Raw genomic sequence first — 144,179 nt, 5'->3', positions numbered from 1 at the left:
CATCGGCGTTTCTCATTGATGCACACTTGACCGGGGTGTAAAATAAAGCACTAAAGCCTATAGAGTCAACCATACTGCCAAATAAAAAGTGTTACCTATAAGCGCCACCAGAAATGTTTGCGTTATTATTATGCAATATACAAGTTTAAATTGCTTGTGCCACATCATTAAATGAGTTCACTCTCCCCATTACCATTTAAACTTATGCTCAGATCTCTCCACGGAATTTTGCATAGCATGTCAATTTCGATAGACTGTTGATGGCAAAGTGTGCACTTACACAACGTCTCTCAACTACGCTATATTCCAAAAGGCATTGTGCAAGTGCATTTTTCATATCTTCAAAATATCTCTTACCTTCACCATGACGTATCTCTGATGTCCATGTAGCCAGGCCAGAGCTGAACTGTGGCAGCTCTTGGAAGTAGCTGTAAGGGGCTGGGTTGGTGAGGAAGCAGGCAGGCGGCACAGCTACCAGTTCTGGAAGGACAGAGGAAAAAGTGTTACAGTACGACCATAACAAGCAAGCGAACTCTGATGAGTAGGCTAAATTGGCTAAGGACTTGCCACAATCATGTAGAGTATGGGAAGATCTGGTGACGAATGAAGGTAAGACCAGGATTCTTGCAGCAGTGGAGATTGGATTGAAGTCACCTGCGCCGCTACGTCACTGATGAATGGGTATTAAGGTGATGTGCTGCACCTGCTCTGATGTGCTGGGGTGCTTCCCACTGAGCAAAGACACATCTAAAATACGTCTTTTCCGGACGTCCAAACACATCCAATTAGGAGCCAGAATGAAAGTTTTTTTAGACGTTCAGATATTGAACCCGTTCTGCACGTCCACAGACGTCTTAGAGGGGTCCAAGCCAGACGTTTGAATATTGAGGGGTCCAGCAGACGTACAAACGGGGTTCTGGACCGACGGACGTTATTAAGACATCTGAACGTCTCCCTGACGTTTTGTGTTTGCTGGGTTTGGGCTGGGATCCGTTGAGGTAGGCAGGGAGTAGGCTAATTTGAAATGTCTTACTGGAACATGAAATGTCCTGTCCATCTTGTCCTCCAAGAGCCCTGTTCACAACCCCACCTTGCCATGACACTGTTACCATGGTACTAGAACTGAGCAGTTTAAAACACTGTAAAGGTAGAACTTAAGAACACTGATGGTAGGACTAAGTACAATTGAGTGGATAACTAATGTATTAACACAGGTACTATGGTAAAGGTAGAACTGATCAGTTTAAATCGCTGTAAAGGTAGAACTTATTAGTTTAACAACACTGAAGGTAGAACTATAGTGTATAACCACAGGTACTATGGTAAAGGTAGAACTGATCAGTTTAAATAACTGTAAAGGTAAAAGAACTATGTACAACTGAATAGATTACAAATTTAACAGAACAGATTACTATCACGCGAGGCGCTGTGACCCCCAGCGTCCGTACCGCCGTCCGGGCAAAGGGTAAAAGGTGGGGGTGGGGCAGGAGGGCGAGGCGCTGTGACCCCCAGCGTCCGTACCGCCGTCCGGGCAAAGGGTAAAAGGTGGGGGTGGGGCAGGAGGGCGAGGCGCTGTGACCCCCAGCGTCCGTACCGCCGTCCGGGCAAAGGGTAGGGTGGGGGTGGGGCAGGAGGGCGAGGCGCTGTGACCCCCAGCGTCCGTACCGCCATCCGGGCAAAGGGTAAAAGGTGGGGGTGGGGCAGGAGGGCGAGGCGCTGTGACCCCCAGCGTCCGTACCGCCGTCCGGGCAAAGGGTAAAAGGTGGGGGTGGGGCAGGAGGGCGAGGCGCTGTGACCCCCAGCGTCCGTACCGCCGTCCGGGCAAAGGGTAAAAGGTGGGGGTGGGGCAGGAGGGCGAGGCGCTGTGACCCCCAGCGTCCGTACCGCCGTCCGGGCAAAGGGTAGGGTGGGGGTGGGGCAGGAGGGCGAGGCGCTGTGACCCCCAGCGTCCGTACCGCCATCCGGGCAAAGGGTAAAAGGTGGGGGTGGGGCAGGAGGGCGAGGCGCTGTGACCCCCAGCGTCCATACCGCCATCCGGGCAAAGGGTAAAAGGTGGGGGTGGGGCAGGAGGGCGAGGCGCTGTGACCCCCAGCGTCCGTACCGCCGTCCGGTCAAAGGGTAAAAGGTGGGGGTGGGGCAGGAGGGCGAGGCGCTGTGACCCCCAGCGTCCGTACCGCCGTCCGGGCAAAGGGTAAAAGGTGGGGGTGGGGCAGGAGGGCGAGGCGCTGTGACCCCCAGCGTCCGTACCGCCGTCCGGTCAAAGGGTAAAAGGTGGGGGTGGGGCAGGAGGGCGAGGCGCTGTGACCCCCAGCGTCCGTACCGCCGTCCGGGCAAAGGGTAGGGTGGGGGTGGGGCAGGAGGGCGAGGTGCTGTGACCCCCAGCGTCCGTACCACCCTCCGGGCAAAGGGTAGGGTGGGGGTGGGGCACACAAAAAATATAACAAAAACAATAAAATAAATAAATAAAATCACAAATAGGCCATCGACCACCCCACCACTTTCCTCAACCCGCACCCGGCAAGGGACTTTGGGCAGTCCATCCGGGAAGCACTGCTGCCACACAGGTCCCGCGATGGTGAGAACGGAGTCGTCCACCAGGAGGACCTCCTTCTCTCCCCCTTCGAGGGGCATCACTCCCCAAATTTCCACCTCCCTCTGCAGAGTCTGCTGATGCTGTCGAAAGCAAACATTTTGTTTTCAGTCAGGATTTTTGCACACACATTTAATGCATAGACAGCCTTTTTAAATGGAGAGCAGGCTCATAGAAATAAATAACAAATAATTAGCTAGACAACGTAACTGGGCCTTTTTATTGGGACTTTGCATTGTCTCAATGAGGGAGTTTATTATGATTATGATTATTATTATTACTTATACCTCTCATGGACAAAAGCGTCTGCTAAATGACTAATGTAATGATACCTCTCATCACGTTAACTTGGCTTCGCCAGCCTGATCACTTACAAATCGGGTCTGGTGAGGCCAGGCTATGAGGCTGTTCCTATCTGAGGAAGAAAAAGTGAAATAATGTACTATAGCCAATTAGTTACCTCCACTGTGGTGAACTGCGTGGAGCTCAGCACCAGCCCAAACTGCTCTGTGTTTCTCCCTTTTAAGTGGGAGATTGTCACCCTCGCGCCCGTCGTCAGCTTAGCTGACAGGTTGGCCTCCCTCCAAAGGGCAACCCTCACCTGGGCCCCGTCCTGCAAAAAACAAAGCCTTCAAATGAGTGATCAAAAACATAAACCGAACCATATTGAAATGCACACCCTTAAACCCTTCCGTCATTTCCCTCAACCAAATATTAAAAGTTAAATCAATCACTAAGCTTTGGCATGTACAAAAAAAAGTATAAGCCTAGACTAGCCTACATTTAATGAAAGTAAGTATGGTAAAATAATGATCTACCTGGCTGAGGGTGAGGTTCCTCACAGGGTATTTCCCACCCTGCCCAGTGTGAGTCCGCACCGCTTCCATCTTAATGTGATGTGACATTGAGAAGTATTGGCACTACAAAGTTGACCATGGAGTTATGTTTAATTTATGAATTAATGTTGGTGTATGGCTCAATTACTGTGTGAACTTACGGAGCTGATCGCTCCTTCAATGGACACCAGGCCTTGGGGGTTGGTGATGCCCCTAAGTGCTGTTAATGGAGACCTGGGTGTTAGGAGCTCCATACAGCTCTCCTCCAGCTCCTTGGAGACCTCCAGCGGGGCGGTGCTGTAGAAGGCGGTCTCCTTCCAGATCTGGATACCCGGTTTGGCCCCAAACTTGGCCATGCGGTAGCCCCGGATCACATATGTGCCACCTGCCTTTGAAATGAATTGAATTGAGACCTTTATTTAGACATCGAAGACAGTTTAGAGCAAGCTGATCTTTTTTTAATAATCATCCTCATCATCCTCCTCCTCCTCCTCATCATCATCATCATCGTCGGGTCGTCCACAGACGGGCCTCGCATCTTTGTCTTCAGTTATCCCGGTCCTCCATACACCTAGCGATGTCATTGGTGGTCTCCACTTCCGCAATAGAACAACATAGAATAACAAATTGAAACCCCAAAATACCTTTACTTTATGGGCTGCCTCCTCAAACACCACAAATGAGGTGGCGCTCTCCCCATCTGAGGCTGCCACCAGCACATTGCGGCTGAGGGCGATAGGCGTGGCATCGTCCTCGGAGATTGCCCAGCTGGTCACCCGAGGCATTTCCCTCATCCCCACGACCTTGAGGACAATCGGGCGCCTGTCAGTCCCACCGGTCCCAGAGAAAAGTTTCTGTAAAGCCATTCTGAAAATACATATTAAAATTAAATTAAAAATCTTAATATAGAAAACTCATTTGGACAAGGTGTTCAGCAGTTACAAGGTTGTATTTATTGTAAGTTGCAAGAGTGCTTTTAAGATTGTGGAACACAATGATCGTGTCATGCGCACACCTGTCTATTCGTTCAGCACATTGGACAGCGCCGGCCTTGCGACATGTCTCGCGGCATGCCCGCGAAATATTAAATTAAACTGGAAAGTACACCTAATGATGGCATAGCGCGAGACATGGTGTTGGTTAATGAATGGCAGTTTGGCTGACAAGCTTGGTAATTTTTGCTAGCTATTAACGGAATTTGTTCCTCTCAAATAATTATAATTTAAGGTTGACATTGTCCGTAATTGCATTGATTTATTAAAAAGACTACTGGCAACATTGGACGAATGTTTCGTGTAGCCTATACCAAATAAGATTGGATGGTAGGCTAGCTAACAAACATTCCTGTCAGTTAGGCAGCTAACTAACAGACTACAGCTTACTATAGTCTAGGTCTAACCTTAGTAGGCCTAATATACCTATTTATCTAACTGACAGTAGGCTATTATAATATAACTTAGCCTATAGCTAAACATAACATATTAGTTCTAGTTTGGCTAATTTAACAAGCCAAAATTAAACTTTACCTCACGTCAGTGTAGTTAGTCAAACTGACATTTATTAACAGTCTTTTAACTTGCCAATACCACTAATACCACTTTCCATAGGTAAAGTAACTTGTTAATTCTGTACAATAAGTAGTCTAACAGTGGTTTGTTAAAAATAATCAAATAATAATTCAAAACTTAATTAGTGAGTTACCCACCTCTTCTCGAAGATCAGTTGGAGTGATGTCAGATGTCTTGCTCAGGAGTCATATATATAGCCTAGTGTCGCGCGCATTAATGTATATGCGCTATACCATGTAGCCTACAGTAATGCTACAGTATAGTTAACGGGCACTAAGGTAAAGGAATTTGTGAAATATTTATGAAATTATTATTATCAACATGTATATGTAGTTTACATTGGTTTGTTTTGATTAATAAACCAGATGGAGTCTAATGGGGGAAAAAGTCCAGCGGAAATCTTGTCACTTCTATGCATTGTGTAGAAAGCTAGTTCCCATAAATGCAGAGACCCGGCCTCTGAGTTTATGGGAACTAGCCTTTAACGTCCTTCTACACCATACATCCATATTCTACACCGACTGTAGCTGGTAGCTAGCTGTATCTCATCTAGACACGATCTCTGAAGCATATGAGGTAGCTGAAACATCAATTGAGCCTGGCCATTTACTTTCGAGACATTCATGGACAAATAATGGATCGTTCGTGACTGAAGGTGAGATGTTTTATTGTCATGCGTTATGCGGGCTATACTTCATAAGTTGTCTTCAAAAGCTTGACAGCCGAACGGATGGGGCTTAGTATAGTTCGCTAGCTATCGTTAGCCAAGCTAATCTAAGTTAACTAAAACCATGCATAGCCTAGCTAGCCAACTGTGGAGCTGAATATCCAACCACGATGTTGGCCTACTGCACGTAGCTAGTTTACAGTATGAGTAAAGCGGTGATAATCTAGCTGTAATAACTAATGTAGCGTACAAAGCAAGCTACATAACGTTACATTAGCATTTTTCTCCGCATGGGTGTCATATGAACAAAAGAGCAGTCCAGTAATGATGTTGATCATATCATAGGTGAGTAGCCTACAAGCTGCAACAAAAGGTCGTTGATACAACACGCCCATATCATGCCCTCAAACGAACGGCCCAACTCATATTTTAAGACACACACCAATATTGAACGTACAATACATATGTGTTAATAAAGCTTGATCACTTAGAAGTTGAGACCCACCATCCCAGATTGTTCTGAAATTGCAGTTAGACACAGATGTAACAATATTTCTTGCAACATTTAAAAAGCAATTTGAGATCTGAGAAATTAAGATAATTGATGGCACCAAACTGAACATTTGTTTTATTCAGAAATGTTTGTAATTTCATACAATTTGGAACAATTCCTCCCTCCTCATCTCATATCCTATTTATACAGTATGATGGCATGAATTTAATTGTATCTCAGCTCTCCTCTGGATGATGCCGGCAGCTCCATGCCCCTCTACCTGTCCCCTGGGCAGGACAGCAAGCCCCACCTACCACCCACCTGGAACACAACCTGGCTGTCAGTAACCACGCCTTCCAGCTCAGTGAGTCCGTCTACAAGACCCTCATGATGAGGTCAGAACCTCCCACAGCCAATCAGAGACACTGGTCTTACAATGTCGTCTGTCTTTTCCAATCTGTTCTCATAACTGAACCCATGAGTATCAGCATGATGAGGACAGACAGATGAAGATTACTGTTAGCTATGATGCACCTCTCCTTCCTTGTCTGACCAGTACCTCTGTTTTCTCTCCCCCTTCTCAGGTGAGGGTGAACACCACGCCTCTCTCCATTGAAAGAGGTGACAGCAAGATGTCCCATAAGCCCATGTACCTGAGGTGTGCCAACCAGGGAGAAACACCATCCAGATGACTCACGGCCAACACCGCCACACTATAGTATATATATATATATATGAGATTAAGAATTAAGAAATATTAAGATGGAAAGAGTGAATCTCGAGGTGGAGAAGTAGGCTAGCCTACGAAAATAAGTTATTTATTTCAGTATTCCTAAAAACGGGAAGCTAGTCTAATAATTCAACAATAGCGTAGGCCTACTTGAAAATGGAATAAAAAATGTAGGCCTAGCCTACTTGGTTCTACGCGTCACCCACAGCCTACATGAAACAATAAAATGCATAGTGCAAGTGCATAGCCTACCGTCTGCGGGACTGTAAACGCAAAATCAAGCAGCTGACAAAGCCATTCCGCGATCTGTATACATTTAGGCTATATTTTTATATAGGCTATCTATCTATTTATCTATATTTTAAGAACCTCTCAAGAGTGATCACTATTCGTCCACTGAGATTATTTTTTAATTCTGACGATGAAGTTCCATATGCGATTTTATCATCCAATGCCATTTTCCAAGTGAATTTATCAGTCAGCAGGCAGTACTTAATTCTATAATCTGGAAGCTAACCTGCCCCGAAACAGGTTAGCTTGGCAGCATGAGTTACCATGGCGATATAGCACGGTGAAAGTGATCAACAATCATGATACGGATAAACCAGGCCTGAACCTGAAGTTATCGCGCTAACACCATAATCTAGCTTCGTAGTACAGGGCCCTGATCTGCATGTCTGACTCCGTGCCTCTCTCTTCATCACAGTAAGACAACGTTATTAGAGGGTCTGGAAGTGGACCAATACATGCTACATGCTGGGGATTCTCATCTACATCCAGAAGTGTCTGTGTTAGTGTGTGTCTGTCTGTGTGCGTTTGTGTGGTGTATTTAAAAAAAGTTTTTATCTCACACCTCTCTCCCTCCCTCCAGTCTGGACTATGAGGAGATCTCCATAGACCCAGTGTGTGACTGGAGGCCGGTACCGGTCAAACTGGGCCTGCACATAAAGGAGGAAGCGGACAGGCCGGTCCTGAAGCGCTGCCGTATTGTCAGCCCCAGTCATCGCTCCTGCCCAACGTCATGGAGATGATTGCGGCCCTGGGGTGTGTGTGTGTGTGTGTGTGTGTGTGTGTGTGTGTGTGTGTGTGTGTGCACATTAAAGTTACAAACCTATGAGACTGTTTGAGTTGAAGTGTCTTTGGCATTATTCAGATTCAAGATTTCTTTGTCTTATGTAATGTACTGTACAGTTACAGTGAAATGTTGCTGTACACAGCTGTGATAGTGTAACTTGTAATAACTGACTATGTCCTCTGTAGTACAGTTGTTGATTTTGACACTCTTGTTTTAGACTTGACTGCACTTGTTTTATCTGATTTGTTAATAGTGTAACGCTGTGTCTAATTATGGGTAGTGGGTTTAGTTAGGTTTGTTGTGGGGGGAGTGTCCACTAGGGGGGGGTGGTGGTTTAGAGGGGGGGGAGAGGGTGAGCGCGTGAGACGCGAGGGAGTTTTTGGTTTTGGCTGGAGCCGAGGGAAGCAGAGGACGGAGGAGATAGTTTTTGGGGAGCGAGGGATAGAATAAAGCCATGTGACTTTTTGATGGAATCACAAGGCAAGGATCCTATCCTATGTCTGAATCCATCCATGGTTTGCAATAGTCAATATCGCCTGTGCATAGGCCATTGTACCATATAGGTGCCATTGTACCAGCCACTTCCATTGTACCAGTTAAAATGATTACTATGTAATGTGCACCACGAAGACGGAGGACATATACAGACAAAATATCCAAGTCAGTACTGCTACACAGTTCTATATGTCTGATCTATGAACAGGAATTGTTTTGACACGCGATTACTGTGGCACACGTGACCAGCTTCACGGCCTACAGGGAGTCGCGCGTGCGTCCTGTTGTCAAGCTGTTATCAGTCTAGCCTGGCAACGGACGAGGTGAGGTGGTACAGTAGCTAAAAGAACGATTGTATCAAGTAAATGCCAATATATCTCCATATATTATAATTACATCTTGTAAATGTTGCTAAACCAACGTAAACAAAGTTAACTATAAACTGAATCTGCCAAAGTAAAGTTTTGCCAACGTTAGCCGCTAGCTAAGGTTAGCTAGCGCTTGCAACAAGTGCTAATTGCTTTAGCCGGTGGCATAAACGGCTATATGCAACGACATCTGTCTGGTTAACTTTCTATGTGATGTTGACAGCTAGTGTATGGTCGTTTTATTAGTTAGCCAACGTTAGCTACCAGTATGCTATGTCTGACAGTAAAGCATGGTACATCTGTTTGGTAGTAAGGTTAGCTGGTTGGCTTGGGAAACAATGTTACCTAGCTAGCCAACTTGGCTTTATAACGTAACCGGCCAACAATGGCTGTCTCGGTGTTAAGGACCGCTGCTTTGTGGTATTTTGTGATAAGGGAATCAACCCCTGGATTCTTTGTATTGCATTTACACTGTCAGTCTGCACTGTCCCGTCGTCTTTATCAGCGTATGCCATTACCCTAGTCAAATGTCTAGTGTGTGTACATAGCGAAGAATAAACTGATCTTTGATAAGAGGCTGTCAGGCGCCAGTACGCCTGCAAATACGCGGATAGAGACTCGGAGACCAGAATACTTTCATATGATAGTTTTATTAACTAAGTAAAACAACTTGACACTGTATACCCAATAATGGATGCATTTCAATGAATGTGTCCTTACTTGCTCTCTTTCTCTTTTATTCACAGATTTGACAGTGATTCAGGTAAGTCACACAACAGGACTGTATGGCTGTCTCAGTTTGCCACAATCATGTTAAATTGGTGTTTTGACTGCATCTAGTAGTTATGTTGCAGATTGGGGATTATACACTAATTAAAACATACTTAGGAATGTTATTTTCAATTTCTGCCAAGGATACACCAAATACTTTCAAAATTCTACACACTGCACTTTCCATGAAAGTTATACCTATGTAGCAAATGTGTTCTGATCAGCCTATTGTCTCCAACCCTATATTAATACAAACTCTCTCCCCTCCCTCCCTGGCATACTACTGCCGTGATTCCTGTTGGTTCATCCTGCTGGCTTATCAGACACTCTCTCTGACATACTGCTGGTCATCCGAGCTACCCTCAACGGTAATTTGTGTGCACAAAGTGCTGAAGTGTTTTGACCAATTAACACATTTTATTTAAAAAAAAAAAAAATATATATATATATACACCTTTGTCCCCCGCTCGATTGTTCATAGCCTTATTTTGACAAATACATGATCAAATGTTAAGTGAATGTGAGCTATCACAAGGAGACTTATATTATTTTTCTTCTTTCAGGTAAAACTGCTGCTGGGAAAGCCAGACTCTCTCAAATCCCACCCCCCTCAACCCTGCTGTCCACATTTTGGCCTCTATCTTTTCTCTCTGAATACTCTGCCTGTTTTTCACCCTATTGAAAAGTATGTCCCATCTTCCCCTACCCCCCTTTTAAAGAACGTCCCATCCCCCGCCTTGATTGTGCGATCCCCTTGTTGATAACGCCTTGATTGTGCGGACCCTTGTTGAGAAGCCTCGGTTGTGCCACCTACTACTTTTTTCGAGAAAAGGCCTTGAATGTGCCCTACACCTTGTTGAGAAAAGGCCTTGAATGTGCCATACACCTTGTTGAGAAAGCCTTGAATGTGCCATACACCTTGTTGAGAAAGCCTTGATTGTGCCATACACCTTGTTGAGAAAAGGCCTTGAATGTGCCATACACCTTGTTGAGAAAGCCTTGATTGTGCCATACACCTTGTTGAGAAAGCCTTGATTGTGCTATACTGTACCTACCTTGTTGAGAAAGCCTTGATTGTGCTATACCTGCCTTGTTGAGAAAGCCTTGTGCTATACCTACCTGTACACCCTTTTTCACTTCCAAACGATCAGTTGTCTATAATACAGTATATTATCATCAAAACATCATATTTAATCTGTTCAAGCTGTTTTGACAATTAAAAGATAGTCTACATCAAGGTTGTGTTCATTTTCTGATTTCCTCGTGACCATGGTGAAGAAGGGTAAGAAATCTCAGGCTGCAAAAGAGCGCTGGAGGAAGCTGGATCAATCCGACTGTGGAACATCAGCAGAGAAGGTTGAGTCTCATGGTCCAGTGAGAAGCAGAGAGGTAAATCTGTCAGAGCTGTCTTATGCTGGCTGTGTACAACAGGGAGGTCAGTCTGATGTTACATGTGTGCAAGCGTCCCGTAGCCAGGCGTCCTTGAGGTATGGTGAGTTCTCTCGGAACAAGCAGTGTACTTGCAACTCCCTCACGTTTCTTGCATTCCTTGAAGAGAATCTAGAACTCACAAGTGCAGACCTTGACCTTGTATTAGATAAGGGTGATGTTATGTATAGACGTGTTAGGAATGAGACAAACAATGTTCACATACATTTGGCTAGTGATGAGCTCCCAGAGAGAGTTGCTGCACGCAGGCAAGAGTACAGTGTGGAGAAATTACTTTCCAAGTATGGCGAATTTAGAGCACCTGTACCTGAAGGCGCAGACGACTACCTGAACCTGGGAGAAAGACTTCAGTGTTTGACATCAGATGTGAACAACGCATTGCTGATAATGGGTGGATCATGCATCGCTGTATTTAGGGACAAGGCAGGAAGGTATGGTTTCTTTGATCCACACTCAAGAAGTCCTGGGGGTTTACCTATACTATCCCACCGCATGCAAAGTGCCGGCACTGCCTTAATGCTTACTTTCACCCATTTGAGTGATATGATTAGGAGGCTTGTCCAATGCCGTAACATGTTAGAAACACCCCCTACATGTCAATATGAACTGACTCCCATGCTATTTCACAGTGATGACGTGCCCAACATGGATCACAGTATTCACACAGATGCTACTGGTGAATCACCTATAGGCCAGCAGGAGGTTCAGATAAACTCCGATGTCACACAAGCTGAGCATGATATGTCAGGTCCATCAAAATTAACTTCCCTCACACATGATGCTACTCGCAATAAACCAACCTCAAACTTGAGTACCCCACACATGCTCTCTGCTCTCACCGACTCTTCTGTAAATGAAAATATGATGCAGGTAATCTCCAGTAACATTATGGTGGAACGTCCTATACCAGAAATGCCAAACCTGAGCCAGCAACATATTCCAGATGTGTCAAAATTGACTGTTCAGCAACAGAAAAAGTTAAAGAGGAGGGCATTGCGCTTGGAAAAAATGAAAGAAACTGCAAAGGATCACTATGTCAGAAAGGTAGACAAAGTCAGACGAAGTGAAGTTAAAAAGATGAAAAAAAGAGAGAAGTATGCAAACAATACAGCTCTCAGAGAACAGAAAAAGTCATACATAACCAGTCGTTACAGTCAAGATGATGACTATAGACGGAAGCAAAAGTCATATATAACCAGTCGTTACAGTGAAGATGATGACTATAGACAGAAGAAAAAGTCATATATAACCAGTCGTTACAGTCAAGATGATGACTATAGGGGGAAACAAAAGTCATATATAACCAGTCGTTACAGTCAAGATGATGACTATAGGGGGAAACAAAAGTCATATATAACCAGTCGTTACAGTCAAGATGATGACTATAGGGGGAAACAAAAGTCATATATAACCAGTCGATACCGTCAAGATTCTGACTTCCAGTTAAGACAAAAGTCTTACATCACAGACCGTTATGCAAACGAGGCTGCATTCAGACTGAAACAGAAACAAATTATGAAGCAACAAATGCAAAACAAGTACATAAATGACACAGATTTCAGAATGCGTCACAGGCAGCACTGTGCTTCTAACCTTCACAAAAGATATCACAGTGAAGCAGCATTTAGGATCCTTCATAACATGCGATCTGCAATGAAAATAAAAAGAAAATATCAAAGGATGAATATGCAACAGACCTGTACATTAACCCCTCAGATTGATAACTCTTTGATTGAAAAAGCTATAGCTGTTTTTCAGACACAAATAAAACACGGACCCACATATGTCTGCACAGTCTGTCATAAAGCATCATTTCCAAATCAAGTACGATCCTGCATCAGGTCAAATTACACAAAAAATCCTAATGTGGTTGCAGCTTGCCTGACAGGAAGTTATGTTCATGTTTGTAATGAGGAATGCAGAGGTGTACAAGAGTGTCAAGTACCCAGTGAGAGAAAGAAAGAGTGGATTTGTTTCACTTGTCATGATCATCTCAAGGCAGGAAGCATGCCCTCCCTAGCTGTGGCAAATAAACTGGAGTTATCACCGATTCCTGCTGAACTCTGTGACCTGAACATACTTGAGAGACACGTCATAGCCAGACACATTCCGTTTGCTAAAATCATCACCCTTCCCAAAGGACAACAGAGAGCGATACATGGCGCTGTGGTGTGTGTACCTTCAGAGGTGGAAGCGACTGTGAATATATTACCCAGACCCGATAGCGAATCTCAGCTCATGAAAGTTAAGTTGAAAAGACGCATGAACTACAAAGGCCATTACCAGTTCCAGACACTAAACATGAGGAAAGTGCTAACAGCCTTATCAAAGTTGAAAGAGATCCATTCTGAGTATAAGGACATATCTATCAGAGATGAAGCCTCCTCTAATGACCAAACTGTTGACAGTATAGCACAGGAACTGATGGATTTTGATAACTGTGACGACAGTGAAGTGACAGAGGCGCAAGATAGTGTTGTAGAGCAGCAGCAAAACAGTGATATGCCACAGCCTGACGTTAGTGATGCAGTTGACAACTTTGACCAAAGGGATCTAATGGAAATGGACAGCTGGGAGGAACATGTAATTGTGGAGGCAAATCTGTCAGATCAACCCAGCACTGAAATGTTGCCCTCTGATGAAAATGTGACCGCAGATAATCAGACACCTGACTCAGAACAGGATGTAGATGAGCAGAGACCCGGTGTTGCCCTGGATACGTGCCTTCAGCCAGCTGACATAGCACATGAGATGTTAACCTACAGTGACAGTGTTTATTGTATCGCTCCTGCTGAGGGAAACAGACCAGTCAGCTTTTTTAAAGTTCCTAAATTGGAGGCTATGGCTTTCCCCGTTCAGTTCCCCACTGGAAAGAACACCTTAGATGAGGTCAACAGAATGAGGAAGTTATCACCAAGCGGATATTTCAAGGCGAGGCTGTTCTGTGTCGACAATCGTTTTGCCATGGACACAAATTATATATTTTTTGCACAGTTTGTCACAGAAATGCATATGGCCACCTCCAGTATGTCCATACAGCTCAGAAAAGGCAAGCCCACGACCAGAGATGGACGCAGAATAAGCACTAGATTGCTGCAGGACAAACGTGAGGTTCAGAGGCTGGTGGAGAACAAAGATGTAACCAGATTTATGGCACCACTGAGAGGGACTCCAGCCTACTGGGAGAAAACACTAAGGGATTTGTTTTCCATGCTCAGACAACTGGGAACACCAACTTTTTTCCTTACGTTCAGCGCAGCAGAAATGAGATGGCCTGAAGTGATAACAGCAATAAAGGCACAACAGGGTCAACAGGTAGACTTTTCAGAGTTAGACTGGGCCACAAAATGTGAAATACTGCGAAGTAACCCCGTCACCTGCATGCGCATGTTTGAGAAGAGAGTTGACGCGCTGATGAGAGATTTGCTCATGTCACCTGCACAGCCCATCGGTGAAGTGATAGACTTCTTCATTCGTGTGGAATATCAAGCACGTGGATCTCCTCACATCCATCTTTTGGTTTGGTGCCAGAACACACCTGTATTTGAGGAAGACCCTGATCAGAAAGTGTGTGACTTTGTTGACAAGTACATAACATGCAAACTGCCCGACCAAAATGCAGACCCTGAACTATATAAAATTGTGACAGAGGTACAGACTCATAGCAAAAACCATTCAAAGTCATGCAAGAAAGGCAACAAACACTGCAGATTTGGATTTCCCAAACCGCCTGTGAGGAAAACAATGGTAACTAGACCTATGCCACCACAGGTCAGTGAAGCCAATGAACAACCAGGGTTGACTCCAGAGAGAGCTAAAGCAAAACTGAAACCTGTGTGGGACCTGCTTAACGACCCCAAAGCTACTTTTGAAAACACCCCACAGCTACTCGCCCAATGCAACTTAAGCTATGAGGAATATGTAGACAATGTGGAGTCACTCACCAACGCCAGCGTGATTGTCATGAAGCGTGATCCAAAAGACTGTTGGGTGAACGGATATAATCCCCACTTGCTGAGGGCTTGGAATGCCAACATGGATATCCAATTCATACTGAATCCTTACTGTTGCATTATGTACATGTTGTCCTATATTTCAAAAGCAGAGCACGAGATGAGCGACTATCTCAAGACAGTAATGAAAGATACTAGTCAAGCCAACACATCTGATCGGGAACAAATGAAACAGATCATGCAGGCCTACTCAAAAAACAGAGAGGTTAGCGCTCAGGAGGCTGTTGCCCGCACATGTAGTTTGAAACTGAAATCCTGTTCACGCAGCGTTTTATACATACCCACAGATGACGACGCACTGAGAATGAGCCTTCCTGTTAAATACCTGGAGAACAAATCGCCAGACTCTGAGGATGTTTGGATGTCAGGGTTACCAGACAAATACAAAGCCAGGCCCCACACACCTGAATTTGAAACAATGTGCATGGCAGACTTTGCATCAACCTACAGAGTAGTCTATGGGAGACACAGGAACAGTAAAAATGTAATTCGACTTAATAATGACAAAGGATTCATTCAAAAGCGCTCAAAGGGGAAACCTGCCATCATCAGATATGCCCGTTTTTCACAGCAAAAAAACTCAGAGAAGTTTTATGGCACGTTGCTGAAACTCTACCTGCCCTACCGCTCAGATGCACAGCTGAAGTGTCATGGATTCCAGTCGTATGAATCATTTTATGCCGGTGCTTCTGTGCAACTCCCGGGAACACAGTATACTGAGCGGGTGTGTGTAATTGTCAACAGAAACAGGTCTGTGTATGATAAACACAACACTGCCATTGAGAAAGCCATCGAGGACTTTCAACAACAAGGACCCATTGAGGATGCATGGACAACGCTGGCACCTGAAACAGAGTTGGTCAGACTGGAGTGCATTTCAGAACGTGAAGAAGTAAACCCTGACGAACACAACGAACAAGATGATGTCCCTGAATACACGGCTTCCAGAGTGGAAAGAGGAGGTACTGCACCCTTAATTGAGGGACCACAGATAAGCCCTGCAGTTGTGCGCAAGATGTACCAAAGCCTAAATCAGACCCAAGCATCCATCTTCTACACGGTCAGAGACTGGTGCATGAAACGCGTGTATGGTGAGACTCCCGGACAGTTCTTCTACTTTGTCACCGGTGGCGCTGGTACTGGCAAATCACATCTTATTAAGTGCATCTATACAGAGGCCACAAAGATACTGTGCAAACTCCCCCGTGTCTGTGAGGAAAGTGACATGTCAATGCCCACTGTTCTATTGTCTGCATTCACCGGCACTGCTGCCTTCAACATATCAGGCAAAACGCTTCATTCTATCCTCAAACTTCCCAGAAGCCTTAAGCCTCCATATCAAGGACTCGGAAACACTTTAGATGAAGTGAGGGCAACGCTGTCAAATGCTGAGATACTCGTCATCGATGAAGTATCAATGGTCTCCAAACCTCTCTTTGCCTATGTGAACTGGAGGCTGCAACAGATAAAAGGAAGCAAGAAACCTTTTGGTGGTATGTCAGTTCTAGCTGTCGGAGACTTCTATCAACTGCCACCGCTTGGGAACACTAAACCTCTGTGTGTGTTTGAGGAGCACATGCTTGATTTTTGGCAAGACCATTTCCAAATGATCACGCTCACAGAGATCATGCGACAGAGAGAGGACGGACTGGTAAATGGCTCCTTTGGCAATGTCGCCAGAATAGTTACCCACGTTCAGGATGGCAGGACGGTTGTACACATGCTGGGACTTCAGCTTGACAATGTGAGTGCAGGACAGAGACACCGAAACAAGATACCCAACGGGCCTGACAATGTTGTGTACATTGAGAGAGTAGAGGAGTCCTTGAGCAGAAAAGGAGTTGTTAGGCGCCAATTCCCCATGAAACTGGCCTTCGCATGCACTACTCACAAGGTCCAAGGCATGACAACAGTGTCCGCAGTGGTTTCATTGAAGAGAGTTTTTGAGCCGGGGATGGCGTATGTGGCACTGAGTAGAACTACCTCACTTCATGGATTGCACATCACCGACTTTGATGAAAAGAAAATATATGCTAATCCTGAAATCACCACGTCCCTGAGAGACATGAGGAAAGTCACATTAGACAATGCAATGCCGCTCTTCAGAAATGCTCAGACCGTAAGCATGACTCCCACACTTACAGTTATTCATCACAACACGGAGGGACTGTTGTCACATATTGATGATATCAAGACTCATCACGAGTTGCGCCTTGCAGATATTTTGTGTTTCACAGAGACCCACCTGTCAGGCTCCCTGGTTGCAGATAATCTCCAGTTGGAAGGCTACAGCATGTTTAAACGCAACAGGCATGTGTCATACACAAACAACCCTCATCTAGCACAAAGAAGCGGTGGTGGAGTGGCCATATATGTGAGAAACAACCTTCAGGTACGACCCATGCAGTACTTTCAGAACGTGACAGACCTAGAGTTTTTCGTTGTCAAGGTCGAAGCCCCAGTGAATGCATTGATTGCTGCCATTTACAGACCTCCGCTCTACAGTCTTGCACAATTTCTACCAAACCTGCGCAACCTCCTGGACTCATTGGAGATACTAGATCACCATCCCAGCATCATCTGTGGAGACTTCAACGAGGATCTGATGCCCAACAACAAGAGCAAGCCCATCTTTGCGCTCCTTCAGTCACGAGGATACACACAACTGATCAGAACCGCCACCACTGAGAAAAACACCCTCCTCGATCACATATTCATCTCTCGACCACAGCACTGTCTCCAATCTGGTGTACTTCAGACCTACTACAGCTATCACAACCCTGTGTACTGCGTATTAACCTCCCACATCTCGTAAGTATTACTGTATGAAAGGCTAGTTTCCTCTCTTGAATTTAACTGGTTGAGTAGGTGAAGATACGATGTAATTAGTGCAGTACCGGTCGCGGGGATCCCTACAATCAAAAATAAAGATTGTATTACAAATATATCTGGATATGCATTTACATGATTAGAATTACTATAATAACAACACAAGAAATATTACTAAATTAATATCAGAAACTGTAAGATATGGTACAAAGTAAGAATGTAACCTAGCTCAGCAATGTAGCTCAGAAAACAGAAGCTAAGTAAGTAGCTAATTCAGGTAACTAGCAGTAACTAAATTCCACAGATACAGTGCTGCTACCAATACAAAGAATCACAGTGTACAGACATTAACATGGTGAATGATATACTCACATATTGCATTTACGCACAACTTGTGAAACAACGAAGGTCCATCGTCAGCTGTCGGCAAACATAGTGAGACCAGCTTGAACTAGACGAAACCACAAACGATATCTAACTCAAAGGTGTACGTCTCCCCCTAGCGGCTAAAAGAGAATACTCCACATATCACTTAACTTAACAAAACCCAACTTATGAAGCAAGACCTTTTTGAAGCTAAATTATTCAAGCAAACATTTGTGGAACCTTTTTGTATTACAGCATAGTTTAGATTAAATAATTTAAGTATTATATTAAAGATTTTACCTGTAGATTAAAGTTTAGATAAGTAGTGTAAGAAAGTATAGATTGAAAGAGCATAGTTTGACAGAGCAAAAGTTTAATTTACCATAAATGTACAATACTCTCAATGTAACCAAAGTAGGTGGGTCCTCCGTTGCAGCAGGCCTCACCACCTGGCCTGCTGCCCCAGCCTGGCAGAGAGTGAAGGAGTTAGAGGCTGGGAGGGTGGGAGGGACGGACGGAGGATCCCACCTCACAGCAGAGAGGGTGACTTTGAAAGAGGGGGTCCAGGCACCCACCTCAGCACAGAGGGGGGCTGCCAAGCCTGTCCCCAACTGCCATGCAAGGTGGAACTGTCCCCAGCCCAGGACAAGTCCCAGTCTGTACCTGCAGCCCTCAGGCGATCAAGAAGTTGTTTCAAGGTATGGTGTCAAAATAGAAAATGGTGTTTTATAACATCACATTTTTGTATGTTCTTAGTTGTTGTCCTTGGGATGCACTCTGAAATAATGTGTCTTGCTGCAGGTGGAGTTCATTGATGAGAGCGGACCAGAGGTCGATGCCCAGGTGGAACACAGAGAGAGTGTTGGTGTCTAAGAGGCGCCCTACCTCCATCAGGGCAGCCTGCATCCTCAAGCCTTCCCCAGAGCCCCCCGCAGAGAAGGCCCCTGCAAGAGCCCCCTGTAAAAGGATCCACAACACCACTGCGCTTCTGCCTACCAGCCAGCCTCTTCTACTGCTCTCCTGCTGCAGAGATTACCACACCAGGACCCCATGCTGCCCCTCCTCAATCATGGACTCTTGTGACTTGATTCTTGATATATGAACATTGACAAAACAACGAGATTGGAAGCAAAAGGTTACAACACCCCTGCTGCACCTCCTTATATGAACTTGACAAAACATTTAAAACCAACAGTATAATCAGTCTCTGATGCCTAATCAGTTCCTGTATAAGGCGAGTATGGAAGGCTGGTTAGCCAATGACGGGTAAGATCCCACATTCAAACTTTTGGGACAACCTAAGGCAGGCACAGTCACGATTACTCAGCCTCAGGATAACCTAAAGCAGCATCACAATTACTCTAGACTGGTGAGACTATCCTGATATCACAAGCTTCCAATCCACAACCAATCAGTAAAATGTGTTAAATAAAGCCTGAATTATAAAGCCTGTGGCATTGAACTGTGAACCTGACCTTGTGTAGTGTGTGCTGGGGATTGCAATAACTGATGTCTGCTGCTATTTATCGATGGTAACAAAAGGAGTGACATTAAGAAATCAGAACTTAAATGTAGGCTACATATTCTTGAGCTAGCTGTGACTGCTAAAAAGATGTTGGTGGCTTCAAAAATCTATTCAATATCCTGTTTTAGACATCATAGTTCTTAAATTAACTTGGGCTTATCAGCACCTTCATTAGCCTATGAATTCTAACCCTACTTGTACTGTAACACTAGTTGAAATTTATAATCCTTCTACTTACCAGTAGTACTAACTGTGGTAGGCTATTTATAGTAGTTTATAATAGTTTTTTAATATTTAGTTATATTTATTATTATTGGTAGTGCTAACAGTTATATTTGTAGTTATAATAGTAATAGCAATAGAGTTTATAGTAGTTATATTTACAATAGTTAGTAGTTATAATAGAACTGGCAGTAGATGTTACAAACCCTAACTCTAACAATAAGATTACTGTTAACCCTAATACTACTGTTAACCCAATTACACCACTGCAGTGATGATCTGTTAATGTAGGCTAATCCTCTCAACAGGCATCCTTTATATAACAGTAGTATTGTAGCACTCACCTCAACTTCCATACCAACACCACAACTACTGTCCTTCCTTATATTCAAATACTTATTCATAATGGGATTCAGGCTGTAAACTAATATCGATACCTTTTATACCTATTTGAGCTATTGAGCTTATTAAAACTGTACACGTCATGAGTAGACTAGTAGGCCATTTGTAGTAGTTTATAGTAGTTAAAAATATATATATTTATAGTTATATTTAGTAGTATTGGTAGTGCTAACAGTTATTGTAGTTATATTTACAATAGTTAGTAGTTTATAGTACTGGCAGTAGTTGTTACAACCAGATTCAGCAACTAGCCCACCTCACATTTTCTCCAGGAAATGTACTTTCTAGTTATTATTAGGTGGGCTAGCTTGTAAAAGCTAGCCCAACTTGTGATATTCCCACTATTTCTTTCTTTATTAGGTGGGCTAGCTTGCAGAAGCTAGCCCAACTTGTGATATTCCCACTATTTCTTTCTTTCTTTATTATTATTATTATTCTCCCCGTTTTTTGTCTCCTTTATAACTTCTTCATACTTTGTGCTAGAAACTTCATTCAAACTTTAAAATGTTCACGATGTTTAGCTCTTTAACGGATGTATTCAGATTTTTGATATTTTTTATAGTTTTTTAGTAATTTAACTTTTAATAGTCATTTTTGTGCCATTGAAACTGCTGGTGGAATGTTCAGTATCATTATGCTTTTAGAGTGGTGGCAGCTGTTGCTTTGAAAATATTTACACATTTTGTAAACTGCTGGCACTCCTACAGTTTTGAAAGCTCACACACGTATTATACATAAAAACTTTCACACAACTGTGCTGATTCGTACAATGTAAGTATCTAAGCCGTGTGACTTATAATTTTCGCTGTATGACGATTTGTTTGGCAACTGCGCTCTCCATTGAAACGTATGGGCCCACACTCTACCTTTTGAGCTGCTAATTTTGCATTTTTATCCTTTTTCTAACTCGTCGCCATGCCTACAGTTTTTAAGCTACACGGACATATAATAGCCTTAAATGTTCAGCATTTTCTCAGGATTCATACGGTGTCAAAATCTAGGCTGTGACCTTTATACTTTTTGAGAGAGAGCTGTCTGAAGCCAACATGCCTTTCCATTGAAGTGAATGAGAGGATGCTCAGTGTCAGTTGGGATTTGAATTTGGGGACACGTGCATGCTCTCTGTACAGGCACCCTTTATTGACTACTGTAGTAGCATTCATATTCATTCATTCATTCATTCCTTCCTTCCTTCCATCCATCCATCCATCCATCCATCCATCCATCCATCCATCCTTCCTTCCTTTCCTTCCTTCCTTCCTTCCTTCCTTCCTTCCTTCCTTCCTTCCTTCCTTCCTTCTTTCCTTCCTTCCATCCTTCCTTCTATCCATCCTTCCATCCTTCCATCCTTCCTTCCTTCCTTCCATTCCTTCCTTCCTTCTTGCTTTCTTTCCTTCCTTCCTTCCATCCTTCCCTTCTTTCTTTCCTTCCTTCCTTCCATCCTTCCTTCCATCCTTCCTTCCATCCTTCCCTTCCTTCTTTCCTTCCTTCCTTCCATCCTTCCCTTCCATCCTTCCTTCCTTCTTTCCTTCCTTCCTTCCTTCCTTCCTTCCTTCCTTCCTTCCATCCTTCCTTCCTTCCTTCCTTCCTTCCTTCCTTCCTTCCTTCCTTCCATCCATCCATCCTTCCCTTCCTTCCATCCTTCTTTCTTTCCTTCCTTCCTTCCATCCTTCCTTCATCCTTTCTTTCCTTCCTTCCTCCTTTCTTTCCTTCCATCCATCCATCCATCCTTCCTTCCCTTCCTTCTTTCTTCCTTTCCTTCGATCTTTCGATCCTTTCCTTTCCTTCCTTCCATCCTTCCTTCCATCCTTCCTTCCTTCCCTTACTTCCTTCCTTCTTTCTTTCTTTCTTTCCTTCCTTCCTTCCATCCTTCCTTCCTTCATTTCCTTCCTTTCCTTCCTTCCATCCTTCCTTCCTTCCTTCCTTCCTTCCTTCTTTTCCTTCCTTCCATCCTTCCTTTCCTTCCTTCCTTCCTTCCTTCCTTCCTTCCTTCCTTCCTTCCTTCCTTCCTTCCTTCCTTCCTTCCTTCCTTCCATCCTTCCTTCCTTCCTTCCTTCCTTCCTTCCTTTCCTTCCTTCCTTCCATCCTTCCTTCCATCCTTCCTTCTTTCCTTCCATCCTTCCTTTCCTTCCATCCTTCCATCCTTCCATCCTTCCATCCATCCTTCCATCCTTCCTTCTTTCTTTCCTTCCTTTCATCCTTCCTTCCTTTCCTTCCTTTCCTTCCTTCCATCCTTCCTTCCTTCTTTCTTTCCTTCCTTTCATCCTTCCTTCCTTTCCTTCCTTTCCTTCCTTCCATCCTTCCTTCCTTCCTTCTTTCTTTCTTTCCTTCCTTTCATCCTTCCTTCCATCCTTTCCTTCCTTCCATCCTTCCTTCCTTTCATCCTTCCTTCCTTCCTTTCCTTCCTTTCCTTCCTTTCCTTCCTTTCCTTCCTTTCCTTCCTTCCATCCTTCCTTCCTTCCTTTCCTTCCTTCCTTCCATCCTTCCTTTCTTCCTTCCTTTCCTTCCTTTCCTTACTTCCTTCTTTCTTTCCTTCCTTCCTTTTCTTCCCTTCCTTCCTTCTTTCTTTCCTTCCTTCCTTTCCTTCCTTTCCTTCCTTCCATGCTTCCTTCCCTTCCTTCTTTCTTTCCTTCCTTCCATTCCTTCCTTTCCTTCCATCCTTCCTTCCTTCATTCCTTCCATCCTTCCTTCCTTCCATCCTTCCTTCCTTCCTTTCCTTCCTTCTTTTCCTTCCATCCTTCCTTCCTTCCATCCTTCCATCCTTCCATCCTTCCTTCCATCCTTTCTTTCTTTCTTTCTTTCTTTCTTTCTCCCTTATATTCAAAGAAATATTCAGAATGACACTCTTTTTCAGGCTGCAAACTCATATTAATATATTTTCTCCTCTTTCAGCTATTGAACTCAATAAAACTATGAGTTATGATGAGTGGTCTTATCTATTTTTGAGTGTAGTACTAGCAGTACTTATAACAAACACCTACTGCAACACCTCCACAGCTACTGCTCCGCCCGGGGTGGGCTATAGACACATGGTCTCCAATGAGGGGTGCATGGGGATGGCCTGGCAATCACTGACCTGCCCCCCACAACCTCTGACCTGAGGGGGCGGAGTCTCGCCACCACGCCACTATCCACGCCACCGTCCCCACATCTCAGACCCTGAGTTGGCTAAAGACGCAGTTTTCACGGTTGGGTGCATGTGAATGGTCCGGGGAGCAGTACGCTGTCCTAGACCGGCTCTGACCCGAGGGGGCGGAGTCTCGTCACCACACCACTATCTACGCCACAGGCCCCACAACTCAGCCTCTGATTGGGCTAGAGACACATGGTCTTCAGGGCGGGTAGGTGGCCCGGAGAGGGGTACACTGTCCTCAACCAGCTCTGACCTGAGGGGGCAGAGTCTCCCCACCACGCCACTATCCACGCCATAGACCCCACAACTCAGCCCCTGAGTGGGGTAGAGACGCACGGTCTTTGCTGGTGGGTGCATGGAGATTGCCTGGTCCATAGTAGTTCTAGCAGTAGCTGTTACATACAGCTGCAGCAGCTAGCCCACCTCACATTTTCTCCAGGAAATGTACTTTCTAGTTAGGTGGGCTAGCTTGTAAAAGCTAGCCCAACTTGTGATATTCCCACTATTTCTTTATTATTATTATTATTCTCCCCGTTTTTTGTCACCTTTATAACTTCTTCATACTTTGTGCTAGAAACTTCATTCATCCTTCCTTCCCTCCTTCCTTCCTTGCATCCTTCCTTCCTTCCATCCTTCCTTCCTTCTATCCATCCATCCATCCTTCCTTCCTTCCTTCCTTCCTTTCCTTCCTTCCATCTTTCCTTCCTTCCCTTCTTTCCTTCCTTCCTTCCATCCTTCCATCCTTCCTTCCTTCCTTCCATCCTTCCTTCCTTCCTTCCATCCTTTTCTTTCTTTCTTTCTTTCTTTCTTTCTTTCTTTCTTTCTTTCTTTCTTTCTTTCTTTCTTTCTTTCTTTCTTTCTTTCTTTCTTTCATCCATCCATCCATCCTTCTTTCTTTCTTTCTTTCTTTCTTTCTTTCTTTCATCCATCCTTCCATCTTTCTTTCATCCATCCTTCTATCTTTCTTTCATCCATCCATCCATCTTTCTTACTTTCTTTCTTTCATCCATCCTTCCTTCCTTCCTTGCATCCTTCCTTCCTTCCTTGCATCCTTCCTTCCATCCTTCCTTCCATCCTTGCTTCCTTCCTTCCTTCCTTCCATCCTTCCTTCCATCCTTCCATCCTTCCATCCTTCCTTCCATCCTTCTTTCTTTCTTTCTTTCTTTCTTTCTTTCTTTCTTTCTTTCTTTCTTTCTTTCTCATCGTGGTGGCGTCACAGACCCCACAACTCAGCCCCTGATTGAGCTAGAGACACACAGTCTTCACCAGTGGGTGCAAGGAGACTGCCCAGAGGTCTTCATGGTGGAGTCGGGTAGGTGGCCCGGAGAGGGGTACACTGTCCCCGACTGGCTCTGACCTGAGTGGGTGGAGTCTCATCACCACGCCACTATCCACGCCACGGGCCCCACAACTCAACTCTTGAGTGGGCTAGAGACACAGTCTTCATTGGTGGATGCATTGAAATTGCCCAGAGGTCACTGTACTGTCCCAGACTAGCTGTGACCCAAGGGGGCGGGGCCTAACCAGCACGCCACTATCCACACCACGGGCCCCACAACTCAGCCCCTGAGTGGGCTAGAGACACACGGTCTTCACCGGTTGAGTCAGGTAGGTGGCCCGGAGAGGGCTACACTGTCCCTGACTGGCTCTGACCTGAGGGGGTGGAGTCTCACCCCCACGCCACTATCCACGCCACGGCCCCACAACTCAGTCCCTGAGTGGGCTAGAGACACATGGTCTTCACCGGTGCAGGCGGGTAGGTGGCCCGGAGAGGGGTACACTGTCCTCGACCAGCTCTGACCTGAGGGGGCGGAGTCTCACCACCAGGCCACTGTCCACGCAACAGACCCCACAACTTAGCCCCTGAGTGGGCTAGAGACGCACGGTCTTCGCAGGTGGGTGCATGGAGATTGCCTTGTCCATAGTAGTTCTAGCAGTAGCTGTTGCATACAGCTGCAGCAGCTAGCCCACCTCACATTTTCTCCAGGAAATGTACTTTCTAGTTATTATTATTATTATTCTCCCCGTTTTTTGTCTCCTTTATAACTTCTTCATACTTTGTGCTAGAAACTTCATTCAAACTTTAAAATGTTCACGATGTTTAGCTCTTTAACGGATGTATTCAGATTTTTGATATTTTTTATAGTTTTTTAGTAATTTAACTTTTAATAGTCATTTTTGTGCCATTGAAACTGCTGGTGGAATGTTCAGTATCATTATGCTTTTAGAGTGGTGGCAGCTGTTGCTTTGAAAATATTTACACATTTTGTAAACTGCTGGCACTCCTACAGTTTTGAAAGCTCACACACATATTATACATCAAAACTTTCACACAACTGTGCTGATTCGTACAATGTAAGTATCTAAGCTGTGTGACTTATACTTTTCGCTGTATGATGATTTGTTCGGCAACTGCGCTCCCCATTTAAACGTATGGCGCTGCACTCTAGCTTTTGAGCTGCTCATTTTGCATTTTTACACGTTTTCTAACTCGTCGCCATGCCTACAGTTTTTAAGCTACACGGACAGTTATACATACAAATGTTCAGCAAGTTCTCAGGATTCCTACGATGTCAATAGCTAAGTTGTAGCCTTTATACTTTTTGAGAGAGAGCTGTCTGAATCCGGCATGCCTTTCCATTGAAGTGAATGAGAGGATGCTCAGTGTCAGTTGAGATTTGAATTTGGGGACACGCGCAGGCTCTCTGTACAGGCACCCTTTTATGACTACTGTGGTAGCATTCATATTCCTTCCTTCCATCCTTCCTTCCTTCCATCCATCCTTCCTTCTTTCCTTCCTTCCTTCCTTCCTTCCATCCTTCCTTTCTTCCACCCATCCTTCCTTATTTCCTTCCTTCCTTCTTTCCTTCCTTCTTTCCTTCCTTCTTTCCTTCCTGCCTTCCTTCCTTCCCTTCCTTCCTTCCTTCCTTCCTTCCTTCCTTCCTTATATTCAAAGAAATATTTAGAATGACACTCTTTTTCAGGCTGCAAACTCATATTAATATCTTTTCTCCTCTTTCAGCTATTGAACTCAATAAAACTATGAGTTATGATGAGTGGTCTAATCTATTTTTGAGTGTAGTACTAGCAGTACTTATAACAAACACCTATTGCTTTTCACTGCTACTTCTTCTAACCTCGACTTCCATACAACACCTCTACAGCTACTGCTCCGCCCCGGAGTGGGCTATAGACACATGGTCTCCAATGAGGGGTGCATGGGGATGGCCTGGCAATCACTGACCTGCCTCCCACAACCTCTGACCTGAGGGGGCGGAGTCTCGCCACCACGCCACTATCCACGCCACCGTCCCCACATCTCAGCCCCTGAGTTGGCTAAAGACGCAGTTTTCACGGTTGGGTGCATGTGGGTGGTCAGGGGAGCAGTACACTGTCCTAGACCGGCTCTGACCCGAGGTGGCGGAGTCTCGTCACAACGCCATTATCCACTCCACTGTCCCCACATCTCAGCCCCTGAGTGAGCTACAGACACACGGTCTTCACTGTGGGTGCATGGAGATTGCCCGGATGTCAGTGCACTGCTCCCGACCTGCTCTGACTGGAGGGGGCGGAGTCTCGTCATCACACCACTATCCACGCCACGGACCTCATAACACAGCCTCTGAGGTGGCTAGAGACACACAGTCTTCACTGGTGAAGGCAGGTGGGTAGCCCGGCATGGCCTACACTGTCCACGACCGGCTCTGACCCAAGGGGGTGGAGTCTCACCCCCACGCCACTATCCACGCCACGGCCCCACAACTCAGCCCCTGAGTGGGCTAGAGACACATGGTCTTCACCGGTGCGGGTGGATAGGTGGCCCGGAGAGGGGTACACTGTCCTCGACCAGCTCTGACCTGAGGGGGCGGAGTCTCACCACCACGCCACTATCTACGCCACGGGCCCCACAACTCAACCCCCGAGTGGGTTAGAGACACAGTCTTCATTGGTGGATGCATGGAAATTGCCCAGAGGTCACTGTACTGTCCCCGACTAGCTGTGACCCAAGGGGGCGGGGCCTAACCAGCACGCCACTATCCACGCCACGGGCCCCACAACTCAGCCCCTGAGTGGGCAAGAGACACACGATCTTCACCGGATGAGTCAGGTAGGTGGCCCGGAGAGGGCTACACTGTCCCTGACTGGCTCTGACCTGAGGGGGCGGAGTCTCACCCCCACGCCACTATCCACGCCACGGCCCCACAACTCAGCCCCTGAGTGGGCTAGAGACACATGGTCTTCACCGGTGCGAGCGGGTAGGTGGCCCAGATAGGGGTACACTGTCCTCGACCAGCTCTGACCTGAGGGGGCGGAGTCTCACCACCACGCCACAATCTACACCACGGGCCCCACAACTCAGCCCCTGAGTGGGCTAGAGACACATGGTCTTCACCGGTGCGGGCGGGTAGGTGGCCCGGAGAGGGGTACACTGTCCTCGACCAGCTCTGACCTGGGGGGGCGGAGTCTCACCACCACGCCACTATCTACGCCACGGGCCCCACAACTCAGCCCCTGATTGGGCTAGAGACACATGGTCTTCACCGGTGCGGGCGGGTAGGTGGTCCGGAGAGGGGTACACTGTCCCCGACTGGCTCCCACCTGAGGGGGTGGAGTCTCACCACCATGCCACTGTCCACACCACAGACCCCACAACTCAGCCCCTGATTGGGCTAGAGACGCACGGTCTTCGCCGGTGGGTGCATGGAGATTGCCTGATCCGTAGTAGTTCTAGCAGTAGCTGTTACATACAGCTGCAGCAGCTAGCCCACCTCACATTTTCTCCAGGAAATGTACTTTCTAGTTATTCTTATTATTCTCCCCCTTTTTTGTCTCCTTTATAACTTCTTCATACTTTGTGCTAGAAACTTCATTCAAACTTTAAAATGTTCACGATGTTTAGCTCTTTGACGGATGTATTCAGATTTTTGATATTTTTTATAGTTTTTTAGTAATTTAACTTTTAATAGTCATTGTTGTGCCATTGAAACTGCTGGTGGAATGTTCAGTATCATTATGTTTTTAGAGTGGTGGCAGCTGTTGCTTTTAAAATATTTACACATTTTGTAAACTGCTGGCACTCCTACAGTTTTGAAAGCTCACACACATATTATACATCAAAACTTTCACACAACTGTGCTGATTCGTACAATGTAAGTATCTTAGCCGTGTGACTTATAATTTTCGCTGTATGACGATTTGTTTGGCAACTGTGCTCTCCATTGAAACGTATGGGCCCACACTCTACCTTTTGAGCTGCTAATTTTGCATTTTTACCCTTTTTCTAACTCGTCGCCATGCCTACAGTTTTTAAGCTACACAGACATATCATAGCCTAAAATGTTCAGCATTTTCTCAGGATTCCTACAGTGTCAATATCTAGGCTGGCACCTTTATACTTTTTGAGAGAGAGCTGTCTGAAGCCGGCATGCCTTTCCATTGAAGTGAATGAGAGGATGCTCACAGTGTCAGTTGGGATTTGAATTTGGGGACACGTGCATGCTCTCTGTAGAGGCACCCTTTTATGACTAATTCATATTCATTTCTTCCTTCCTTCCTTCCTTCCTTCCTTCCTTCCTTCCTTCCTTCCCTTCCCTTCCTTCCTTCTGTCCTTCCTTCTTTCCTTCCTTCCTTCCTTTCTTCCTTCCATCCTTCATTCCTTTCCTTCCTTCCATCCTTCCTTCCTTTCCTTCCATCCTTCCTTCCATCCTTCCTTCCATCCTTCCTTCCCTTACTTCCATCCTTCCTTCCTTCTTTCTTTCTTTCCTTCCTTCCATCCATCCTTCCTTTCCTTCCTTCCTTCCTTCCTTCCTTCCTTCCTTCCTTCCTTCCTTCCTTCCTTCCTTTCTTCCTTCCATCCTTCATTCCTTTCCTTCCTTCCATCCTTCCTTTCTTTCCTTCCTTCCATCCTTCCTTTCCTTCCTTTCCTTCCTTTCCTTCCTTCCATCCTTCCTTCCAACCTTCCTTCCATCCTTCCTTCCCTTACTTCCATCCTTCCTTCTTTCTTTCTTTCCTTCCTTCCATCCTTCCTTCCTTTCTTCCTTCCATCCTTCATTCCTTTCCTTCCTTTTCTTCCATCCTTCCTTCCATCCTTCCTTCCCTTACTTCCATCCTTCCTTCCGTCTTTCTTTCCTTCCTTCCATCCTTCCTTTCCTTCCTTCCTTCCTTTCTTCCTTCCATCCTTCATTCCTTTCATTCCTTCCTTCCATCCTTCCTTCCTTTCCTTCCTTCTTTCTTTCCATCCTTCCTTCCTTCCTTCCTTCTTTCCTTCCTTCCTTCCTTCCATCCTTCCTTTCCTTCCTTTCCTTCCTTTCCTTCCTTCCTTTCCTTCCTTCCATCCGTCCTTCCATCCTTCCTTCCATCCTTCCTTCCTTCTTTCTTTATTTCCTTCCTTCCTTCCTTCCATCCTTCCTTCCTTCCTTTCCTTCCATCCTTTCTTCCTTCCATCCTTCATTCCTTTCCTTCCTTCCTTCCTTCCATCCTTCCTTCCCTTACTTCCATCCTTCCTTCCGTCTTTCTTTCTTTCCTTCCTTCCATCCTTCCTTTCCTTCCTTCCTTCCATCCTTCATTCCTTTCCTTCCTTCCTTCCTTCCCTTCCCTCCTTCCTTCCTTCCTTCCATCCATCCTTCCTTCCTTCCTTCCATCCTTCCTTCCTTCCTTCCTTCCTTCCTTCCTTCTTTCCTTCCTTCCCTTCCTTTCCTTCCTTTCCTTCCTTCCATCCGTCCTTCCATCCTTCCTTCCATCTTTCTTTCCTTCCTTCCTTCCATCCTTCCTTCCTTCCTTTCCTTCCTTCCTTTCTTCCTTCCATCCTTCCTTCCTTCCTTCCTTCTTTCCTTCCTTCCTTCCTTCCTTCCATCCTTCCTTTCCTTTCCTTCCTTTCCTTCCTTTCCTTCCTTCCATCCGTCCTTCCATCCTTCCTTCCTTCTTTCTTTCCTTCCTTCCTTCCTTCCATCCTTCCTTTCCTTCCATCCTTTCTTCCTTCCATCCTTCATTCCTTTCCTTCCTTCCTTCCTTCCATCCTTCCTTCCCTTACTTCCATCCTTCCTTCCGTCTTTCTTTCTTTCCTTCCTTCCATCCTTCCTTTCCTTCCTTCCTTCCATCCTTCATTCCTTTCCTTCCTTCCTTCCTTCCTTCCTTCCATCCTTCCTTCCTTCCTTCCTTCCTTCCTTCTTTCCTTCCTTCCCTTCCTTTCCTTCCTTTCCTTCCTTCCATCCGTCCTTCCATCCTTCCTTCCATCTTTCTTTCCTTCCTTCCTTCCATCCTTCCTTCCTTTCCTTCCTTCCTTTCTTCCTTCCATCATTCCTTCCTTCCTTCTTTCCTTCCTTCCTTCCTTCCTTCCATCCTTCCTTTCCTTCCTTTCCTTCCTTTCCTTCCTTTCCTTCCTTCCATCCGTCCTTCCATCCTTCCTTCCATCCTTCCTTCTTTCTTTCCTTCCTTCCTTCCATCCTTCCTTCCTTTCCTTCCATCCTTTCTTCCTTCCATCCTTCATTCCTTTCCTTCCTTCCTTCCTTCCATCCTTCCTTCCCTTACTTCCATCCTTCCTTCCGTCTTTCTTTCTTTCCTTCCTTCCATCCTTCCTTTCCTTCCTTCCTTCCATCCTTCATTCCTTTCCTTCCTTCCTTCCTTCCCTTCCTTCCTTCCTTCCTTCCATCCATCCTTCCTTCCTTCCTTCCTTCCTTCCTTCCTTCCATCCTTCCTTCCTTCCTTCCTTCCTTCCTTCCTTCCTTCTTTCCTTCCTTCCCTTCCTTTCCTTCCTTTCCTTCCTTCCATCCGTCCTTCCATCCTTCCTTCCATCTTTCTTTCCTTCCTTCCTTCCATCCTTCCTTCCTTTCTTCCTTCCGTCCTTCATTCCTTTCCTTCCTTCCATCCTTCCTTTCCTTCCATCCTTCCTTCCCTTACTTCCATCCTTCCTTCCGTCTTTCTTTCTCTCCTTCCTTCCATCCTTTCCTTCCTTCTTTCCTTCCTTCCTTCCTTCCTTTCCTTCCTTCCTTCCTTCCTTCCTTCTTTCCTTCCATCCTTCCTTCCATCCTTCCTTCCTTCTTCCTTCCTTCCATCCTTCCTTCCTTCCTTTCCTTCCCTTCCCTTCCCTTCCCTTCCCTTCCCTTCCCTTCCCTTCCCTTCCCTTCCTTTCCTTTCCTTTCCTTCCTTCTTTCCTTCCTTCCTTCCTTCCTTCCTTCCTTCCTTCCATCCTTCCTTCCATCCTTCCTTCCTCCTTTCTTTCCTTCCTTCCTTCCATCCATCCTTCCATCCTTCCTTCCCTTCCTTCTTTCTTTCTTTCCTTCCATCCTTCCTTCCTTCCATCCTTCCTTTCCTTCTTTCCTTCCTTCCATCCATCCTTCCTTCCTTTCCTTCCTTCCATCCGTCCTTCCATCCGTCCTTCCATCCTTCCATCCTTCCTTCCCTTACTTCCATCCTTCCTTATTTCCTTCCTTCCTTCCTGCTTTCTTTCCTTCCATCCTTCCCTTCCTTCTTTCTTTCTTTCTTTCTTTCCTTCCATCCTTCATTCCTTTCCTTCCTTCCATCCTTCCTTCCTTCCTTCCTTCCATCCTTCCTTCCTTCCTTCCTTCCTTTCCTTCCATCCTTCCTTCCTTCCTTCCTTCCTTCCTTCCTTCCCTTCCTTCCTTCTTTCTTTCTTTCTTTCCTTCCTTCCATCCTTCCATCCTTTCTTTCTTTCTTTCTTCCTCAAAGAAATATTCAGAATGACTCTTTTTCAGGCTGCAAACTCATATTAATATATTTTCTCCTCTTTCAGCTATTGAACTCAATAAAACTATGAGTTATGATGAGTGGTCTAATCTATTTTTGAGTGTAGTACTAGCAGTACTTATAACAAACACCTACTGCAACACCTCCACAGCTACTGGTCCGCCCGGGGTGGGCTATAGACACATGGTCTCCAATGAGGGGTGCATTGGGATGGCCTGGCAATCACTGACCTGCCCCCCACAACCTCTGACCTGAGGGGGCGGAGTCTCGCCACCACGCCACTATCCACACCACCGTCCCCACATCTCAGACCCTGAGTTGGCTAAAGATGCAGTTTTCACGGTTGGGTGCATGTGGGTGGTCCGGGGAGCAGTACGCTGTCCTAGACTGGCTCTGACCCGAGGAGGCGGAGTCTCGTCACAACGCCACTATCCACGCCACTGTCCCCACATCTCAGCCCCTGAGTGAGCTACAGACACACGGTCTTCACTGGTGGGTGGATGGAGATTGCCCGGATGTCAGTGCACTGCCCCCGACCTGCTCTGACCGGAGGGGGCGGAGTCTTGCCATCACGCCACTATCCATGCCACGGACCTCACAACACAGCCTCTGAGGTGGCTAGAGACACACAGTCTTCACTGGTTAAGGCGGGTAGGTGGCGCGGAGAGGGATACACTGTTCTCGACCAGCTCTGACCTGAGGGGGCGGAGTCTCACCACCATGCCACTGTCCACGCCACAGACCCCACAACTCAGCCCCTGAGTGGGCTAGAGACGCACGGTCTTCACTGGTGGGTGCATGGAGATTGCCGGATGTCAGTACACTGCCCCCGACCTGCTCTGACCGGAGGGGGCGGAGTCTCGCCATCACGCCACTATCCACGCCACGGACCTCACAACACAGCCTCTGAGGTGGCTAGAGACACACAGTCTTCACTGGTGAAGGCAGGTGGGTAGCCCGGCATGGCCTTCACTATCCACGACCGGCTCTGACCCAAGGGGGCGGAGTCTCGCCACCACGCCACTGAACATGCTACGGACACCACAACTCAGCCCTTGAGTGGGCTGGAGACACACGGTCTTCACTGGTGAAGGCAGGTGGATAGCCCGGTGCGGCCTACACTGTTCACGCCTGGCTCTTAACCAAGCGGGCGGAGTCTCGCCACCACGCCACAGACCCCACAACTCAGCCCCTGATTGAGCTAGAGACACAGTCTTCACCAGTGGGTGCAAGGAGACTGCCCAGAGGTCTTCATGGTGGAGTCAGGTAGGTGGCCCGGAGAGGGGTACACTGTCCCCGACTGGCTCTGACCTGAGGGGGTGGAGTCTCACCACCACGCCACTATCCACGCCACAGACCCCACAACTCAGTCCCTGATTGGGCTAGAGACGCACGGTCTTCGCCGGTGGGTGCATGGAGATTGCCTGGTCCATAGTAGTTCTAGCAGTAGCTGTTACATACAGCTGCAGCAGCTAGCCCACCTCACATTTTCTCCAGGAAATGTACTTTCTAGTTATTCTTCTTATTATTCTCCCCCTTTTTTGTCTCCTTTATAACTTCTTCATACTTTGTGCTAGAAACTTCATTCAAACTTTAAAATGTTCACGATGTTTAGCTCTTTAACGGATGTATTCAGATTTTTGATATTTTTTATAGTTTTTTAGTAATTTAACTTTTAATAGTCATTTTTGTGCCATTGAAACTGCTGGTGGAATGTTCAGTATCATTATGTTTTTAGAGTGGTGGCAGCTGTTGCTTTTAAAATATTTACACATTTTGTAAACTGCTGGCACTCCTACAGTTTTGAAAGCTCACACACATATTATACATCAAAACTTTCACACAACTGTGCTGATTCGTACAATGTAAGTATCTTAGCCGTGTGACTTATAATTTTCGCTGTATGACGATTTGTTTGGCAACTGTGCTCTCCATTGAAACGTATGGGCCCACACTCTACCTTTTGAGCTGCTAATTTTGCATTTTTACCCTTTTTCTAACTCGTCGCCATGCCTACAGTTTTTAAGCTACACAGACATATCATAGCCTAAAATGTTCAGCATTTTCTCAGGATTCCTACAGTGTCAATATCTAGGCTGGCACCTTTATACTTTTTGAGAGAGAGCTGTCTGAAGCCGGCATGCCTTTCCATTGAAGTGAATGAGAGGATGCTCACAGTGTCAGTTGGGATTTGAATTTGGGGACACGTGCATGCTCTCTGTAGAGGCACCCTTTTATGACTAATTCATATTCATTTCTTCCTTCCTTCCTTCCTTCCTTCCTTCCTTCCTTCCCTTCCCTTCCTTCCTTCTGTCCTTCCTTCTTTCCTTCCTTCCTTCCTTTCTTCCTTCCATCCTTCATTCCTTTCCTTCCTTCCATCCTTCCTTCCTTTCCTTCCATCCTTCCTTCCATCCTTCCTTCCATCCTTCCTTCCCTTACTTCCATCCTTCCTTCCTTCTTTCTTTCTTTCTTTCCTTCCTTCCATCCATCCTTTCCTTCCTTCCTTCCTTCCTTTCTTCCTTCCATCCTTCATTCCTTTCCTTCCTTCCATCCTTCCTTTCTTTCCTTCCTTCCATCCTTCCTTTCCTTCCTTTCCTTCCTTCCTTTCTTCCTTCCATCCTTCATTCCTTTCCTTCCTTCCTTCCTTCCATCCTTCCTTCCTTTCCTTCCTTCTTTCCTTCCATCCTTCCTTCCTTCCTTCCTTCCTTCCTTCCTTCCTTCCTTCCTTCCTTCCTTCCTTTCCTTCCTTTCCTTCCTTTCCTTCCTTCCATCCGTCCTTCCATCCTTCCTTCCATCCTTCCTTCCTTCTTTCTTTCTTTCCTTCCTTCCTTCCTTCCTTCCATCCTTCCTTCCTTTCCTTCCATCCTTTCTTCCTTCCATCCTTCATTCCTTTCCTTCCTTCCTTCCTTCCATCCTTCCTTCCCTTCCTTCCGTCCTTCCTTCCGTCTTTCTTTCTTTCCTTCCTTACATCCTTCCTTTCCTTCCTTCCTTCCTTCCTTCCTTCTTTCCTTCCTTCCCTTCCTTTCCTTCCTTTCCTTCCTTCCATATAGGACATAGGATATAGACATATCATAGCCTAAAATGTTCAGCATTTTCTCAGGATTCCTACAGTGTCAATATCTAGGCTGGCACCTTTATACTTTTTGAGAGAGAGCTGTCTGAAGCCGGCATGCATTCTTTCTTTCTTTCCTTCCTTCCATCCTTCCATCCTTTCTTTCTTTCTTTCTTCCTCAAAGAAATATTCAGAATGACTCTTTTTCAGGCTGCAAACTCATATTAATATATTTTCTCCTCTTTCAGCTATTGAACTCAATAAAACTATGAGTTATGATGAGTGGTCTAATCTATTTTTGAGTGTAGTACTAGCAGTACTTATAACAAACACCTACTGCAACACCTCCACAGCTACTGGTCCGCCCGGGGTGGGCTATAGACACATGGTCTCCAATGAGGGGTGCATTGGGATGGCCTGGCAATCACTGACCTGCCCCCCACAACCTCTGACCTGAGGGGGTGGAGTCTCGCCACCACGCCACTATCCACACCACCGTCCCCACATCTCAGACCCTGAGTTGGCTAAAGATGCAGTTTTCACGGTTGGGTGCATGTGGGTGGTCCGGGGAGCAGTACGCTGTCCTAGACTGGCTCTGACCCGAGGAGGCGGAGTCTCGTCACAACGCCACTATCCACACCACTGTCCCCACATCTCACCTCTGCTCTGACCGGAGGGGGCGGAGTCTTGCCATCACGCCACTATCCATGCCACGGACCTCACAACACAGCCTCTGAGGTGGCTAGAGACACACAGTCTTCACTGGTTAAGGCGGGTAGGTGGCGCGGAGAGGGGTACACTGTTCTCGACCAGCTCTGACCTGAGGGGGCGGAGTCTCACCACCATGCCACTGTCCACGCCACAGACCCCACAACTCAGCCCCTGAGTGGGCTAGAGACGCACGGTCTTCACTGGTGGGTGCATGGAGATTGCCGGATGTCAGTACACTGCCCCCGACCTGCTCTGACCGGAGGGGGCGGAGTCTCGCCATCACGCCACTATCCACGCCACGGACCTCACAACACAGCCTCTGAGGTGGCTAGAGACACACAGTCTTCACTGGTGAAGGCAGGTGGGTAGCCCGGCATGGCCTTCACTATCCACGACCGGCTCTGACCCAAGGGGGCGGAGTCTCGCCACCACGCCACTGAACATGCTACGGACACCACAACTCAGCCCTTGAGTGGGCTGGAGACACACGGTCTTCACTGGTGAAGGCAGGTGGATAGCCCGGTGCGGCCTACACTGTTCACGCCTGGCTCTTAACCAAGCGGGCGGAGTCTCGCCACCACGCCACAGACCCCACAACTCAGCCCCTGATTGAGCTAGAGACACAGTCTTCACCAGTGGGTGCAAGGAGACTGCCCAGAGGTCTTCATGGTGGAGTCAGGTAGGTGGCCCGGAGAGGGGTACACTGTCCCCGACTGGCTCTGACCTGAGGGGGTGGAGTCTCACCACCACGCCACTATCCACGCCACAGACCCCACAACTCAGTCCCTGATTGGGCTAGAGACGCACGGTCTTCGCCGGTGGGTGCATGGAGATTGCCTGGTCCATAGTAGTTCTAGCAGTAGCTGTTACATACAGCTGCAGCAGCTAGCCCACCTCACATTTTCTCCAGGAAATGTACTTTCTAGTTATTCTTCTTATTATTCTCCCCCTTTTTTGTCTCCTTTATAACTTCTTCATACTTTGTGCTAGAAACTTCATTCAAACTTTAAAATGTTCACGATGTTTAGCTCTTTAACGGATGTATTCAGATTTTTGATATTTTTTATAGTTTTTTAGTAATTTAACTTTTAATAGTCATTTTTGTGCCATTGAAACTGCTGGTGGAATGTTCAGTATCATTATGTTTTTAGAGTGGTGGCAGCTGTTGCTTTTAAAATATTTACACATTTTGTAAACTGCTGGCACTCCTACAGTTTTGAAAGCTCACACACATATTATACATCAAAACTTTCACACAACTGTGCTGATTCGTACAATGTAAGTATCTTAGCCGTGTGACTTATAATTTTCGCTGTATGACGATTTGTTTGGCAACTGTGCTCTCCATTGAAACGTATGGGCCCACACTCTACCTTTTGAGCTGCTAATTTTGCATTTTTACCCTTTTTCTAACTCGTCGCCATGCCTACAGTTTTTAAGCTACACAGACATATCATAGCCTAAAATGTTCAGCATTTTCTCAGGATTCCTACAGTGTCAATATCTAGGCTGGCACCTTTATACTTTTTGAGAGAGAGCTGTCTGAAGCCGGCATGCCTTTCCATTGAAGTGAATGAGAGGATGCTCACAGTGTCAGTTGGGATTTGAATTTGGGGACACGTGCATGCTCTCTGTAGAGGCACCCTTTTATGACTAATTCATATTCATTTCTTCCTTCCTTCCTTCCTTCCTTCCTTCCTTCCTTCCCTTCCCTTCCTTCCTTCTGTCCTTCCTTCTTTCCTTCCTTCCTTCCTTTCTTCCTTCCATCCTTCATTCCTTTCCTTCCTTCCATCCTTCCTTCCTTTCCTTCCATCCTTCCTTCCATCCTTCCTTCCATCCTTCCTTCCCTTACTTCCATCCTTCCTTCCTTCTTTCTTTCTTTCTTTCCTTCCTTCCATCCATCCTTTCCTTCCTTCCTTCCTTTCTTCCTTCCATCCTTCATTCCTTTCCTTCCTTCCATCCTTCCTTTCTTTCCTTCCTTCCATCCTTCCTTTCCTTCCTTTCCTTCCTTCCTTTCTTCCTTCCATCCTTCATTCCTTTCCTTCCTTCCTTCCTTCCATCCTTCCTTCCTTTCCTTCCTTCTTTCCTTCCATCCTTCCTTCCTTCCTTCCTTCCTTCCTTCCTTCCTTCCTTTCCTTCCTTTCCTTCCTTTCCTTCCTTCCATCCGTCCTTCCATCCTTCCTTCCATCCTTCCTTCCTTCTTTCTTTCCTTCCTTCCTTCCTTCCTTCCATCCTTCCTTCCTTTCCTTCCATCCTTTCTTCCTTCCATCCTTCATTCCTTTCCTTCCTTCCTTCCTTCCATCCTTCCTTCCCTTCCTTCCGTCCTTCCTTCCGTCTTTCTTTCTTTCCTTCCTTCCATCCTTCCTTTCCTTCCTTCCTTCCTTCCTTCCTTCCTTCTTTCCTTCCTTCCCTTCCTTTCCTTCCTTTCCTTTCCTTCCTTCCATCCGTCCTTCCATATAGGACATAGGATATAGACATATCATAGCCTAAAATGTTCAGCATTTTCTCAGGATTCCTACAGTGTCAATATCTAGGCTGGCACCTTTATACTTTTTGAGAGAGAGCTGTCTGAAGCCGGCATGCATTCTTTCTTTCTTTCCTTCCTTCCATCCTTCCATCCTTTCTTTCTTTCTTTCTTCCTCAAAGAAATATTCAGAATGACTCTTTTTCAGGCTGCAAACTCATATTAATATATTTTCTCCTCTTTCAGCTATTGAACTCAATAAAACTATGAGTTATGATGAGTGGTCTAATCTATTTTTGAGTGTAGTACTAGCAGTACTTATAACAAACACCTACTGCAACACCTCCACAGCTACTGGTCCGCCCGGGGTGGGCTATAGACACATGGTCTCCAATGAGGGGTGCATTGGGATGGCCTGGCAATCACTGACCTGCCCCCCACAACCTCTGACCTGAGGGGGCGGAGTCTCGCCACCACGCCACTATCCACACCACCGTCCCCACATCTCAGACCCTGAGTTGGCTAAAGATGCAGTTTTCACGGTTGGGTGCATGTGGGTGGTCCGGGGAGCAGTACGCTGTCCTAGACTGGCTCTGACCCGAGGAGGCGGAGTCTCGTCACAACGCCACTATCCACGCCACTGTCCCCACATCTCAGCCCCTGAGTGAGCTACAGACACACGGTCTTCACTGGTGGGTGGATGGAGATTGCCCGGATGTCAGTGCACTGCCCCCGACCTGCTCTGACCGGAGGGGGCGGAGTCTTGCCATCACGCCACTATCCATGCCACGGACCTCACAACACAGCCTCTGAGGTGGCTAGAGACACACAGTCTTCACTGGTTAAGGCGGGTAGGTGGCGCGGAGAGGGGTACACTGTTCTCGACCAGCTCTGACCTGAGGGGGCGGAGTCTCACCACCATGCCACTGTCCACGCCACAGACCCCACAACTCAGCCCCTGAGTGGGCTAGAGACGCACGGTCTTCACTGGTGGGTGCATGGAGATTGCCGGATGTCAGTACACTGCCCCCGACCTGCTCTGACCGGAGGGGGCGGAGTCTCGCCATCACGCCACTATCCACGCCACGGACCTCACAACACAGCCTCTGAGGTGGCTAGAGACACACAGTCTTCACTGGTGAAGGCAGGTGGGTAGCCCGGCATGGCCTTCACTATCCACGACCGGCTCTGACCCAAGGGGGCGGAGTCTCGCCACCACGCCACTGAACATGCTACGGACACCACAACTCAGCCCTTGAGTGGGCTGGAGACACACGGTCTTCACTGGTGAAGGCAGGTGGATAGCCCGGTGCGGCCTACACTGTTCACGCCTGGCTCTTAACCAAGCGGGCGGAGTCTCGCCACCACGCCACAGACCCCACAACTCAGCCCCTGATTGAGCTAGAGACACAGTCTTCACCAGTGGGTGCAAGGAGACTGCCCAGAGGTCTTCATGGTGGAGTCAGGTAGGTGGCCCGGAGAGGGGTACACTGTCCCCGACTGGCTCTGACCTGAGGGGGTGGAGTCTCACCACCACGCCACTATCCACGCCACAGACCCCACAACTCAGTCCCTGATTGGGCTAGAGACGCACGGTCTTCGCCGGTGGGTGCATGGAGATTGCCTGGTCCATAGTAGTTCTAGCAGTAGCTGTTACATACAGCTGCAGCAGCTAGCCCACCTCACATTTTCTCCAGGAAATGTACTTTCTAGTTATTCTTCTTATTATTCTCCCCCTTTTTTGTCTCCTTTATAACTTCTTCATACTTTGTGCTAGAAACTTCATTCAAACTTTAAAATGTTCACGATGTTTAGCTCTTTAACGGATGTATTCAGATTTTTGATATTTTTTATAGTTTTTTAGTAATTTAACTTTTAATAGTCATTTTTGTGCCATTGAAACTGCTGGTGGAATGTTCAGTATCATTATGTTTTTAGAGTGGTGGCAGCTGTTGCTTTTAAAATATTTACACATTTTGTAAACTGCTGGCACTCCTACAGTTTTGAAAGCTCACACACATATTATACATCAAAACTTTCACACAACTGTGCTGATTCGTACAATGTAAGTATCTTAGCCGTGTGACTTATAATTTTCGCTGTATGACGATTTGTTTGGCAACTGTGCTCTCCATTGAAACGTATGGGCCCACACTCTACCTTTTGAGCTGCTAATTTTGCATTTTTACCCTTTTTCTAACTCGTCGCCATGCCTACAGTTTTTAAGCTACACAGACATATCATAGCCTAAAATGTTCAGCATTTTCTCAGGATTCCTACAGTGTCAATATCTAGGCTGGCACCTTTATACTTTTTGAGAGAGAGCTGTCTGAAGCCGGCATGCCTTTCCATTGAAGTGAATGAGAGGATGCTCACAGTGTCAGTTGGGATTTGAATTTGGGGACACGTGCATGCTCTCTGTAGAGGCACCCTTTTATGACTAATTCATATTCATTTCTTCCTTCCTTCCTTCCTTCCTTCCTTCCTTCCTTCCCTTCCCTTCCTTCCTTCTGTCCTTCCTTCTTTCCTTCCTTCCTTCCTTTCTTCCTTCCATCCTTCATTCCTTTCCTTCCTTCCATCCTTCCTTCCTTTCCTTCCATCCTTCCTTCCATCCTTCCTTCCATCCTTCCTTCCCTTACTTCCATCCTTCCTTCCTTCTTTCTTTCTTTCTTTCCTTCCTTCCTTCCATCCATCCTTTCCTTCCTTCCTTCCTTTCTTCCTTCCATCCTTCATTCCTTTCCTTCCTTCCATCCTTCCTTTCTTTCCTTCCTTCCATCCTTCCTTTCCTTCCTTTCCTTCCTTCCTTTCTTCCTTCCATCCTTCATTCCTTTCCTTCCTTCCTTCCTTCCATCCTTCCTTCCTTTCCTTCCTTCTTTCCTTCCATCCTTCCTTCCTTCCTTCCTTCCTTCCTTCCTTCCTTTCCTTCCTTTCCTTCCTTTCCTTTCCTTCCTTCCATCCGTCCTTCCATCCTTCCTTCCATCCTTCCTTCCTTCTTTCTTTCCTTCCTTCCTTCCTTCCTTCCATCCTTCCTTCCTTTCCTTCCATCCTTTCTTCCTTCCATCCTTCATTCCTTTCCTTCCTTCCTTCCTTCCATCCTTCCTTCCCTTCCTTCCGTCCTTCCTTCCGTCTTTCTTTCTTTCCTTCCTTCCATCCTTCCTTTCCTTCCTTCCTTCCTTCCTTCCTTCCTTCTTTCCTTCCTTCCCTTCCTTTCCTTCCTTTCCTTTCCTTCCTTCCATCCGTCCTTCCATATAGGACATAGGATATAGACATATCATAGCCTAAAATGTTCAGCATTTTCTCAGGATTCCTACAGTGTCAATATCTAGGCTGGCACCTTTATACTTTTTGAGAGAGAGCTGTCTGAAGCCGGCATGCATTCTTTCTTTCTTTCCTTCCTTCCATCCTTCCATCCTTTCTTTCTTTCTTTCTTCCTCAAAGAAATATTCAGAATGACTCTTTTTCAGGCTGCAAACTCATATTAATATATTTTCTCCTCTTTCAGCTATTGAACTCAATAAAACTATGAGTTATGATGAGTGGTCTAATCTATTTTTGAGTGTAGTACTAGCAGTACTTATAACAAACACCTACTGCAACACCTCCACAGCTACTGGTCCGCCCGGGGTGGGCTATAGACACATGGTCTCCAATGAGGGGTGCATTGGGATGGCCTGGCAATCACTGACCTGCCCCCCACAACCTCTGACCTGAGGGGGCGGAGTCTCGCCACCACGCCACTATCCACACCACCGTCCCCACATCTCAGACCCTGAGTTGGCTAAAGATGCAGTTTTCACGGTTGGGTGCATGTGGGTGGTCCGGGGAGCAGTACGCTGTCCTAGACTGGCTCTGACCCGAGGAGGCGGAGTCTCGTCACAACGCCACTATCCACGCCACTGTCCCCACATCTCAGCCCCTGAGTGAGCTACAGACACACGGTCTTCACTGGTGGGTGGATGGAGATTGCCCGGATGTCAGTGCACTGCCCCCGACCTGCTCTGACCGGAGGGGGCGGAGTCTTGCCATCACGCCACTATCCATGCCACGGACCTCACAACACAGCCTCTGAGGTGGCTAGAGACACACAGTCTTCACTGGTTAAGGCGGGTAGGTGGCGCGGAGAGGGGTACACTGTTCTCGACCAGCTCTGACCTGAGGGGGCGGAGTCTCACCACCATGCCACTGTCCACGCCACAGACCCCACAACTCAGCCCCTGAGTGGGCTAGAGACGCACGGTCTTCACTGGTGGGTGCATGGAGATTGCCGGATGTCAGTACACTGCCCCCGACCTGCTCTGACCGGAGGGGGCGGAGTCTCGCCATCACGCCACTATCCACGCCACGGACCTCACAACACAGCCTCTGAGGTGGCTAGAGACACACAGTCTTCACTGGTGAAGGCAGGTGGGTAGCCCGGCATGGCCTTCACTATCCACGACCGGCTCTGACCCAAGGGGGCGGAGTCTCGCCACCACGCCACTGAACATGCTACGGACACCACAACTCAGCCCTTGAGTGGGCTGGAGACACACGGTCTTCACTGGTGAAGGCAGGTGGATAGCCCGGTGCGGCCTACACTGTTCACGCCTGGCTCTTAACCAAGCGGGCGGAGTCTCGCCACCACGCCACAGACCCCACAACTCAGCCCCTGATTGAGCTAGAGACACAGTCTTCACCAGTGGGTGCAAGGAGACTGCCCAGAGGTCTTCATGGTGGAGTCAGGTAGGTGGCCCGGAGAGGGGTACACTGTCCCCGACTGGCTCTGACCTGAGGGGGTGGAGTCTCACCACCACGCCACTATCCACGCCACAGACCCCACAACTCAGTCCCTGATTGGGCTAGAGACGCACGGTCTTCGCCGGTGGGTGCATGGAGATTGCCTGGTCCATAGTAGTTCTAGCAGTAGCTGTTACATACAGCTGCAGCAGCTAGCCCACCTCACATTTTCTCCAGGAAATGTACTTTCTAGTTATTCTTCTTATTATTCTCCCCCTTTTTTGTCTCCTTTATAACTTCTTCATACTTTGTGCTAGAAACTTCATTCAAACTTTAAAATGTTCACGATGTTTAGCTCTTTAACGGATGTATTCAGATTTTTGATATTTTTTATAGTTTTTTAGTAATTTAACTTTTAATAGTCATTTTTGTGCCATTGAAACTGCTGGTGGAATGTTCAGTATCATTATGTTTTTAGAGTGGTGGCAGCTGTTGCTTTTAAAATATTTACACATTTTGTAAACTGCTGGCACTCCTACAGTTTTGAAAGCTCACACACATATTATACATCAAAACTTTCACACAACTGTGCTGATTCGTACAATGTAAGTATCTTAGCCGTGTGACTTATAATTTTCGCTGTATGACGATTTGTTTGGCAACTGTGCTCTCCATTGAAACGTATGGGCCCACACTCTACCTTTTGAGCTGCTAATTTTGCATTTTTACCCTTTTTCTAACTCGTCGCCATGCCTACAGTTTTTAAGCTACACAGACATATCATAGCCTAAAATGTTCAGCATTTTCTCAGGATTCCTACAGTGTCAATATCTAGGCTGGCACCTTTATACTTTTTGAGAGAGAGCTGTCTGAAGCCGGCATGCCTTTCCATTGAAGTGAATGAGAGGATGCTCACAGTGTCAGTTGGGATTTGAATTTGGGGACACGTGCATGCTCTCTGTAGAGGCACCCTTTTATGACTAATTCATATTCATTTCTTCCTTCCTTCCTTCCTTCCTTCCTTCCTTCCTTCCTTCCTTCCTTCCTTCCTTCCTTCCTTCCTTCCTTCCTTCCCTTCCCTTCCTTCCTTCTGTCCTTCCTTCTTTCCTTCCTTCCTTCCTTTCTTCCTTCCATCCTTCATTCCTTTCCTTCCTTCCATCCTTCCTTCCTTTCCTTCCATCCTTCCTTCCATCCTTCCTTCCATCCTTCCTTCCCTTACTTCCATCCTTCCTTCCTTCTTTCTTTCTTTCTTTCCTTCCTTCCATCCATCCTTTCCTTCCTTCCTTCCTTTCTTCCTTCCATCCTTCATTCCTTTCCTTCCTTCCATCCTTCCTTTCTTTCCTTCCTTCCATCCTTCCTTTCCTTCCTTTCCTTCCTTCCTTTCTTCCTTCCATCCTTCATTCCTTTCCTTCCTTCCTTCCTTCCATCCTTCCTTCCTTTCCTTCCTTCTTTCCTTCCATCCTTCCTTCCTTCCTTCTTTCCTTCCTTCCTTCCTTCCTTCCTTCCTTCCTTCCTTCCTTTCCTTCCTTTCCTTCCTTTCCTTCCTTCCATCCGTCCTTCCATCCTTCCTTCCATCCTTCCTTCCTTCTTTCTTTCCTTCCTTCCTTCCATCCTTCCTTCCTTTCCTTCCATCCTTTCTTCCTTCCATCCTTCATTCCTTTCCTTCCTTCCTTCCTTCCATCCTTCCTTCCCTTCCTTCCGTCCTTCCTTCCGTCTTTCTTTCTTTCCTTCCTTCCATCCTTCCTTTCCTTCCTTCCTTCCTTCCTTCCTTCCTTCTTTCCTTCCTTCCCTTCCTTTCCTTCCTTTCCTTCCTTCCATCCGTCCTTCCATATAGGACATAGGATATAGACATATCATAGCCTAAAATGTTCAGCATTTTCTCAGGATTCCTACAGTGTCAATATCTAGGCTGGCACCTTTATACTTTTTGAGAGAGAGCTGTCTGAAGCCGGCATGCATTCTTTCTTTCTTTCCTTCCTTCCATCCTTCCATCCTTTCTTTCTTTCTTTCTTCCTCAAAGAAATATTCAGAATGACTCTTTTTCAGGCTGCAAACTCATATTAATATATTTTCTCCTCTTTCAGCTATTGAACTCAATAAAACTATGAGTTATGATGAGTGGTCTAATCTATTTTTGAGTGTAGTACTAGCAGTACTTATAACAAACACCTACTGCAACACCTCCACAGCTACTGGTCCGCCCGGGGTGGGCTATAGACACATGGTCTCCAATGAGGGGTGCATTGGGATGGCCTGGCAATCACTGACCTGCCCCCCACAACCTCTGACCTGAGGGGGTGGAGTCTCGCCACCACGCCACTATCCACACCACCGTCCCCACATCTCAGACCCTGAGTTGGCTAAAGATGCAGTTTTCACGGTTGGGTGCATGTGGGTGGTCCGGGGAGCAGTACGCTGTCCTAGACTGGCTCTGACCCGAGGAGGCGGAGTCTCGTCACAACGCCACTATCCACACCACTGTCCCCACATCTCACCTCTGCTCTGACCGGAGGGGGCGGAGTCTTGCCATCACGCCACTATCCATGCCACGGACCTCACAACACAGCCTCTGAGGTGGCTAGAGACACACAGTCTTCACTGGTTAAGGCGGGTAGGTGGCGCGGAGAGGGGTACACTGTTCTCGACCAGCTCTGACCTGAGGGGGCGGAGTCTCACCACCATGCCACTGTCCACGCCACAGACCCCACAACTCAGCCCCTGAGTGGGCTAGAGACGCACGGTCTTCACTGGTGGGTGCATGGAGATTGCCGGATGTCAGTACACTGCCCCCGACCTGCTCTGACCGGAGGGGGCGGAGTCTCGCCATCATGCCACTATCCACGCCACGGACCTCACAACACAGCCTCTGAGGTGGCTAGAGACACACAGTCTTCACTGGTGAAGGCAGGTGGGTAGCCCGGCATGGCCTTCACTATCCACGACCGGCTCTGACCCAAGGGGGCGGAGTCTCGCCACCACGCCACTGAACATGCTACGGACACCACAACTCAGCCCTTGAGTGGGCTGGAGACACACGGTCTTCACTGGTGAAGGCAGGTGGATAGCCCGGTGCGGCCTACACTGTTCACGCCTGGCTCTTAACCAAGCGGGCGGAGTCTCGCCACCACGCCACAGACCCCACAACTCAGCCCCTGATTGAGCTAGAGACACAGTCTTCACCAGTGGGTGCAAGGAGACTGCCCAGAGGTCTTCATGGTGGAGTCAGGTAGGTGGCCCGGAGAGGGGTACACTGTCCCCGACTGGCTCTGACCTGAGGGGGTGGAGTCTCACCACCACGCCACTATCCACGCCACAGACCCCACAACTCAGTCCCTGATTGGGCTAGAGACGCACGGTCTTCGCCGGTGGGTGCATGGAGATTGCCTGGTCCATAGTAGTTCTAGCAGTAGCTGTTACATACAGCTGCAGCAGCTAGCCCACCTCACATTTTCTCCAGGAAATGTACTTTCTAGTTATTCTTCTTATTATTCTCCCCCTTTTTTGTCTCCTTTATAACTTCTTCATACTTTGTGCTAGAAACTTCATTCAAACTTTAAAATGTTCACGATGTTTAGCTCTTTAACGGATGTATTCAGATTTTTGATATTTTTTATAGTTTTTTAGTAATTTAACTTTTAATAGTCATTTTTGTGCCATTGAAACTGCTGGTGGAATGTTCAGTATCATTATGTTTTTAGAGTGGTGGCAGCTGTTGCTTTTAAAATATTTACACATTTTGTAAACTGCTGGCACTCCTACAGTTTTGAAAGCTCACACACATATTATACATCAAAACTTTCACACAACTGTGCTGATTCGTACAATGTAAGTATCTTAGCCGTGTGACTTATAATTTTCGCTGTATGACGATTTGTTTGGCAACTGTGCTCTCCATTGAAACGTATGGGCCCACACTCTACCTTTTGAGCTGCTAATTTTGCATTTTTACCCTTTTTCTAACTCGTCGCCATGCCTACAGTTTTTAAGCTACACAGACATATCATAGCCTAAAATGTTCAGCATTTTCTCAGGATTCCTACAGTGTCAATATCTAGGCTGGCACCTTTATACTTTTTGAGAGAGAGCTGTCTGAAGCCGGCATGCCTTTCCATTGAAGTGAATGAGAGGATGCTCACAGTGTCAGTTGGGATTTGAATTTGGGGACACGTGCATGCTCTCTGTAGAGGCACCCTTTTATGACTAATTCATATTCATTTCTTCCTTCCTTCCTTCCTTCCTTCCTTCCTTCCTTCCTTCCTTCCTTCCTTCCCTTCCCTTCCTTCCTTCTGTCCTTCCTTCTTTCCTTCCTTCCTTCCTTTCTTCCTTCCATCCTTCATTCCTTTCCTTCCTTCCATCCTTCCTTCCTTTCCTTCCATCCTTCCTTCCATCCTTCCTTCCATCCTTCCTTCCCTTACTTCCATCCTTCCTTCCTTCTTTCTTTCTTTCTTTCCTTCCTTCCATCCATCCTTTCCTTCCTTCCTTCCTTCCTTTCTTCCTTCCATCCTTCATTCCTTTCCTTCCTTCCATCCTTCCTTTCTTTCCTTCCTTCCATCCTTCCTTTCCTTCCTTTCCTTCCTTCCTTTCTTCCTTCCATCCTTCATTCCTTTCCTTCCTTCCTTCCTTCCATCCTTCCTTCCTTTCCTTCCTTCTTTCCTTCCATCCTTCCTTCCTTCCTTCCTTCCTTCCTTCCTTCCTTCCTTCCTTTCCTTCCTTTCCTTCCTTTCCTTCCTTCCATCCGTCCTTCCATCCTTCCTTCCATCCTTCCTTCCTTCTTTCTTTCTTTCCTTCCTTCCTTCCTTCCATCCTTCCTTCCTTTCCTTCCATCCTTTCTTCCTTCCATCCTTCATTCCTTTCCTTCCTTCCTTCCTTCCATCCTTCCTTCCCTTCCTTCCGTCCTTCCTTCCGTCTTTCTTTCTTTCCTTCCTTACATCCTTCCTTTCCTTCCTTCCTTCCTTCCTTCCTTCCTTCTTTCCTTCCTTCCCTTCCTTTCCTTCCTTTCCTTTCCTTCCTTCCATCCGTCCTTTCATATAGGACATAGGATATAGACATATCATAGCCTAAAATGTTCAGCATTTTCTCAGGATTCCTACAGTGTCAATATCTAGGCTGGCACCTTTATACTTTTTGAGAGAGAGCTGTCTGAAGCCGGCATGCATTCTTTCTTTCTTTCCTTCCTTCCATCCTTCCATCCTTTCTTTCTTTCTTTCTTCCTCAAAGAAATATTCAGAATGACTCTTTTTCAGGCTGCAAACTCATATTAATATATTTTCTCCTCTTTCAGCTATTGAACTCAATAAAACTATGAGTTATGATGAGTGGTCTAATCTATTTTTGAGTGTAGTACTAGCAGTACTTATAACAAACACCTACTGCAACACCTCCACAGCTACTGGTCCGCCCGGGGTGGGCTATAGACACATGGTCTCCAATGAGGGGTGCATTGGGATGGCCTGGCAATCACTGACCTGCCCCCCACAACCTCTGACCTGAGGGGGTGGAGTCTCGCCACCACGCCACTATCCACACCACCGTCCCCACATCTCAGACCCTGAGTTGGCTAAAGATGCAGTTTTCACGGTTGGGTGCATGTGGGTGGTCCGGGGAGCAGTACGCTGTCCTAAACTGGCTCTGACCCGAGGAGGCGGAGTCTCGTCACAACGCCACTATCCACGCCACTGTCCCCACATCTCACCTCTGCTCTGACCGGAGGGGGCGGAGTCTTGCCATCACGCCACTATCCATGCCACGGACCTCACAACACAGCCTCTGAGGTGGCTAGAGACACACAGTCTTCACTGGTTAAGGCGGGTAGGTGGCGCGGAGAGGGGTACACTGTTCTCGACCAGCTCTGACCTGAGGGGGCGGAGTCTCACCACCATGCCACTGTCCACGCCACAGACCCCACAACTCAGCCCCTGAGTGGGCTAGAGACACACGGTCTTCACTGGTGGGTGCATGGAGATTGCCGGATGTCAGTACACTGCCCCCGACCTGCTCTGACCGGAGGGGGCGGAGTCTCGCCATCACGCCACTATCCACGCCACGGACCTCACAACACAGCCTCTGAGGTGGCTAGAGACACACAGTCTTCACTGGTGAAGGCAGGTGGGTAGCCCGGCATGGCCTTCACTATCCACGACCGGCTCTGACCCAAGGGGGCGGAGTCTCGCCACCACGCCACTGAACATGCTACGGACACCACAACTCAGCCCTTGAGTGGGCTGGAGACACACGGTCTTCACTGGTGAAGGCAGGTGGATAGCCCGGTGCGGCCTACACTGTTCACGCCTGGCTCTTAACCAAGCGGGCGGAGTCTCGCCACCACGCCACAGACCCCACAACTCAGCCCCTGATTGAGCTAGAGACACAGTCTTCACCAGTGGGTGCAAGGAGACTGCCCAGAGGTCTTCATGGTGGAGTCAGGTAGGTGGCCCGGAGAGGGGTACACTGTCCCCGACTGGCTCTGACCTGAGGGGGTGGAGTCTCACCACCACGCCACTATCCACGCCACAGACCCCACAACTCAGTCCCTGATTGGGCTAGAGACGCACGGTCTTCGCCGGTGGGTGCATGGAGATTGCCTGGTCCATAGTAGTTCTAGCAGTAGCTGTTACATACAGCTGCAGCAGCTAGCCCACCTCACATTTTCTCCAGGAAATGTACTTTCTAGTTATTCTTCTTATTATTCTCCCCCTTTTTTGTCTCCTTTATAACTTCTTCATACTTTGTGCTAGAAACTTCATTCAAACTTTAAAATGTTCACGATGTTTAGCTCTTTAACGGATGTATTCAGATTTTTGATATTTTTTATAGTTTTTTAGTAATTTAACTTTTAATAGTCATTTTTGTGCCATTGAAACTGCTGGTGGAATGTTCAGTATCATTATGTTTTTAGAGTGGTGGCAGCTGTTGCTTTTAAAATATTTACACATTTTGTAAACTGCTGGCACTCCTACAGTTTTGAAAGCTCACACACATATTATACATCAAAACTTTCACACAACTGTGCTGATTCGTACAATGTAAGTATCTTAGCCGTGTGACTTATAATTTTCGCTGTATGACGATTTGTTTGGCAACTGTGCTCTCCATTGAAACGTATGGGCCCACACTCTACCTTTTGAGCTGCTAATTTTGCATTTTTACCCTTTTTCTAACTCGTCGCCATGCCTACAGTTTTTAAGCTACACAGACATATCATAGCCTAAAATGTTCAGCATTTTCTCAGGATTCCTACAGTGTCAATATCTAGGCTGGCACCTTTATACTTTTTGAGAGAGAGCTGTCTGAAGCCGGCATGCCTTTCCATTGAAGTGAATGAGAGGATGCTCACAGTGTCAGTTGGGATTTGAATTTGGGGACACGTGCATGCTCTCTGTAGAGGCACCCTTTTATGACTAATTCATATTCATTTCTTCCTTCCTTCCTTCCTTCCTTCCTTCCTTCCTTCCTTCCTTCCTTCCTTCCTTCCCTTCCCTTCCTTCCTTCTGTCCTTCCTTCTTTCCTTCCTTCCTTCCTTTCTTCCTTCCATCCTTCATTCCTTTCCTTCCTTCCATCCTTCCTTCCTTTCCTTCCATCCTTCCTTCCATCCTTCCTTCCATCCTTCCTTCCCTTACTTCCATCCTTCCTTCCTTCTTTCTTTCTTTCTTTCCTTCCTTCCATCCATCCTTTCCTTCCTTCCTTCCTTCCTTTCTTCCTTCCATCCTTCATTCCTTTCCTTCCTTCCATCCTTCCTTCCTTTCTTTCCTTCCTTCCATCCTTCCTTTCCTTCCTTTCCTTCCTTCCTTTCTTCCTTCCATCCTTCATTCCTTTCCTTCCTTCCTTCCTTCCATCCTTCCTTCCTTTCCTTTCCTTCCTTCTTTCCTTCCATCCTTCCTTCCTTCCTTCCTTCCTTCCTTCCTTCCTTTCCTTCCTTTCCTTCCTTTCCTTCCTTCCATCCGTCCTTCCATCCTTCCTTCCATCCTTCCTTCCTTCTTTCTTTCTTTCTTTCCTTCCTTCCTTCCTTCCATCCTTCCTTCCTTTCCTTCCATCCTTTCTTCCTTCCATCCTTCATTCCTTTCCTTCCTTCCTTCCTTCCATCCTTCCTTCCCTTCCTTCCGTCCTTCCTTCCGTCTTTCTTTCTTTCCTTCCTTCCATCCTTCCTTTCCTTCCTTCCTTCCTTCCTTCCTTCTTTCCTTCCTTCCCTTCCTTTCCTTCCTTTCCTTTCCTTCCTTCCATCCGTCCTTTCATATAGGACATAGGATATAGACATATCATAGCCTAAAATGTTCAGCATTTTCTCAGGATTCCTACAGTGTCAATATCTAGGCTGGCACCTTTATACTTTTTGAGAGAGAGCTGTCTGAAGCCGGCATGCATTCTTTCTTTCTTTCCTTCCTTCCATCCTTCCATCCTTTCTTTCTTTCTTTCTTCCTCAAAGAAATATTCAGAATGACTCTTTTTCAGGCTGCAAACTCATATTAATATATTTTCTCCTCTTTCAGCTATTGAACTCAATAAAACTATGAGTTATGATGAGTGGTCTAATCTATTTTTGAGTGTAGTACTAGCAGTACTTATAACAAACACCTACTGCAACACCTCCACAGCTACTGGTCCGCCCGGGGTGGGCTATAGACACATGGTCTCCAATGAGGGGTGCATTGGGATGGCCTGGCAATCACTGACCTGCCCCCCACAACCTCTGACCTGAGGGGGTGGAGTCTCGCCACCACGCCACTATCCACACCACCGTCCCCACATCTCAGACCCTGAGTTGGCTAAAGATGCAGTTTTCACGGTTGGGTGCATGTGGGTGGTCCGGGGAGCAGTACGCTGTCCTAAACTGGCTCTGACCCGAGGAGGCGGAGTCTCGTCACAACGCCACTATCCACGCCACTGTCCCCACATCTCACCTCTGCTCTGACCGGAGGGGGCGGAGTCTTGCCATCACGCCACTATCCATGCCACGGACCTCACAACACAGCCTCTGAGGTGGCTAGAGACACACAGTCTTCACTGGTTAAGGCGGGTAGGTGGCGCGGAGAGGGGTACACTGTTCTCGACCAGCTCTGACCTGAGGGGGCGGAGTCTCACCACCATGCCACTGTCCACGCCACAGACCCCACAACTCAGCCCCTGAGTGGGCTAGAGACGCACGGTCTTCACTGGTGGGTGCATGGAGATTGCCGGATGTCAGTACACTGCCCCCGACCTGCTCTGACCGGAGGGGGCGGAGTCTCGCCATCACGCCACTATCCACGCCACGGACCTCACAACACAGCCTCTGAGGTGGCTAGAGACACACAGTCTTCACTGGTGAAGGCAGGTGGGTAGCCCGGCATGGCCTTCACTATCCACGACCGGCTCTGACCCAAGGGGGCGGAGTCTCGCCACCACGCCACTGAACATGCTACGGACACCACAACTCAGCCCTTGAGTGGGCTGGAGACACACGGTCTTCACTGGTGAAGGCAGGTGGATAGCCCGGTGCGGCCTACACTGTTCACGCCTGGCTCTTAACCAAGCGGGCGGAGTCTCACCACCACGCCACAGACCCCACAACTCAGCCCCTGATTGAGCTAGAGACACAGTCTTCACCAGTGGGTGCAAGGAGACTGCCCAGAGGTCTTCATGGTGGAGTCAGGTAGGTGGCCCGGAGAGGGGTACACTGTCCCCGACTGGCTCTGACCTGAGGGGGTGGAGTCTCACCACCACGCCACTATCCACGCCACAGACCCCACAACTCAGTCCCTGATTGGGCTAGAGACGCACGGTCTTCGCCGGTGGGTGCATGGAGATTGCCTGGTCCGTAGTAGTTCTAGCAGTAGCTGTTACATACAGCTGCAGCAGCTAGCCCACCTCACATTTTCTCCAGGAAATGTACTTTCTAGTTATTATTATTCTCCCCGCTTTTTTGGACGTTAACTAGTTCTTCATACTTTGTGCTAGAAACTTCATTCAAACTTTAAAATGTTCACGATGTTTAGCTCTTTAACAGATGTATTCAGATTTTTGATATTTTTTATAGTTTTTTAGTAATTTAACTTTTAATAGTCATTTTTGTGCCATTGAAACTGCTGGTGGAATGTTCAGTATCATTATGTTTTTAGAGTGGTGGCAGCTGTTGCTTTTAAAATATTTGTGACAGCGGCTGGTGATTTGGTCCGCAACTCGGCAAACCCCGAAATGCGCTAGAGGGCAAAATACATAAAAAAACGTTTTTTTTCGTTTTTTGTTTTATTTTGTATTACCAAAGTTGAAGTTGTGAAGAACCCACTTACTATAACAGACAACAGTTTTAGGTTCACGAAATACGTTTAATTAGTCTGCAAACTAAGCTCGTTTTTAGCTGATTTCGAGCCGGGCTTGGGGGCGGGCAGATCGATTAGCATGATTTGGTTTCATTGGCTATTGCTTCCGGGTTCTCCGCCCCCACCCTTCACCAACACGCCGGCTGTTTACATTCAGTTCCAAGTTTAACCAAGGATGCTACAGCTTTTGCTAAAGAGAAGACGGGGATGGCATCCAGGACATGGAAAGAGTTTTAAGAGCAGCTAAAACTCCAGCAGAGCAGGACTCGTTCGTACACGGAGTTTATTCTTGATGACCTGTGAAACAGAGATGACTGTATCAGCAAAGCAAGTTGCTACCAAGCGAACGCGAACGACGTAGCAGATTCACACCACCGCCAAGCATTCTGCTTTGCTTTGGGGTAAGCTGATCTTTATACTATCTGTGCTGTTTACATTACATTAACGTTAGTCGTTTAGCAGTAGCTCCTTTCTAAACAAGTGACTAAGTCTAGCTAGCATAACAAACTAACAAAGGCTAGCTAGCTAACGTTAGCCAACATGCTAGTTAGCTGAGCTAGCCCTTTGTTCCTAAACTAGCCAGCGTGGCAGCTAATATCGAGCTAGGTAGCTATATTATAGAGAGAAACAGAATGAGAGAGCATGAGAGCTATGGTAGTCTGACACCTTTGTTTTTTGTTTTGGTTACAGGATGAGCAAAAAGGTGAGGATTTTTTCAGCTCTCCCTGGGCCCCTCCATACCAGCCAGCAAGAAGATCACTATGCACTACAGCTTTGATTTTGCACAACAGGTGAGAATACGTTCATCCTATCATGCATTAGCTAGTCTATTTAATCAACACATTCTGGTACTATTTTATCTATATGGAGTGCCAGTACTGTGGGCAATAGTTTAATGTACTTTCTTCCTTCTATTCTATTGCAGTTTTGATACTGAGAGACCTGGCATGGTTGTGGCCAGAGAACACCGTGATGCACCGGCAGTCGAGTTTCAGCTGCTGCGCAAGCCTGATGTCCTGCCCCCCAGAGAAGGTCTTCTTGTGCAAGCCCCACCCGGACTGGACATGGCCAGACAGACGTATCTCTTTGACAAGATCAGAGAGTTCTGTTCTGATGAGGGACGAGACGTCACATGTCCCCCGCCAAACTCCACAGCAGCTCAGAACAAGACTGTCCGCTGGTAGATTCACTGCAGATCATCAGGACGGACAGCACTGCAGGAGAAAGGCCACAGCCTTTCCTGTTTTCCTGTTTGTATACTGAAGCGTTGCTTGTTCTCTTGCACAGACTTGCCAACACTTGCACAGACTGCATTGTTAGAATATTGAATACTGAGCTGAGTACTGTTGTTATTACCTTGAGTATTGAGCTGGGGACTGTTATTACTTTGTTGTACACTTGATCACAATGAACACTATGCACCTTGTCTATAAAACAGACAACTGACTGTACACTTTAACACTTAGACAGTTGCCTTTTTTTGTACACTTAACTACTTATGCTTGTACTTTATATCATGTATGTGACAATAAAGAACGTTAAATTTGAACTTCATCTTATATTGTTCTTAACTGCATTCACAACACAAGATTAATACTGACTCAGAGTGTGGGGTCATCAGTGAGAGAGCACCTCACTTGGCAGCCACTCTCAGTTAATACCCCAAGTTGACAGCCACTCTGACAGATAATGACAGATCGTCCAGTGGGGGAGTGGCTGGGGGAGGGGTTACCAGGCCATTGTTCACGCCCATTACCTGGCAGTCAGAGGTGTGAAAATGTTGGAGAACTTTGGAGGGATATTTCTCAGCTAAGTTGATTTGGCAGTACTAGCATTCAAATAAGCATATCTTCTTCAAATATGTTCAGATTTCAATGTATGAGACCTCATTTGAAAGCTTACAATCTGCACTTTCATAATCTGTAAAAAACTGAAAAATGAAAATGCCTAGTTGAGGACCAAATTACCAGCGGCGGTCACATTTACACATTTTGTAAACTGCTGACACTCCTACAGTTTTGAAAGCTCACACACATATTATACATCAAAACTTTCACACAACTGTGCTGATTCGTACAATGTAAGTATCTTAGCCGTGTGACTTATAATTTTTGCTGTATGACGATTTGTTTGGCAACTGCGCTCTCCATTGAAACGTATGGGCCCACACTCTACCTTTTGAGCTGCTAATTTTGCATTTTTACCCTTTTTCTAACTCGTCGCCATGCCTAGAGTTTTTAAGCTACACAGACATATCATAGCCTTAAATGTTCAGCATTTTCTCAGGATTCCTACGGTGTCAATATCTAGGCTGGCACCTTTATACTTTTTGAGAGAGAGCTGTCTGAAGCCGGCATGCCTTTCCATTGAAGTGAATGAGAGGATGCTCACAGTGTCAGTTGGGATTTGAATTTGGGGACACGTGCAGGCTCTCTGTAATGCCACCCTTTTATGACTAATTCATATTCATTTCTTCCTTCCTTCCTTCCTTCCTTCCTTCCTTCCTTCCTTCCTTCCCTTCCCTTCCTTCCTTCTGTCCTTCCTTCTTTCCTTCCTTCCTTTCTTCCTTCCATCCTTCATTCCTTTCCTTCCTTCCATCCTTCCTTCCTTTCCTTCCATCCTTCCTTCCATCCTTCCTTTCCTTCCTTCCTTCCTTCCTTCCTTCCATCCTTCATTCCTTTCCTTCCTTCCATCCTTCCTTTCTTTCTTTCCTTCCTTCCATCCTTCCTTTCCTTCCTTCCATCCATCCTTCCATCCTTCCTTCCATCCTTCCTTCCTTCCTTCCATCCTTCCTTTCCTTCCTTCCTTTCTTCCTTCCATCCTTCATTCATTCCTTTCCTTCCTTTCGTTCCATCCTTCCTTCCATCCTTCCTTCCCTTACTTCCATCCTTCCTTCCGTCTTTCTTTCTTTCCTTCCTTCCATCCTTCCTTTCCTTCCTTTCTTCCTTCCATCCTTCATTCCTTTCCTTCCTTCCTTCCATCCTTCCTTCCTTCTTTCATTCCATCCTTCCTTCCTTCCTTCCTTCCTTTCCTTCCTTCTTTCCTTCCTTCCTTCCTTTCCTTCCTTTCCTTCCTTCCATCCGTCCTTCCATCCTTCCTTCCATCCTTCCTTCCCTTACTTCCATCCTTCCTTCTTTCTTTCTTTCCTTCCTTCCTTCCATCCTTCCTTCCTTCCTTCCTTCCTTCCTTCCTTCCATCCTTCCTTCCCTTACTTCCATCCTTCCTTCCGTCTTTCTTTCTTTCCTTCCTTCCTTTCCTTCCTTCCATCCTTCCTTCCTTCCTTCCTTCCTTCCATCCTTCCTTCCTCCTTTCTTCCCTTTCCTTCCCCTTCCCTTCCTTCCTTCCTTCCTTCCTTCCTTCCTTTCTTCCTTTCTTCCTTCCCTTACTTCCATCCTTCCATCCTTCCTTCCATCCTTCCATCCTTCCTTCCTTCCTTCCATCCATCCTTCCTTCCTCCTTTCTTTCCTTCCCCCCTTCCTTCCTTCCTTCCTTCCTTCCTTCCTCCTTTCTTTCCTTCCCCCTTCCTTCCTTCCTTCCTTCCTTCCTTTCTTTCTTTCTTTCTTTCTTTCTTCCATCCATCCTTCCATCCTTCCTTCCATCCTTCCTTCCATCCTTCCATCCATCCTTCCATCCATCCATCCTTCCATCCTTCCTTCCTTCCTTCCTTCCTTCCCTTCCCTTCCTTCCTTCCATCCTTCCATCCTTCCTTCCATCCATCCATCCTTCCATCCTTCCTTCCTTCCCTTCCCTTCCCTTCTTTCTCTTTCCTTCCTTCCTTCCATCCTTTCTTTCTTTCTTTCTTTCTTTCTCTTTCTTTCTTTCTTTCTTTCTTTCTTTCTTTCTTTCTTTCTTTCTTTCTTTCTTCCTTTCTTCCTCAAAGAAATATTCAGAATGACACTCTTTTTCAGGCTGCAAACTCATATTAATATATTTTCTCCTCTTTCAGCTATTGAACTCAATAAAACTATGAGTTATGATGAGTGGTCTAATCTATTTTTGAGTGTAGTACTAGCAGTACTTATAACAAACACCTACTGCAACACCTCCACAGCTACTGGTCCGCCCGGGGTGGGCTATAGACACATGGTCTCCAATGAGGGGTGCATTGGGATGACCTGGCAATCACTGACCTGCCCCCCACAACCTCTGATCTGAGGGGGCGGAGTCTCGCCACCACGCCACTATCCACACCACCGTCCCCACATCTCAGACCCTGAGTTGGCTAAAGATGCAGTTTTCACAGTTGGGTGCATGTGGGTGGTCCGGGGAGCAGTACGCTGTCCTAGACCGGCTCTGAACCGAGGAGGCGGAGTCTCGTCACAACGCCACTATCCACGCCACTGTCCCCACATCTCAGCCCCTGAGTGAGCTAGAGACACACGGTCTTCACTGGTGGGTGGATGGAGATTGCCCGGATGTCAGTGCACTGCCCCCGACCTGCTCTGACCGGAGGGGGCGGAGTCTTGCCATCACGCCACTATCCATGCCACGGACCTCACAACACAGCCTCTGAGGTGGCTAGAGACACACAGTCTTCACTGGTTAAGGCGGGTAGGTGGCGCGGAGAGGGGTACACTGTTCTCGACCAGCTCTGACCTGAGGGGGCGGAGTCTCACCACCATGCCACTGTCCACGCCACAGACCCCACAACTCAGCCCCTGAGTGGGCTAGAGACGCACGGTCTTCACTGGTGGGTGCATGGAGATTGCCCGGATGTCAGTACACTGCCCCCGACCTGCTCTGACCGGAGGGGGCGGAGTCTCGCCATCACGCCACTATCCACGCCACGGACCTCACAACACAGCCTCTGAGGTGGCTAGAGACACACAGTCTTCACTGGTGAAGGCAGGTGGGTAGCCCGGCATGGCCTTCACTATCCACGACCGGCTCTGACCCAAGGGGGCGGAGTCTCGCCACCACGCGACTGAACATGCTACGGACACCACAACTCAGCCCTTGAGTGGGCTGGAGACACACGGTCTTCACTGGTGAAGGCAGGTGGATAGCCCGGTGCGGCCTACACTGTTCACGCCTGGCTCTTAACCAAGCGGGCGGAGTCTCGCCACCAAGCCACAGACCCCACAACTCAGCCCCTGATTGAGCTAGAGACACAGTCTTCACCAGTGGGTGCAAGGAGACTGCCCAGAGGTCTTCATGGTGGAGTCAGGTAGGTGGCCGGGAGAGGGGTACACTGTCCCCGACTGGCTCTGACCTGAGGGGGTGGAGTCTCACCACCACGCCACTATCCACGCCACAGACCCCACAACTCAGTCCCTGATTGGGCTAGAGACGCACGGTCTTCGCCGGTGGGTGCATGGAGATTGCCTGGTCCGTAGTAGTTCTAGCAGTAGCTGTTACATACAGCTGCAGCAGCTAGCCCACCTCACATTTTCTCCAGGAAATGTACTTTCTAGTTATTATTATTATTATTATTATCATCCTGCTCATGTTCTCTTCTCTCCTGAAGTGGACCCTCTAATCGTGTGTGTGTGAGTGTGTGCGTGTGCGCGCGCGCGCATGTGATTTTCTCCCACAGGTATCTGAAGTGGACCCTCTAGCACCTGGCTGCTCTGCTATGGACGGTTCTACGTCTCAGACTGTCCTCTCCAGGTTTCTACTGTTCTCTACAGGGCTGTAGACTGTTCTCCAGGGTTCTACTGTTCTCTACAGGGCTGTAGACTGTTCTCCAGGGTTGTAGACTGTCCTCTCCAGGGTTCTAGACTCTTGAGCTATTTGATTAATACACGTCAGATTTTCTGTTGCAATATGTGTGACATTCACCCCTTTTCTCTTCACCAAATGCCAATAGAATTAAAAATATATTTCTGTATATGCACTGTGATGCATCCTATATAGTTTCTGGTTGATTGGGGACAGTGTTGTGTGGACATCAGACAAGAAAACATGCATAAACCATTTTCTTTTACATAGGCGAAAATTGGAAATTGGTATATTTGTCACATACCTTCCATCTATATTTTTCATTACTTTCCACCACTGGGATTTGGGGGGACTAACTGATATGTTATAAAGAACATATGTATGACACTACAACAGTTGAAATTATTTATGTTGCAATTTGTTCAAGGTTATGTCATAAAATGCCTGGACTACAGGGGCAGGGGAGCATCACTACTGATCCATAGCCAGTTTGGGATGTCCTCAGTGGAGGTCCCAAGTCAGTCTTCTAGTCATTCAGCCAGCCTGTCAGTAGATGTGCTCTACTTGTATTGATTTGTTCATACACTAGTATTCCAGCACAGGTTATGTTCTTGAATGATTCTGGTGACTAGCAGTTCTCTTAGCAACCTAATTTAATCCCCATCACTGTTTTCAGATCCACATAGGGGAAACATATGGCTGAGAGATGTGTGGAGGAAAATCAACAGCACCCCACACACACACACTTACATAATCAACCAAGCAAGTTCTACCTTTCTATACCACAAATATAAGTTTGAGAACCTAGGATACATACAGCCCGCCTAAGGGGGTTCTAATGTACTGACCTCCCGGCACAGGCCTGACCCTGCTGGCAAGCTGCCTTGGGCCTAGCCAAGGAACAAGCGTTTCAGCTTCCGCTCACCTGTATGCAGCTTATACCATGCTGACTGGCCTGGACTAGTCGCCACATCCACAGTCTAGCCAAGTCAGAGATACCCTTGTGCATTTGACAAAACAAGTGTCATACAATTAAGGTTATCATTTGTGCAGCATGTGTGCTGTAAGTGTAAAGACAAGATACAGATCATTTTCTCCAGGTTTTATTGAATAGCTTGTAGACCACACTGAAACACTGGGCTGACAGTTCAGTTGTACAAGGCGGACCTGGGAGACCATTCAGGACACCTTGTTTGGGTCGAGGCTCTGCTTAGTCTACTGGCCCAGGTGAACCATCAAACTGGATGTACTGACGCTGAGAATGGAGACACACGACACAGCTGGCCGACACTTCCTGCACTCTAAGAGGTTAGGGCTAGACTGAATGTAGGTTGGCATAAAATAATACATATTATTTTTAAATGGATGGAAAGATGCTGCCCATGCCTAGATCTCAAGGGCGTAGGTTTGCGTATGGACGGTCGGGACATGTCCCTACCAACATTTTGGGAGGCCCAAATTGTCCCTACCAACTTTTAAGCAACCTTGACCGTACCAATTATTTTGCATTATAGATATTAGACCGTTAGCCTACCCCGTTTCCTCCACTGTGAATGTGCCATCCCAGTATTATTTTTATATTTTTTAAACTCACGATTGGCTCATTTGTCTGAGATAGATCATTGCATTTTTCAAATTTTCGCTTGATCTGAAGAACAGCCTTACCCTACTAACACAATCAGGTTGCAGCAATGTTGCAGAAACGTGCAATTTAGACTTTTGTATGGTCCACTCAACGTCAAGTTAAACGTGCATGCAACGCAAACGCGGTATCTGCACACAAGTTGCTGCAACGTGCAGGTCCAACGTGTCTGCAACGTGCCTGCAATGTGTACACAACGTTGTGATTTCCGCGATGATTTCGATGTATATTGCTGCAACGTTGTATACACGTTTATATATTACTTTGTTACGTTGCTGCAACGTGGTCTACACTTCCGTTGGCTACATTTATAATTTGCATTACAAAACAAATCAGCTCTTTGCACAAGCTCCACTACTTCCTGAAACTACAGGCATATTTCTTTACCGTCCTATACTATTGGATAGCAATAGCGATGAATCCGGTGTGCAGCACACCTGATCAATCACTTCCATCCACTAGTATAGGACAGGAAAGAAATACGCCTGTAGAGTGTCAGGAAGTAGTGGAGCTTGTGCAAAGAGCCTATTAATGTCATAGTCAATGCAGCAAGCAAAATTATGGTACAAAAGTTATGACACAACACCATTCAGTCAAGAACAATTTATTTTATTAAAAAAGTACACAATGTCTGGCCTGCAACATGATAAACAAGTTTAAAAACAAAAAGGATTAAAAAAAATAATACAAAAACAGTTATTTACAAAAAAAATGGCAGGCTGTGCTCAGATAGGCTGGGGGTGGGCGTCAGATGGGCTGGGGGGGGGGGCTGTGCTCAGATGGGCTGGGGGGGGGGCTGTGCTCAGATGGGCTGGGGGGGGGGGGCTGTGCTCAGATGGGCTGGGGGGGGGGGGCTGTGCTCAGATGGGCTGGGGGGGGGGGCTGTGCTCAGATGGGCTGGGGGGGGGGGCTGTGCTCAGATGGGCTGGGGGGGGGGCTGTGCTCAGATGGGCTGGGGGGGGGGCTGTGCTCAGATGGGCTGCGGGTGGGCGTCAGATGGGCTGGGGGGGGGGGCTGTGCTCAGATGGGCTGGGGGGCAGCTAGGAAGGGAAGTCTTCCTCATCAGAATGCTGGGGAGTGCTCAGATGGACTGTGCTTGGATGGGCTGTGCTCAGGCGGACTTCTGCAGATACCTAAAGACACAATGAAATGGCCGTAAATACACAACGCACATACATGCACAAAAAAGTGGTACACAATCTTTGGAACCATGCAGTCACACTGGGTAGGAGAAACCAAAAAAAAAGACATCACTTACCCTTCTGCATTTAGCAGGGGCATGTTTCAATGTCTCCTGCAGCTGGGCGGCCACCTCCGCCATCGTAGCCTTCGGCATGGAGACCATCACTGCACCTTTAAGTTATCAAGAAAGGTAATGGTTTCAATTCACATCGGTCATGGAACAAAGACAATGTATTAAAAAATATTCAAAATATGAACCATTTCTTACGTGTTAGAACATTGAAGAGTGTCATACTCTTCAGTGGCTTCTTCCCCTTCTTCCCGTGCACACTGTAGGCGCTCCACACCGCATGTGTGGCTACAGCTGACAGCACCCGCCGGACTGTGTCCGCCAAGTCTCTGCCACCAATGGCACCTAGGTATTGTGTCTGCAAAACAAAGACAGTCATTTACTGTACCCTTCCCTGCACTGCAAAAATAAGACAAAGTTCCGCCCTGCAGACACTCACGATCTTCCTCTGATGTTCCCGGTCCTTCAACCTGGCCACAGAGACCTGCAGCTCCTCGTCCGTTTGGGCAGGGTTCAGTACATCCAGCACTTCTCCCTGGGCTCCAGACTCCACAGGCCGCGTGCTCTGGGCCAGTTCCCTCACAGTCCGTGCAAGCTCACGGAGTTGCTCCCGCATCTCTGAGAACTGCTGATGTACAGACCTCTGGAAATCTAGATAAACACAGATGTGGCTATAAGAACATTGACATAAAACTAAATGAAACTCAAAATATATCCCTGCATGCAACATGAAGTAGTCCCATACCAGCATCTGCAGAGCAGCATCGATTAGGTAGAGGGGTACATGGAGTCAATGGTGCTGGAGCCGTTTTATTGGGCGACGGCATCACAGACCTAACTGAAAAACAAAAGGGATAAAGGAAAGGGATTAGCAGGAAACTGTATGGTGTTGGCAGCATAATTTGGCTTCTGGCATTTGAAGGAAAATAAATTAAGACATTAACAGGTAGACATCAAAACACCACAGCAGTACATGCCACTCTTACCTGGTCTGGCTGGGGTGCTATACATGAAGCCTGGGCTCGCATGGTTTTCGCTCACAGGGGATGAGCTCGGAAAATCTGCAAGATGAGTAAAATGGTATTCAAAATAAATAAAAAATAGTCCAACTATCAGTGTGCAGTAGGCATAGACATTTCATTCTTAACACAAACATGCATACCTGGATTGTACAGCACACGTGGATTGTACTGGACCGCTGGCAGAGGCCTTTCAACTCCGGCACCTGGTCTTTGGCCTGCATAGTGGGGACCAATGGCTGCCCGGGGCTTGGAATATCTAGTGGAATATCAGTAAATTAGCTCAGATTACTCGATTTCAAAAGTACTACTCTTTTGGGACTGTTGAATGCACTTTAGTATATTACCTTCGTCACTGGAGTGATAGCATGTGTTGCGCCGTCTCTTTCGAACGTCTTGGCACTCGTCCATTGACGACTGCTGCTCAAAGACTTTTGCCATGAGCCTGGCACCTTCGTAATGATCTGTGTGCATAAAGTACCATAATCAATACATTTCAGACATCCTTTTTTCCTCAGAATAATGAGTCATGATCTTCCCCCCACCCCCATCAGTATTTTTTAATAGCTTAAAATGCAAACAGTACCAGTTGTGGACTTTGGGAAAACCCGGACTCTGTGGAGCGCCCAGCCAGGGTTAGGTTCCACACAGCTCTTTATCCGTTGGCTGACTCATTCATTGGCCAGGAACACATCTGCAACTGTGAGTGAAACCATTAGTAGCCGCTTCCCTGTACAATTGAAAAGTAGCACACCAAACACACAAACATGTTCTTACCCCATCCTTTTTGGAGAGCCAGGATACTGGTACAACCGACAGTGTCCTCCCCCAGAAACTCCACACTGCAATAGTCTGCCCAATAAACAAAAAAATATTAAGTTTATAAACACATAAGGACCCTATGGGAAAGTAGGCAGAGGGGAAGAAGCGACTAAAACAACAATTCAACAAGTCATTACAGCCGATAAGTAATTAGTGACACGCCACTATTCTATTTTTTTGATTCTCTGCCGGCCCAGGACAGATGCGGTCAATGGCGGTCAATCAGTGTGGGAAACATGAAGCTAGTTTAGGCATTAGCCACTGCAGTGCACAGATTAAATGTATAAGGCCCGTGAATCACGCGTTACTACTCGCAGTTTTAACAGGAACGCCTGTTTTTGACTCGTGTACTCCAACAATACACACCGATACTACTAATGTGGCAAACAAAGCTGCCTCCATCTTTGTTTCGAGCTATAACGCTATTGTCCATGGTAACCCGCTTACCTCGTGGGTGGCATTGTTCTCAGTCTCCTACTTTCCAGACAAATGGAAAATATATAAAGCATTATCTTGGCTTCGCCTTCACCTTTGCCTATGTAAAATTAGCCTAAGATTCGTGATGGCCTCAGAAAGCCTGACACGAGCGAGCTCCCAAATTCAGCAGTCAAACAAACAAACAATTCACATGTGCAGCGGCCATTTTAGATTAGAACAGCTCAGACCGTTCGCTTGCTTATTTTTCTGCCAATGTTCGCGGCGAACACAAAGCCAGCAGTAACAGAAAAAAGGTTTGCAATAGTTTGTCGGAGTATTTTCAATATTGTCTAAACGTTGGTCAAGTTCGGGCCTTGACTTAGCTAGCTAACACTAGGTAGCGTGCTAGCTAGCACTAGCTAACGTTAGCTAGCTAGCATTGGGCTTCCAATTCCAGAACTTAGTTTAGCGTGCAGGTTATGAGTTACTTCTGTTTACTTAAATTATTACCGGTAAGTAAACAAATAAATAGCTAAACCAACAGTCAAATCAATGTAATTTGATGAGGAAAAAACCCCCGAGGTGACGTTAGCTAGATAACTTACCAGAGATGAGTGCGCACCACACTGTGGTGTTGTTGGTCCCCAATCTGTTCTCTTTATGGCTTTAAACCACAGCTTTCGACGGTTCCTCTGAAAAGGGGGACATCTCGAGGGGATGCTGAAGAATCTGAGGCCATCATCTTGTCCTTTTCTGTTTGTACAGTTCACAGCACAGCAGCTTTTAGGCATAATTAGCTACATGAAACGGAGCTACTGTGGCTAGCGAGTTCGTTCCTCGTTCGCTCGTTCCTTTTTCCAAAAGAGGCTGCGTGCGCACCCGGCTGTGACGTAGACGGCGAACCCATCTATAGGGAGGGAAAGTAATCTCATCGCCCCCTAGTGGAAGTGTTCCATAATGCCGAGAGAATGAATGGGATTTGATAAATGAATGGAAAAATGATATCTTGGTCGACACCGAAACGTTAGTTTTAATTAATGAAAAGCATTAAATTTATAACAAACAGGGAAATATACAATCAATAACATTTCTAAGATGAGTTATTCACCTCAAAATACAGTACAATATGAAGGATATAAGCGAAAATTTAAAAAAAGAACAAAAGACAGGAGCAGTTTGGCAATGAATCCTGCCTACTTCAACTGTGAACCAAGCAAGCAGTGACGTCACGGGATAGCCCGATTGCTAGCCTAATAGGACTTTAATCCAACGTCACTGCAACGTTATTTAATGACGTTGCAGGGACCCATATTGCCAATGTTTCTGCAACGTTGCAGAAAAGTCTAATTAGACTTAAGGAGGGTAAAGTTATTTTCGACCTTAGATGGACGTTGTCACAACATCGCCTGATGGTAACGTTGCAACTTACCTAAGTACAACTTATGTGCAACGTTGCTGCAACCCACTGTGTTAGTAGGGTACAGACAGACGCTGACAGCAAGCCATACAGTTGTGATTCTGACAGCCATTTAGGTAGGCTACATCCACCACAATGTCGCCTCCCCCTCTGAAGAGGATGAGGGATATCAGGAGCTTTTTCTCCGCAACTGTAAGTAACGTTAGCGTTAGCTAGGTTAGCTAGCTGCTGGTAAACTAAGTAGCTAACCTTAGGCAGTAGCCACATGAAAACCAGCTAGGTTGGTAATAGCTAATGTTATCTAAACTAACATCACTTGTCTTTCCATTGTGGCAAATTATCAACCGGTGATATAAGCTGGCTAGCTAGCGAACTGTTAAGATGCCTTCTATCATCCTGTAACATTAGGATAGCAGCAGCCATTACATTATTATACATTAGCTGCCCACCAGAGATTTAATTGAATAGGACATCATGGCGTCCTCACAACTAATGACCGTAAGTGTCCGCAATGAATACTAGCCGATGGGCTATTAGCTATAGCTTTGTAAAACCAGGATTGTGGAATTTCGCAATTGGTATTGCCTACTGTCTGGTATTTTGTTACTCCCCCAATGGACAGATATATCAATTTATGAATTGAATGTCAGTCTAAAAATCCAATGAAAATCTCAATTTTAATCAAATCATTTTTATGCATGAAACAGCAGCAGTAGTGAGAGTGGACGGACGCACAAGCAACCAAGAGAGAGTGTGGAGGGACGCAGCAGCAGCAAAAGTCGAGAGTGGAGGGACGCAGCAGGCAGGATGTGATACAGTAGACTAACAACATTGTATTAGTATTATTCAATTTCATAAATATATGAATATATAAGAGCTTTAACCTCTCGTCCCCAGCAAAAATTGTGTATGCAGGCTACACTGTTATATGGTCCCTACCAATGTTGAAACCAAACCTACGCCCTTGCTAGATCTTTATGTCTATTCAGCATGTCTGTTCTCACCCACTGAGGTCCCATCACCAAACGTGAAGCCTCAGATACAATAATAAAACAGGGGCAGACAATGAAAGATAGAGATGGACAGACAGACATGTAGACAGATAGGTTAAAAAATTAGATTAGAACTCTTAGTGTTGTGATCAGACGGTACAACCAAAATGTCACCATAGTGTAGTGATGCAGACAGAGTTATGAACACCTGCTCCTTGATTAGAAGGAGGTTATCATCTGCCCTCTGAAACATTCAGGACCAGGGCTGTACGCAGGATTTTTGTAATGCCGAGGTCATTTAGTTGTGGTGCTTCAATCTGGTGCACTTTGAGAGCAAAATGAAGAGGCTAGATCTATAAAGAACAACACGCATCATATTGGATTAATATCATCTTTAACTGAGAGCAGTGGAGGTCATCCAGAGAGGACACAACTTAAGTGAATGTTGATGAGAACACACCATCTATTAGAAACATGAGACTAGCTCCTCCTGTCACCTCTCTCCCAGCCTGGCCTCCTCCACTCTGATGTCCATGTTGGTCTCCTCCTGTCACCTCTCTTCCACTCTTGTCCATGTTGGTCTCCTCCTGTCACCTCTCCTCCACTCTGATGTCCATGTTGGTCTCCTCCTGTCACCTCTCTTCCACCTTGGTGTCCATGTTGGTCTCCTCCTGTCACCTCTCTTCCACTGTGGTGTCCATGTTGGTCTCCTCCTGTCACCTCTCTTCCACTGTGGTGTCCATGTTGGTCTCCTCCTGTCACCTCTCTTCCACCTTGGTGTCCATGTTGGTCTCCTCCTGTCACCTCTCCTCCTGTCTTTTGTCCATGCTGGTCTCCTCCTGTCACCTCTCCTCCACTGTGGTGTCCATTTTCATCTCCTGTCCACAAATTAACAAAACATAAACAAGCTATAAACACACACACCCCCACCCACCCATCCATCCACATTATTTTTGAAACTTGCCAGCATCTAATTAATGTAGTGTCTCTTTGGCTAACATCAGGTATCTCACCTCTCATCTCTATGTCCTCTCCTCCTGTCCCCTCTCTTCCACTCTCTTGTACCTCTTGGTTTCCTGTCAACAAATTATATATTTTTAACAGAACATAATCATGCATACTGTGTATATATATACACACCTACCTGTCTATTTGTTTATCTATATAAGCGGCACACCTGATTAATAACTTCCATCCAATGGTATAGGACAGGAAATAAGGATGCCTGTAGAATTTCAGGAAGTAGTGGAGCTTGTGCAAAAGAGTCTATTGCTTGGCAACACCAAACTCCCAGTGTTTACATGAGAAAATAAATATGATAGATTTCTTTGTAGAAGCACTGCTCTGTTTGTGCATGTGCGCAGGTACACCGCTTTGCTAATGTTAACTTGGGTCAAGAATAGCCTACACCTAGCTAGCCACGTTGTGACGGCTAGGATCATGGATGTATACACTAACTAGCTATTTAGCTAACGTTAGGCATCTCAGCATCTTCGTCTACGTTCTTAAATGTGAGCATTTAGGCGCTGTCAATGTTATAACTAATTGAAAATACGTTAAAATAACTGCTTATTGTTATGTTACTTGTGTCAATCTCCCTTACCTCGAAAGACGTCCAATATGTTCGCTTGATCGTCCGCAGCTGACACTTATTAATGACAAATTAGCTTTGCGTCTCACACCCCTTCTCCTTAGAGCAGGGGTGTCAAACTCTGGCCCGTGTAATTATATTTGGCCCGCGAGGCAATACCAAATGACTACTAGAGCTGGCCCGCCAGTATTATACAGCGCATTCACCGCTAATACTACAAATCCCATAATGCTCTGCTGTTGGTTTGGCGCGTCAAGGACCCAGAAACGCCCTCTCTTCTGTGACAGTAGTCATGGGCTGCGTTCCGAATCGCATACTTCTACTTCTTACTACCAGTACCTACTACAGCTGCCCTTAGAAAGTACGTACTTTGCAAGCAGTAGGCATCCAATTGGGACATACTACCTTGTCATAACATTGCGCCTTGAAATTAGCCCACATCCGTCGCTGTCCATAACGCGACATTCGTCTACAGCTGTCAACTCGCGCATGTGACGCACATTACCGCTGCGCAAAGGATTGTGGGTCAGAATAGCCAGAAAAGCCTGCTGGCGTGCATACTGCAAAATACGACCGGATGTAGTAGGTCATCCTGGTACTTTTGCCATACTGCATGTGGCATACTATGTATTGGGACATACTACATTCTGTTTTGGCATACTATATAGTAGGGTAGTAGGCGATTCGGAACGCAGCCATAGCAATCTCATACTACAACTGTAACCGTGTTACCCCTTCTTAAAAATGGCGAAAAGAAAGGCAGAAAACAGAAGCTTTACGTTATGTAACGTCTCACTGTGATAAAGACACCTGTGTTGACCTAGCCGGCCGCTGTGTTTGCTCTGTTCCTGTTCATTCAATCCTGTCTGCCTTCTTGCCGGCCTGTCTGCCTGCCTGTCTGCCTGGCTGTCTGTCTGCATGCCGGCTGTCTGTCTGTCTGCCTGGCTGTAGGACAGTCAGGGTTTTACAAGCTTCTCTACTGAGCAGATGGAGCACCAACACTTGTGTCTGAGGGCGTATTCACATATATTAGTGCACACCATTGATGCGCACCAAAAGCGAAAGTGATAAGTGCATATTCAATGTTAAAGCAAAACTTGTTTGGGTCCATATTAAAATTTTCATTTGTTCAATGTTGGCCCGCGACTTTGTTCAAGTTTTAAATTTTGGCCCGCTGTGTATTTGAGTTTGACACCCCTGCCTTAGAGAAAGGCGATTCGCCAAATAAAAAGTGATTGACAACCGTTTCAGGCGAAATGAGTTTTTGATTGACAAGACGATTGTCAGCCTCTGATTGGCCAAAGTAGAAATTGATTGACAGTTGACCCGCCCCCTCGAAGTCTCCGGCCTGCAGATCAAGCCCCCAGGATCAGCTTGGCGCATTGAAGCCACCATGGGCTTTCAGGCCAAGCTCGGTATTGCAAGTCACGTCACGGCATGCGGCCCAAGACCCTTATTTCCCATGGTTTGTGGATGATGATAGATAGGGCTAGAAAAGGAAAACAAAATTTTTCTCGGTATCATTCAGCATCAGAGACCAATCTAATCAATATAAACTTTTAATTCAATGGGGTTTTGTTTGTTTTTGAAGCCACCAATACCTGTAACGAGCCCATTTGAAACATGTGCTGTGCACGAGCCTCGGGGACGCTGGTCGCGCGTTCGTGAGTCCTGCGAGCTCGGGAAAGCACGTCACCATAGGAAGACCCGCCCTACTCTGCCTCTGATTGGATAGGAAGTCATGTAATGACGTCGGCTAACATGCTATGCTTTGAGCAATGAAGCTGCTATGATGATGCTAATCATAGATATGAACGTATGTCTATGATGCAAATGATCATGACATGTGGTTACTTTAGGACATCGTTGGAAAAGATCTAGAGGGTAAGTGGGTCAATGTTGAATAACTTAGCTAACATTATCTAATGTTACATTTCTTTATATTAACATCAACTATATTGATAGGCTAGCTATGCTAACGGTAGCTAATGCTAACGGCTTAGGGTTAATGCTAACGTTACGTTCGGAGGTCTCATGTATTTCAATTTTAACATAATGTTGAGCATGATCAATGTGACATTGTTCATACATTGATTACAGTCTGTAATCTTGTCTGGCATTATTTAGCTATAGGGGGCTGATGCTACTATAGCATTTGCCACATTATACATCAAATTAATCAAGCATAGTTAGTGTTATTACCTGAAGGCATTATTACCATTGCAAGTAAGCATGCCATGTATATGCCATGCCTGGAAATCAAATTAATAGTGTAATTCTTCCCCATCATAGCTCATTGTACACTGATATAATCATTCTCCTTGCCTTTGCTAATACTCATCTCTTTTATCAAACTTTGTGCTAGGAAAGAAATCTGTCTGTGATTCGTCACTAGTGCTCATCCAGGCTGTTGTCATCTCCCGCCTGGACTCCTGCAACTCCCTACTTGCTGCCATCCTGCAGCGTTGGCCATCAGACTCCTGGAGAAAGCTGCTGCTGACCTGGTGTTCAACGGCCCCATGCTCTTCCACAAAACTTCCCTACTCCGTTCTCAGAACTGGCTCCCTGCACTGTCCCATCCAGTTTAGGACTGTGGTGCAAGCCTACAGGGCAAATGAACAGCTCCCTCCGACCTCCAGGCTGTGGTCAAGCTCTGCTGCCTTGAGGTGATTGGTTCCCCAGTTGCTCCAAGCCCCCCTACGGCAGATTGTAACGGCCATGGCTCTTTTCTGTCCTGGCCTCACAGTGGTGGAATGAACTGTGCACTGATGTCAGAACAGAGCCAATAATACACACTGTTCATAGTGAGCCTAGTTAATATTGATTAACTTGTACTGTTTCCTCTCTCCTTGTCAGTCATTAAAATATGTTCAGTGTTTCACAATACTGATGTATAACATTTCATTATTTTGTCTCAGGCCATTTCTGAAACAATCATCAGTGTCAGTATACATTTCCCTCCAATGTTATTGCTTGCCCATTTTTAACCATTTAACTACCAGACTGTACAAACGAATTGCCCACCTATAGTATTTTCTAGGTATAGCCTACTTCTCCACTTTCTCTTAATGTTGGTATGAAATGGCAGTCAAACTATGCAATGATGCTCAACACTATTTCCACCCAAATTCCCAACAAATGTGGCCACTACACTGTTCAGGACATTCACAGGTCTTGCTCTCAGGGATCGGTAAAAGAAAGGGACATGGTTCCTCCATAATGTGCTAAGGCTCTGCTTAGATCAAAGGCTTGGTCATCAGAAAATATCACAAAGACAGTGATCACAAAACAATTAAAAACATGTCACCAGTGTATGCCTTAACCCTAGTCAAATTTCTAGTATGTGTGAACCATATACATGGCAGTAAACAGATCTTGAGTCATACAAACTGGAGGATGCTTGACCCATACAAACTACTTTAACTCAATTTCAATAAACAACTTAAAATATGGCAGACAGAAGAGCTGAGCAGACTTGGTAGATGACTGGATGATCTTACAGAGAACCAAGGGAAATTGACTGGTATTAATGCTAAGAGTAATGAGGGATGAGGTGCAGCTGGGCAGAGTGGAGACAGGTGGCAGGTGATGCAGGAGATGGGAAGGTGAGTAGGCAACAACCAAGCATGAACAGGAACTGGACCACTGGCTCCCCTTGACTGTCCAACCCATCCATCAGCGCCAGCAGAGTGGACACGATAGAGCCAGAGAGAGAAAGACAAATGCAACGCAAGGTTTAGTTCCAATCGCCCATGTGCAACATCAATCAAGTCCACACTGGATCACCCTGTATAGGCAGGCACACTCAATTGCAAACACACTAGATATCACCCTGAGTCGGCACACTGGTACATGGGCGCATAGTTTAAGCTGGGCTAGACAGGCATGTTATCCTCTCCCGTGAGTGCAAGTTAACAATTGCTTCGTCAGACTAGTTGCCCTGACGGAAATGAAGCTCCGCTCCCCAGACTGCCGACTGGCTCTGCTTTCTTAGTCCACCCCTCAGCAATCAAGTCCAGCCGAGGGTGATCAGAGCCTCTGTCAGCGGCCCAGTTCAGGTGCACCCCATTAGTCTTTCCTTAGTGACACTGCAGCTTCACTACAGTACCACTGCTCGCTAGAACTCATAAGTGCATCTCCTTTCTAAACAAGCGTCTAAGAGCTTAACCTGTTGCTAAAGACAAAGTACAAGAACAAATAAAATAGGTGTTAAAAGGAAGGGTCCAGGGCACATCTTGAACAGGTGAATTTTCAGCATGCGGCGCAGAGAATGTGAGCCGGAGAATAGCCAGTCTGCGCGCTGGCCTGTGCGCATGCGTGCTGGAGCAAGTGGGGAAAGGCGTGTAAAGATCATATTACAGAGGCTAAAGACCCCGTATTTGAAAACCGAAACAATGGCTCGCGTTGAGGAATCTCAACTGTCGATTCATCCAATCTAATTGATGAAAACAACCGTTTAGCGGCCGAAAATGGATTTTGAGAAACTGCATTCCCGTTGCCCCGTCCGACGCCATTACATGGATATACTGGCTCGCGCTGGATTTTAAATTTCTTCTACAGGCCTCCGAACAACACAAAAGTGATCTCGGTGAGTCAAACTTCTTATAATATGTCGTAAATAAGGTCCAGGTTGTCAAAAACGAGCATTTTCCTTTAACTCTTCTCTGGATTAGGCAAGATGGAGGGTGAGTACCACATTGTACTGAAACCGGGGGCAAAGCCATTTTCCCTTTCGACGCCCAGGCGCATCTCCCTCCCTCTCCTTCCCAAAATTAAAGATGAACTTCATCGCATGGAGCAGCAAGGGGTGATCTCAAAGGTAGAGGAGCCCACAGAGTGGTGTGCGCCTATGGTGGTAGTGCCTCAGAGCGCAGGCAGGGGGGTGCGAATATGTACTGACCTCACCGAGCTGAATAAATCAGTGATGAGAGAGAGACATCCCCTCCCTTCAGTTGAAAGGTTCATTACCCAGGGTTAGCACTGTACGATCCAAATGCTGAAACGCTGGTCTCTGCTGATTCATCATCGTATGGGATGGGCGCCGTTCTCCTTCAGCGGCGAGACAACACAGAGTGGAGGCCAGTGGCATACGCTTCGAGAGCACTTAGCAGCACCGAACAGCGGTATGCCCAGATTGAGAAGGAGGCGTTGGCCTCCACATGGGCCTGTGAGAGGTTCGCAGAGTTCCTCGTCGGGAAGAGCTTCGAAATCGAGACGGACCACAAACCCTTGGTCCCGCTCCTGGGCTCGAGGAACCTAGACGAACTCCCACCGCGCATACAGCGCCTACGCATGCGGTTAATGAGATTCTCCTACACCATCTCTCATGCGGCCGGCAAAGATATCGCTACTGCTGATGTGCTGTCTAGAGCGCTTGTGAACGACACAGCAGATGGGCTACAAGAATAAGAGATCAACTTGTATGCTGACTCTGTCATAGCTAGCCTGCCAGCGACTGAGAGGAGGCTCAAAGAAATTCAGACGCACCAGGACAATGACGACATACTACGACAGTTGAAGCAGTACTGTACAGAGGGATGGCCAGACAGGTTCTCAGTTGGAAGGGGGTTCGAGCCTTATCTGCCATACTCGGGCGAGCTCACAGTTCAGAATGGCCTGTTACTAAAAGGGTGCAGAATTGTAATCCCAGCATCACTCAGAGCCGACATACTGTCCAAGCTACACGAGGGACACCTTGGCATAACCAAGGGCAGGGAGAGAGCCAAGCAATCTGTGTGGTGGCCAGGCCTCACCAGGGAGTTGACTAAGATGATTGAGAACTGTGACACATGCGCCCGTGACAGAACAAATCTTAGAGAAACAATGATGCCCACAGAGTTCCCGGCAAGGCCATGGTCAACAGTAGGGGCATACCTGTTTCAGATAGAAAACAAACAGTACTTAGTCATTGTAGATTACTTCTCAAGGTACTTTGAGGTAGCCAAGCTAACATCTACATCATCAGAAGCTGTGATCGAGCACTGTAAGTCCATCTTCGCTCGTAACGGGATACCAGAAGTGCTGCGCTCAGACAATGGGCCACAGTTTGCCTCCGAGCCTTTCAGGAGGTTTGCACAAGAGTGGAGCTTCAGTCACGTGACGTCCAGCCCACGGTTCCCGCAGAGCAACGGGGAGGCAGAACGGGCGGTGAGGACAATCAAAGGTCTCCTCAAGAAGTCCTGTGATCCTTACCTGGCCCTCATGGCCTATCGTGCTGCTCCTCTGGCTAATGGGTACAGTCCCACTGAGCTCCTTATGGGGAGGAAGATTGGAACAACTGTCCCCATCATCCCATCACAGCTCAACCCAGCATGTGCAGACATGGGGAACCTGAAAAGGAAGGAACAGAGATACAGACAAAAGCAGCAGAAAAACTACAACCAGAGACACAGAGCACGTGACTTGCCACACCTGCAACCAGGCGAGCATGTGTGGGTCAAAGACATGGCCCAGAGAGGTACAGTGGTGTCTACATCAGAGACACCGAGATCCTATGTCATCGAGACGCCCAGGGGCACCCTGCGCAGAAACCGATTCCACCTCTCACCGACCCCTGTGGCACCGGAAACACCCACCAACGTACCTGAGACATCGCAGGAGAACGCCGCTCCGGGCACAGTGAGTGCACCTGTCGCACCTGTCCAGTGTGACTCCAGTCAACAGACTCCGGTGTGCCTAAGACGTTATCCTGCCCGAGAAAGCAGGCCTCCAACACATCTTATGGACTATGTTAGGTGAGCACTGACACTGAGTGCCCAAGGGGCAGAATAATCCCCTCACTCAGATTAAGGGTTTGGGCAGTCTACCCCAGCCCTCACACACACATAGGAGAAGAGAGATGTTGTTGATATCTGAAAATGTTTTATTGATGGTTATAATATGTTTATTGGAGCATACGTTTCAAAAATGTTCATAGCAGTGAGTTTATGGTTGGTATAATACATAAAGAGACAAGCCAAAAATGTTCTTTATAAAAGTAATTATTTTCCTTGTTAATACTGAAATCCCTGAACTGTTAAGCCTAATTGATGCGGCATTATTTTAGGTTGACATGGTTATTCATGATTCTGTATAAGAAGGGGTTCTTATCTGGAAAGGGGGATGTAGTGACAGGTTCTGATACGTGATACGTAGGCACGTTATGTCATGACGAGTAGATGTGTTTTAGGCGGTATTAAATAAAAGAGTGGGCTTGAACGAGACAAGACATGTGAGATGTCCATCCTCCATTGAACGGTTTCATTGTACCTATCAAACAACAGAACACATGTTACAGAAGGAGAGGATGTTACGGCTCGCATGCCCTCGCCTCCACAACCGCCTCCCTCTCTCCCCTCTGGGCCCGCTGCGCGCTCGGGGCGTCCTACGCGCTCTACCGCACGTCGCATCGGCCCGGGCATACAACGCTCTGACTCTCCGGAGTTTCCCCCCACTGCCGGGCGTTCCCCGTCTCCGGCCAGCTCCGCGGACTCGGCAGTCTCCTCCCTCTCCGGTGACGAAGAGTCGGATCCCGACATGCCCAGCACATCGGCCCGTGCGCAAAGACAAGAACGGCGCGCTCGTCTCCGACGATGACGCGGCTCTACTCACCGGTTTCCATTTATCATCACCACACCTGTCCCTCGTTCTGCAATCACCTTCAACCTCTACAAGAACCTGGTCTACACTCCACTCATCGCCAGATCTTACCATAACCCACATGTGGTAAAGTATAGCCTAGCCTACAATCTCCTTACCCGTATTTTGTAGTGTTTTTTCCCGTTCCCCGTTTGTGATTACTATCACTCACCCTACCTCTCCTCCTCGTCTCTCCAGTTCCTGCCTGACCCACGCCTGTACGATTACCCCGCTCCTGCCTGACCCACGCCTGTACGACAACCCTGCTCCTGCCTGACCCACGCCTGTACGACAACCACGCTCCTGCCTGACCATCGCCTGTACGACAACCCCGCTCCTGCCTGACCATCGCCTGTACGACTACCACGCTCCTGCCTGACCATCGGCTGTACGACTACCACGTCCCCCTTTGTGTTATCTCATTAAATCGCCCCTCCGGGCTTTACCGTCCCTTGCCTCCTCCTTTCCTGTTGCGCCTGGGTCCCTAACCAAACCCTCACAGTAAGATCTGGCCCGTTTGGACCCAGCCAACATGGAGGAGAGACCTGCACCTCCCGGACTACTCCAAGCCCTCCCACAGACCCAAGCTGTGCAATTGCAGCAGGTATCCGCCCAACAGCAAGCCCAGGACGAGCGACTGAGGGGCCTCGCTACTCTGGTCTGCACCCTGTCCGACCAGGTCACCGCGCTCAGTGCCCGCCTGGCTCCGTTCCTGAACCCCACCGCTCCACCAAACCGGGAGCCCCATCTCGCCTCCCCGGCCCCCTACGACGGGACGTTCACCCTCTGCCGGGAGTTCCTCATGCAGTGTGAGTACGTGTTTGACCTCCAGCCAAGTATGTACTCCACTGCGTCGGCTCGGATAGCCTACATCGCCAACCTAACCACGGGACGGGCTCGCCGTTGGGTCATGGCGGGTCGCGAGGGCGCAGCTGCCTACATGCAGGACTACACTGCCTTCGTGGCTGAATTCAGGACCGTGTTTGACCACGACGTCCACGGACAGGACGCGGACGCTGCTCTCTCCGCCCTCACCCAGGGTCCCAGTTCCGTAGCGGACTACGCCACGGAGTTCCGCATCCTCGCTGCCCGTTGCCCCTGGAACGAGTCTGCCCTGTACAGCGCTTTCCGACGGGGCCTAGGGGAGGCCATGAAGGACAGCCTGGCTGGAAGAGACAGACCAGCGACCCTGAACCAACTCGTCTCCCTCTCCATAGCCATTGACGAGCGCCACCGGGAACGCAGGCGCGAGCGGGCGCACCAACACCACAGCGCACCCAGACCGTCTCCACCTCCCTCTACCGGCCTCTCTCGGCCTGTCCCGGCCTCCCTCGCCCCCCCAAACACCGCTGGAGAGGAACCCATGCAACTGGGTTGGACCCGACTGATCCCTGCAGAGCGTGAGCACCGGAAACAGAACGGACTGTGCATATACTGCGCTAGCCCAGCGCACGCCGTCGACTCCTGTCCCTCTGCACCTCCCAGGGCGGCAAAAAGAGTAGGCTCACTCGCCAGGGGGTACCGAGTAAGCCGGCTCATCCATCCCCAATCCCGGACCCGTGCCGCCAGGTTCACTGTCACCCTCGCCTGGCAGGGGCACACGCTCTCCGTCCCTGCCCTCATCGACTCCGGTGCCGACGAGAGCTTCGTGGACGTCCAGTTCGCCCACAAAGCGGCGCTCCCTCTCTCCCCTCTGGAGAGGCCCCTCTCGGCTTTCGCCCTGGATGGCCATCCCATGGGCCCCATCACGCACCGGACCCTGCCCCTCACCCTCACAGTCTCGGGAAACCACGTGGAGGACGTCCGCCCCTTCGTCATCCACTCTCCCGACGCTCCATTCATCCTAGGGAGGCCCTGGCTGGAACTCCACACCCCTCATGTCTGCTGGAGCTCGGGGCACATCCTCAGCTGGAGCACCACCTGCCACGCCCGCTGCCTCCGAGCTGCTCAGACCTCCACTCGGGTTGACCGGTCCCGTCCCGCTCCTCCGGACCTCTCCACGGTTCCTTCGATGTACCACGACCTCGGAGAGGCCTTCAGTAAGGAGCGCGCCCGCACACTCCCCCCTCATCGACCCTACGACTGCGCCATCAAGCTCCACCCTGGCGCCCCTCTCCCAGCCAGTCGTCTCTACAACCTCTCCCTCCCGGAGAAAGCAGCCATGGACACCTACATCTCCGAGTGCTTGGCCGAGGGTCTCATCCGACCATCTCGATCCCAGGTGGCAGCGGGGTTCTTCTTCGTTAAGAAGAAGGGAGGAGATCTGAGGCCGTGCATCGACTACAGGCTGCTCAACAACATCACGGTCAAGAACAAATATCCACTCCCCCTCATGAGCTCCAACTTCGAACCCCTCATCGGTGCCACCATCTTCACCAAGTTGGACCTCAGGAACGCTTATCACCTGGTGCGTATCCGTGAGGGGGACGAATGGAAGACCGCCTTCAAGACCTCCCGTGGACACTACGAGTACCTCGTCATGCCCTTCGGCCTCACCAACGCCCCCGCCGTCTTCCAGGCGCTTATGAATGACGTGCTCAGGGACATTCTGGACGTTTTTGTGGTCCTCTACCTGGACGACATCCTGGTATTCTCCAGGAGCGCTGTGGAGCACGTCCAACACGTCCGCATGGTCATCCAGCGTCTCCGGGAGAACCGCCTGTATATTAAGGCGGAGAAGTGCACCTTTCACTCCTCATCAGTGGAGTTCCTGGGGCTCATTGTGGAGGGAGGCCTGACGCGACCCGACCCCCGCAAGATCAAGACCGTGGTCGAATGGCCTCCACCCACGACCCGGAGGCAACTTCAGAGCTTCCTTGGCTTCGCTAACTTTTACCGCCGTTTCATACGGGACTACAGCCGGGTAGCAGCTCCCCTCACCCACCTCACCTCATCCCTGCGTCCGTTCGTCTGGACACCGGCTGCCAGCGCTGCCTTCTCCGCGCTCAAGGAGTGCTTCACCACCGCCCCGGTCCTTCTCCATCCTGACCCCTCCAGGCAGTTCGTGGTCGAGGTGGATGCATCGGACACAGGCATCGGTGCTGTTCTGTCCCAGCGGTCAGTGGAGGACCAGAAGTTGCACCCCTGTGCCTTCCTCTCCCGCCGGTTCACCCCAGCTGAGGTGAATTACGACATCGGGAACAGGGAGTTGTTGGCGGTGGTGGGGGCCTTGGAGGAGTGGCGCCACTGGCTTGAGGGCGCCGAACACACCACCCTCGTCTGGTCAGACCACAAGAACCTGACCTTCATCCGGGCGGCCAAGCGCCTCAACTCCCGCCAGGCGCGGTGGTCCCAGTTCCTCGGGAGGTTTGATTTTACCCTCACCTTCCGGCCCGGCTCCCGCAACGCCAAGGCCGACGCGCTGTCCCGCCTCCACGCGCCCGAGGCGCCCCCCGCGGAGCCTGAGACCATCCTGCCAGTCTCGCGTGTCATAGGGGTGGTCACCATGAACATCGAGGCAGTGGTGAGGCAGGCCCAACGCGCCCAACCCAGTCCGGCCAACGTTCCTCCTCGCCGGCTCTTCGTGCCTGACTCGGTCCGGTCCCGGGTGCTCCAGTGGGGCCATGCCAGCCGGTTTGCGTGCCATCCCGGGGTTCACCGCACCCTCTCCTTCCTGAGCCGACGGTTCTGGTGGCCCTTAATGAGGTCCGACGTCCGGGAGTTTGTGGTCGCCTGTCCCGTCTGCTCCCGCAGCAAGGCGTCCCACCAGCCCCCGGCTGGCCTCCTGCGTCCTCTCCCGGTCCCCAGCCGTCCCTGGTCCCACATCGCCCTGGACTTCATCACCGGTCTTCCCCCCTCCAGGGGCAACACGGTCATCCTCACCGTGGTGGACCGGTTCTCCAAGGCGGTCCATCTGGTGGCGCTCCCCAAGCTCCCGTCCTCTGCGGAGACAGCTGAGCTCCTCGTCCAGCATGTCTACCGGCTCCACGGTCTCCCCGGAGACATTGTCTCGGACCGTGGGCCTCAATTCACCTCCCAGGTCTGGAGGGCCTTCTGCAAGGAGATCGGCGCCACCATCAGCCTCTCCTCTGGCTACCACCCGCAGACCAACGGCCAGGCCGAACGGGCCAACCAGAGCCTGGAGTCCGCTCTCCGCTGTGTGTCGGCTCTCCACCCCACCTCCTGGAGCATGGACCTACCCTGGGTCGAATACTCCCTCAATGCCCTGACCAGCGCTGCCACTGGCAGGTCTCCGTTCGAGTCATCCCTCGGGTACCAGCCCCCGCTGTTCTCTCTCCAGGAGTCGGAGGCCTCCGTCCCCTCCGTCCAGACCCACCTCAGCCGCTGTCGAAGTGTCTGGAGGGAGGTCCGCAGGGCCCTGCTCCGCTCCAACGAGCGCTCCTGCCGCGGGGCCAACCGCCGCCGCACTCCTGCTCCGGCATATCGGCCCGGTCAACGTGTCTACCTCTCCACCGCTGATCTTCCGCTCCAGGTCCCCTCCAGAAAGCTGGCTCCGCGCTTCGTTGGGCCCTTCGAGATCGACCGTGTCCTGAACCCAGCTGCGGTACGCCTTAAACTCCCTGCTTCCATGCGGGTACACCCTGTGTTCCACGTGTCCAAGGTCAAGCCTGTCTCCTCGAGTCCCCTCATGCCTTCTGCCCCGGCTCCTCCGCCTCCCCAGATGGTCGACGGGCATCCCCAGTGGACGGTTCGGCGGCTGCTGAAGGTGCGCCGCCGGGGTCGGGGTTTCCAATACCTGGCGGATTGGGAGGGGTACGGCCCCGAGGATTGCAGCTGGATCTCCAGGCAGCTCATTATGGACCCGTCTCTCCTCCGGGACTTCTACCGGGCCCATCCTGACGCCCCCGGTCGGTCGCCAGGTGGCTCCCCTCGGGGGGGGGGTCCTGTTACGGCTCGCATGCCCTCGCCTCCACAACCGCCTCCCTCTCTCCCCTCTGGGCCCGCTGCGCGCTCGGGGCGTCCTACGCGCTCTACCGCACGTCGCATCGGCCCGGGCATACAACGCTCTGACTCTCCGGAGTTTCCCCCCTCTGCCGGGCGTTCCCCGTCTCCGGCCAGCTCCGCGGACTCGGCAGTCTCCTCCCTCTCCGGTGACGAAGAGTCGGATCCCGACATGCCCAGCACATCGGCCCGTGCGCAAAGACAAGAACGGCGCGCTCGTCTCCGACGATGACGCGGGCGCGGCTCTACTCACCGGTTTCCATTTATCATCACCACACCTGTCCCTCGTTCTGCAATCACCTTCAACCTCTACAAGAACCTGGTCTACACTCCACTCATCGCCAGATCTTACCATAACCCACATGTGGTAAAGTATAGCCTAGCCTACAATCTCCTTACCCGTATTTTGTAGTGTTTTTTCCCGTTCCCCGTTTGTGATTACTATCACTCACCCTACCTCTCCTCCTCGTCTCTCCAGTTCCTGCCTGACCCACGCCTGTACGATTACCCCGCTCCTGCCTGACCCACGCCTGTACGACAACCCTGCTCCTGCCTGACCCACGCCTGTACGACAACCACGCTCCTGCCTGACCATCGCCTGTACGACAACCCCGCTCCTGCCTGACCATCGCCTGTACGACTACCACGCTCCTGCCTGACCATCGGCTGTACGACTACCACGTCCCCCTTTGTGTTATCTCATTAAATCGCCCCTCCGGGCTTTACCGTCCCTTGCCTCCTCCTTTCCTGTTGCGCCTGGGTCCCTAACCAAACCCTCACAGAGGAGAGGCAATGCCTTAACTTCACCCAACAGTAGCTGTACTCGTGACCTGGTAATCACAAGTACGTTAGCTCAACTCAGCTGTATTTATACCACACATATAGCAACGCAATTAGGGTCACGGTTGGTAGTATAATTGTCATTTTTACTGTATTAACTTGATTATCAACTATACTATGATGTTCTATTCCTCATTTTCTTATAGGGACACTGGCGCAGGTAGACAATCACTTCAGTACAGGATGCGGTCTGCGGGGGGCTTTACATCTCCCATTGCTTTTATGATGTCATAGTAGACGTTGCTGACGCAGACACTTAAACAGTCAGTGATCCATTCCACCTCATCAGAGTAGCTAGTGACTTCTGGATCTGACACACTGACTTAGAGAAAACAAGTAAGTCCATAATGGGGATAAACTTTAGAGTAAGAATTTTCTACAATTATTCTGTATTAATTCTTTGACAAAAACACCCCCAATTGAAGACAGAATAGAGTACATATTGCTCTCTGAGCTTTGTTTAACCAAGTTGTCATATAAATGATGTGTTGATACTGGTTGATTAGAGGACTAGCAGTGATGGCTCTGGGTAATATGAGTTCCTGGGTGAACCTCCTCTTCATCAGTGATCTGGTGAATAACCAGTTGCTTTATAGGACTTCAGTCAGACTGGGGCAGATAAATATAATAATAATAATAATACTTGATTCTTTTGGTTTCTGTTTGGTAAAGTGTTATCCAGCTAGGCCTACCGTCCCTCGTTTTAGTTATTTTACAGAGAGAACTACAACGATCCTCCCTCTATTGTATTTTAGATTGCAATTCTTGCACTTTGCCTTCAGCACTAGATTATGATCTTAGTCACTTGTTTTAGAAAGGAGATGCACTTGTAAGTTCTGGCAAGTAGCCTAGTAGGCTAGTAGCCTACATTGGCCTTTCCTAGTTAAATGCAATTATTGTTAGTTGCTTTGGATAAAAGCGTCTGCTAAAATACTGTAATACAATGAGATCTAGGCTACTGATCCGGGCATCTGTCGCGTTTTGAGAACTTCACTGGAGAGTGCAGCTGATCAGAGCACTGTGCTGGTGCGCTTCGTAAACATGAGTCAATCTTGAATTATCTGTATGCTGAGATGAATCCAGTGATGTCCACCTCTTGAAATTTGGTCGGATTTACTGACCGGTAGATCAGTGAAACCCGGGGCTGCCAAGTCTCAGACACACGCATTGCAGCCTATTCTCACGCTCACTCGCCACGCTTCACAATTCTCACTCGGAGAAATGACCAACCTCAAAATAGCCTAGGCTACTACCAATTCAATGGCTATGGGACTCTTTTTTTTTAATTATTACTTGAACGAACGCTAATCTCGCCTCTCGGTCGTCCTTCGCGCTCAAAGAACGCTACCCAAATCTACCTATCGGGGAGGAGAGAGGGAGAGGGAGCCGTCCCGGCGGGGGGAGAGGGGGGTTGGTGCTTGTGACTACACTTAGTGAACGCTTTGCTTAGCAACCACTCGCAGCAACCTCGCCTTTTTATTAATTACACCCGTGTTTACCTAATGTAGATATCCTATTTCAAAAATGCACTCATCAGTCCGACTCCAACACTTCCACACCCCTATCAAAACCACTAGAGGGCGCCTCGCCACGTTACATCTCCCATTGCTTTTATGATGTCATAGTAGACGTTGCTGACGCAGACACTTAAACAGTCAGTGATCCATTCCACCTCATCAGAGTAGCTAGTGACTTCTGGATCTGACACACTGACTTAGAGAAAACAAGTAAGTCCATAATGAGGATAAACTTTAGAGTAAGAATTTTCTACAATTATTCTGTATTAATTCTTTGACAAAAACACCCACAATTGAAGACAGAATAGAGTACATATTGCTCTCTGAGCTTTGTTTAACCAAGTTGTCATATAAATGATGTGTTGATACTGGTTGATTAGAGGACTAGCAGTGATGGCTCTGGGTAATAGAGTTCCTGGGTGAACCTCCTCTTCATCAGTGATCTGGTGAATAACCAGTTGCCTTCCCTACTAACACAATCAGGTTGCAGCAATGTTGCAGAAACGTGCAATTTAGACTTTTGTATGGTCCACTCAACGTCAAGTTAAACGTGCATGCAACGCAAACGCGGTATCTGCACACAAGTTGCTGCAACGTGCAGGTCCAACGTGTCTGCAACGTGCCTGCAATGTGTACACAACGTTGTGATTTCCGTGATGATTTCGATATATGTTGCTGCAACGTTGTATACACGTTTATATATTACTTTGTTACGTTGCTGCAACGTGGTCTACACTTCCGTTGGCTACATATATAATTTGCATTACAAAACAAATCAGCTCCTTGCACAAGCTCCACTACTTCCTGAAACTCTACAGGCATATTTCTTTACCGTCCTATACTATTGGATAGCAATTGCGATGAATCCGGTGTGCAGCACACCTGATCAATCACTTCCATCCACTAGTATAGGACAGGAAAGAAATACGCCTGTAGAGTGTCAGGAAGTAGTGGAGCTTGTGCAAAGAGCCTATTAATGTCATAGTCAATGCAGCAAGCAAAATTATGGTACAAAAGTTATGACAACACCATTCAGTCAAGAACAATTTATTTTATTAAAAAAGTACACAATGTCTGGCCTGCAACATGATAAACAAGTTTAAAAACAAAAAGGATTTAAAACAAAATAATACAAAAACAGTTATTTACAAAAAAAAGTTATTTTGCAGCTAGGAAGGGAAGTCTTCCTCATCAGAATGCTGGGGAGTGCTCAGATGGACTGTTCTTGGATGGGCTGTGCTCAGGCGGACTTCTGCAGATACCTAAAGACACAATGAAATGGCCGTAAATACACAACGCACATAAATGCACAAAAAAGTGGTACACAATCTTTGGAACCATGCAGTGTCACTGGGTAGGAGAAACCAAAAAAAAAGACATCACTTACCCTTCTGCATTTAGCAGGGGCATGTTTCAATGTCTCCTGCAGCTGGGCGGCCACCTCCGCCATCGTAGCCTTTGGCATGGAGACCATCACTGCACCTTTAAGTTATCAAGAAAGGTAATGGTGTCAATTCACATCGGTCATGGAACAAAGACGATGTATTAAAAAATATTCAAAATATGAACCATTTCTTACGTGTTAGAACATTGAAGAGTGTCATACTCTTCAGTGGCTTCTTCCCCTTCTTCCCGCGCACACTGTAGGCGCTCCACACCGCATGTGTGGCTACAGATGACAGCACCCGCTGGACTGTGTCCGCCAAGTCTCTGCCACCAATGGCACCTAGGTATTGTGTCTGCAAAACAAAGACAGTCATTTACTGTACCCTTCCCTGCACTGCAAAAATAAGACAAAGTTCTGCCCTGCAGACACTCACCATCTTCCTCTGATGTTCCCGGTCCTTCAACCTGGCCTCACAGACCTGCAGCTCCTCGTCCGTTTGGGCAGGGTTCAGTACATCCAGCACTTCTCCCTGGGCTCCAGACTCCCCAGGCCGCATGCTCTGGGCCAGTTCCCTCACAGTCCGTGCAAGCTCACGGAGTTGCTCCCGCATCTCTGAGAACTGCTGATGTACAGACCTCTGGAAATCTAGATAAACACAGATGTGGCTATAAGTACATTGACATAAAACTAAATGAAACTCAAAATATATCCCTGCATGCAACATGAAGTAGTCCCATACCAGCATCTGCAGAGCAGCATCGATTAGGTAGAGGGGTACATGGAGTCAATGGTGCTGGAGCCGTTTTATTGGGCGACGGCATCACAGACCTAACTGAAAAACAAAAGGGATAAAGGAAAGGGATTAGCAGGAAACTGTATGGTGTTGGCAGCATGCTTTGGCTTCTAGCATTTGAAGGAAAATAAATTAAGACATTAACAGGTAGACATCACAACACCACAGCAGTACATGCCACTCTTACCTGGTCTGGCTGGGGTGCTATACATGAAGCCTGGGCTCGCATGGTTTTCGCTCACAGGGGATGAGCTCAGAAAATCTGCAAGATGAGTAAAATGGTATTCAAAATAAATAAAAAATGTCCAACTATCAGTGTGCAGTAGGCATAGACATTTCATTTCAACACAAACATGCAGTTTCAGTTTTAACAGGAACGCCTGTTTTTGACTCGAACTCCAACAATACACACCGATATTACTAATGTGGCAAACAAAGCTGCCTCCATCTTTGTTTCGAGCTAACGCTATTGTCTATGATACCGCGGTTACCTCGTGGGTGGCATTGTTCTCAGTCTCCCACTTTCCAGATAAATGGAAATATATAAAGCATTATCTTGGCTTCGCCTTCACCTTTGCCTATGTAAAATTAGCCTAAGATTCGTGATGTCCTTAGAAAGCCTGACACGAGCGAGCTCCCAACGTGAGTCAAATTCAGCAGTCGAACAAACAATTCACATTTCCCTCAGTCCAGCGGCCATTTTAGTGTTCAACGTTACCTAACACAAACTACCAGCTCAGACCGTTCGCTTATGTTTCTGCAAATGTTCGCGGCGAACACAAAGCCAGCAGTAACAGAAAAAAGGTTTTATAGGTGCAATAGTTTGTCGGAGTATTTGCAATATTGTCTAAACGTTAGCCAAGTTCGGGCCTTGACTTAGCTAGCTAACATTAGGTAGCGTGCTAGCTAGCATTAGGTAGCGTTAGCTAGCATTAGGGTAGCGTGCTAGCTAGCATTAGGTAGCGTTAGCTAGCATTAGGGTAGCGTGCTAGCTAGCATTAGGTAGCGTTAGCTAGCTATCATTAGGCTTCCAATTCCTGAACTTAGTTTAGCGTTCAGGTTATGAGTTACTTCTGTTTACTTAAATCTTATATTACCGGTAAGTAAACAAATAAATAGCTAAACCAACAGTCAAATCAATGTAATTTGATGAGAAAAAAAACCAGAGGTAACTGGTATAACTTACCAGAGCTGAGTGCGCACCACACTGTGTTTGTTGGTCCCCAATCTGCTCTCTTATGGCTTTAAACCACAGCTTTCGGCGGTTCCTCTGAAAAGGGGGACATCTCGAGGGGATGCTGAAGAATCTGAGGCCATCATCTTGTTCTTTTCTGTTTGTACAGTTCACAGCACAGCAGCTTTGAGGCATAATTAGCTACATGAAACGAGTAGCTAGCGAGTTCGTTCCTCGTTCGCTCGTTCCTTTTTACCGAGAGGCTGCGTGCTCGCTCTGCTGTGACGCGGGCGGCGAACCCATCTATAGGGAGGGAAAGTAATCTCATCGCCCCCTAGTGGAAGCGTTCCACAATGCCGAGAGAATGAATGGGTTTTCTCGACACGTCTTTTGAAAAATGATATCTTGGTCGACACCGAAAAGTTAGACTTTTTTTTAATTAATGAAAAAGCATTCAATTTATAACAAACACGGAAATATACAATCAATAACATTTCTAAGATGCGTTATTAACCTCAACATACAGTACAATATGAAGGATATAAGCGAAAATTTAAAACAATTAAAAAAGACAGGAGCAGTTTGGCAAAGAATCCTGCCTACTTTAACTGTGAACCAGCAAGCAGTGACGTCACGGGATAGCCCGATAGCAATCCTAATGCTAGCCTAATAGGACTTTAATCCAACGTCACTGCAACGTTTATTTAATGACGTTGCAGGGACCCATATTGCAAATGTTTCTGCAACGTTGCAGAAAAGTCTAATTAGACTTAGGAGGGTAAAGTTATTTTCGACCTTAGATGGACGTTGTCACAACATCGCCTGATGGTAACGTTGCAACTTACCTAAGTACAACTTATGTGCAACGTTGCTGCAACCCACTGTGTTAGTAGGGCTATGACATCATAAAAGCAATGGGAGATGTAACGTGGCGAGGCGCCCTCTAGTGGTTTTGATAGGGGTGTGGAAGTGTTGGAGTCGGACTGATGAGTGCATTTTTGAAATAGGATATCTACATTAGGTAAACACGGGTGTAATTAATAAAAAGGCGAGGTTGCTGCGAGTGGTTGCTAAGCAAAGCGTTCACTAAGTGTAGTCACAAGCACCAACCCCCCTCTCCCCCCGCCGGGACGGCTCCCTCTCCCTCTCTCCTCCCCGATAGGTAGATTTGGGTAGCGTTCTTTGAGCGCGAAGGACGACCGAGAGGCGAGATTAGCGTTCGTTCAAGTAATAATTAAAAAAAAGAGTCGCCTAGCCATTGAATTGGTAGTAGCCTAGGCTATTTTGAGGTTGGTCATTTCTCCGAGTGAGAATTGTGAAGCGTGGCGAGTGAGCGTGAGAATAGGCTGCAATGCGTGTGTCTGAGACTTGGCAGCCCCGGGTTTCACTGATCTACCGGTCAGTAAATCCGACCAAATTTCAAGAGGTGGACATCACTGGATTAATCTCGGCATACAGATAATTCAAGATTGACTCATGTTTACGAAGCGTACCAGCATAGTGCTCTGATCAGCTGCACTCTCCAGTGAAGTTCTCAAAACGCGACAGATGCCCGGATCAGTAGCCTAGATCTCATTGTATTACAGTATTTTAGCAGACGCTTTTATCCAAAGCAACTAAGAATAATTGCATTTAACTAGGAAAGGCCAATGTAGGCTACTAGCCTACTAGGCTACTTGCCAGAACTTACAAGTGCATCTCCTTTCTAAAACAAGTGACTAAGATCATAATCTAGTGCTGAAGGCAAAGTGCAAGAATTGCAATCTAAAATACAATAGAGGGAGGATCGTTGTAGTTCTCTCTGTAAAATAACTAAAACGAGGGACGGTAGGCCTAGCTGGATAACACTTTACCAAACAGAAACCAAAAGAATCAAGTATTAGGCTATTATTATTATTATATTTATCTGCCCCAGTCTGACTGAAGTCCTATAAAGCAACTGGTTATTCACTAGGGGCCTCATTTATAAACATTGCGTAGAATCCACGTAACTAAGTTAGCTTAGCTAAGTGATTACTAAAATATACGCACAAAAAATCTCCGATTTATAAAACGCTGCGTATCACAACCCATGTTCACTCAGGCACGCCTACGCCAGCTGCCCTTTATAAATCACAATCAACACTTAACTTGGCGCACGTGAACGCGCGTTCTGATCACACCCCAATTAATGCCCACAATTGCCTATAAATGGTCAGTGATACGCCTATACATATGCAACGACAATGGAGCCGAGTGCAAAAGGCAGAAAGAGAAAGATACATTTTACCGATGCGAGGTGGAGGTATTGGTCAACGAGGTAGAGACGCCGCAAAAGTATCTTTTCGGAACGATGATTTCACATGTGCACGACTGATAAGAGCACCTGTTAGGCCTGAGTGGTCTGTTAGATAATGAATTATCTATCATGCAGGCTATATTGGCATTCGTTTAATGCGGTAGGCCTTATATAGGTGGCTGCTTATATCCAAACTGATAATCATTATAAGCCTATAGTGTTGTTGCATGGGTAATGGGGTTTGGATCTATATTGCACGTAATCTAATGCTTCACAGGGTGGCCCATGAATAAAATGCCTAACTTATCAACGTATAAACGGGTCAATTTACAATGACATCCATAACAATGCAAACATGTAGGCCTATAGTGACTACTTAAGGCAAGTATCCCCAATTTAACTGTACGACAGATCTGAGGGTTCTTTGCAGCAGCCAATTTGTGTATTTTCCGGGATATCATGCATTTCACATACTTTCTCAAAACATTCTGTAGGCATATAGAAGCTGCGTGTTCTAATGGATGTTGCGGGATAGCCAAGCACATATTAGAACATCTGTGCCAAGTACCGGCATATCCAAGGCCCCGTGCGTCATGGCCTACTATAATCCAGCTATATCAGTGCCTGTATCGAGGTCTTGTAAATATATGGGGTCCATGGATGAGTTTCATGTGATTCTATAAAGCGTAATTATAGCTACACACATGACGATTCGTCATTCAAATTAATAATCTAACTTGCTCCCTTGTGTTCTTACAACTTGGAGACGCATCACCTATGCGCTGTTTTGCGCACAGCTAATTCTACCAAAGCGGCATGTGAGCATTGGGATGACATGCGTTTTTAGGCCCACATTCCTCGTATGCCTGCTACATGACAATCATAAGACAATATGAGGATATATGATGATGTACAATATAACCTAATGTAGCCTACAGTTGCCTCAAGTAGGACATTTCCATTCACCGCTCAACATCATTGTAATTGCGGCTTGCCTCAGTGGTCATTCGGGTTTACCTAAAAGCCTAATAAAATATAGGCTATAAATACATAAATACATTAACGAATGAATAGGTGGATAATTAAACATACGAATAATTAACTAAATAAATGATTAACTGAATAAATATACTTCAACGCCGAATGCAACATTTGTTTGGTGCGGTATAGGCCTTATAGTTGTAGGCTAACGACATACGGAATCATTACTATGATAAGCCTATAGGCTCGTGTCGTGTTGTGTTATCAACGTAATGTGGCTTTTATTCATAGGCTACTGCCCGTGATGCTTCTCGGGATAGCCTATAAATGAATAGGCCTACAACATAACATTATATTATGACACAAATGGGTAAATTCACAGACACATCCAAAGCAATGCCGACATTATTTCGTGATTAGGCTACGGTGGCGATTGATTCCGTTTAAACTGTGTGACACATTGGAGGGTTTCTTGCAGCGACCGATGTATTTATTATTCAATATGTCATGTGTTTCGCAGACTTTCCCGAGTTTCATCTCTCTGCCATCGGAGTCGCGTTTTCCCCTTTCTCCAGAAACGTGCTTATCGTAGTTAAAGGAGGGTCGAAGTGTGCGTAGAGTTACGCACACCTTCCGCCAACTTATCGCTCAGCTCGTTTTTTATAAATACCGAAAGTTGCGTAGAAAGTTGCTCAGCATGGGTTACGCACGCTTTTGTACTTACGCAACGTTTATAAATGAGGCCCCAGATCACTGATGAAGAGGAGGTTCACCCAGGAACTCATATTACCCAGAGCCATCACTGCTAGTCCTCTAATCAACCAGTATCAACACATCATTTATATGACAACTTGGTTAAACAAAGCTCAGAGAGCAATATGTACTCTATTCTGTCTTCAATTGGGGGTGTTTTTTTCAAAGAATTAATACAGAATAATTGTAGAAAATTCTTACTCTAAAGTTTATCCCCATTATGGACTTACTTGTTTTCTCTAAGTCAGTGTGTCAGATCCAGAAGTCACTAGCTACTCTGATGAGGTGGAATGGATCACTGACTGTTTAAGTGTCTGCGTCAGCAACGTCTACTATGACATCATAAAAGCAATGGGAGATGTAACGTGGCGAGGCGCCCTCTAGTGGTTTTGATAGGGGTGTGGAAGTGTTGGAGTCGGACTGATGAGTGCATTTTTGAAATAGGATATCTACATTAGGTAAACACGGGTGTAATTAATAAAAAGGCGAGGTTGCTGCGAGTGGTTGCTAAGCAAAGCGTTGACTAAGTGTAGTCACAAGCACCAACCCCCCTCTCCCCCCGCCGGGACGGCTCCCTCTCCCTCTCTCCTCCCCGATAGGTAGATTTGGGTAGCGTTCTTTGAGTGCGAAGGACGACCGAGAGGCGAGATTAGCGTTCGTTCAAGTAATATTAAAAAAAAGAGTCCCATAGCCATTGAATTGGTAGTAGCCTAGGCTATTTTGAGGTTGGTCATTTCTCCGAGTGAGAATTGTGAAGCGTGGCGAGTGAGCGTGAGAATAGGCTGCAATGCGTGTGTCTGAGACTTGGCAGCCCCGGGTTTCACTGATCTACCGGTCAGTAAATCCGACCAAATTTCAAGAGGTGGACATCACTGGATTCATCTCAGCATACAGATAATTCAAGATTGACTCATGTTTACGAAGCGCACCAACATAGTGCTCTGATCAGCTGCACTCTCCAGTGAAGTTCTCAAAACGCGACAGATGCCCGGATCAGTAGCCTAGATCTCATTGTATTACAGTATTTTAGCAGACGCTTTTATCCAAAGCAACTAACAATAATTGCATTTAACTAGGAAAGGCCAATGAAGGCTACTAGCCTACTAGGCTACTTGCCAGAACTTACAAGTGCATCTCCTTTCTAAAACAAGTGACTAAGATCATAATCTAGTGCTGAAGGCAAAGTGCAAGAATTGCAATCTAAAATACAATAGAGGGAGGATCGTTGTAGTTCTCTCTGTAAAATAACTAAAACGAGGGACGGTAGGCCATGCTGGATAACACTTTACCAAACAGAAACCAAAAGAATCAAGTATTATTATTATTATTATATTTATCTGCCCCAGTCTGACTGAAGTCCTATAAAGCAACTGGTTATTCACCAGATCACTGATGAAGAGGAGGTTCACCCAGGAACTCATATTACCCAGAGCCATCACTGCTAGTCCTCTAATCAACCAGTATCAACACATCATTTATATGACAACTTGGTTAAACAAAGCTCAGAGAGCAATATGTACTCTATTCTGTCTTCAATTGGGGGTGTTTTTGTCAAAGAATTAATACAGAATAATTGTAGAAAATTCTTACTCTAAAGTTTATCCCCATTATGGACTTACTTGTTTTCTCTAAGTCAGTGTGTCAGATCCAGAAGTCACTAGCTACTCTGATGAGGTGGAATGGATCACTGACTGTTTAAGTGTCTGCGTCAGCAACGTCTACTATGACATCATAAAAGCAATGGGAGATGTAACGTGGCGAGGCGCCCTCTAGTGGTTTTGATAGGGGTGTGGAAGTGTTGGAGTCGGACTGATGAGTGCATTTTTGAAATAGGATATCTACATTAGGTAAACACGGGTGTAATTAATAAAAAGGCGAGGTTGCTGCGAGTGGTTGCTAAGCAAAGCGTTCACTAAGTGTAGTCACAAGCACCAACCCCCCTCTCCCCCCGCCGGGACGGCTCCCTCTCCCTCTCTCCTCCCCGACAGGTAGATTTGGGTAGCGTTCTTTGAGCGCGACCCTACTAACACAGTGGGTTGCAGCAACGTTGCACATACGTTGTTCTTAGGTAAGTTGCAACGTTACCATCAGGCGATGTTGTGACAACGTCCATCTAAGGTCGAAAATAACTTTACCCTCCTAAGTCTAATTAGACTTTTCTGCAACGTTGCAGAAACATTGGCAATATGGGTCCCTGCAACGTCATTAAATAACGTTGCAGTGACGTTGGATTAAAGTCCTATTAGGCTAGCAATAGGATTGCAATCGGGCTATCCCGTGACGTCACTGCTTGCTTGGTTCACAGTTGAAGTAGGCAGGATTCTTTGCCAAACTGCTCCTGTCTTTTGTTCTTTTTTTTAATTTTCGCTTATATCCTTCATATTGTACTGTATGTTGAGGGGAATAACTAATCTTAGAAATGTTATTGATTGTATATTTCCCTGTTTGTTATAAATTTAATGCTTTTTCATTAATTAAAACTAACGTTTCGGTGTCGACCAAGATATAATTTTTCAAAAGACGTGTCGAGAAATCCCATTCATTCTCTCGGCATTATGGAACACTTCCACTAGGGGGCGATGAGATCACTTTCCCTCCCTATAGATGGGTTCACCGCCTACGTCACAGCAGAGTGAGCACGCAGCCTCTAGGTAAAAAGGAACTCGCTAGCCACAGTAGCCAGGAGCTCCGTTTCATGTAGATAATTATGCCTCAAAGCTGCTGTGAACTGTACAAACAGAAAAGAACAAGATGATGGCCTCAGATTCTTCAGCATCCCCTCGAGATGTCACCCTTTTCAGAGGAACCGCCGAAAGCTGTGGTTTAAAGCCATAAAGAGAGCAGATTGGGGACCAACAAACACAGTGTGGTGCACACTCAGCTCTGGTAAGTTATACCAGTTACCTCGGGGTTTTTTCTCATCAAATTACATTGATTTGACTGTTGGTTTAGCTATTTATTTGTTTACTTACCGGTAATAATTTAAGTAAACAGAAGTAACTCATAACCTGCACGCTAAACTAAGTTCAGGAATTGGAAGCCTAATGATAGCTAGCTAACGTTAGCTAATGCTAGCTAGCACGCTACCTAATGCTAGCTAGCTAAGTCAAGGCCCGAACTTGGCTAACGTTTAGACAATATTGAAAATACTCCGAAAAACTATTGCAAACCTTTTTTCTGTTACTGCTGGCTTTGTGTTCGCCGCGAACATTTGCAGAAACATAAGCAAGCGAACGGTCTGAGCTGTTAAGTTTTGTGTTAGTTAACGTTACTCTAAAATGGCCGCTGGACTGAGGGAAATTGTTTGTTTGACCGACTGCTGAATTTGAGACTCACATTGGGAGCTCGCTCTTGTCAGGCTTTCTAAGGACATCACGCATCTTAGGCTAATTTTACATAGGCAAAGGTGAAGGCGAAGCCAAGATAATGCTTTATATATTTTCCATTTGTCTGGAAAGTGGGAGACTGAGAACAATGCCACCCACGAGGTAAGCGGGGTACAATAACGTTAGCTCGAAACAAAGATGGAGGCAGCTTTGTTTGCCACATCTGTAGTATCGGTGTGTATTGTTGGAGTACACGAGTCAAAAACAGGCGTTCCTGTTAAAACTGCGAGTAGTAATGCATGATTCACGGGCCTTATACATTTAATCTGTGCACTGCAGTGGCTAATGCCTAAACTAGCTTCATGTTTCCCACACTGATGATTGACCGCCATTGACCGCATCTGTCCTGGGCCGGCAGAGAATCAAAGAAAAAGAATAGTATAGAATAGTGGCGTGTCACTAATTACTTATCGGCTGTAATGACTTGTTGAATTGTTGTTTTAGTCGCTTCTTCCCCTCTGCCTACTTTCCCATAGGGTCCTATGTGTTTATAAACTTAATCTTTTTTTGTTTATTGGGCAGACTGTATTGCAGTGTGGAGTTTCTGGTGGAGGACACTGTGTCAGTTGTCCCAGTATCCTGGCTCTCCAAAAAGGATGGGGTAAGAACATGTTTGTGCACTAAAGTGCATTCAACAGTCCCAAAAGAGTAGTACTTTTGAAATCGAGTAATCTGAGCTAATTTACTGATATTCCACTAGATATTCCAAGCCCCGGGCAGCCATTGGTCCCCACTATGCAGGCCAAAGACCAGGTGCCAGGTGCCGGAGTTGAAAGGCCTCTGCCAGCGGTCCAGTACAATCCACGTGTGCTGTACAATCCAGGTATGCATGTTTGTGTTGAAATGAAATGTCTATGCCTACTGCACACTGATAGTTGGACTATTTTTTATTTATTTTGAATACCATTTTACTCATCTTGCAGATTTTCCAAGCTTGTCCCATGTGGGCGAGCGGGGCCCAGGCCCCATGTATAGCACCCCAGCCAGATCATACAGCACCCCAGCCAGACCAGGTAAGAGTGGCATGTACTGCTGTGGTGTCTACCTGTCTTGTCTTTATTTAGTTTCCCTCCAAATGCCAGAAGCCAAAGCCAACACCATAAAGATTCCTGCTAATCCCTTTAGGTTTTCAGTTAGCTCTGTGATTGGCTTTTTTAGATTGAATACCATTTACTCATCTTGCAGATTTTCCGAGCTCATCCCCTGTGAGCGAAAACCATGCGAGCCCAGGCTTCATGTATAGCACCCCAGCCAGACCAGGTAAGAGTGGCATGTACTGCTGTGGTGTTGTGATGTCTACCTGTTAATGTCTTAATTTATTTTCCTTCAAATGCCAGAAGCCAAAGCATGCTGCCAACACCATACAGTTTCCTGCTAATCCCTTTCCTTTATCCCTTTTGTTTTTCAGTTAGGTCTGTGATGCCGTCGCCCAATAAAACGGCTCCAGCACCATTGACTCCATGTACCCCTCTACCTAATCGATGCTGCTCTGCAGATGCTGGTATGGGACTACTTCATGTTGCATGCAGGGATATATTTTGAGTTTCATTTAGTTTTATGTCAATGTACTTATAGCCACATCTGTGTTTATCTAGATTTCCAGAGGTCTGTACATCAGCAGTTCTCAGAGATGCGGGAGCAACTCCGTGAGCTTGCACGGACTGTGAGGGAACTGGCCCAGAGCACGCGGCCTGTGGAGTCTGGAGCCCAGGGAGAAGTGCTGGATGTACTGAACCCTGCCCAAACGGACGAGGAGCTGCAGGTCTGTGAGGTGTGATCATAAAATAACTGATCTAGTCAAAAGGATTTACCAAGATTCGCTCAAAAGGTTAAGGCTGGTTTATTGTGAAAAACATACGAGCGCAAGGACTTCCTGAACAACGAGTGGTTTATTCAGCGAAGTCCCCGTTTGGTCTTCTGCTGTGCCTTATATGCAGTCAAACCACAGGTAAGGTCCTTCCAGGATGTGATTGGCTACTGCATTGTACATCATATGAAATGGCAGGCGTGGCCAAGAGTACAGACATGTGACATGAGAAAAAGGGCGGCAATTGGGGACAAAGGATGGTTATTCTGTTGTAGACAGATGGCCTCTCTGGAAGCCATTTTGTATGTTAGCACAGCTATGTGAATATTTGGGGGAGGTGATGAATTACAAGAGAAGTGAGAGGACAAAGGTTTAAGGTGTTTGGATGTAAATTCCTGAACAATCCCCCATTTGTGCCTGAACAGGTACACAAAAATAAAATATAAAATCCAAACACAAAGTGTAAACATTCAGCTATGCTATACATGTGGAAAGGAAATAATCTCTCCACTAGGTGGAGCAAAAAAATAAATATATTTTTTAATTTTATTGTGAAATATTTAACAAAAAAAATAGATTATTTTCTTTCCACGTGCAAAATCACGCACCAAAACCCCTTGTTTCAGAAATATGACAGGAAACAAGGTAAAAAAGATGACATGATTATATACTATTTATAGTCTAAAAGTGGACAACCATTCACCAAAAAACCTTGATTTTAAAGTTTGAACAAGGCAAAAAGATGAAATGGTTACCAGTGTAAGAAGGGCAAAAAACCTCTTGGTCAATTTAGAGGAAAAACCCAAACTTATTTATCAACTCATGTTTCAACCATTGTAACTCTTGTAAACAAATATGATATTTTTTCAAGATAATTTCAAAGTTCATTCACTCTTGTTGTGAATAATCGCATGTAATTTCCTCTGGATCATAGCTTCCATGTTTGCGTCTCTGAATGTTTAATGTAGGTTCCAGTGTGCAGTTAGAGGTGCAGTCATTGCTGTTGAGATTGTCCACGTTGTCATACCACAACCACGAGAAGGAGGTGACCGGCAAGGTCAGTCTCCGATTGTTCATCAGAGGAGAGGAGAGTGTGGCGGTGACCGTCAAGGTCACTCTCCGATTGCTCATCAGATCTCTGGTTCGGCTGCATGGACCGTCCTCTCAGCTACTTTTGACAGCTATTCCACACAGGCCAGAATGTCCTGGTGCTGATTGTTCCATCTTTGACGGGTAGGTTCATCCCGCAACATCTACTTCTCTTCCATGTTTTCTGGCCTGTACTCAGGCTGCTCATCTGCTCCTGGTAGTCTGTCTTCCCATTGGGCAGGTCTGCATAGAGCGGTCAGCCAGCGAGCTCTCGGAAGGTGAGGAGGGAGTCCCTGTCCTGGTTCAGCAGGGTGAAGGTGCGGTGGGACACGGTGTCCGTGTGGATTCCACACAGCCAGGGCGCCAGCAGCACGTACAGGCTCTAGAACTGAGCCCGGTCCACACGGTACTGCTCCACGTAGGGCCGGCCGGGGTCGTGCTGCTGGAGGGCCACCTCGGCGCTCCCGCTCCCCCAGTACAGGCTGATGAAGTGCTCCATCTGTGGATCCACAGATGAGAGAGACAACAGAGACAAAACAGAAGAGCAAAAGGAGAGTCCTCTGGTCTGGTCTCCCTGTTCCCCTCTTTGGTCAGGAACGGTTATCAGCAGTCTGTTGGAGATACTCAGAAACATGGTTAAGTGCAAGCTCCTGCTTTGGGGAAAATTGTGTTATTCAGTCAGGAAAACTTAAACAGGGTGTCTGTTCAAGTGTCATTAGAGCCAGTCGGTTCGTATCTAGGCTCTGCAGTAGCCTACAGTGACATCAGGGGCAGTGTTAGAATGACTTTAACACGCCCAGTCCCCAGTCATGATCAAGGCAATTGGATTTGGCTCTAGAATTTCTCTCGCGATTTTATGAAATAAAATAAACACATTCTCGTCTCAACAAAATAACACCCCCCTAAGGGTAGAAACAAATTTCCTGAAGTCAGGATAAAACAGAGATCGGGGAAAAAAATGCATCACTCAAATAAAATGATACTAAAATGAACTGGCTTCATTTACAATTAAGAAAACATCAATTATCAATTAATCAAAAAATCCATCAAAGCTTCATTTGTATTGCTAAAATTGTATATCTAAAACTTCCCTCTTCTGCATTTGAGGACAGAGTATTGGGCCCGCTTCGGACAAAAATGGTCTCTTCCCTATGTCATACTTATCTGTCGCTCCCAGTGAGTCGGTGACATGGCGTTGGCCCTGCATCCCACGAACCACAGATCGCCCATCTGTAGGGAAACAGGCCGGTAACCTCCATCTCCACCTCCGGTCCTGTGCCCGCCTCCTGGTTCGGCATTCACCCATCACTCCCGGAACGACAGTTGTCTGTAAAAACACTCAGAAAAAACACTCAGGCCCGATGAATGTGCCTCAAACTATAAACATGAGATATTTAACATAAACATTAAACACATACAAATAACCAAATCATCACACAGCAACAAAGCAAATCAGGGGCCAGAGGTTACTAGCACATAGCCCCATCGAAAGAGAACAGCCCTCAGCGCTGTCTCATATCCTCTTTCCATGCTGGAGCAATCTTCAGACATCAAACCCCCCGGTGTCGCAGTCCTCTCTGACACCCAGAGAGCAATGTCCGTAGCAAGATGGTAAGCTCACCCCGTCTGAAACAGGGAGAACACTCCAGAAATGTCCAAGAATGACCCTCAAGTCATTCGTGACTCCACACAGTTCATAGCTTCATGCTGGCGAGGGGCTACTCCTTGGTAGCCCACACAATGCACTCCAGGAAAATCTGAAAACATCAACACAGAACTTCACAGAAACAGAACATCCTATAGAAATAGACTAAACCTAAATTACTACAAAACAGAACAATCTAACCAAGGAGACGTGTACACACACCTGAATCAAAAACACAGGTGAAATGTAGGCGACATCCTCAAGCTTTATCGAACAAGAACGCTTAAACAGAAATTACATATAATGCTAAACATCCAGTAACCTCATGTTCCTACATATATCAGAAAGAGATAGACAAGACAAACAACAGTTAACAGACAAACAACAGGTTCCAGGCAGTCCCCAGGAAGGCACGATCCAGGCTCCTCAAAGACCTGCCGCCCAGGGTCCATAGCACCTGAAAGATAACACTCAACACAGACTGGGGTCAATATAGCAGAGGGGAAGGCCTAAAGCCAACTCCTCACAAACACATCATCATTATGTGAATGAAATTCATACAGTAGAATGCACATAAACATAAACTCCTGAATCAAAGCGAAAACCATAACATAAACTCAAACACCTATTCAAAACCCTGTCAGACTTTTGAGTTCGCACCAATACCTACAAGATAATCCTCAGAAACATTCTCAACAACTTAAGACTCAAAGGCTCTACATCTATTTCATCCTCCCACCATCATGCACAAACCTTACGTCCTCAGCTACATCTGTAAAAACAATATGGCTCTATCTTGGCTAGTTAAAATCTCCCTTGTGGCTTGTTCAAGGGAACTCCAGCAGGTGGCGCTCGACCCCAAATCGGAGGCTCTTCCTTTTCATTCAGCTTGCGGTAACTGTGACACCGTTCAATCCAGTGGCCATACTGACCACAATGGAAGCATGAATCGTCTCTATCTTCACTTCGATTATACCTTTTTCCTCGCCTAACCCTACCAGAACGCTTCCTATTGTTTCTCTGTCGCCACTGTGGTCGTTGTTGGTTCCACCTCGCACCAGCAGTTTGATTGTCCAGCTGTCGTAACTGAGCAGCTTGCAATCTGGCTGCACCTAGCTTCATTTCTTTCAACTCCCTCTTTTCAATGTGATCACTTAGATGCTCCGCATAGCGGAAATGGTCAACAACTTCTTCGAGAGAAGTCGATTCCCAGGTGTGGCACATCAACCTAACTTGGTCGGACAAAGAGGAGAGAGAGTTATTCATCAATTGTTGTTTCAAAATCTTTTTATAATCGGCGTTCGCTTTGTCCATGCCACTGTGTGCGGCGAAAACTGATTCTAGCCGTTCCCAAAATTTCTCGAACTGTTGATCGGAATTTTGTTTGCAATATGTGATACGGTCCCAATCCATCTTTTTAGGGAATCGAGTTTTGATTCTGTTCAACAGCGCAGTGTTTTGGTCGGCAAAATCGGCATGAGAAAAAGGCAACGTAATGTCAAACGGATCTTTCACATCGACCCATTTTAACCCAAGGCATTGTCTCATGATCATGGCGATTTCCTCTGCGTGAGGCTCATACATTCGAACTAAACTGTTAAAAAGATTTTCAAACTCTTCAATGTCTTTGGTTGGATCGGGTAAGGTTCTAGCTACATCACGTAGTTCATCAGAGCGCCAGGGTCTATAAACCGTAATCTCTGGAGTCCAATACCTAGGTGCCATTGGTGGCAGAGACTTGGCGGACACAGTCCGGCGGGTGCTGTCAGCTGTAGCCACACATGCGGTGTGGAGCGCCTACAGTGTGCACGGGAAGAAGGGGAAGAAGCCACTGAAGAGTATGACACTCTTCAATGTTCTAACACGTAAGAAATGGTTCATATTTTGAATATTTTTTAATACATCGTCTTTGTTCCATGACCGATGTGAATTGAAACCATTACCTTTCTTGATAACTTAAAGGTGCAGTGATGGTCTCCATGCCAAAGGCTACGATGGCGGAGGTGGCCGCCCAGCTGCAGGAGACATTGAAACATGCCCCTGCTAAATGCAGAAGGGTAAGTGATGTCTTTTTTTTTGGTTTCTCCTACCCAGTGTGACTGCATGGTTCCAAAGATTGTGTACCACTTTTTTGTGCATGTATGTGCGTTGTGTATTTACGGCCATTTCATTGTGTCTTTAGGTATCTGCAGAAGTCCGCCTGAGCACAGCCCATCCAAGAACAGTCCATCTGAGCACTCCCCAGCATTCTGATGAGGAAGACTTCCCTTCCTAGCTGCCCCCCAGCCCATCTGAGCACAGCCCCCCCCCCAGCCCATCTGACGCCCACCCGCAGCCCATCTGAGCACAGCCTGCCATTTTTTTGTAAATAACTTTTTTTGTAAATAACTGTTTTTGTATTTTTTTTTTTTTTAAATCCTTTTTGTTTTTAAACTTGTTTATCATGTTGCAGGCCAGACATTGTGTACTTTTTAAATAAAATAAATTGTTCTTGACTGAATGGTGTTGTGTCATATCTTTTGTACCATAATTTTGCTTGCTGCATTGACTATGACATTAATAGGCTCTTTGCACAAGCTCCACTACTTCCTGACACTCTACAGGCGTATTTCTTTCCTGTCCTATACTAGTGGATGGAAGTGATTGATCAGGTGTGCTGCACACCGGATTCATCGCTATTGCTATCCAATAGTATAGGACGGTAAAGAAATATGCCTGTAGAGTTTCAGGAAGTAGTGGAGCTTGTGCAAGGAGCTGATTTGTTTTGTAATGCAAATTATATATGTAGCCAACGGAAGTGTAGACCACGTTGCAGCAACTTAACAAATAAAAGTAATTTTATTTAATAAAAGTAATATATAAACGTGTATACAACGTTGCAGCAATATACATCGAAATCATCACGGAAATCACAACGTTGTGTACACATTGCAGGCACGTTGCAGACACGTTGGACCTGCACGTTGCAGCAACTTGTGTGCAGATACCGCGTTTGCGTTGCATGCACGTTTAACTTGACGTTGAGTGGACCATACAAAAGTCTAAATTGCACGTTTCTGCAACATTGCTGCAACCTGATTGTGTTAGTAGGGTACCGTTCTGGTAAGTTAGCTGCTAGATAACGATAGCTACCATTAACTAGACAGCTAGCTACAGTGCTAGCAGCCAGCCAACTACTGTTCTGGTAAGCTAGCTGCTAGATAACGTTAGCTACCATTAACTAGACAGCTACTACAGTTCTAATATTAAATCTAATACAAATCCAGTAGCAGCAGCCAGGACACATGTTTCCATTCTTATGAATGCTTATATTATAATGTGCTATGCTAGCTAGCCGGTCCTGTTGACATGTCTTCTTAAAACCTTTATGTGCACAGAATCAGCTGTGGCCCCCTCTGATCTAGACACCCACCTCCAGCCCCCAGAAGATGCTTTAGATGGTGAGTTAGTGACTGGTAGACACTGGTTGGCTATTAAACTTATTACTAAACTACTGTACTGCTATGAATAGCAAAATGTAGATGTAAGTTAATCCAGGTTAAGATAGCCTACATATGAAACAGTTACATTGCTTAAAGAAATTCATGGCCAATAAATAAATAAATAGTGTTAAGTTAATTAATAGAAATTCATATAGAGTTGATTTCTTTGTAAAACCTTTATGTCCTGCTACTCACAGAATCAGCTGTGGCCTCGTCTGACCTAGACACCCACCCCCAGCCCCCAGAAGATGCTTTAGACGGTGAGTGAGTGAGGTACACACTGGTTGGCTAGTTAAACTTATTACTGAACAAATGTACTGAATAGCAACATGTAGATGTAATCCAGGTTAAGATAGCCTACATATGAAACAGTTACATTACATAAAGAAATTAATGGTTAATAACAAAATAAATAGTGGTGTTAATTCATAGAAATTCATAGAATTTATTTCAGTTTAAATGCTGATTTGTTCAGTTTATTTTTTATTTTATTTTAGAGGGTATTTGATCTTTAAATAAGAGAGGCGTTTATTAGCCAATCAACAGCCGCCTAGCCAGCTTCCTTAAAACTCTACAGTGCTACATAGATTTATTCCCAAGTCTTAAGAAGACACTGTTCTGTTCTTACTGTCTACAGAGCCAGGTCCTAGCCAGTCAGAAACAGAGAGTGAAGGGAGTGAAGAGGCTCAGAGTTCCAGTCATGAAACTGCATGACAGGGACAGTCCAAGCACAGATAATACACAATGCATAATTTATGTATATAATTATACCCAGTATCTATGGAGAGGTTAATTTGAAAAAGAACAGAGAAACAGAAAAATATATAATTATATATAAAAATACAAAATGATACATAATAAAAAAATAAAAAATAAATAAAAAGGGGTTGAAAAAAGTGGTGACGAAAAGTTGAAGGGGTGGGGGCTGTCAGGCCAAAATGTGTCCGGGGGACAAAATGTGTCCGGGTGACGTAATTGCTTATCGTTGCTGTGGAAACGTGACGCGATCGCGTTCCTGACTTCTTTCGCGCGCTTGTGTTTACATTCCTGACATTCCTCAGGCATTTACCTCAGGATTGCACGCGATTAATTTGCCTAGTTTGTTACAGTAGTTAGCATTATTAGATAGCTAGTTGCCTTAGATAAGGTTAGCCCACAGTATATTGCTTGCTTGCTAGTTAAATAATTGTTTTAGTAAAATATTTTTTACAAGGACAGATTTATTTATAGTCAACAGCGACCGCAGGAGCTCCATTAGCAACTCGGGAATGCGAGGAATGCGATCGCGTCATGCGTTTCCACAGCAACGATAAGCAATTACGTTACCCGGACACATTTTGTCCCCCGGACAGATTTTGGCCTGACAGCGCCCACACCAATATTCTTTAAGGGGGCCCAGAATTCCTAGCAACGGCCCTGACTAGAACTACAGATCCCATAACCCCTCACGCTGGGGGATTGGGAGCTGAGTGATCTGATGAGCTGATCAGGCACACCTGAACCGAGTCACCAGTCAGGCCTGCCGAAAGACTCTACTACCCACAAACCAGGAGAGCTTGGGGGGCGAGAGGAGCCTGCTACGTGAACATTTGATGTTGTGTGTTATAGACCATTTAAGTTAAAGTTTTATTAAAGTAACTCTACATGTGATGAATAAAATACAAATAAAAATGATCATAAAAGTGCACCTGCCTCACTCCTTCATGTCCCTAGTTATCTGAGTTTTGGACAACAGTCTTTCAAACCATTTCAGAAGCCAGTCCAAGGACGACCCCCTGAGTCGAACTGCTCCGCCCCTGGCCAGTCCAAGGACGACCCCCTGAATCGAACTGCTCCACCCCTGGCCAGTCCAAGGACGACCCCCTGAGTCGAACTGCTCCACCCCTGGCCAGTCCAAGGACGACCCCCTGAGTCGAACTGCTCCACCCCTGGCCAACCCCCAGGACGACCCCCGGAGGGGAACTGCTCCGCCCCTGGCCAACCCCCAGGACGACCCCCTGAGGGCAACTGCTCCGCCCCTGGCCAACCCCCAGGACGACCCCCTGAGGGGAACTGCTCCACCCCCCGCCGGTGGTCGACCAACTCGTCCATCAGGGACCCGCTGTAGGTCCGCTAGCCTTGTGTTATCTGGGTTTATCCCTTACCTTTGTCCAGAAACAGAAGTTGAACCAATTGCAGCAAATAGCTAACGTTACAGGAATCATCAGTGTAACTGCTTTAGCCACTGACCGCTACCATTAATGTTATGGAAGCTGCTGCTAGTTGTTGTGAGCCCATGAGCTAACTGGCTATCCCACTCTTATTGTGCTGGATTAGCATTGGAAGCATTGGAACTGATGTGTCCAGGCGACAAGACCTATCTTAATTTATCACACATTATTTCATGTCATTTCAATTCACAGCTATTTCAGTGGCGTGACTAGCTTCCGTCCTACCAGTCCTGAACAGAAACAAGCCAGCCAACGCACATAAGCCAGGCTTGACCTGGCCTGGTTTTGCCAAGTCTCACACACTTCAAACTTATTCAGGTGACATCTTCAGGTGCCTGGATGCTACCCTAGAGAACACAAGCTTGTAGTTTGAACAGGGAGCATTTTGGCAGCGGTACGAAATTGGACTGCCCCTGCCAAAATGCTCCTTATCCAAACTAAAAGCTTGTACTTTCTTGTGTACTCCATGTGTACACTGTGTTGCATAGTTGTATTGTTAGGGGCCAGGCAGCGTAGCTGCCGGAACCCTATTGTATTTGCCTATATTATTATTATTATTATTATTATTAGGGGCCAGGCAGCGTAGCTGCCGGAACCCTATTGTATTTGCCTATATTATTGGGGGCCAAGCAGCGAAGCGCTAAGCGCTGGCACCCATTGTTCTTGTACCTTTTCTTATTATTATTATTATTATTCTTCTGCCATTGGAGTCTATGGCAGCCCATAGAACCGTATGGTAAAAAGTTGGGAAAATTGGCACACTCATTCATGACAGTCCCCAAAGTCTTCTCACCAAGACCCATGTCCACAGCTTGAACGCTCTAGCGCCACCAACCTGTCAAAGTTGGAGGTGCATTTGTGCATGCAACTTTTGACCTGTAAGCCTGATTTTCAAAAACGAGGCAGCGTTGGATTCCTTCGCTCAAGCCAAGTTCAACGCACCCTATGACATCATTTTCCACCATATTTGATTTCCCGCCATATTGGATTTAGTGTAAAACACTCAAAATGTATCTCCTCCTAGGTTTTTTCACCAATCTGCACCACACGCAGTATACACAATCTATAGACCGATGTCCACAAAAGTCTTACAGATATTTTTGATTGTCCATTGCGTTCCCTCGTGACAGCCAATCAAAATTGGCCGAAAAGCTGCAAAACAGGAACTGGGGTCATATCTCAGTAATGTTTTAATCTATCAAAACCACATTTGGCACACTCATCCGGGACACACCCATGACATCTGTCACCAAGCCTTATGTTGACATCTCGTGCACTCTAGCGCCACCAGCGTGTCAAAGTTGGAGTTGCGTTTATGCCAGTAACTTTTGAACTGTATGTCCAATCTTCAAAATGATGGTAGCAATGGATTCCCTGGCTCATGCCGAGTTCAAAACACCCCATGGTTTCATTATTACTTCATTTGTTTGATTGCAGAATGAAAGAAACACTTTTTGTCCTCTGCACAATTTCACCAGTTTCAGAGGTTTTTGGAAAAAGTCACACATTTTCTAAACTGCCATCCCTCTTCTAATTCTCACAGCTCATACACATTTTATATATCAAAACGTTCACACGACTCTTGGGATTCATAAAATCAAAAAAGCTAAGCTCTTCGATGTATATTTTTCACTCTGGGACAGTTCGAATAATGACTCCCCCCCCTCCATTGAAATCAATGGAGCCACGCTCTAGAAAATCTCTCTTCGCTCTAGAATCTCTTACTGTTTCTAACTCTTCACCTCTCCTACACTTCTGAAGACCGAAGGACATTTTATACATGGAAATGTTCGCGTGATTGTCTGGATTCTGAAGAAGTAAATAGTTGAGCTATGCTATGTATACTTTTCGCTGTGTGCCAATTTAAACAACGACACCCCCCCCTCTCACTCTACCGAGAGGAAGCAACCCTGCCAGGTGATATTAATTAAGTGCTCAGGACTCAGACTCACGGGGTTAGGGAAGGCTCACATGCCTTGTGGACTAGGGTGGTTCACTTTCGCAACATCCTGCGTAGCACAGTGGTTAGCGTGTCGGCCTTGCAAGCAGCAGGTAAAGAGATCGAATCCTGTTCAACCATGTCTGGCTTTTGACATGTTTTGCTTGTTGTCTTTGATGCGCTGGTCGTGCGTCCCGCTTGGCCCCCACATCGCTGCTTGCAGCTATATTTATTATTTATTATTATTATTCTTTTTTCCGCCATGGGAGTCAATGGCAGCCTATAGAACGGAGTGGTAACTTTTTACCAAAATTTGCATGATGGTAGAGGATGATGTGCTGAGTCCATGGAGCACGACCCAGATCGATTAGCCAATAGGGGGCGCTATAGCAGCCGACTGAAGTTGCGAACTTTGAACAGGCATATCTCAGGCCCCGTTTGACCTACAGACATGACACTTTGCACACATATGTCTCTCCTCATGATGAACAAATTTGCCTAAAGGACCCATAACTTCCGGTTATATAGATTTTCCGCCATCTTGAATTTTTTGAAAAACACTTCAAATGTATCTCCTCCTAGGAATTTTGACCAATCTGCACGAAACTCGGTAGGCACATTATCTAGACCAATCTCCACATAGGATGTTCAGGGATTTTCAATTTTCGAAAGGGTTCGCCCGCTACAGCCAATCGAATTTGGCGTCCAAGCCGCCAAACAGGAAGTGTGGTCATATCTCAGCAAATTGTTAATGTATTAAAGCCACATTTGGCACACTCATCGGGGACAGTCCCATGACCTCTGGCAGCAAGTGGCATTGCGACAGGTCAAACCCTCTAGCGCCACCACCATGTCAAAGTTGGAAGTGCGTTAATGCACACAACTTTTGACCTGTGTAACCGATTTGGAAAAATGAGGTACCGTTGGAATCCCTCGCTCATGCCGAGTTCATCGCATCCTTTGATGTCATTTTCCACCAATTGGATTTCCCGCCATTTTGTATTTTGTGTAAAACACTTAAAATGTATCTACTCCTAAGGATTTTCACCCATCTACATGAAACTGGCTCTACACATTCTTTAGACCAATGTCCACAAAACTCCTAGAGGGATTTTCGATTGTCGAAGGTGTTCGCTCGCTACAGCCAATCGAATTTGGCGTCCAAGCCGCCAAACAGGAAGTGTGGTCAAATCTCAGTAAGGTTTTGATGTATCATAACCACATTAGGCACACTCATCGTGGACGGTCCCGAGACCCCTGTCACCAAGTCTATGTCGACACCTCAAAGTCTCTAGCGCCACCAACCTGTCAAAGTTGGAAGTGCGTATATTCTGAACCGTACGCCCGATTTTCAAAACTGCGGTAGCGATTTGAATAGACTCCTATGACGTGTTTCGCTTGTTGTCTTTTATGCGCTGGTCGCATGTCCTGCTTGGCCCCCACATTGCTGCTTGCAGCTATATTTATTATTATTATTATTCATCTTCCTCTGGCATTGGAGTCTATGGCAGCCCATAGAACCGTATGGTAAAAAGTTGTGAAAATTGGCACACTCATTCATGACAGTCCCCTGAGTCTTTTCACCAAGACCCATGTACACAGCTCGAACCCTCTAGCGCCACCAACATGTCAAAGTTGGAGGTGCGTTTGTGCACACAACTTTTGACCTGTAAGCCCGATTTTCAAAAACAAGGTACCGTTGGATTCCTTGGCTTAAGCCGAGTTCAACGCACCCCATGACATCATTTTCCGCCATATTGGATTTCCCGCCATTTTGGATTTTGTGAAAAACTCTCAAAATGTATCTCCTCCTAGGTTTTTTCACCAATCTGCAAGAAACTCGGTTGGCACAATCTATAGACCGATGTCCACAAAAGTCTTACAGGGATTTCTGATTGTCCATTGCGTTCGCTCGCTGCAGCCAATCAAATTTGGCCTCCAAGCCGCCAAACAGGAAGTGTGGTCATATCTCAGCAAATTGTTAATGAATTAAAGCCACATTTGGCACACTCATCGGGGACAGTCCCATGACCTCTGGCAGCAAGTGGCATTGCGACAGCTCAAACCCTCTAGCGCCACCACCATGTCAAAGTTGGAAGTGCGTTAATGCACACAACTTTTGACCTGTGTAACCGATTTTGAAAAATTAGGTACCGTTGGAATCCCTCGCTCATGCCGAGTTCATCGCATCCTATGATGTCATTTTCCACCAATTGGATTTCCCGCCATTTTGTATTTTGTGTAAAACACTTAAAATGTATCTTCTCCTAAGGATTTTCACCAATCTACATGAAACTGGCTGTACACGTTCTTTAGATCAATGTCCACAAAACCCCTAGAGGGATTTTCGATTGTCGAAGGTGTTCGCTCGCTACAGCCAATCGAATTTGGCGTCCAAGCCGCCAAACAGGAAGTGTGGTCAAATCTCAGTAAGGTTTTGATGTATCATAACCACATTAGGCACACTCATCGTGGACGGTCCCGTGACCCCTGTCACCAAGTCTATGTCGACACCTCAAAGTCTCTAGCGCCACCAACCTGTCAAAATTGGAAGTACGTATATTCTGAACCGTATGCCCGATTTTCAACACTGCGGTAGAGCTTCGAATGCGGCTATGACGTGTTTCGCTTGTTGTCTTTGATGCGCTGGTCGCGCGTCCTGCTTGGCCCCCACATTGCTGCTTGCAGCTATATTTATTATTATTATTATAATTATTATTATTCTCCATCTTCCACTGAAGTCTAACTTCCCGTGGACAAAAAATCACCAAAATTTGCACATAGCTCCAGTACTATACCCAAAGTCCTCAACCTGCATTGTAGGTAAAAAAAACCTGAAGGTGGCGCTACAGCAACAGTCTAAAGTTTAAAACTTTAAAAAATCATAACAAATCAGCCATAGGTGCCATCACTGTAAAACCACCATGTGAATGTAGTCCCAAGTGAGACAAAACTTTCATACGCTTTGAGCTTGCAGGAATTTTGAAGTCCATCACTCTGATTTCTTCATAAACTGTAAAACCTATCAAACCTATCTCCTCCCACATTTTTTGTTCAATTGACACCAAAATGTATCTACTGTATCTTCAGACTGTCCTTACCAAACGATCCTCACAGATTTTTGAAATATGAAAAATTGAGCCCACAGCACATCAAAAAGTTTTACTGTTAACAGTTCTGTATACAGTTCCTATTAATTCTCGCCAAATCAATGTCTGATCATCCTCATAAAAAGTGACGACATTGGCCACATATCCACGATGTAGTGTGATTTTTTTCAGAATTTTATTTCAAAAATTGAATTTTTAAAAATATGTTTAATTCTGTCCTCTGAAAACAACACTGCATACAGAGAAAACTACGTTACCCACAATCCAACGCAAGCTCCACGAATCAGAGACATCGCTGTTGGCAACCCTACCCAACCCCCGACTAAATCGATTGATTGGCAACTGACTGAATACACAGCTGCTGAAGTTAATGTTCAATTATGAAAAAAAAGCTAACAAAACCTGTAACCCACATTTTTCAATCAATTAACACTAAAGTTGCTACACTGGATCTTCAAACTGTCATTCACAAACTCATTGACCAGATTATTGAATTATCAAAATTGAGCTTACAATGCATCAAAATGTTTTTAGGGGCCAGGCAGCGTAGCTGCCGGAACCCTATTGTATTTGCCTATATTATTATTATTAGGGGCCAGGCAGCGTAGCTGCCGGAACCCTATTGTATTTGCCTATATTATTATTATTATTATTATTATTATTATTATTATTCTCCTTCCACTGAAGTCTAACTTCCCATGGACAAAAAATCACAAAAATTTGCACATAGCTCCAGTACTATATCCAAAGTCCTCAACCTGCATTGTAGGTCAATAAACCTGAAGGTGGCGCTACAGCAACAGTCTAAAGTTTAAAACTTAAAAAAATCATAACAAATCAGCCATAGGTGCTATCACTGTAAAACCACCACGTGAATGTAGTCCCAAGTGAGACAAAACCTTCATACACTTTGACCTTGCAGGAATTTTGAAGTCCATCACTCTGATTTCTTCATAAACTGTAAAACCTATCAAACATATCTCCTCCCACATTTTTTGTTCAATTGACACCAAAATTAATATACTGTATCTACAGACTGTCCTTACCAAAGGATCCTCACAGATTTTTGAAATATGAAAAATTGAGCCCACAGCACATCAAAAGGTTTCACTGTTAACAGTTCTGTATAGTTCCTATTAATTCTCGCCAAATCAATGTCTGATCATCCTCATAAAGAGTGACAACATTGGCCACATATCCAAGATGTAGTATGATTTTTTTCAGAATTTTATCTCAAAAATTGAATTTTTAAAAATATGTTTAATTCTGTCCTCTGAAACCAACACTTCATACAGAGAAAACTACATTACCCACAATCCAACGCAAGCTCCACGAATCTGAGACATCGCTGTTGGCAACCCTACCCAACCCCCGCTGAGGATTACAATGACTAAATTGATTGATTGGCAACTGACTGAGTACACAGCTGCTGAAGTTAATGTTCAATTATGAAAAAAAAAAGCTAACAAAACCTGTAACCCACATTTTTCAATCAATTAATACTAAAGTTGCTACACTGGATCTTCAAACTGTCATTCACAAACTCATTGACCAGATTATTGAATTATCAAAATTGAGCTTACAATGCATTAAAATGTTTTACTTATTATTATTATTCTCCATCTTCCACTGAAGTCTAACTTCCTGTGGACAAAAAATCACCAAGATTTGCACATAGCTCCAGTAGTATACCCAAAGTCCTCAACCTGCATTGTAGGTCAATAAACCTGAAGGTGGCGCTACAGCAACAGTCTAAAGTTTAAAACTTAAAAAAATCATAACAAATCAGCCATAGGTGCCATCACAGTAAAACCACCACGTGAATGTAGGCCCAAGTGAGACAAAACTTTCATACACTCTGACCTTGCAGGAATTTTGATTATTATTATTATTCTCCATCTTCCACTGAAGTCTAACTTCCCGTGGACAAAAAATCACCAAGATTTGCACATAGCTCCAGTAGTATACCCAAAGTCCTCAACCTGCATTGTAGGTCAATAAACCTGAAGGTGGCGCTACAGCAACAGTCTAAAGTTTAAAACTTTAAAAAATCATAACAAATCAGCCATAGGTGCCATCACAGTAAAACCACCACGTGAATGTAGGCCCAAGTGAGACAAAACTTTCATACACTCTGACCTTGCAGGAATTTTGATTATTATTATTATTCTCCATCTTCCACTGAAGTCTAACTTCCCGTGGACAAAAAATCACCAAGATTTGCACATAGCTCCAGTAGTATACCCAAAGTCCTCAACCTGCATTGTAGGTCAATAAACCTGAAGGTGGCGCTACAGCAACAGTCTAAAGTTTAAAACTTAAAAAAATCATAACAAATCAGCCATAGGTGCCATCACTGTAAAACCACCACGTGAATGTAGGCCCAAGTGAGCCAAAACTTTCATACACTTTGACCTTGCAGGAATTTTGAAGTCCATCACTCTGATTTCTTCATAAACTGTAAAACCTATCAAACCTATCTCCTCCCACATTTTTAGTTCAATTGACACCAAAATGGATCTACTGTATCTTCAGACTGTCCTTACCAAACGATCCTCACAGATTTTTGAAATATGAAAAATTGAGCCCACAGCACATCAAAAGGTTTTACTGTTAACAGTTCTGTATATAGTTCCTATTTATTCTCGCCAAATCAATGGCTGATCATCCTCATAAAAAGTGACAACATTAGCCACATATCCAAGATGTAGTATGATTTTTTTTTAGAATTTTATCTCAAAAATTGAATTTTTTAAAATATGTTTAATTCTGTCCTCTGAAACCAACACTTCATACAGAGAAAACTACGTTACCCATAATCCAACACAAGCTCCACGAATCGGAGACATCGCTGTTGGCAACCCTACCCAACCTCCGCCGAGGATTACAATGACTAAATCGATTGATTGGCAACTGACTGAGTACACAGCTGCTGAAGTTAATGTTCAATTATGAAGAAAAGCAAACAAAACCTGTAAAAATTAATAAACATATCTCATCCCACATTTTTCAATCAATTAACACCAAACTTGCTACACTGGATCTTCAGACTGTAATTCACAAACTCATTGACCATTGTTGAATTATCAAAATCGAGCTTACAACGCATCAAAATGTTTTACAAATGTTTTACGATACGAATGTACAAAATGAACATTGGAATGTCAACTTTCCTGTTGTCCTATTCTCTCGCTTATTGCTCCTAAACTTGTCGGAAATTGCCTGGCCCCGCCTCATCGCTGCGAAGCAGCTTTAATTACTATTATTATTACTATTATTATTATTCTCCATCTTCCACTGAAGTCTAACTTCCTGTGGACAAAAAATCACCTGTAACCCACATTTTTCAATCAATTAACACTAAAGTTGGTACACTGGATCTTCAAACTGTCATTCACAAACTCATTGACCAGATTATTGAATTATCAAAATTGATCTTACAATGCATCAAAATGTTTTACTTATTATTATTATTCTCCATCTTCCACTGAAGTCTAACTTCCCGTGGACAAAAAATTACCAAAATTTGCACAAAGCTCCAGTACTATACCCAAAGTCCTCAACCTGCATTGTAGGTCAATAAACCTGAAGGTGGCGCTACAGCAACAGTCTAAAGTTTAAAACTTAAAAAAAAATCAGAACAAATCAGCCATAGGTGCTATCACTGTAAAACCACCACGTGAATGTAGTCCCAAGTGAGACAAAACTTTCATATGCTTTGACCTTGCAGGAATTTTGAAGTCCATCACTCTTATTGCTTCATAAACTGTAAAACCTATCAAACCTATCTCCTCCCACAGTTTTTGTTCAATTGACACCAAAATTGATCTACTGTATCTTCAGACTGTCCTTACCAAACGATCCTCACAGATTTTTGAAATATGAAAAATAGAGCCCACAGCACTTCAAAATGTTTTTCTGTTAACAGTTCTGTATACAGTTCCTATTAATTCTCGCCAAATCAATGTCTGATCATCCTCATAAAAAGTGACAACATTGGCCACATATCCAAGATGTAGTATAATTTTTTTCAGAATTTTATCTCAAAAATTGAATTTTTTAAAATATGTTTAATTCTGTCCTCTGAAACCAACACTTCATACAGAGAAAACTACGTTACCCACAATCCAACGCAAGCTCCACGAATCTGAGACATCGCTGTTGGCAACCCTACCCCACCCCCGCCGAGGATTACAATGACTAAATCGATTGATTGGCAACTGACTGAGTACACAGCGGCTGAAGTTAATGTTCAATTATGAAAAAAAAGCTAACAAAACCTGTAACCCACATTTTTCAATCAATTAACACTAAAGTTGCTACACTGGATCTTCAAACTGTCATTCACAAACTCATTGACCAGATTATTGAATTATCAAAATTGATCTTACAATGCATCAAAATGTTTTACTTATTGGGGGCCAAGCAGCGCAGCTGCGCAGGCACCCATTAAGTTTCTACCTTTTCTCTTTTTTCTTTCTTTATTATTATTCCTCTGCCATTGTAGTCTATGGCAGCCCATAGAAGCTTATGGTAGAAAGTTATGAAAAATGGCACACTCATTCGGGACAGTGCCCTGACCCTCCTCACCAAGTATCATGTCCACACCTCACCCTCTCTAGCGCTACCAACGTGTCAAAGTTGGAGGTGCATTTATGCATGCAGCTTTTCTTCAGCAAGTCCAATTTTCAAACTTCAGGTGTCCTTCAATTCCTTGGCTCAAGCCGGATTCAACGCACTCTAAGACGTCATTGTGGCCATCTTGGCTCCTCCGCCATTTTGAATGATGTGCAAAACCCTTAAAATGTATCTCCTCCTAGGAACTTTCACCAATCTGCACGGACATCGGTGGATGTCATCTATACACCAATGTCTACAAAGGATGTACAGGGATTTTTGATTATCCATTGCGTTCGCTCGTGACAGCCAATCAAAATTGGCAGAAAAGCTGCAAAACAGGAACAGGGATCATATCTCAGTAATGTTTTAATCCATCAAAACCACATTTGGCACACTCATCCGGGACATATCCATGACATCTGTCACCAAGCCTCATGTTGACATCTAGTGCACTCTAGCGCCACCAGCGTGTCAAAGTTGGAGTTGCGTTTATGCCAGTAACTTTTGAACTGTATGTCTAATGTTGATAATTATTTTCTTAATATACTTGGATTAAGAATAAGAGCACGCGAGTGGTCGATTCAGTCTGGGTAAAACAAAGACGAGAGTTTTATTCTTCAATACGTTTGCAAGCGGTCTCTCACAACAGGAAATGGATTCCAGCAGAGAGCCCCGTCCAATAGAGGCGGAGCCCTTTTAAAGGGACAGTGTCGTGACATGATGTTTGACCAGCTGCTCTGGCAGACACATATGGCAATGAGAACTTAGTTAAGGTGTGATTCCCACAAACATTGTAAAATAATTAAACAGAGGAAACAGGAACATCAATAGAATAAGATAAACAGAAACCTATCTTGGCGTGAACACATGGTGATGAGTTGAAATTCTTTAACAATTCCCCAATCTTGTGGGTAAAACATCCACAACAATAATAAATGAAAGAATCAACCATGTGGAATCAAATTATAAAATATCATCATAAGCAAGGTAAAAAGATAACATGATACTAATCTAATACAGATTTCATATATTCATGAGTGGAAAAAAAAACCTCTTTCTTTTGAGAGGAAAAAAAACTTAACTTCAAGTTTCAAAACAATTCAAAATCCTTATTTCCAATGGCACAGACTTGACTAAGTTCTTGAGTTGAATGAAGGTCTAATTCAACTTCTCCTTTGAACATTAATGCAGTAATGGGTATCTCTGTAACAGTATTCAAACACTTTCCAATACACTTAAGAACAATGCCAATAATAATAATAATCAAAATAATAATCATAAAAATGATACCTAGAGATCTGAGAATATTTCCAGAACTTGAAAAAGCATTATCGAAAATTCCCCAAGCATTAAACCCATGGACAGTCTTTAAAGTCTGAATACCTTTCATGTTTGATTCATGGAACTCTGTTAATGTGGCATTTGGATCTGAGATGAACGAACAACATTCTGACCCTACAATCGCGCATGTTCCTCCTTTACTAGCAAGAATTATATCTAAGGCAAACCTATTCTGTAGCACAACTTTCTTCATTTCATTCACCTCCTTAGCTAAGGCTGAAATTACTCTGTCCGATGCATTCAAGTGATCCGCCAAGACAGCGGAGAGAGTCATGAGTTCAGTTTGGGTGTTATACATGCCATAGTTAGGGAAAAATACACCAAAAATAAACTGAAAGGGCGATATAGCACGACGATGTCTATAATTGGATTGATGATGAATTACCTGCATTTCAGCGTGATCCACCTTCCTAATCATGGGGATTAAATGAGCAAGATAGCATCTTCCTACACTGTTGCTATTTAGGTTTGAATAAGCTGTATCGCCACAGACTAGAAATACCCCTTTTGGAAGGCCTATCGCTGAACCTGGATACAAGAATTCGTAGATAGGAGCAACGCAGGAGCTAGTGCCTAGATCATTAATTTGTGTCCTAATTTGTGTGTTGTATCTGAAAAGATCAATACAGGCTGTAACCTGTTGAAGAGGTACTACTTTGAATTGGTCGACTTGATTTTGATGTTCCATTTCTTGAGGATGCAATTTTGTTTGTGCTTTAATGATACAATCGATAATTTGACATTTTAATCCAGAAATGGTAATTGAATTTCGCCAATTAACTGTAGTAGATACAGCTGTGCAAGCTAACCTAGTACTCGGTGCATGATTGTCTATTTGGACTAATATAACTTGAATTTTGTGAACCAATCCCTGTCCAGCTATTTCAGAAAAGTGTGTAACCTTGAACAGAATAAGGCGGGAGAAATTAGAAGGTCTATGATTCTCATTAACCTCTAGTGTCAATTTGCTTAGAATAACCTCTTCAATCCCTGTATAGGAGTTACCTAGTCTATCTAATCCTACATGAAAATGACAAGCAGAGGATTGTCCAGGAGCAGAGAAAACATGAGTAGCTAAACCCTGCCAGTCATAGTGTGACCATTCTGCTTGGGTTAAAGGAATTGGATAGAATATGGGTGCAGAAGTACTAAGAGGTACATTTTGACAAATCCAACAGTTAGCGTAGTTCATTCTATGTGCAAAGTCTCTGACTACACTAATAGCTTCATTAGGATGCTTCTTTTCCTGTCCAATTGACTTAGCTGATTTGGTTAGGTGCATAGAGCAGTTAAACACAGTACCTCGAGGATAATCTGGAACAGATCTACAAATGTCAACTCCATAATTCTTTGTTCTTGATACTCGCATAACATCTTTAGCTTAAACACACCAATAAGGAGAATCTTTCTCTACATTAACTTCAGTCACAGTTACAATAGTAGAACCTGGGAATCGTTTGTTACTTTCAAATCTCACATAAGCAGTATGCAGCATCTTCCATCCATCTTCGTCTACCGTATAGACCCAACAGTCAAGTGGAGTGCAACGCTCAACGGGACAAACGAATACTGGAGTGTGTTCTTGTCTTTTCCTTCGTTCAATGGTTTCAGTTTCAGGAGAGAACTGGTCCGAGTTCTCTTTCAAGGGGGGTGCGAGTAGGTGTGTGAGGGGGAGTGTGGTTGGATTATGATTGGGCGTTGCTGGGGCAGGGGTCAAAGTTGTCATCATGACAGCAATGAGGAAAAGATAGGGTGTGTTATCCTTGGTCTGATTCCTCAGATGAGGAGACCAGAGAGTGAGCTTTCGCCCTGGTGGTGACACCGGGTAATGCATCTTGGTTGTTGGAATCTTTTGGCCGGCTGGCCTCCTCTTGGTTTGGAACCAGCCTGCAGTGGGTGGCGTGTACCCAAGACGTCCTCTCAGCTACTTTGATGGCCGTCTGGGTTGTCAGCAAGATCTGGTACGGGCCCAGCCAACGAGCACTATTCCACGCCTTCCGTTTCAGGTCCCGGATCACCACCCATTGGCCTGGCTGGAGGTGATGCAAGAAACCCTCTCTGGCATCCGGGATGGTCGCCTTCACTCTGTTGAAGAGATCTTTTAGTATGTTGTTGAGTGCCAGACAATACTGTACCATGTCTTGTTCACAGGACATCAGAGTCAGCTTGTTCTGGGGAAAAGGTTTGTTAAACATTCTCATAGGTCTACCAGAAATGATTTCATAGGGGGAGAGCCCCGTAGTTTGGTGGGGACGGCCCCTCATGAACATCAAAGCTAAAGGTAAAATTTTCATCCATGACAGATTTGTCTCTGCCATCAGTTTGGTGAGCTTAACCTTCAATGTCTGGTTAGCTCTTTCTACAATCCCAGCTGATGCAGCATGGTAACTGCAGTGCGTTCGGAGGTCAATTTGCAAACTCTTACAAATCTCATTAATCACATTATTCACAAAATGGCTTCCTCTATCAGAGGAAAGTTTCAAAGGCAATCCCCATCTGGGGATTATCTCTCGGAGGAGACTCCTGGCCACAGCGATTGCTGAGGCATGCCTGCAAGGGAAAACTTCAGTCCACTTAGAAAAAACATCAGTTAAGACAAGGCAATATTTATACCCTTCGCATGGTGTAAGTTCAATAAAATCCATCATCACATGTTCCCACGGAGACTCTGGTCTCGGGTGAGCTGACATTTTCATTTTGATACCTTTCCCAATGTTGTTTTGCATACAGATGATGCATTTGGCACAACTCTGCTCTGCAAACACAGTGAACCCTGGCGCATACCAATACCTTTGCACATCATCCACAACTCCTAATTTTGAAATATGATCAGGACCATGCGCTAGTTTGAACGCATACTGGAAACAAGAACGAGGTAAGACTGGTTTGTTATTAGGTCCTAGCCATAACCTGCTTTCATCATTGAATGTGCATTTGGTTTTCCACTTCTTCTTCTCATCAGGAGGAGCAGATTCCTGTAGGTCGGCAATGTCGTTCAGAGACATGGGAGGAGAGACCTGTGAATCCACAGATGAGAGAGAGAGCATAGACAACACAGGAGCGCAAGAGGAGAGTGCCGCCGCTTTAGCAGCTGAGTCAGCAGCCGTATTACCTATGGACACAGGATCCAAGGTTCTAGCATGAGCTTTACATTTGCATACTGCTAAACTGGATGGCAACAACATTGCTTGCAATAAATGGTTAATCAAAGTATTATGAGCAATGGGTTTACCACTTGAGGTAAGGAACCCACGATTCCTCCATAGCATCGCAAAATCATGGACTGTGCTAAACGCATATGCACTGTCAGTGTGGATAGTAGCAGACTTACCCTTGGCTAAAATACATGCCCTGGTGAGCGCAAATAATTCAGCAGCCTGTGCAGAGAGATGGTTAGGAAGTCTGGCTGATTCCAGCACTGTAACAGCAGTAGTAACCGCATAGGCAACAACAGGCTCACCAGCTTGTGATCGCTGGGCAGAACCATCCACAAAGAGTTCAAAATCAGGGTTAGACAAAGGAACATCAGTGAGGTCAGGGCGTGGCTTACTGACTAAGTCAATAACAGCCACACAATCATGTGGATCTCCGTCATCTGGTGTTGGCAACAGTGTCGCTGGATTCAGGACAGTACATCTCTGGAGAGTAACATTAGACATGGTTAGTAACACATTCTGATAGTGTAACAGTCTCGCTGGATGCAGGTGTGAGGTCTTTGCCTGTAAAAGTAAAGCAGAGACAGCATGTGGAACATTCACGATTAGTGGTCGCATGGCTACCACGTCGACACATCCCAATACTGCTTCAGTGGCCGCCGCCACTGATCTAAGACATGGGATTAACCCTCTAACTACACTATCAAGCCTTTTAGAGTAGTATGCTACCGGTCTGTACCGGTCCCCATGCTTTTGGGTTAAAACGGCGGACATATAACCGTCCTTTTCATTTGTGAAAAGGTGGAAAGGCTTTTCATAGTCAGGGAGACCTAAACAAGGGGCTGTAGACAGCCTCTGTTTAAGGGCCGTTAGAGTCAGTCGTGCTTCGTCAGTCCAGGTGATTTGGTCAGAGGGAGAAAGGTTGCGTCCGTGGGCCAGATCGGACAAGGGTTGTGTGAGCTCAGCGAAATCCGGGACCCAGGCCCGGCAATAGTTTGCAGTTCCTAACAGAGACATCATTTGTTTTTTGGTTGTAGGCATGGGCAGAGCAAGGATAGCCTCCACACGGCTGCTACCTAAAGATTTTCCATTTTTAGAAATAACGTGACCTAGGTATGTAACCTGTTCACGCACCAGCTGGATTTTGTGTTTGGAAACCTTATGGCCATTCTCTGCTAAATAAAACAACAATGCGTTTGTGTCTTTGACACATGACTCCTTGTCTGAGCTAGCAACAAGCAAATCATCCATATACTGGACAATGATGCTATTCTGTGGTGGAATAAATCCTTCTAAGCTGCGCGCGAGCTCTGCATTGTAGATAGAAGGACTATCAACAAATCCTTGAGGCATAACATTCCACACATATGTTTTGTTCTTGAACTGGAAAGCAAACCAATGTCTGCTATCAGGGTGTACAGGTACAGAAAAAAATGCATTACTGAGATCAATAACACTAAAGAAAGTAGCTGATGAAGGAATGGAGGCAAGGAGGGTTACAGGATTAGGACAAAGAGGAGTCCTAGCAATGACAGCTTCATTAACACAACGCAAATCTTGAACAAAACGCCATTCTCCTGAGGCTTTGCGCACAGGGAGGATTGGAGAATTGACAGGAGAGCTGTCAACCTCAGAAATGGCTCCACGCTCTAACAAAGATGCATGTACCTCTGCAATACCTTCTATAGCCTCTAGAGGGAGCGGGTACTGAGCGCGCTTTGGTCGGAATGAACCTTTAGGGGTAACCACAACAGGATTCACGTTTCGAATTTTCCCTATATCAAATTTGTCCTTTGCCCATAATGAATTTGGAAGTCCTTGTAACACAGATAAATCTTCAGATAAGTCATCAGATTGTGTCTGGAAGAAACATGATCCTTGGATTCCCCTAGTGACTGGAATAGCCCAGGTGTAAGGAAATGCTCTTACCCCCGTCTTGGCGGAATACCTCATTTGATGAGGATTTCCGACCCAGTCCGTTATTGTCATTATGTCCATCAGCCACGCATCAGCATCCCTCCTATTAACAAACTCAGAAACAGCAAGAGACACATGAGGCACAGAATGACCATCATACAGCTGTTTCTGTGTACCGTTAAGGTCGACAGAAAGAACTGCATGATCCGGTCCAACATACAACACATTACACATCAATGTCTCATCCACTTGAGGCAACATCCAAGTGTCCTCAAACCCATGGTCTTGGCTTAAAAAAGATGTTGATGCGGTACAGAGCAAGTTATCATGAGGGCTGAGCGGAGCATCGTAGCTATAACATGTCCGTACTTTTGAAAACAACTTTTCCAAATGTTGTGATGTATGAGTGTTACAATCAACATACCAATTATAAGACCAATCGGTAGGCGCGTCGGTGTACATGGTTGTCACCTCCGGAGGTGTCATTGTTGATGATCTGAGTATGGTGACACCTTCTGAGGAGCAGGTCATCTGGAAACCTAGCTTACATAACAAGTCTCGCCCACAAAGATTCACTGGACAACATTCACTCAAAATGAACTGGTGTGTTAGCTGACAATCATCTACTTCCACTTTCAATGGAACAGTCACTCTTTCATTCTTCACAATGCCTGCAGCACCAACAGTTTTAGCCAGCTCCTCAGTCACTTGAGGACGCTGTGTCATGCTAGCAGTACTAATTACAGAAGAATGAGCACCTGTGTCAGCCAAAAAAAACAAACTTTCCCCATTAACAGTCATAGTTACAGTAGGATTATCAGATGGTTTGGTATGCAGATTAAGGTATTGATGAATATGAATGATTCTCTCCTCATCACGTACACACTCACTTTCCCTAGCTTTCCCTACCTGTCCTACACCTAGTCAGAAACCACTTCCCTGCGGAGAACTGACAGAGACTCCAGGAGGGGGTGCAGATCCCCATTGGTTAGGAGAAGACCTTTGTACCCTAGCGTATTGTCTACATTCCCTCCAGAAATGCCCTTTTCTCCCACAGTGATTACAGCGCTCATTTGATTTGTTAAACCTGCTGGGTGGTTGTGAATTACCCTGATTCCCTCTATTCTCCCTTGATTGTTGACGCTGTCCATCTCTCTGCTGTGGCTCTGTGCGAGCATTGGAGTTGAAGTACCTAACCTGTGCAGCCTGCAGCTTCACGTCAGAGTCCTTCTTTTCAGCAGCCTCCCTTTGCTCCTTTAGCAGAGTGAAACGTTCGGCAAATCTGAACACACCCACGACCTGTACTAGCGGTTGTGTTTCCCAGTTTACACACGAAGTCCTGACTTGGTCACTAAGGGCAGGGAGAACATTGTTCATTAATTGTTGTTTCAAAACAGTATTGTAGTCATTGGCATGCTTATTCATGCCCGAGTGAAGAGAAAAAGTTTTCTCCAGACGTTCATAAAAATCATCGAAAGATTCATTCAGCTTCTGTTTACAGGAGGAGATCAGGTCCCAGTTAGTTTGTGGAGGGAACCGGAGCCTGATTCTCTGCAGCAGCTGTAACACCTGAGGTGCAAATAAAGGATCATCAAAAGTCAATTTATCATCAAAATTACCCCTTATATCAGCCCATTTGAGACGTAGCGCAAGCCTCATTACAGCCTCAAGTTCCTCAGAGTGCGGTCTGTACATCTGAACAGCTGCATTCACATCTCTCTCAAAGCTGTCAATGTCCTTAGCAGGATCAGGTAATGAGGAAGCCAGCTCCCGCAGCTCATCACAACGGAAAGGTCTGTAGACATCAGAAAAAGGGCTCCATATGGCGTGACCTGGTTGGCCCAGAGGTGGTTGAGGTACAGGATTAATGCATCTAATCATTGGCAATAGCATCTTGCCTAATGCAGAGGAGAGTTGTTGTTCCTGAACCTGACCAGTAGACCTAAGACTATAGTGCTGATGGCCTTCGACTGTTTCAAGAGCAGGGGGAGAAATAGTATCAGGGGGAGTCAATAAAGGAGGTGAGACTTTGGCTGAGGTGTCATCAGGAGTCATAGAGCCAGTCAATGAAGGGGATGAGCCAGTAGAAAGGGAAGTTTCAGGGAAGGAAATAGCCAATTTAGACTGACTGTGAACATCACTAAAAGAAGACCCTGCCGGAGTACTGTTATGGGAATAATAACCTGGAGGGGGTGACATCTGAAGCAACCAAGGAGCTTGAGGGTGGGCTCCAAAAGGAGTTCCAGTAGAGGGAGAGGGGAGATGTGAAACCTGAGAGGGGACAGATGACGGACCAGCAATAGGGGTCGTAAACCGTGACAATGCAGGAGCAGGGGGGGGGGGTTGAACCATGGAGGTTGGCGGAAGTGTCGGGACTGGAAGAGGGGGGGGCAGCACAAGAGGGGGGGGCAGCACCTGGGCTAGAGGAGGGATGATGCCCTGCTGAGCCAGAGGGTTTGGAATAGGGATGGCCGCATTTGGATCAGGATATAAACGACACGGTTCTAAAAGGTCGTCGTTGTCTGAAGGAGAAATTAATTTCTTAACATAAACAGCTTTAGCAGTGACAGAGTTCTTCCTAGCCTCCCTTTTGTTGCGGGCAGTTTCAGCTCTATCAATTGAGTCATTTGCAGCTGTTTCCCAAGCAAGAAAGTGAGACCAGTTAATGGCATTCTCTGATTTCCTACCTAGCTTAGTTAATTGAAACTCCTTAAGCTGTCTCTTAACTGTCCCTAGCAATTTAACAGACAGTGTACCAGACACAGGAGGAAAATCACTATTTTTAGCCCATAAAGAAATTTGCTCACACACACTCGGATCATACTTTAATGCCACTATCTTGGCAGCCCCCATTAAAGGTTCCCTTTTTTGTGCACTAGCAGTACTTCCCATTTTACAAATACAAACAAATATCAAAATTACAGTAAAAAAACAAGAACTGCTGTGTTGAGAGGGTTTTTTTTTTTTCTCCTGTTACTTTTTTTTTTTTTTTTTTTCCCAAAATGGCAGACTTCAGAAACCAAAATGGTGGATCCTCAAAATGTGAGGAAAAACAGGACCTCTCTCTTTTTTTTTTTCACAAGCAGCAAAACAGGAAGTCAAACCACGTGCGCACAAAGTTAGCTAAGCACGTGGGCTAACCAACATGTGGAACCAACCACGTGGACGAATCAGCTAGCACAGAGAAGCTAATCAGTGAACCAATAGCACAAAAACCAAAGCTAACAGAAATACAAGATACGTAGCTTGGAGCAGAATTAAAAGAACAAAGGATGAGCACAAGAGTGCCGTAGAAATCCCAAAAGAACCCCAACACTCAACACAAAACAAAGCCAGCAGAACACCAAACACTGAAATGCACCCAAACCGTAGCTAACATGTACAGAAGGACAACACCAAACAAAGACCCAGAAAAACAGGATCAGAAACCCAAGACAAGACAAACACAATGAAACAAAACAAGGCCTACTCGACTCACTTAACAAAAGCAAATCACCCGGGGTTTAAAAGTTCTCGAAGTGTAACAGCCACCTCCGTGTAAGGCTTTTCGAGAGTAATAACGCTGTGTAGTACTCCACTATTCAGTACTGGGAACGCTGTAAAATGCGTCGCAAACAAAAACCTAACCCTGGTTAGATATATAGGGCAGGGAGAACATTAGGTATTTTAAGCGGGCACGCGGTCAACAACCGGCTTCAAGAACAAATGCATGTACAGAAATGCATGTACAACAACCGGTGCGAATAAAACTATGGTCAATGTCTCCAGCTGAAAAACACAATCGTACCACTATAATTTAGATTCACAACGTACCAGACCTTTCAGCGGGCTGCAGAGGAGAAGGGCATCGAGAAAACAGCCAGCAAGTTACGCCAGTCGCTCGACGTTTGAGTCCCCAAGTTAAAAACTCGTCGCGGATCCACGCATCGCCTCCGGAGCACGCGAAAAAGACTCGTAGTTGTCCCAGAAACCGCAATTCGGTTTTACAGACCCGTCGCCAGATTGTTGATAATTATTTTCTTAATATACTTGGATTAAGAATAAGAGCACGCGAGTGGTCGATTCAGTCTGGGTAAAACAAAGACGAGAGTTTTATTCTTCAATACGTTTGCAAGCGGTCTCTCACAACAGGAAATGGATTCCAGCAGAGAGCCCCGTCCAATAGAGGCGGAGCCCTTTTAAAGGGACAGTGTCGTGACATGATGTTTGACCAGCTGCTCTGGCAGACACATATGGCAATGAGAACTTAGTTAAGGTGTGATTCCCACAAACATTGTAAAATAATTAAACAGAGGAAACAGGAACATCAATAGAATAAGATAAACAGAAACCTATCTTGGCGTGAACACATGGTGATGAGTTGAAATTCTTTAACACTAATCTTCAAAATTATGGTAGCAATGGATTCCCTGGCTCATGCTGAGTTCAAAACACCCCATGGTTTCATTATTACTTCATTTGTTTGATTGCAGAATGAAAGGAACACTTTTTGTCTTCTGCACAATTTCACCAGTTTCAGAGTGGTGAAAGGCGCATTTTGGAAAAAGTCACATTTTCTAAACTGCCATCCCTCTTCCAATTCTCACAGCTCATACACATTTTATATATCAAAACGTTCACACGACTCTTGGGATTCATAAAATCAAAAAAGCTAAGCTCTTCGATGTATATTTTTCACTCTGTGACAGTTCGAATAATGACCCCCCCCCCTCCATTGAAATCAATGGAGCCACACTCTAGAAAATCTCTCTTCGCTCTAGAATCTCTAACTGTTTCTAACTCTTCACCTCTCCTACACTTCTGAAGACCGAAGGACATTTTATACATGGAAATGTTCGCGTGATTGTCTGGATTCTGAAGAAGTAAATAGTTGAGCTATGCTATGTATACTTTTCGCTGTGTGCCAATTTAAACAAAGACACCCCCCCCTCTCACTCTACCGAGAGGAAGCAACCCTACCAGGTGACATTAATTAAGTGCTCAGGACTCACTCTACCAAGAGGAAGCAGAAGCTGACATTATCCACTCAAATCTGCGACGCACTTTGTAAGATCCGTCGTGGCATAGCGGGTAGCGCGTCAGTCTCGCAAGCAGCGAGTTCAGGGTTCGATCCCCGTTCATCCAAAGTGCATTCTTATAATTATTGTAATTATGCTGCTGTGGAAGTCAATGGCAGACAACAGAATCATTGTCGGTCGCTCCTGCCAGTTAAAAGTTGTGAAATTTGGCTCACAGACCAGGGACTCGTGTGCCTATTGTTTAGAGTAAGTAATATGTGTGTATTACAAATGTTTGCCATGTGGGGGAGGCATCTTACAGTACGGTACATCATATTCATGGGTTTTGTTGTAGAGACGATTATCCAGACAAGCACATACAGTAGAGACAATCACATAGACAAGCTCATACAGTAAAGATAATCACATAGACAATTGCATACAGTAGAGAAAATCAGACGGAAGCACATACAGTAGACAATCACAGACATACAGTACAGCAGAGAACATAACATACAATAGACACAATTACATAGACACAAGCACATACAGTACAGACAATCACATATAGTACAATAATGCGGTCCTCTTGTGTAAAATGCAGCAGACGGAACTTGGTTGCGTATTGTTTGCCATGTTCATGGCCGTGTACAAATAGTCAAAGTGGGTAAAGGAAATGCAGTGAGTGGGTGTAGACTTCTGTGGAGTAGGGGAAGGTTTTGAAGATTCAATGGAGTCTAGTTTGTCTGAATGGGAAGGTACAAGTGAAGAAGTGAAGAACACTGGCCAGACTCCTGTTTACCTTCATTGCTATCAGAAGGTAGGCCGTCTTTCGCTGGTGCAGCAAGAAATTCCACTCTAGGCTCCCATTTTGTAGTGTTCACTGACAACAACATTCTCGCAAACTTACAGGAGGTGAACCTGAGAAGCTTGGAGCAACAGTGGGCAGCCAGACTCTACAACTACCACTTCAACATCAAGTTCCAGCCTGACAAAACCAATGTTAATGCTGATGCCCTATCTCGTGTACCTGTGGATGGAGGAGAGGATGGTGAAGAGGAGGAGATCCTGGCCCTGAAGACTTTTCTCACCGGGGTGGAAAACCCATGCCCAGAAATGCTTAACTCTCCTGTCCAAGTTGACCTAGAAGAAGTGCAGCTGGGCCGAACCCCCTGGAGAATGGAAGGACGCCCAGCAAAAAAGATGACATGATTCGCCACATGCTGTTATCCTTGCAGACAGGGAAACCGCCCAGTGCAACAGAAAGGATCGCCCTGCAACGTGACACTCGGCAGATCCTCAAGGAGAGATAGAGGCTGACTCTGAGGGAGGGAGTCTTGCATCAGTGTGTGAGGGACCCCAACACCGCAAACTCCATCTTTCAGCTGGTCCTCCCTACAGCCTTGAAAGAGAAGGTGTGGCAGAATTTCCACGAACGGGCTGGCCACACGGGTGTGGGAAAGACTTTAGCTCTCATCCGCTGCCCACGAGTGTTGAGTATTAGACCAGCCTACTTTTCTTGTTTTATTGAGCTGAATGATTTTCATAGTTTGCAGTGGTTGAAGTTTACAGTGGTTATAACGTTTGCTGTGTTTACCAAGTCTGCAGTGTAGTTGCAGTCTGACAAACATATCTCTAAAGCCTTCAAAACATCAGTCGTATTTGCTTCATCTTTTGCGTGGTCAGCTTGGCCCCCACAACGCTGCTTGCAGCTTTAATTATTATTATTCTCCATCTTCCACTGAAGTCTAACTTCCTGTGGACAAAAAATCACCAAAATTTGCACATAGCTCCAGTACTATACCCAAAGTCCTCAACCTGCATTGTAGGTCAATAAAGCTGAAGGTGGCGCTACAGCAACAGTCTAAAGTTTAAAACTTTAAAAAATCATAACAAATCAGCCATAGGTGCCATCACTGTAAAACCACCACGTGCATGTAGTCCCAAGTGAGACAAAACTTTCATACGCTCTGACCTTGCAGGAATTTTGAAGTCCATCACTCTGATTTTTTCATAAACTGTAAAACCTATCAAACCTATCTCCTCCCACATTTTTTGTTCAATTGACACTAAAATTGATATACTGTATCTTCAGACGGTCCGTACCAAACGATCCTCACAGATTATTGAAATATGAAAAATTGAGCCCACAGCACATCAAAAGGTTTTACTGTAAAGAGTTCTGTATACAGTTCCTATTAATTCTCGCCAAATCAATGTCTGATCATCCTCATAAAAAGTGACAACATTGACCACATATCGAAGATGTAGTGTGATTTATTTCAGAATTTTATCTCAAAAATTGAATTTTTAAAAATATGTTTAATTCTGTCCTCTGAAACCAACACTACATACAGAGAAAACTACATTACCCACAATCCAACGCAAGCTCCGGAGACATCGCTGTTGGCAACCCTACCCAGCCCCCGCTGAGGATTACAATGACTAAATCGATTGATTGGCAACTGACTGAGTACACAGCTGCTGAAGTTAATGTTCAATTATGAAGAAAAGCAAACAAAACCTGTAAAAATGAATAAACATATCTCATCCCACATTTTTCAATCAATTGACACCACACAACTTGCTCCACTGGATGTTCAGACTGTAATTCACAAACTCATTGACCAGATTGTTGAATTATCAAAATCGAGCTTACAATGCATCAAAATGTTTTACAAATGTTTTACGATACGATACGAATGTACAAAATTAACATTGGAATGTCAACTTTCTTGATGTCCTCCTATTCGCTCGCTTATTGCTCCTAAACTTGTCGGAAATTGCCTGGCCCCGCCTCATCGCTGCGAAACAGCTTTAATTATTCTTATTATTTCTATGTTATTTTTAGATGAGCACAAAACTAAGAGCCACAAGGAGTGGATGGAGAGGCTGAAGTCCTGGAGGAAGCGATAGACCAGCCTGGCACGGCGAGGACGCCACCGTCCGGCTCATTGATTGGCTGCTGCAGGAGCGTTGGGCGGGGCAAATGGGAGAGACCTCATGGGGGCGCCACTGCCCCACTGATCACGTTTGGAGAGTGCAGGAACGCCAGGTCGGGTGCATCCAGGACGTGCAGCTGTACACAGGAACAGACACCACCGCCCAGAGGGGCGTGGCCCTGACCAGGTAGCTCCGCCCAGAGGGGCGTGGCCTGACCAGGTATCTCCGCCCAGAAGGGCCCTGACCAGGTAGCTCCACCCAGAGGGGCGTGGCCCTGACCAGGTACCGCTGGGCCAGAGGGGCGTGGCCCTGACCAGGTACCTCCACCCAGAGGGGTGTGGCCTTGACCAGGTAGCTCCACCCAGAGGGGCGTGGCCCTTACCAGGTACCGCTGAGCCAGAGGGGTGTGGCCCTGACCAGGTACCGCGGGCAGTGGCGTATTTAGGCATGGGCAACACGGGCATCTCATCTCATGGGCACCTCTCATCTCGGGGGGGGGGGGCGGCAAGAAGAGCAGTTCACTAAGTAACCCCCCCCGGGGGGGGCGCCCTGGCAGGGGGTTCGCCCAGGGTGGCATATAAACTAGAAACGGCACTGACCGCATGGCCAGCGGCTCCACTTCCCGGGACTCTTTTTCACCGCCACCTGAACAGGCTCATTCCAGGTTGGTGTACGATCATTTAAATCATTTGTATGTTGTTGTTTTTTTGTGAAAGCATTATTCAGATTGAAAAGGAAGACCTTTCTCATTTGCATGTTTTGTTGTTTTCCCAGGAACCATTGCAAATGCTTTGAACTTCCAGTTGTGACTCCTTGAAGACCTGGTGAAGGAGAACCAGGTTCTGGACATGCTGGAGGATGTGGATGAGGACAAGGACGAAGACAAGAGCTCTGGACCGTCTCCGCAGTCCCAAGAAGAAAGGGCCTGGCACAGTGTCCAGATGGGATGGACAGAGGCATGGACACTGGGCTAGTGCCCTTCTACCCCTTTTACCCCCCAGAGGAATGAACACTTGACTTTATTTCTGTATATAGGTGTGTAACTTATGTTTAGTTTAGTTTAACAAATGATTCAAAGCTAAAATAACTTTGTATACCTAAACTCATAAAATGACTCAAAACCTATGGAAAGTTAGGGGGACTAGCAGGTGATGTAGTTTAATTTATTGAGAAAAGATTTATAAAAAATTGAATTTTTTAAATTAATTGTAGGCCCTACTCGTTTTTTCTCCATCTACCCAACATTCCAAATTGTCTTGCCTATTATTATGAAGTCACAATAACACTTATGACATCATCACTAGTTACAGGACTTTTAGAGCATAACATTCTGTAGAGTTTCTCATTCCTGGATGATTTCAAAGACCAAGCAAGCTGTTTTGAACACTTAACAAGACCATTTCTACTTATTTAGACAAATTTCATCAACCTGTTTGATAGTACTGGTAGTTTTCCCTGCTATGGCGTGTAAGTCTGTGCGTTCTCTCGCTGTGGCGAGGGATCTAGGTGAGTCTGAAAAGGTTAACTTGAGAAAAGTAGGTTTAGAAACTCCTGAGCTCAATGGCTAACACTTTGACTTACATTGAGATTGATTAGGCTAAGCTAGGCTAAGCTATGTAGCTTAACTACATAGTAATATAGTAACATTAAATACTGAACTGCTATATAATTAGTGTTTTATGGATGGGCAGCAACATTTAATTAATTGATTGATGTTTATTTAAGTGTCCTACAGCATTCATGGTGCCCAACCCATATGAGCTTATAAAACACTCAATAGCAATATCAGCCAAAGTTTTCACATTGAGATAAAATTATGTGGTGTGGCATTCCCTCAGGCTCCTCCCACAACAGACACCGTCTGGCCTATGAGGAAGATGTGGGCGAGGGACCCAGCAACCTGTGCTTGGAGAGAGAGGAGAGGAGGAGGGGGAAGAGGAGCAGGGGCAGCCTGGTGAGGAGTGGGGGAGGGGAGGGGAAGAGGAGGACTCGTGAGGTAGAAGACCAAGTTGGCGTGTCCTGGACAGGACCCCTGTCCTGGACCCCCTCGGTCTCCCACTCCCAGAGGAGTGGACAAGGGGACCGGAAGAGGAATCGTGAGGTAGAGGATGATGTCGTTCTGTCCTCGATCGTTCTGTCCTCTGTGGACGCGTCGTCCTCCTCCTCCGTCTCGCTGTCCCAGAGGAGTGGGGGAGCGAAGAGGAAGAGGAAGAGGAGGAGTTGTGAGGGAGAGGATGATGTCCCAGGCAAGCTGCCGGTGATCGTTCTGTCCTCTGGGGACACGTCGTCCTCGTCCTCCGTGTCCCTGTCCCAGAGGAGTGGGGGAGCGAAGAGGAAGAGGAAGACGAGGAGTCGTGAGGTAAAAGAGGAGAAAGATGGCTCGTGCGAGTTGCTGGCTGTGTCCCCTGGGGACATGTCTTCGTCCTCCCTGTCCCCGCCCCAGGATGAGATGAAGAGGCGCTGTCTGCAGCCCAAGAGAACCTGAACGGACCCTCCTACCCACCCTGCCTGCTCACTGCTGCCCCCTACTGCCCAGCCTGCCTGCTCACTGCTGCCCCCTACTGCCCAGCCTGCCTGCTCACTGCTGCCCCCTACTGCTCACCCTGCCTGCTCACTGCTGCCCCCTACTGCCCAGCCTGCCTGCTCACTGCTGCCCCCTACTGCTCACCCTGCCTGCTCACTGCTGCCCCCTACTGCTCACCCTGCCTGCTCACTGCTGCCCCCTACTGCTCACCCTGCCTGCTCACTGCTGCCCCCTACTGCTCACCCTGCCTGCTCACTGCTGCCCCCTACTGCTCACCCTGCCTGCTCACTGCTGCCCCCTACTGCTCACCCTGCCTGCTCACTATTGCCCCCTACTGCTCACCCTGCCTGCTCACTGCTGCCCCCTACTGCTCACCCTGCCTGCTCACTGCTGCCCCCTACTGCCCACCCTGCCTGCTCACTGCTGCCCCCTACTGCTCACCCTGCCTGCTCACTGCTGCCTACGGCCCTCACGTACCACAGAGGTTAGACAGACACACACACGATAGACAGACAGACAGGCAGACAAATGAAGAGATAGATGGATAGACATTTGACAGAAATGTGTGTGTGTGTGTGTGTGTGTGTGCGTGTGTGTGAATCAGCTGTGTTTCAGGGGAAGTATGTGGAGCTGGGCTGTCTGGGAACAGGAGGTTTCGGAGCGGTCTACGCAGGACACCGCAGAGATGACAACCTGCCTGTGAGACTCACACACACACACACACACACTCACACACACACACACACACACACTCCCTCACACACACACATACTCACACGCACACACACACACACACACTCCCTCACACACACTCACCCGCACGCACACACACACACACACACACATACACTCACTCACACACACACTCCCTCACACACACACTCACGCACACACACTCCCTCACATACACACACTCTCTCACACACACTCCCTCTCTCGCTCACTTACTCACTCACCAACAAGCACTCATAGAATCTTAGAAAAATAATATAATTTTATAGTTAATGTTATTTTCTTGCGAGTCAGGGCATGTGTATGCATATCTCCTCCTGTAGGTGGCGATCAAACACATCCCCCTGGCCAAAGTCAGACGTACTCCCGTGGTGAGAGCTCCGCCCCAATCTCTTCACCTTTGACCTCATTCCAATATGTAGCCTAGACTATAAAGCCTATTGAATTACAAAGTACAAAGCACTTCCCCAGGCTGTCATTGAGCTGTAAATAGTATGTAGTATGTAGCATGTAGTATGTAGTATGTAGTATGTAGAAAGTAGTATGTAGTATGTAGTATGTAGTATGTAGTATGTAGCATGTAGTATGTAGTATGTAGCATGTAGTATGTAGTACGTGGGTGAGCGTGCTGGTCTCTGTGCTCCAGACCCTGGATGGGGAGCAGTGGCTGGTTCCTCGGGAGGTGCAGCTGCTCCTGCAGGCGGCGGGGGGAGGGGGGAGGGCGTCCGTGGCCCTCCTCGACTGGTACGAGCTGGACCAGGAGCTGCTCCTGGTCCTGGAGAGACCCGTGCCCTCCGTGGACCTGTTCGATTACGTGGAGGAGAGAGGGGGAGTCCTGCAGGAGGATGACGCCAAGGTCGGTATCGGTGTGTGTGTGTGTGTGTGTGGATGAAGAGAAAGGGTGTATATCTTGCGACACTCATCGCAGGGAATTGATATCAAGAAGGCAGTCTATTATTATTAGAGTAAATATTAAGCCCCTCCCCCTCCTCACTGTCGTCCAATCCCTGCGGTTCTGTCCAGGATCTTCTGAGGCAGCTGGTTCTGGCCGTGATAGAGGTCCACTCCAGCGGGGTTCTCCATAGAGACATCAAGTCAGTCAACATTCTGGTCGAGACCGGTTCCGGTTCGCCACGGCTTCGGATCGTGGACTTTGGATGTGGCTGCGCTCTGCGAGAGGGACTCTACACCGACTTTAGTGGTACGATCCAAACTCAGTGGTACGATCCACACTCAGTGGTACGGTCCAAACTCAGTGGTACGATCCAAACTCAGTGGTACGATTCACACTCAGTGGTACGATCCACACTCGGTGGTACGATCCACACTCAGTGGTACGATCCACACTCGGTGGTACGATCCACACTCAGTGGTATGATCCACAGTGGTACGATCCACTCTCAGTGGTACGATCCATCCTGCTTGAGTGGAAAGAAAACGTGCACTGCGAACACACATACACTCTCATCTGTTAAGAGCGTGTGTGTGTGTGTGTGTGTGTGTGTGTGTGTGTGTGTGCGTGTGTGTGTGTGTGTGTCAGGCACCCGCCAGCACACCCCTCCAGAGTGGTTCCTCCACGCCGCCTATGAAGCCGTCCCCTACACAGTCTGGCAGCTCGGCGTGATGATGTATGACATGCTGTGTGGGGACCTGCCCTTCGAGACACGCCGCCACATCATCAAGAAGGAGCCCTACATCGTGGATTACTTGTCCGGAGGTAAGACACACACACACACACACACACACACACAGACACACACACACAGACCAGATGTAAAACATACACTTTCTCCCTCTCTGCCATCTTATACTCTCTCACTCCTTCCATCCTGACTCACTTCTCTCTCTCTCTGTCTCTCTCTCTCTCCCTCTGTCTGTCTCTCTCTCTGCCTGCTCTCTCTCTCTCTCTCTCTCTCCAGAGTGTCAGGACCTGATGAGGAGGTGTTTGAGCAAGAGTCCCGCCGGTCGGCCCACGCTGGAGGAAATGTTGCTCCACCCTTGGCTGCACCAGGCGTCCCGCCCTGCTCTGTGACCTTTAGGACCGTCTTCACCCCTCGTCTGACCCCACTGTGACCCCAGTTCCTCCCCTGTCTGAACCCACCGTGACCCCAGTTCACCCCCTGTCTCACCCCACTGTGACCCCAGCTCCTCCCCCGTCTGACCCCACTGTGACCCCAACTCTGACCCAGTAGGTGACCCTGACCCTGTACATGACCCTGACCCTGTAGTAGCAGAACTTGTAGCAGACCCTGTCCCGGTCTGTGACCCCTTAGCTGTGGCTGTCCCCAACCCTAAGACTGACCCTGTTCCAGAACCTGTCCCCCCCATGGCTTGTCCCCCCCATGGCCTGTCCCCTCCATGGCCTGTCCCGCCCATGGCTTGTCCCCCCCATGGCTTGTCCCTTCCATGGCCTGTCCCCTCCATGGCCTGTCCCCCCCATGGCCTGTCCCCTCCATGGCCTGTCCCTTCCATGGCCTGTCCCTTCCATGGCCTGCCAGAACCCTTGTTGTCAGATGTCTCCTCTTCCTGGTCGGCGCCCTGAGCCGCCCCCCCGGCCGTCCGCCTGACGTTTCCTGTGCGGCTTCTGCCCCGCCCCCCTGGTCGTCCGCCTGAGGTGACCTGCTGGGCGTCTGTCTGGCGCCTGGGTCCTCTGCCTGAGCTCTCCAGCTCCGCCCCTGGTGACGTGTATGACGCCTTAATTAAACTTTAACTTTAATTAAAGTCTTCAAAGTTCTTTGTTCAGTAGTTGAAGTCAGATCAATAAGGCACTGGTAACACTTGGATGCGATGCAACAGGCTTTATTGCTTGTTCAACAGTAACAGACAATAAGACCGGTGGGCTCTCGAGAGATGACACACAGACTGACTTGTGACAGCGTCTTATATACCTTCTCTGGGTTATCCCCGCCCTTCTAGCTTGACCACAACCCATTTTTTAAAACACACCCCTAATTTGTCACAATTATAATAGTGTATTAACATATACATTGCAAGTGCTTTCCCCCTAGTGGTAAGAGTTCCCCGGTAATACTTAATGGTGTATTGAAACTGTATTGTAAGTAGGGATGTGCACGGTTAACCGAGTACTCGAGTACCCGAGTAGGCAATCTGCTAGTCGGAAAATAAACACTACTCGGTTAATCTAAAGGCTATACAATATGGCATGTTTGGCCGTGAAAGCGCGCATTTCTGAGCGCCTGTGCCCTTTTTCAATTGTTACCAGAGAGGATAGAGCGTTGGCGGCTGCCTGGAGAAAAGCGCTGTATATACGGAGTCTTTTTTCGAGCTCTCCGGCGTTTTGAAAACATTGCCATCTCAACTTTTCAGAAAGGTGCTGCCAACATCACTGCGGCTCTTTCAGGCAACCAATGATCAGATATTAGATAGGGCATGACTGTCAGCTGTCTGGGGATCCTGGGGGAACCCCTGCCTGGCTATTAAACGGAATATCTGAAAGTGCACCGATCGTAAAAATAATAAATGCAGCCAGTTGTCAGGGGCAGTGATGACTGATTACTAGTTGATTACTGTCTAGCCAGCTAACTGGTTACGTTTTAAAAGCTATATTTATTTACATGGACACAGTTCTTGGGTGCAAAGTTACGTGGTCACAAAAACTAGCAATAATTAGCCCATGGGCTTGCTAATGCTAGCTGTCCATGGTTCGGTTTTCCATACTGTTAAGCATTTTCGGATCAAACTACACCGTGGTTTTGCATAGTGTTAAAGCATTTTATGGATCGAGCCTCAGACTTTCAAACCTGTTACAGCGTAGGTAGCCTATGAGAGAACTAGAGACTTAAGCCTATATACAGTATATGCCACTTCATTTGTTTTGTTTTGACAATTAAACGCTGGTACCGGGTCTCTGATTTTGTTTATCTGCATACTGTGCATAGTAGGCAGTGGTGTGAGTGGACTTTGTACTCTGGCTCCAAGCAGCACTCCCATCATTTTGCGGTAGTCTAATCATGTTGGTAATGAGGTGGTGCTGAAAAAGACAGCGAGTACCAGCACAGGTCCATGCGCGTATAGCCTACTCGTTTTCCAGCCTATAAAGAAATATTGAATGAATAGGCCTGTTGTTCAATAAATCTATTTAGTTTTGCATGGACATTTCTCTAATGAAGGCTTGACGCCGAAACATCCATTATTGTCCAATAAATTGGAAATAGGCAGTGAGTGCCGCGGTGCTTTTTAACGCTAAAAATTAATTCACTTGTTATCCGGCATCGGCAGTAAAGGCTTGGTTTAATACTTAATTTTGATTAGTAAATTAGAGGTCTGGTTGCATATTGTAGGCTTAGAGTTTTCAGAGTAGCCTAACGATAGGCTTCATAGGCTATGAGCTGGGCAGTGCATCCACATTAAAAGGCTGCGTTTTTCGATTCCGATAGCTTCATGAAAACCTGTGGGTTATTCAATCCGATGATAAGTAATGCATCCAACCACACATCAGCTTTTAAATATGTTTATTTGCAAGGGCATGGACGAGACATGAAAGCACCGCCACGGTAATAACGGCGGAAAAAAACGTATTCCCCTCCGAGGGGGCCGGGGTTAAATGCGCTCTGTCTGTCTTTTTTTTTGAGTAATCGGTTACTCGAGTAGGATCAGGTTAGGTTACTCGGTTTTAAAATTAGTCGAAATTCCCATCCCTAATTGTAAGTGCTTCCCCCTGGTGGTGGGTGAGCTGATTCACAGTTTTAATTCACCATTAGCTTCGTCTCTGACCCATGCCAATTTTTTTAAACATTATTCATTTGTACATTCAAAAACATTATTCATTTGAACACACATCGTGTTCAGTAGAAAAGACTTGCCTAAACCTTATATTTTTAATGAGAGAAAAACTCTCTTATTCAATAGACATGTATAGTACCATCTTAATTAGAACAAAGGGTTGGATCTAATTAGGGCCTAATCAAATTAATACAAGACACTGGCCAACCCCCAGGACGACCCCCTGATTCAAACTGCTCCGCCCCTGGCCAGTCCAAGGACGACCCCCTGAGTCGAACTGCTCCACCCCTGACCAGTCCAAGGACGACCCCCTGAAGGGAACTGCTCCGCCCCTGGCCAGTCCAAGGACGACCCCCTGAGTCGAACTGCTCCGCCCCTGGCCAGTCCAAGGACGACCCCCTGAATCGAACTGCTCCGCCCCTGGCCAGTCCAAGGACGACCCCCTGAGTCGAACTGCTCCGCCCCTGGCCAGTCCAAGGACGACCCCCTGAGTCGAACTGCTCCGCCCCTGGCTAACCCCCAGGACGACCCCCTGAGGGGAACTGCTCCACCCCTGGCCAACCCCCAGGACGACCCCCTGAGGGGAACTGCTCCGCCCCAGGCCGTCAGCCTGAGCTCCCCTTTTCCCTGTGTGACATCAGCAGGAGCAGAGACAGAAAATGGATGCCTGAGCATTAGAACCAGGGCCGTTGTTGAGCGGTGAAAGGTGATGATGATTATAAGGGCCCACAAGCAAGCAGGGCCCACAAAAAAAACAAGAGGTCCCTCTTTCTATGATGAAATTATTCTGCATGTAGATCAGTCACTAATGCTGCATCAGAATTCAAATTAAGCCACAAATAATGCAATACAGATGAAAAAACGTTTAATTTCCTGAGCAATATCCCCCTTCTTAAATGGTTTGGTCCATGCCATGGTTCACGCTGGCAAGTCTCACCTCTTTTGACATTAACGTCACTATACCGGCTGGCTGTCAAATACTAGCACTAATAGCCTAACGTTAAATCATAAACATCATGCCCATACATAAATCCGGGCACCAGAAAAGAGTGGAGAGAGGCCAGGAGAAAAGGCAGCAGAGCGGGAGCCCAGCATATAAGCTATTTTTTCCACAAGAAAGGTGAGAGTAGCTATGTTGCTAGCTGAGACGGTCGGTCAGTTGCCCGCGGTCTCACATTAACTATGACAACGAGAGCCGTTAGCCTAGTGTGTGAAGAAAGTGCTAAACTAGGTAGCTAACACTACTGTAAGCTTACATTCTGGTAACAACTCAATCTGGTTAGGCTAGCTAACGTTAGCTACCATTATCTAGACAGCTAGCTACAGTGCTAGCAGCCAGCCAACTACCGTTCTGGTAAGCTAGCTGCTAGATAACGTTAGCTACCATTAACTAGACAGCTACTACAGTTCTAGTCTCCTCTACTGGTCCTGGTGATCGCGAATGGTGGTCTGACAGATGGAGCTGTGATAGAAGGGACTGGGTCAGATGGACCTGTGACAGACGGGGCTGTGTCAGGTGTCCTCTTCATCAGAGAGTCCGAAGTGCAAGTGTCCGTCCCTTGACAGACTTCTTCCCACTTCTTGCGAAAGAGTCTCTGACGCAGAGAGAGCTCCAGATCTCGTCTCCAGTGGGCCGTGGGCGATCGTGGAACGTCCAGCTCAGATTGTCCCTTTACCAGCACACCACTACACACCTTGTTCGTGGATAGGTGGCTAGCGAGGCTGTGTCCTCTACTGGTCCTGGTCATGGAGAGTGGTGGACTGACAGATGGACCTGTTACAGACAGGGCTGTGTCAGGTTCTCTCTTCATCAGAGAGTCAGAGGTGGAAGTGGTCGCTCCTTCACAGACTTCTTCCCACTTCTTACAAATGAGCCTCTGACGCCGAGAGAGCTCCAGATCTCGTTTCCAGTGGGCCGTGGGCAGGGCTGGACTGGCCATGTGGTGTACCGGGCAAATGCCCGGTGGGCCGGACCTACTTGTGGGCCGATCTAAAAAAAACAAAAACGAATGGCCCATAGAGCAGGGACAGCGGCCCATTGGTCCATTTTCTATACTGACAGTGGGCTGGCCCAATCATTTGTAGGCCCCACCCCTCCCTCTGTTAGTTTCAGGTGTCATTTGCGTGGGCCGTTAGAGAGCCAAAAGTCAGTGGATGGAGAAAGATGGATAAGGACAAGTATAGTAAACCAAAGCGCAAGGGGGGCGCAGAGAAATTACAAGCTACAGATTAAAAGTCTTGAGGCGGATGCTGCAACATGTGCAAAAATTACTGATATGTTTGCGCCAGGGGCTGCTTCAAAGTCTACAGCCTCAGCCGACGTTGTGCAGCAACACCATGTTGAACACGAACTTGAAGGAGAGGTGGCTGTTGGCCATGGTGGCCGAGAGCAGGACAGGGAAGCCGAGGAGGGACAGAGACATGACAGGGCCGAGGAGGGACAGAGACATGACAGGGCCGAGGAGGGACAGAGACATGACAGGGCCGAGGAAGGACAGAGTGAGCAGGAGGAGTGTGTAGTTGAAACGGTAAGGAAATATAGCTGAAAGCTTAAAAAGCTATAGCTAAATATGAATATGGGTGACGGCTATCTGCTGGCTACCGCCAGCTAGCATTAGCTAGGTACAGATAGCTAGCATTATCTAGCTACCCACCTCCCTGCCAAGCAAATCGGGTCGTAGCTAGCTACGTTTGAGCTAGCTAGCGTTAACACTGTTTGTCTAGGCCAGCCAGATAACGTCAGTACTAGTAGTGCTAACGTTAGCACGTTAGCTTGGCAATTAGCACTAGCGCTATTACGAACGTTATCTATTCTGGCCTAGCCTAGCAGTGTTGCTGCTGCTGGGCTACTTAACGTTATATCTTCGAAGAAAAAGAGGAGCAGGCTAACGTTAGCTGTGTGTGGCCATGGTCCAGCCTAGCTCCTTTCAGGACTGTTACTAAGGGGCTAGGTTAAAAAAAAGTTCGTTTTGGACCCTGCTAGTACATTACTACTGTTATGCACACACTATAATATTGATTGAGGATCACATGTGAGACCAAGATAACATGCTAAATAATAATAAGAGCAAATTGCAATAATAAACAGCTATGTATTATTGTTAGCTGGTAAAAAATCTAGGCTTTGGACCCTGTGTGTTATTTATCAATGTTCATACAGATGTGGGAAGTTAGAAATGTCACATGCTGCAGCATTTCACCTCGCGGTATTTGGCAGGGAAATCCCGTTGGAAATCTCGTGGGATTTCAGACGGGTGTTATTTCGTTTTAGTGATGCACCACCGCCAGGTGGCGTCTTTGAGTAGATTTAGCAGGCTGGGCTCAGTGTTTTTCTCCTATAGTCTACGAATGAAGCATCATTAAGTTTCACATTCTTTAATTTAAATGCTCTGTTGTAAAGCACTTTGAGCTGAATTTATCTGTATAAAAGGTGCTATACCTTGTTCTCAAACACATGTTTTCTCCATCTGGATGTAATTTAATTATTACGAACACCTATATCTAGGCCTACAGTAGCCTATCTATCTCGGTAACTGACGTCGGGTCAAGACGTGGTGGCTGTTTGGTCAAATGCGCAAAATAACAGTATTGTAAATATATTTGTTAGTAAAGATATGGTGAACGTGGGGGTTTTGCGTTTTGTTTCTGGAACGCATTCAACTGGTAGGCTACTCGTAAACCCCGGAAGTAAATTTGAAGACGGGGCACCAGCTAATGTAGCCAAGTCTGAGCGCAGTAGGCTATATGGCTTCAGCACGATACAAAGAAAAAATAAGCTTGATCGACTTGTGGATCCATACAAAATTGACATAGTCGCCGTGAGTAAAGATCACTCATTGCCAATCATATCCGGACATTAACTATCTTGTGCATAGATAGCGGCAGGTTTGACAGTGAGTGCGTTCACATGCACAATATACACAATATTTTGTTATTTGAATGATCTTGAATATATATATATTCAAGATCATTCAAATAAGAAAATATCGTGTATGTTTTTATTTATTTATACCGGCCGCCAGCCGTTCCATGAACGGCTGTAGGGAATGAGCAGTTTCGCGCTGGCTACAGCCTATTATATGCACAGTTTCGCGCTACGTAGGCTATTATAAATAAGTATTATTCATTGGGGGAGCTTGGACTCGCTGGGGACTGGTGGAGAGACGCAGAGCCTCCCCAGACACGACATCTCCAGTTGGCTGAAGAGCTGCGCGCTCTGGCGTCCATGGTGCCCCTCGCAGTGTCCACAGAAGAATACCCCCACCAAAATACCTGCATGGTGAAGACAAGCTGCAGCAAGAACAGAACTGTCTACCAATGCATGAAGTGCACCTAGCTGTCTGTGAGAGGCTATAGCAGAGGATATGTGCGAAGTGTATTTGAGCTGCCGCCTCAACCGTGCGTATAAGAGCAGAGCGCATCATATAGCTACAACTAGTAGCCCATAGCCATTAAAACGGCTTATTGTTTTATTCATATATCAACTAGATAATTCGATAATAATGAGTAGCCTAGTAGGCTTAAATTAATTCAATAGGGCCAAATAAGCCTTAAGTTGTAGCCTAGGCTACAGTACAATCACAAGACGCATAGGCCTAGCCTATCGTAAAAAGCGTTGCGTTCTCATAGGCCTATATTAACTTAGATAATTATTAATTATGCTCAGGTCATAATGTCCGTTGAAAATAATTCCCTCTAAGCAGAATTTGAATTGTATTAAAATAGGCTAAAATTAAATTTCCACATATTCTGATTCCTTCTAGGTCTATATAAAAAAAAACATTTTTTTAATGTGTAGCCTAGGCTATAGGCTTCTGCGATGAACAAAACAGCCACAATGTAGCCTGCTTAGCGAGCGAGAGGGCAGTCTACCATAAAGTGTAGGCTATAGCCTAAACATAATGTAATATATCTAGACTACATGCATTGTGGTATTTCTTTATATAGGCCAGCCTGCAATTGTTTCTCAATAAACAGTTATGTCATCCTCTGAGTCCGAATGTAGGCTAATAGACCGGCAGCTCTAAAATGCCTTCCCAATCAATGAGACATGGTTGTAAAAATGATGTTTTACTGATGAAAAGGGTAAAACTTAAAAACATGGAGAGTCATTGCATTGATCGATGCAGTCCGTTCAAATAGGCATCAAAAGATAAAGTAGGCCCATTTAAAATGACCAATTACATCTTCAAATCCCTTCTAATCTTGGCCTTTGATAGGGTTTTTTCCCGCTATACTGCCATTTATATCCGAACATTAACTATCTTGTGCATACAGAGCACAAACAATGAAACAATGAAACAAATAGATTTCCTCCCTGTCTGTCTGTGGCATTCATTCGCTACCAGCAAACACTGAAAATACAGGTCCTCAATTTATTTAGATTAGACTAGCCTATCCAACTGGACCACTCCAATGAATGTTGAACGTAGCCTACTTTTATTCTTTAGGTTTTACAGAATCGGCCTACAATGTCCACACATGCATGCGCCATCTGACTAGCTCGTCACTCGCCAGCGAACCTGGACTAGACTATTGTAACCCCCCCCAAATTCTTTTATATTCAAATAAACTGGATGAACCGGTTTCCTAGCCCTGGATCGTGGGGAGGGGGGTAGCCTGCGTTAGCGGGTGCTTTGCCATGACCGGCCATTGAATTCGCTAGTTTGATTGATAGATGGATTTAACGTCCAAAGTAGATTGTGCAAGTATTGTATAGGCCCATGTGTAAGAGATGAATGGCTGTAACCATGAACTCAGCCAGGGGTAGGCCCTACTGTAGATTATCAGCATTATCACCAGTCTCAATTTATGTCTCAATTTATGTGTCGCCATTCATTTAAACCACCATCTCATCTAGACTACTTCTGTTGCTGCATTTTTACATTTATGCTTTCATGATTTTAGAGCGCAATAAACATTTTACAGGATTCCAATAAGTCCATCCATTCATCCAACTTTGTGCTGAGCGCAGCGCAGGCTGGTAGCCTACTGTCAAGGATCACGACTGATGCACTCCCTTAACACGTCTCGCAACTTCCCAGACCATCAAGAGAATTTCAATATGAAAGACCTTGGGATTCCAGGAGTCAAGGCCGTTTCAGACGGGGAGAGACATTCCGCCTGCGTTCTCGCTCGGATCAGCGGGGGACGCACGCGTCCTGCGCGCAGCGGGGAAAGCTGACTACAATTCAGCTCTTGTCGCGGGCGGGTGTGTGCAGCCTAGTTCCATATGAGAACACTCCTCGGTCCAAGTCCGTATAGTAGATCCGCCTGTGTACTTTCAACGAATGTATTATTAGACATAATATCATAATAATATATAAAGCCTTCAACCTCCTGAGCTGCCTGCCTGATGGTCTCAGGGCTAAAGAGACCGCGCGTCGTTCCTCACCCTAACTATTGGCATGCTGTCAATGAAAGAAAATACATTGTAAATAAACATGGTTTTAGGCTATTGTTTTTATGTAGGCCTATAGGTTAAGCTATTTGTGTTCATAAGGTAACGTCATTGTACCTATAGCCTATAATCCAATTGACTGGAACCAGGGGGTTTGACAAAAGTTAAGAGGCAAAATAATTTGTCTTGACTGCATTCAAGATGTATCTTTCACATTAAAACTACATATAAAGCTGGGAATGCTAAGAAAATTGCATATGTTTGCAAACTAAAACAAGTGAACACAATTTTACAATCGAAAAATGCTTATGAGACCATTATTTTACTTATATGGGGCTAAAGTGGTTTCTCTTCCTGCTTCTGCCTAAGCCCTCCACAATACCACAACACAACGGTGTCATGTTTTACCGAAGGAGAAGTGAAGAAGACGGTAGCTAGCAGTAGCTAAAGCAGTTAGCTAATGTTAAGATCATTCCTCTAGCTGCTTTGCTGCTAATGCGAGTTCGTCTCGGTTCCTGCCCGAGAAACAGAAGTTGAACTAATAGCATCAAAATCAAAATAGCTACAGGAATCATCGTTGTAAAGTTAGCTATCTGCTTTTTAGCCACCGACAGCTACCGTTAATATTATGGAAGCTGCTGTCGTGAGCTAACTTGCTATCACGGTCTCATCGTGCAGCTTCACAGGCTGCTATTAGCAGACAGCACTAAAGTAGACAAAATCACACTTGCACATCATTAGAATTCCAACCATTTATATGGGATTTATCATTCAACTAAACATGGAACCTGAATACTACCTGATATTTCAACCTGCTGCCATCAGTGATCGGCGCGTCTGCTTGTTTGAGTCATGAATATCTTACGCAGTTATATTCCATGTAGTGTCCCAAAACTGTTAAATCATTCCCCATGTAGTTCACTATGAGTCGCACTCAATACATCCATGGTAATAGGGAGGGAGTGAGTGAACCATTTCAAACACATCTCTGGTCAGCTCCGTTAGCCATCTTACTCGTCCTGATGCCATGTTCCATATGAGAACACTCAGCCTAATGTATTAAACTTCTACTTGTCCAGACAGTTAACAGATATAGACCCGGCGACAGTTACAGAGATAGAAACTATAAATAGATAGGCTTTGTTCGTAATAATTAAATTACAACCAGACAGAGAACAAGGAGTTTGAGAACGGTAGGCTCATCTAATGTGCGAGATGAGCTACAGCAATGGGTCAATGAGTGGTATTACTGCGCCCCTATGGGCAGGCGAGCGGTGGTGCGGAATGCCGTAAAGCGCCTGTTAGAATACCGCGGGTCAAGTTACATTCTTATGTTCCCACATCTGTAAGTGCTATTGCAGAAGCTCGTGTCTTTCCTCACTCCTGTCCAATCCATCACCATTCAGTTAACCTATGCATGTGAAAAAACAGCAACTTTAAAGCTGCAGTAGTATGTACTATTTCCGTAAGGTTTTAAACATTGAGATATTGCTCTGTGTTGAAGGGGTATTTTAATCCGGTTTTCCACCTCTCGGCGGTCAGCGACAAAATGATTTGCCCAGGGCTGCTGCTCTGACTACGGACAACCTGCAGCTGGCATTTGGTGAGGAAATT

This window comes from Borostomias antarcticus (assembly GCF_949987555.1).
Source record: "Borostomias antarcticus genome assembly, contig: scaffold_99, whole genome shotgun sequence".
Classification (NCBI taxonomy): domain Eukaryota; kingdom Metazoa; phylum Chordata; class Actinopteri; order Stomiiformes; family Stomiidae; genus Borostomias; species Borostomias antarcticus.
This window is presented reverse-complemented; position numbering follows the sequence as displayed.